The sequence below is a fragment of the Chelmon rostratus genome, chromosome 18 (assembly GCF_017976325.1).
Source record: "Chelmon rostratus isolate fCheRos1 chromosome 18, fCheRos1.pri, whole genome shotgun sequence".
Taxonomy (NCBI): Eukaryota; Metazoa; Chordata; class Actinopteri; order Chaetodontiformes; family Chaetodontidae; genus Chelmon; species Chelmon rostratus.
The window spans coordinates 2,136,722-2,280,900 of NC_055675.1; the positions used below are offsets into that span (position 1 = coordinate 2,136,722).

At 42.1% G+C, this 144,179-nt stretch overlaps 6 protein-coding genes across 9 annotated transcripts; 2 read left to right on the forward strand and 4 right to left on the reverse strand.

Moving 5' to 3' along the window:
* Positions 1–622: 622 nt before the first annotated feature.
* gpr63 (G protein-coupled receptor 63) lies at positions 623–8,130 on the reverse strand. Its single transcript, XM_041958824.1, has 2 exons — positions 7,724–8,130; positions 623–4,269 (listed from the first exon to the last, which is right to left on the reverse strand). The coding sequence occupies exon 2, from the start codon at positions 4,187–4,189 to the stop codon at positions 2,957–2,959; it is 1,233 nt and encodes a 410-aa protein (XP_041814758.1). The 5' UTR covers positions 4,190–4,269; positions 7,724–8,130; the 3' UTR covers positions 623–2,956.
* Positions 8,131–10,461: 2,331 nt separating this feature from the next.
* ndufaf4 (NADH:ubiquinone oxidoreductase complex assembly factor 4) lies at positions 10,462–16,514 on the reverse strand. Of its 2 annotated transcripts, none has more exons than XM_041958688.1 (3): positions 16,377–16,514; positions 16,133–16,230; positions 10,462–13,956 (listed from the first exon to the last, which is right to left on the reverse strand). In XM_041958688.1, the coding sequence occupies exons 1-3, from the start codon at positions 16,510–16,512 to the stop codon at positions 13,648–13,650; spliced, it is 543 nt and encodes a 180-aa protein (XP_041814622.1). In that variant the 5' UTR covers positions 16,513–16,514; the 3' UTR covers positions 10,462–13,647. The 2 variants fall into 2 exon arrangements, with proteins under 2 accessions (XP_041814622.1, XP_041814621.1); XM_041958687.1 differs by having other exon boundaries at positions 10,462–13,959.
* A 2,670-nt stretch (positions 16,515–19,184) lies between these two features.
* On the reverse strand, positions 19,185–44,107 carry dse (dermatan sulfate epimerase). Of its 2 annotated transcripts, XM_041958796.1 has the most exons (6): positions 43,859–44,107; positions 40,860–41,331; positions 33,529–33,782; positions 26,960–27,199; positions 24,493–24,700; positions 19,185–23,577 (listed from the first exon to the last, which is right to left on the reverse strand). In XM_041958796.1, the coding sequence occupies exons 2-6, from the start codon at positions 41,285–41,287 to the stop codon at positions 21,831–21,833; spliced, it is 2,877 nt and encodes a 958-aa protein (XP_041814730.1). In that variant the 5' UTR covers positions 41,288–41,331; positions 43,859–44,107; the 3' UTR covers positions 19,185–21,830. The 2 variants fall into 2 exon arrangements, with proteins under 2 accessions (XP_041814730.1, XP_041814731.1); XM_041958797.1 differs by lacking the exon at positions 43,859–44,107 and having other exon boundaries at positions 40,864–40,994.
* A 1,400-nt stretch (positions 44,108–45,507) lies between these two features.
* On the reverse strand, positions 45,508–109,392 carry nt5dc1 (5'-nucleotidase domain containing 1). 2 transcript variants are annotated; one of them, XM_041958272.1, is made up of 13 exons: positions 109,288–109,392; positions 109,024–109,172; positions 107,497–107,588; positions 106,344–106,415; positions 106,100–106,209; positions 105,889–105,968; positions 105,728–105,809; positions 73,084–73,258; positions 69,865–69,962; positions 62,076–62,197; positions 55,957–56,130; positions 51,050–51,218; positions 45,508–47,869 (listed from the first exon to the last, which is right to left on the reverse strand). In XM_041958272.1, the coding sequence occupies exons 2-13, from the start codon at positions 109,114–109,116 to the stop codon at positions 47,757–47,759; spliced, it is 1,380 nt and encodes a 459-aa protein (XP_041814206.1). In that variant the 5' UTR covers positions 109,117–109,172; positions 109,288–109,392; the 3' UTR covers positions 45,508–47,756. The 2 variants fall into 2 exon arrangements, with proteins under 2 accessions (XP_041814206.1, XP_041814205.1); XM_041958271.1 differs by having other exon boundaries at positions 109,024–109,391.
* col10a1b (collagen, type X, alpha 1b) lies at positions 99,427–105,620 on the forward strand. Its single transcript, XM_041958270.1, has 3 exons — positions 99,427–99,573; positions 100,117–100,249; positions 103,148–105,620. Exons 2-3 carry the CDS (start codon positions 100,132–100,134, stop codon positions 105,010–105,012), a joined length of 1,983 nt encoding a protein of 660 aa, XP_041814204.1. The 5' UTR covers positions 99,427–99,573; positions 100,117–100,131; the 3' UTR covers positions 105,013–105,620.
* A 20,846-nt stretch (positions 109,393–130,238) lies between the features above and the next one.
* Positions 130,239–142,790, forward strand: frk (fyn-related Src family tyrosine kinase). Its single transcript, XM_041958180.1, has 8 exons — positions 130,239–130,867; positions 134,332–134,453; positions 136,328–136,491; positions 136,628–136,796; positions 137,891–138,049; positions 139,771–139,952; positions 140,527–140,692; positions 140,844–142,790. Exons 1-8 carry the CDS (start codon positions 130,473–130,475, stop codon positions 141,050–141,052), a joined length of 1,566 nt encoding a protein of 521 aa, XP_041814114.1. The 5' UTR covers positions 130,239–130,472; the 3' UTR covers positions 141,053–142,790.
* The last annotated feature ends 1,389 nt before the right edge of the window (positions 142,791–144,179 follow it).

Genomic DNA, 144,179 nt, shown 5'->3' on the forward strand with positions numbered 1-144,179 from the left:
GAGTAATTCAGTAAAATCAATGCCAATGGAGCAGTTTGTGAACTTCACCAGTGGAAGTGCAAAAAGTTTTATGTGTGCAGGTTCTGAGATATCTGTAAGATTTTAACCTCCACCTTAATACAAGGGATTTGAATGGAGTTTGTGGTTCTCACAACACAAATTAAAAAAAAGCCTTTGACTCTTGGTATACCCAAGCCCAATACTTGCACAGATTAAGTCAGTTTTATTTTTTAGATAGCAGATACACAGCTTAAAAGTGTGTGGGTGGATATTATGGATAAAGGTCAGTAAAATCAGTAAAACAATGGGTGTGTAGTTTTGTAATTGTTGTTTAGTGCTATTACAGCATTCATTTATCTTAGAAAATGGACAGTAAACCACAAAAAAACATTCAATTTTTTCAGAATTAACGTTGAAAGAAACCCTCAGTGAGGGTTTGCATTGGGTTTGCTGGTGAAGCAGCAGCTGGCCGGGAGGTGACATCAGGACATGTATTGCTTCCTGGTTTACATGTCACCCAACAGATATGCAAACAAAAAAGCCATTCAAGACAGTTTACCAAGGTAAGAAATGTCTATTTCTTTATTACATTCAACAGTACAGTACACTGAAATTGCACATTTTCACCAGATATAGCAGCATTCTGACTGGCAAATGGACTAATCAATAGGCACATCCAAAACATTTAAATAGAAATACACACGTTCAAACGTGTCATAGCCACATTCAAATTCCACTTAAGCTGTTAATTTACATGCCTCATAAAACACATTCTACGCAGCTAAAACACGCTGTCCTTTCCCCACGGCTCGTGATTCAAGAAAAGACGTATGATCAAGTCAAACCCAGCAGCGGCCGTCTCCTCAGTGCATTAAAGGAAAAATTCACCCGTTTCTACTCTCACACACAGAACATGCCATTCAGCGCACTCCAGGAGTTACAAAGTGTTTTCATTTACTTTTATAGTTTCCTTCGGTTGGCTACTTCACTTGAAATGAAGTGCATTCACTTGGAATGACGTTGTATCGCCCTCAGAGAAAAACTGTAGTACAATCTATCTGTATAGTGATAGCATGAGAGCAAGGCAGCACACTTATTCAAGGTTGTATTCTTAGCAGGAAAGCTTTCTGCTCTATTGAGCTGAGCTGCAAATCCAACTGAAGAACCTTTCTTACAACTGATACAACCAAGTATTAAAAACTGTCAGTGATCAAAAGCTGGCATCAGATACTTGGACAGGACCTGATAGTCCCTGACTTCAACAACCATTTGGCTGATTTGACTGTATTTAAATTAAAAAAGCAGATCTATTCTGGTTGCTTGTGTTCATTTAACATGTGAGAACTTTAACATATTATTCCAGTACTGGTATGAAGACTCAGGTATTAGTTTAGCAGTTTAAACAACAGCCAGCCCTGCTGCTGGCACTGCTGTTGGTGGAGTGTCTCCACTTCTTCAACCGAGGATTCTTTCCTGTATGTTGTTTATCTACAAGAACTCAAAGACGAATGTACCAGTTGTTTGGTTTGCTATCTGAGACTGGGATGACTTGATATACGATGAGCTGAATGCAAGAATCAAAGGCAACTGGACTTCCAGTGTAGACTACAAGCTCCAATTTGAAAATCCAGATTCAACTCTCAGAAATGTGAACTGAGATTTAAATAAAGCCAGCCGATACATATGGGACCATCTAGTGCATGAGGAGCGACTCTAAATGAACTGTAACTCCGACACTGCAGCTGCTTTCAGCGCAGCCACCATGTTTTCTCTCCTTTCAGAATGGGAATCCTTCCACACGGTGAGTCCAGTCGCCTTTCACCAGTTTGATATCCCATGACCTACAGTGTTCATACACACCCTGACTGCTGTTGAACTTCAGTGCAAAATGGAAAGTCACAGCTACATCAGCTAAGCGTGAAAACTCTTCGGGGGGCTGCAGGGCTCCAGCAAGAAAACGCAGGTCTTCCTGATTCAATTTTTGCCAGAACACGGTGTCATCCTGCACTGCACTGTCCAATCAAACAGCAGCACGCATTGAAAGATCATTCTGTCATGAGAACAGTGACATTCTACTCTTTACCATGAACTGTGACTGCTGTGATCACTTTCCAGAGTACAGCTGGGTGTCAACCCACGGTACCTTTTAGTGCGGACTATATTGTTTCTGTGGTACCATAATCAAAATGTGCCAAGTACCAGAAACTGACCTTGAAGAGGAGGAGAACAGCTATTTGTGATCAAATAATCTAAAATCAAGGTTGCCTTACTAGTTCCAGAGCTTTCAACCACATCAGACACCATACACAACCACTTGTAATCCCATGACAGAAGCTGTATGTATTGGTCACACCTTATTATGGGAGAGTGTGGCATACAATCAAAAACCTTGAGTTTTATCACAGATAGTATTCAATTTCCATCAAAGCCTTGCTAATCTAATGCTGTATTTTATTCAGGCAAATCCTTGTATAGTGGTTTGTATTTAGACATTTAATGTCAGACAAGCTTGGCTTTTTTTGTGAAATGAAACAAGGGTTTAGTAGAAAGTAGTGTGTACATTCTTACTGTAACATATCAAACAAGTACTGTTTCAACAGTGAATCTCAGGTATGGTACTGGAACTGGTATCAAACAGTGCCTAGCTCCTTTCCAAAGTTGTAAAATCCTGTTTAATCGTATTACAAACCACGGTGCACAGGTGTTTGGCATCTAATAAGCCTTAAAACTCATGGATGTTTGACACAAACATTTTTTTGGATTGCATTTCATTTTCTCCCTGGTGCCTGCAGCAACACAACCTGAACTTTTTTAATGCAGCGCTGCTTTATTTCTCAACATCTGCTAAGAGAAGTGTACCACCAAACAACAAACAACAAAGGCCCAGACCTGCAAGATACTTCATGTAAAGATGTGCTTTGAACAGTGTTGAATTGTTTGAGGGTGGATTTTTCCTTTAAACCACAGAACGATGCTCTCCACACACGTACACTGCGCTTGGCTGTATGCGCCTCTTCGTGTTGCCTGGCAGCTGAGGAAGAAACTTGAAGTACTTGGGCATCAGATCGAGGCAGGCGTCACGGAACTTCTTGATCCGCCAGTAGTAAATGAGAGGGTTGAGGGCTGACTTGAGGTAGCACAACCACAGGACCCATGTGCTGATTTGAAAAAAGCTGTCTTTACGGTAGAAGCTATCGCTGAAGGTAGCCACCAGACTGTAGGCAGTGAAGGGGGCCCAGCACACTGTAAACACGGAGAAGAGGATGAGGATGGTGGTGAAGGCACGGGTCTTGAAGCTCATGTCTATGTTCATTTGGAAGGGCCTCTGGAGGCTGAGCAGGCCCAGTTTGCTGGCCTGGCTCAGGCAGATGCCATCTGGGTGGCTGTGGATGCGGATGGCGTTGTGGCGGATGGTGTTCAGGATCCCCATGAATGTGTACAGCATGACCATGAAAGGTATGAAGAAGAAGACTAACATTAGTATCAATACATAGGCATGGTAGCCAGCCTCAACGCTGTAGCCAAACACACACTGAGGGGCCCTGGGGGGGATCTGTAGAGGAGGGGAACCAACAGCCAGGGGGAAAGAGAAAATGAAAGTGAGTCCCCATGTGACCACTATGAGCACTTTGGCTCTCTGTGGGCTCAGCTTATCTTGCTTCTGGACAATTATAAGAAAACGATCTATGCTTATTATAAGCAGTATAGCCACACCCTCCATCACGAAGAACCAAAAGAGCATGGCCGAAACTCGACAGAAAACGTTTCCGAAAATCCACTTGGTGGTCACAACGGTGACCAGAGCGAAGGGCATGTTCAGGACGGCCAGCATCATGTCTGCGAACGCCAGGCTGGCCAAGAGGATGTTGATGGCCGAACGCATGGCGGATCTCTGGTACACCATCAGGCACACGACCACGTTTCCCAACAGAGCCAAAAGCAGGATGGCGACCATGACGAAGCAGAAGAAGACCTGCAGAGGCAGGCTGATGCCTTGCAGGCCTTCCGGGGCCTCCGCTGTAGGCGTGACCGGCTCCGGGGGCGACCGGGAGCCCAGGGAAACGTTCGCCATGGAGATGTTCTCCATCGACAGTCTCTTGGAGAGGTTCAGCAGCCCCGTAACGAGGTGGCAGAGACTGGCGTTGATGTCCCCTGCCTCTGGGAGGGGAACAGTAGTGGAGCGAACCATTCTTCCCCAGGGTGAACAGGCATCTTCGCAGGTATTCCCAGCTCAGCGCAACATGGGGGCGTCTTCATGGCTGCGAGGTCCTAAGATGTACACAAAAATGTAGTGAGTCACAGGTAAATCAAAAAGAGCATGAGAGAGAGCATTATGACACCAGATTAAACCAGCATCATTTCCTTCAGAATCCCCCTCGGAGCTGTAATAACAGCGACAGTGGGTCTGTAATCCACTCAGGGTTATATGCCTGCACCTGCCGATTAATTCACACCGCCATCATCTCTCTCAATGCTGCAGGCTCCCAGGTTGAGACAAATTCTCAGTCCTGACACCTAAAAAGTCTTTAGTCTTCAGTATTTAAATACTCAAACTGGTTGCAAATAGTGTGAATTTGCACTGCATTTCCAATTGATTTACATGCAAACTATTCCTGCTCCTTTAACAGAAACTAATCACATTTTTTACACGACAGATTCAATTACAGTGTTATGATTACAGGTAAAAATGAAGCGTGGCTGAAGTCTTTCTGTAGACTTTTCCACCAGTCAGTACATCAGAAAATGTGTCCACCCTGAATGAGTTTGATGACCTACATGAGGTTCTTCTGAAATTTGAAATTGATTTGAGTGCTACACTCGTTCAAAGTCAGGTCAAGGCTGAAGGAATAGCTCAGCATTTGAGAAACACACTTCTTCACTCTCTTTCTGAGAATCAGATGAGAGGTAAAAACCAATCCACGCTCACAAACATATCAACACACTCCTCTAAACTTAGAGTAACTCATTTGTTTCTTCTGTTTATGAAGAGAAAGGTGAAAAACAGTTTGCAGAGAGCTGCAGACTGGAACAGCCAGGTGCAGTGACTGTACAGCCAGCATACAGGCCAAAACCACAATCTGTGCCCACTGACCGCATCTGTTCCTTTGTGTGACGCCCACTAAAAACAAGGACTCATCTCTATATCCTGGTTGAAGTTTAGATTAAACAAGTTAGTTAGTGAGCTTTACAGGTGTTGGTGGGTGCAGAGCCAGGTTTGCTGTTTCTCCCTGCCTCCAGCCTTTATGCTAAGCTAGGCTAAACTTGTCCTGACAACAGATCTTCTCATTTCATCTCAGGGAAAAGATGATGTAGTGTATTTCTCTAAATGCTGAACTACAATATAAATGAAAGAGGGACACAAATGAGCATGCAACTGGAAAACATTTGTCTGAAAGTAAATAAAAAATCTGTCCTGTTTGGCTAAAATGTGATAAGAAGTCCTGTCCTTTTCTTGAACGCAGCCAGTAACCAGCAGCCAGTCGACTGGGCACAAGTCAAATACTGCAATAAAACCCCTTATCACTTGTGTAAACACTGGACACTGTTATTTCAGACTGCCTGGTATAATTTACAATGGCTGAGCAGCAAACGACAAAGAATAAATGTGCTGTGGAAAAGAGTCCATTTGTAAGTACTTAAAATGATTAATTTTCACATAAATTGAGCTTTTTCTCTCTTTTTTTTCGTCCTGTGTGGGCGTAAAAAATCAAGCAAATACAATTACGGGCAATTATTACGAGAAGGGTGCATGTTTTATGCAGCCATGTGAAAGCACAGGCTGGATGCTGCTTTGATACCTGTATATGTAGCCATTCAACAGCGAGCGCTATCACATGTCAGCAAGACAGTGAGGAGAGAAAAGGCTGCTGGAAGGAGATAAACAGGCTGGCAGCAGTGGAGGTGGGAGGACGGCTTTATTCATATGGTGATGACAATCGTATTGTCTGCTGCGATAACCCATTGCTTCATCACAATGAAGACCTGCTGAATAAGAAGCTGGTTTAATCTTGGCCTACTTCCTGCTCCGTTCTTTTCACATCTAAACAAAGTGTGGGACACGGGCCTAGCGGATCACAACACTGAACACACAACTGGGAAGGTAACGCCACATCCCCTCTCCTTCCTTTGCGGGCAAAGTGACCTAAAATGTTAAAATAGCCACTTCAGCCTCCGAGCAATCGAGTAAACCTGCAGTAAAAATGGATGAGCGGGCACTTGGTGTTCTGAAAGACTGGAAATTGTTCAAATACTGTATATGGCAACACAAATATGCAATGGAGACCTGCAGGGAGGATATGCTCAGAGCTTTTGAGCCAAATATTGTAACCTTTAATCACTAGGAAGTATACTTAGGAGGCAAAAGGTGTGCTGGAATCCTGCCAAGCAAGTCCATGATGGAAAGATTTACTGCTTTATGGCAATAAGAACCAGTCACCTTATGTAATTAAACACTGATGATGTGTCCTGAGAAAAAAGCCTCACATTTGCTCCACCTGTCTCTCTAAATAACACGATTTCTGGATATTAACAACAGATTCTATAATGTAGTATCAGTGGGATGAAATGCATTTGTAAAATGAAGGTTAAAACTGCCACAACACACGGGCTAAATCATAGATTTAGCCTGAAATTACAGATATATGCAAGCAAAGACAGGCTGTAATAAACTGAATTTTATAATTGTGAACCTCAGAACGTCCCTCTTCATTCAAAATTCAGACAACCCTTTTCGCTTGGTTGCAGTCATCTCTATGAAATGAAAGCTCAGTGTTTCAGTGAAACATGGACGTGGGTTGTTCCTGGTGCCTCATCAGCAACCTTGACTATTGCTGTTCAGGTTGTTGTTCAAACTGGACACAACTAAACGCAGCACAAAAACACCATCACCCCAAATCACCTCACAGGCATTCTAAACATTTAGGATGAAAAGGTGTTGACGATGAAGGCAAGGCTGTTTGCTGACTCTGCCTTGAAACAACAGCAGCTTGTGACCATGAGGCAGTGGAGACACTGCGCGTTAACAGAGTAACATTAGTATATTTGAATTTTTAATCTTGAATTTTGCTTTGGAAATGTCAGAAATCCAATATCACTTGATTTTTCCACTTGAATTTTTTTCAGCCAAAAACGACCAAAGTTGAGTCACTTTTCACTGTTTTTTGGAGCATTGAATTGGTGGACCCTCTTCAAGATGACTTAAAATCATGGTTTTGATGTTGCCTTCAGGAAATTTCAAAAGAGGGGAATTCAGACAACTATATTCAAAAATTCGGCCGAGATTCAGAAACTTAAACATCTGATTTCAGCAGTGAGTCAATTCCACATTTAGACATTCAGTTGCATCCGAGCAGGTCAACCTCTGCCTGGTGTCCTGAAAATAGACCCAAACCTCAGGAAACAATGGCAAAGAAAAATCCGCCTCATTCACACTTTCACTGCATCGGCCTGGAAAATCAGAGAGGTTCAGTGAAGCCAGCGGCTCACCGGCTGCTGGTCTGACCCGGCAGAAGCTTCATGTGAAACGCTTCGGTCTGTTGTGGTCTACAGCCTCGACGCTGCGCTGCTAGGCCACCAAAATGGTCGAGACGACCATGGGACTGACGGAGAGTCCGTCTCTGCGGAGGACGGCGGCGGGGGGTGTTCGGCACAGAGCGCCCACACTGACGCGTTCAGGTCGGCGTTTAGCAGACACATCAGAGGGGGGACCCTGCACTGATATTACCTGCTTCATTCTCCCATGTCGGAGCCCAGCAGCGGGTGAGGTGATGAAGCTCAGTCCTCCACACGGTGCATCTCGCCGCCCAAAATGCTTCTCTTCTCCTCCTCGTTGGACCCAAAACAGCTCTCCTACCGAGCAACAAGGGCCAGCGATGCCTCTTCACCAAGCAGGGCCCGCAGCTCGCTAATTTTCATCAACAGTGCGACAGCTGCTGATGCCAATCCCTTCACAACTGGAGCCGCAGATGAGCGAAATCTGCATTTGGTTCGTCTCGTTTTGTTTCCAGGCGAGCGCGAGAGACCGAGCGCCGATTATCCAAGTTTTCCTGCTGTGACTGAATCTAAAAGTCGTGTTTTCCGGGTTACTTTTTCATCCCTCTCCTTCATCCAGATGTGCGGCCGACCCTCCAGCATCAAATGTAACAGGCTATGTACACTATGTGGCCCAAATCACCACTACAACGTTACAAACTACACACACTGTGGGCTAACCTGCGGCAAGGCGACGAGAGAAAGCTACTTCTACTTCCTGTCTGGCTTTCAAAATAAAAGCAACCCGCTAAACTACTGCATTTATGTGTAAGAGTGCTCTTTCAGAAACACAACCAGGACATTCGTGACACTACGTTAGACTAAATGGACTTTCAACCCAGTAAAAGGGGAGTAAACAGTACAATAGCTACAAACGGACATAGAGGCCATATCCCTTGTGACGTTACTGGGGCTATTAGGGCTTTTAATGATACGGTAGGAATTTACATCGCACACTTACACGTGCTTTTGACAGCTGATTCTGATATCTTTAGACTCATAAAATGTTTATTTTTAGGCACACAAAACAAACAGACAAATAACAATGTAACTGAATTTAATTACAAGCTTAACATTCTCCACAAGAATTGCATGCCTGTCAGTGAAGAGAAGGCTTTAAACAGCATACAAACAGACTAAAATGCAAGGAGGCATAATTTATCGAAAATGTAATATAACAGAAAAACAATTAATTCAAATACATTTCTATGTTTTATTGTGTCTTATTTTGAAGGCAAAGCAGCACAGCTTCTGTCAACATTCGTGCTCACTCCGGTTACCTTGACGCAGCTTTGTATTCAGTGATAACTGACACCTACAGAAGCCAGTTGTATTGGCAAAAAGTGTACTGTTTTATGGGGCACGCCCCCTTTCCGGTGCCGTCCAATAAAAACTACAAACTAGGCGCGTGGGCCTGACTTGGTTAAAGGAAGCGCTGTTTTTGGGCATGTGCGGGTGTGCGGTGGGTGGTGAAGATGACAAATGGAGCCTGTTATTGCAAAAGTAAGATGAGTGTTATTAAAATATTATTTACTGTGTGTTTGATTTTAATTTGATTTCAAGAGAGCATTGATGTCTACTGATCACCGCACAGAAATATTATTATGTGGGACTCTTTGCTGACTGTAATGAAATGTAATGTAATGTTGAAACATATAATGGTGAAACATATACTGTGTTCCAATACCCATAACACCATATCAGTATTTAGTATGTCTCATTACATAGTATGTCAAAGGCAGCATGCCCTAAATAGCAGGTTGTCCTGTTGTATTCGGTCACATTTTGCAGAATGCAAGCCAGCAGCTTCTCTGGATATTCTGACCCACAATCCTCTGAGCCGCGGAAGATGCATCACATCCACTGGGAGCATCGTTCACACTGATGCTGCAATCCAAACTGGGAGCCTCTGGGGCTGAAAAGCGAAACCAAGGCAGAAGCCCTGCAGTTCCTTGAATAACAGTTTGAGACTGGCTCCAAAGGCGAGTCATCTCCATAAACCCCCGTGTTAAAATGCCCAACTCCACAGCAGAACTAAAAATGTTTACAGTCTTGTCTCTACAGCTAATTCCCTTGTTCGTGACAAATGTACAGGGGGTGAATTTTTATATAACTTACTGATTTAAATTATATAAGGCTTAAAGATCTGCATAATTCTAGACATGGCCACAGCAACCATGATCCATTTATTCCCTCTCAGCTGTACCCACGCTCCACCTCTTTGGATTAGCCAGGATTTAGGCAGACTGAGGCACTGCCAAGATGCCAGAGCCACTGTCACTGAGCGTCACAATGGCTCCTCACACACCTATGGGTGATGTCTTGGAGACTATGACCACTGCTTTATACAGTCAATGATTCAAGGCGGAAGTGAATAGTTCTGAGTCTGTATTCCCGACTTCCAATCAAACTGCGTCCCAGCGCATCTGCTTGGGAAAACATGGATGCCCACAGCAAAGTGATGTTTGTATGGCAAGTCTCTGATCATCACAAGCATGTTAGCACACTTTAAAGGAGACAGGAGGAGTAGGCTAGCACCGCATGCTCGCAAAGCCTTCTATCAAGCACAAATCAACTGAATGGAAACAGAAAGCTGTTACACCATCTTTCCCAGCACACCCACGACATAAAATAAAAACTGAAGAAGGTCATTCTGCTACTGTTCAGTGTGCGCAGCTGTATTGCTGTGACGTGAAGCGTGTTTATGTCGGCAAACTTGTTTTAAGAGTTTCGAGTACAATGGATTGTACTGCCTACTTGTTCTTACACTGCATGTAACAGTGTTTGTTTTGGAAGGACAGCTGCAGGACGTGCTAAAAGTACAATAAAAAAAGTAGGCCATCTGGAACACGGCCTGCTTGAAATTAGGGATGCAACACGTAAAATGACATAAAAGACAAAATAATCATTTTATTTTCAATGAGTGTGCGTATATGCAGCGAATACGTGCAAGTGCCAAAAGACCATTCATGTCATCCACAAGTAAACATCATGTTATTGACACACATTATTTGCTTGAGGCTCCGGCCAGTCCAGCACTGTCAGTTTGCCACTGGCTGCTTCTTGAGACCATGTGAATAAACGCAGAAATTCAACCCAATGATATAACACAACTCCACTCATATGGGCGACAGAAGTTGTTTAAAAAAGGCTCCCAAATATTTGAAAGAAGAACTGAATGACCATGGGTTGATCATTAGATGAGTGATCATTTGTGTATTTCCCTGTGAAGCTCTATGAACCCTGATTTACAATGCTTTATCACCAGGCTTTTCAACTCCTGCAGAAAATAAGGTCTAAACATTTCACATTTGTTCAGTGGCTAATTGTGAAAATACTGGTAGCGATATTTGAGAGTTTACAAGATGATTTTAAGCTAAACTATCTGTCCTATTGATAAGAACCTTTTCCATTAGCTGTGACCAACATGTGCTGAGCAGGCCTTTTTCTACTTGACACGTCACAGTAAGAAAAGCACAGGTCAGAATAATACGATGAAAGTTGCAGGATGGTGGTATGGTTCATGCTGGCTCACTGTCACACAGTCATGACTCGGGGACGCTGAATGCTTGACCACATATATACAGAGACATAGTAAAACAAACATTTGGACCTCTCACCCACACACAGGGCTTTTAAAAACACCTTCTAAAGTGCAGATTTCTCATAGCTCTGGATTCTGTGTATCCGTGTGTTTGTGTAAAATGGAGCGTTTGGGAACTGATGATGTCATCACCTCGATTTCCACATGCCCATTGCTGCTAAGTGTAACCGGCTTCTGAAACAACAGTGACGGACTACTGGCCGGCTTAAATTTAGCTAGCACCACTGGGCCGTGTGCAGGAAAGGAATAACTGTCACTGCACATGCTCACAACGTTCTTCTCTGGGATTTGATGTTTTGTTGATGTGCTTGGAATCCTTTTAGCACTCCCGTGCATACGGAGATATTTAGTGAAAGAAAAGTCGATGTGGACAGGTTCAGTTTTTTTAAACGGTGGGGGGAAATATTTGTTTGAATAAATTCTGTGTATACATTGTCCTTGTCCGTCTAAAAGGCTGTTTCTGCTGTCGTTCGCCTTACTAGTCCCACAATGCGCTAAAACATGGCTTGTAGAACCAACAACAGTTATGTGAAAACATTGCTAATACCAGCTGACATGACAGAACAATTACAACAAGGCCAAACCAAAGAAATTCCTGCAGGCCATTTTTCTCTCAGGAAGTGATTCATGTTGTTCCCAGTTTTCAACATTCTTCTTCTACAATTACAGCAAGTGTAAAAAAAAGTGTAGCTTTTACCACCAGCCCCTGATGAAACTACACTTTGTGTAGCCAAGCTTATTCGCTCCAAACCAGCATATGGAAATGCACATTTTCTTGATTGTGAAATTTGAAAATTTACTTTACAATAGACGCTACTGATGAACACACAATACCAATATCTCTGTGAGAAGCTAATATTGGCAGGGCTCTAATTTTTAAGCACTACAATGCTAGCTTACATACATGGCCTCTATTGACTGCCGGTGGTGGCAATGCCAGTGACAGAAACGATGTTCAACCATGGGAAGGGGCCGGCCTGGCTCAGAACAAGGCACAACGGCCACAGTTTATCTTTCTCTGTTCACGTGGGGACAGGTGTTCCGAGGTCAGAGCTATCAGGATTCACATGAGCCCCGTCTTTACGCTCTTATTTCATGACTAATTATCTAAAGGTTTGGTGTAAATGATGGAATTGAAAACCTTCTATTGAGGGACAAACAATTTAGCTGGAGGCTGGATTTGGCCTACAGGCCACTATTTGCCAACCACTCAGGGAATTCCATAATTGAAAAGCAGTCAGACCTTTTTCTGTTTCTTTATCCAAAACCCAGTGCAGAGTATCAAGGAGAAATCTGCCATTGCAACCCTGAGTGGAGAACACTAACGTACACCCGTGTTAGCCTACAAAAGCATGTCAGTGCTGGACTAGTGTGGGATGGACGGATATCAGCTACTTTACTGGAATATTTCTCCTCTCTGCTAAAAGCTAATATCTGCCTTGAAAGCAACAGGTGGTCCGTTTTCAGGCCAACAGATCTACACTCACATACATGACAAACAAGCAAATAATAAAATGACGAGGGTATTTGACAATCCTCTATAACACAGAAACACTGCTCAGTTGAACCAAAGGTTAATGCCAGTGCTAATAGCTTGAAACCAAGAATTTTTCCAATCATCATCATCACTGTATCATTTGGAAATAAACAGTGATGCGGTTTTCCCTGGACAGATATAAATAATATGGAGTCCATAGTCTTTACAGCACAAAGCAACAGTTCAACATTTAGGGAAGTACAGTATGCTTTCTTGCTTTATTTCTGTGAGTGAGCTGTAAAGGGTGCAACATTATGGAGCTAGAGTGGCTAGCCTAGCGTAGCATAAAGACTGGAAGCAGGGGGAAACAGCCAGCCTGGTGTGTATAAACACCTCTAAAGCTCACTACTTAACATGTTGTCATATTAGTTTAATCTGTATTACCAACAAAAATGTAAAAACAAGCTGTTGTTTTAGAGGAAGTTACATTCTGGAACAATTTCTTCCCATCAATCTTTATGCTAAGCTAGGCTAACCTTATCCTGGCTCACAGACATGACATTGGTATACATCGTCACATCTTAGTCTCAGGACAGCTAATAAGATTATTTCCCAAAATGTTGAACTATTCCTTTAAAGGGTTTCTCAACCTTTTTTTGGACCTCTGGCCCCATTTCAAGACCCCAAAAATCTGAGAGTACTAGTATGAATATTTTAGTATTCTATTAAATATTGTAGATGAATCTTCAAATGGATTATAAAGACAATTCTTAAGATTAAGTATTTGTTCTTATTTTTTCATTTTATTATTTTCATTTTCTTGGTTTGTTTTCACATGTCTCAGTATATCATCATTGGACACATGCCATGATACGACCTACACATCAAACAACCCCACATAAGGTCCAAACCCCCGGCTTGAGAAACTCTGCCTCACCAGCTCCACTCTGGTCACTCTCCCAATGCATTTTTTGATGCACATAAATAAATCAGGTAATAATTTGTCTATTGTCAACCATTCACCAACAACCCAGTCCTAAGAAGCCTTGATCTTCTTGACATTTTCAGTCTTGGGTGGTATCATCTGAACCTGGAAGGGCATGAAGAACTCCAGAAGCGCTTTTGTGTCTTTCAAATCCAGAGAAAAATCCTGAGCAATCTTTTCCGGCGTGCACGTCTGAGGCTCACGCTGGTGGCTGCTCAGGGCCTTCAGAGCCTCAGCGATGGTCAGTTTGCCTTTAGGAACGTCTGTGAGCTCCACCAGGCCGTGCAGGTCCCCCGGTAAACTGAACTTCAACGGCCGCCGCTCCGCTTCTTCACTCACTGATGATGATGATGATGATGGCTGCTGGAAGTTTAAGCAGAAGGAAATGAGTCTAAAGGACTTAAAAGAAACTACTTTCATGTATCATACATGCTTGGCTGTGAGAAGATTTCCCCACAGCCAACACTTTGTTTTAGAACAAGCTGTCTCAAAAACCACTTGCTGGATATCAGACATTCACTTCTGATATTTGCGGGCTGTGGTTAAGCAACAGGATCAGGCCAGGTTTAAAAAAAACCCTTAAAGACGCACTAATCAATATTTGTCCATGAATGAGTCGGGCATTGTAACAAACCCACACAGAAATATCAGTGTTTTTATCTGGACTACAAAAAAAAAGACTGAAACAGACTGAAAGGAAGAAATGACGTTGGACGTGACCCCCGGTGACTGCTGATGTTGCTCTGTGTCTGCTGGATGGGTGAACAGGCAGCTGTTTGCTAACATGCTCGCTGTACCAACTTCATGAGGCCATAATATGTCAAATGTGTGTGACTTTCAACTTGTTCTGGAGTTTTTCTCCCCAAGTGGCCAAAATGATTACTGCAGCTTTAAACACCACAGCGCATTACTTAAAGCAACATCATGTTGCTATCTTACCTTAAAATAACAGCTTCAAAGTCATGATTGGTGATTTTACATTTTGGTGATGGACAGATAATGCTATCTTTTTTTTGTTGCTAAAGTAACCGCTAACAGCTGCTACCTGCAGCTGCTGTTAGTTAGCTCAGTTAGCCTGTAGCTAGCTGACTCTCCCCGGCAGGACTGGGAGCTCTGAGCACCGGGGGAATGTTGATGTTAGCAATGCTAGCACAGGAGCTTTGGACCGCTGACAGGGAGCGTGCAACAGTTGACAGGTAGCACTGCAGGAAGCACAGTTCTAACAGGAGGGGGACATTATTCGAGTTAACAGACTTCGACACAACACCTGAACCGGGCTCAGCAGCCAATATGGACATTATGACCGAGATGAAGATGGCATGAAGTCAGATATTTGTCTGATAGTCATTCCAGGTCGCAGTTTTTTTTTCAATAGCTTCAATGTCATGTGATTTAATGACTCAAAATCCATATTAGATATTATTACTGCACTGAACAAATAAGACACAGCCCATCATGCTGTATTTAGTTTGCCCTGTTGTCTGTTACTTTGCACAGCACTGCTCTCAACTTTGACTTTGTCCTGTCCATCTTGTTTAATTGGCTCCCGAAGCCTCGCTCTCTCACTGACCTCTCTGCCTACACATAAACATATGGCAAAGGTAATTCATGTAACTTTATTTAAAAGATACATTCAGCCTAAATACCAAGTAACACATATATAAAAAGCTGCAGCACACTTTTGGTCATTAGGCGGTGATGATGCACCTGAACCTGAATGACAGTCACATACTATTGACAAAGAAGAGGGATGGAGAAGACATTTTGGAAGAAGTGAATACGTTCAAAAAAGCTGGAGGCAGAGAGGAGCAGTGCTGTGCAAAGTAACAGACAACAGAACAGAGACTAAACACACCATGACCGCCTCGGTGACATTATGGCAGTGGCAAAGAGACAGAGGAGGACACTGACGGAGGAAACTAACTCAAGAGGAGAAAAAGAGCGAGAGACAGCGTGAGCGGTGAGAAAGCAGAGTTCATTTCCAACTGGCTTTTAGTCGAGAGCTTCGCTGAATAGAAGGCAGCAACACAGACGCCCAGCGCTGAACATCCTGCTGATGGACTCGTGACTTAGATGAGCTATCTTGCTAAGTAGGGTGTTGCTTTGTTGCACTTGCTTGATGTTTGGCTGTTGGCAAAGTTTTTGATAGATTTAATCACAACAAATGCACGTGTACATCTGTCCATGTCTGAGTATGAGTGAACTGCACTAAGAAACTTTAGGGGTGCCAAATAAAAAAATGCCGATTCTTGCACAATCTTGCTTTAATGACAAAAGTGTGGACCCTCATGTTGTTGCTACAAACGATAAAGAGCACAAAACATTTGCATCATTGTCACACACACACACACACACTATAACGGCAGTGACTCAGCCACAGACAGTGAGCGCCTGTTTCGCTCTGTTATGGAAGAGGACTGAGCAAAGACACGATGTCATTATAACGAAACAACCAAACAGAATTATAATGCAGTCAATTCAGAATTGAACCAAACAGCAGCATCCTTCATCAGAGCCGTTCACACATGTGTCTGACCTTCGCCGCTTCTGGATCCGTAGACTCCACATACACAGACCTGAGGAGTGAGAGCAGGGGGTCGTGCTTCAGGTTCACTGACTCCGCTGTCTCCACCGCTGAAACACACAACATGCTCATCAACAGGGAAACTGGGTCCGATGATTCACTGAAAGCTTAATTCACACATGTGAGCGTGAGGGATCAACCTGACCTGACCCCCGAGTAGACACTTACACAAGTTAGCGGACGTTCAGACACTCACCTTCAGAGCTGCCGGCAGAGGGCGGGGGGTTGGCGGCGTGTCGGGGTGCTACTCGCGGCTTCTCCTTGGAAATTTCTCGGTGAACCCGGTTTTCTAGGTTGAAATTTCGGAACATACGCACAACCCGCGCCCCCATGTTCGAGAAGTTACCAAATGCTGGGTACAATAAAGTTTATTCAAAGAGTCGACGGTGAGCGATAAGGTCCAAATCACAATGGAAAGGCGAACACAGAAATTAGCAGCGACACCGTGTGGCTGGAAGAGTCCTCCTAATGTTCATGCTCTCAAAGTGCGCAATCACAAACAAATGTCTGTGTAGAGGAAAGGTTTGGCATAAAACAAACTGAAATACAGTAAATCAAGAAGACTATAAACACTATGTCAAAACTGCAAGTCAGAATCCATCAAAAAATCTAATTATTTCGAAAATATAAATATATTAATGACAAGAGTTAAGAGTTTTGAGATAGTAGGCCAACGTCAAAATCCTGAACTAGCAATAGCAAGTCCAAACTTAATTGTCTCCTATGACGTGGCTAAGTAATATTGATAATTTATGCCATAAAACAGACTTGATAAGCTACCTCATAGTTCTGCCTATCTGTTAGTACTTTGTGCAGTTGAACCCAGGTGTTCTCAGATGGTCTGTCTTTTTCTCCATCATTCCAGTTGCTGTTTATATCTGAGAAAATGACAAAATTCCAATAATGACAAAAAGTGGAAAATAAGGGCTTAGTAGTTTATCACACATACCATAACCCTCACTCTCCTTATACATTTGCTGTCTGCATTTATTAATATATGTTCAGCAGCAGCCTAATGAAGGCAAAATGGCTAAACGTTCGTAATAAAGAAGGGAAACTGGTGCACATGGTCGAAATTCAAATCAATACAAATTATCAAATGAATCAAATAAATAAAATCATTTTGAACATTACCATGAGTAATTCTAAGAACACTGTAAACTGAAATATGCTCCAAAGTAATTTAACATTATCACAAGAAAACAGCTGCAGTGTTGTTTCCGAAAAACTTTCAGAGTTTTTCTTTTTTTATTATTATTGGCTTGATGTCATAAACTGCAATATAAAAAATGTTGTGGAAATGTTTTTTATTTAGAGTTTAAAAGAAAATCACTTATAGATAATATTTTGCTTCTGATCTATGTAAATATTGAAAAACATTTACAGACTAGTTTAAAACGAGATGTGTGGTTACACAGCCAGCAGATGGCAGCATTTCATATCACATTCAAAACCCCCACCATAAAAAAAAGAAAGAAAGAAAGAAAGAAAAGGTTGGCCTCTCCATGAGGTGCATGTTTTATCAGTGCTGGTTTCATATATAAACAGAGCCTCAGCCTATTATTCACAGTGAGGTTTCATTTGTTAGTGAGACAAAGTAAACAAATCAGTTATCATTTCCATCCATCGCCAAGTGTTTCGACCAGGACAGACAACAGAGGTCACTTTTTATATAAGAGAAGCCATATGGAGCACATCTGGAAGTGATTATCTGCTCAATCGTAACAAAACAACCCACAGCATTTTTGTGAGGAAAGGAATGGAAAGATATTCTTCTCATTTCACTCACTTACTGGCGTATGACTCCTGAGTTAGGAGCTGATGAAAGTCACAAAGTCAACAAAAGGCCAGAGGCTCTCAGCCAATGATGCTTCTCGATTACATCAGAGCTGTGCACACAGCATGGCTCCCTCCCTCAAAAAAACTGACCAGTAAGACGAAACAGTGGCAGACAGAAAATTCTTTTCTTTTTGCCGAAAAGAAAGAAAGAAAGACAAGAAAAATACCAGAAAGCTTTGAGAAGGAATTTATTCCATTTGTGATAAAATACAGTACTGACACCTGATTGGTTCTTTGCATGGGACTGTTTTTGATTACTGTTTATCATTTCAATCCAGCGTTATTTACTGCATGGAGCAACACTTAAATGAGACAGCTCTGAGGCACGTTGATGCATGTGAGGCTTGCAGGGCGAGGACGAGTCGAGTGTCTAGACTGTGTTGACTTGCAGAGTTACAACAGATGTGTATCAACATTGTCATTAAATAAATAAAACCTACCACAGCTCAGGAATCCATCACTGCTTAGCCAGACTTAGTGAATTACTCAAGAAAATCTGTTTGTCTGCAAACACATTTTGTACATTTGGACAACACGTTTTTCATAATGCAAACGTAGTTTCTATCATTCAGCACTGATTCCACAAGTGAGTTATTTAAGTGTTTAACAAACAGGGTTAAGGGCATATTTATAGTCGATAAAATAATACTTCAAAGGCAGGATGACTATTAAATGACTGTTAAGCCGTCCATAATCATGTGAGCCTATAGTATACCTCCAGTAATGATGCTATGGTGGCACAACACACTGCAGTTTATTCTGACTCAATCCCACATACACCTACCTGCTGCTGTAAATACTCACCAGAGCACCAAATGCATATTAATCCACTGCTGAAAATAGTCCCAGACAAATGCATTATTTCCTCCTGTCTGACTAACATTCAGTAAAAACTGCAGTTACCTGCTGTTTTAGGAAATGACTGAGGTTTTTCTAAAAATCAAACTACATATTTTAATATTTTTTTAACACTTTTTGGGGGGGTTTCTTCAGTATGAATGGTTGGGCTTTGGGCTGATAGACACAAACAAGGCAGGAAAAAGCATTAAGAGACAGACCAACACGTTGTTCATTTGGGTCTTTACATGGAATTTGTTGTCAAAAAGAAAAATATAGAATATCCTGCGTATCCTTTCAGAAAACACAAGCCAATGAAAAAAAAAAACATCTTCACCACCTTGTTTCAAACAAATGTCATATTTATAAGTAAACGCTGGAGTTAAGTAAAGCACGAGAACAGTTCTGATAAACATCCACCAATGTAATAACACATACATATCAAAGAAATGTGCTGGACATACAAAAACCACAAGCTAAAAAGAGATGTCAGCTGCATGTCGTATACAACAACTGAACTAAGCTGTGATGTTTCTGGGGGACACTAATGTTGGGTTCATGCCATATCAAAGTTATTGTAATTATGAGAAATAACATTCACATCAACATAAAAGTTGTAATTGCAGCTGGGACGCTCAGGTTTTCTTATTTCTCTGACGTATCTGACTTGCTGCTTCAGAATACAGTAGGCTCATAGCAAACATGGACACAGCCTAAGTCTGTTGTTCAAAGCAATTTAAACCAAAATGCAATAGATATAATGTTCAATTGTCAACGCACAGTCTCTTCAACCATGACGAACAACTCTGCAGTCGTACAAACATCTTGTCTGATGATGACTTTAACATGGGAGGCCTTGCCATCTCTACCATCCGTCCCATATGACGTGGGCGAAGCGTTAAAACAGATGAGCACACTACTAATTATAGAAAAAGGCTAGTGCTAGGTGCTTTTTACAGCAGACATCTTGACTTGTCATGGTAGGAAAAACACAGCTGTTAGTTGGCACATTAACAATCTATTTAAGCTGTGACAGTGAGCCAGTATGAATAATACAGGGATCCTGAAACTGAAGCAGCAAAGTGGATCAGCCATCATTCATTTCATTACTCACACATGTGCCTTTACTCCTGTCACATGTGAAAAGGTCTTGAGTGAGACTGCTGTGATTCCGTATTTGCTTGTTTTCACTCAGCATTCCACTCAGCACACATTAAATAAATGCTTCATGACACAGTATAATGCAGTTGTTCCAGCCATGGGGGCATTATCAAGTGTTCATTAATGTACAGTATTTTTCAACAATTATAACTCCTCCTATGAAGACATATTTGATATTATTACAACTGTGTTTTACTAAATTGTCAGTGATTATGTTTAAGCAGTTGTCTCTACTCAGGGGCCTCCACATGAGGAGCTATAGTTGTAAACAAATCCATTCTTAGACACATATCTCTGCTTACAGCTCCCTGTGTTGTCAAAGTGTTGAATATCCCTTCTTCATTTGCTTGTTTTAGCTAAAGTTGTGATGGGTCATGGCCATCAGACGATACATACTGAATATTCTCCTTTGAGTTCACACATTCACCGGACACAACACACAATGGATACACAGCTATGCACGTAGTAATTTTATTTACAAATGGTAAAAAAGAGACCATAAAAATATATCTTGCTTTCACATATATACATTTAAATGTATTTTCTGAACTATGTAGACAGGGAAAATCTCAAGTACAGATGAGGCAACTGTATTATAGTGGCTAACCTTGAGATCTTTGATACAAGGCAGGACCTCTGAACACGACAAAGGACAAACTTCACACAGACTAGGTTCGAAAGCTCCACAGAAGCTTATTACATCAGAGGTGGTCTGGTTTCATCTTGGCAATTCATCAATTCCTATTTGGAATCAGTTGTTTTTCCTGAACACCCATTAGGTAGATCTCATGACTATAAGGGCCACTGATAGAAAAAAAAAAAAGTGAGATTTGTAGAACAAAGTCATAATATTTCATGGAAAAAGTCATAATATTTCATGGAAAAAGTCATAATGTTATGAGAATAAAGTCCTAATTTCTAGAAAAAAAAACTCATGATATTATGAAAATACAAGTCATAACATCATGAGAACAAAAGTCACACTATTATGAGTATTAAGTGGTAATTTCAAGAAAGTTAGCATATCGCGATGAAAAGTTTAAAAATTACGAGATTTAATCATATTTAATCATATTATGAAAATAAAATGAATAATATCACTACTCTTAGATTGTAATTTGGACAAAAAAATTACCATTCAAAAAGAATAAAAATCAAAATATAGCTTGAGTAATATTTTATAATGTTGTGAGAAAAGTCTGCACAGACAAAGGAGGGATAAGTATTTAAGGGGGGGTGACTCATTCTGGAGAAAGACTGCTGATATTACCATCCCTCCTTCTTCAGATTGTAATTACACATTAGCATCATCTCCTTGCCCCCTCCCCTTGTCCTGTGCATAAGCACGAATGCCAGCTGATTGGCTGGAATCGTGCTGCGTAATTTGGCCTGCTCCACTTTGTTTCCCATTTACAGAACCAAGGCCATGTACAAAAAAAATTATTTTTGTGTGAGTGCTCGTAACAGAACGGAAGAAAGAAATATTCACTTAATATCAAATTCTGTCAATATCAACAATCTTTGTCCACAATTACTCACCTCACCTTCAAATAAGCGTCATGAAATATATTTGTATTACATTATGACATTATTTTTTCTTGTAAAATTATGACTTAATCTCATAACATTTGAGCTTTTTTCTAGTACATGTACAACTTAAAAATACTTCCTTGAAATCTCAGATTTTTTTTCCCAAAAGTAGCCCTAATGTCCTAATAAGATCTGGCTCAAACTGAGGTGTGGGGTGCATTTAGTTCACCGTGAACAACAGGTCATTGGATCTGTAGCTGGACGAGCCCTCACGCACTCATGCTCAGCACTGTGTGTGAGAGCAGGAGGAGTAGAGGTACAGTAAGATGAAGCAGTCAATCAGAAGGATGGTGTAGAAACATCTCTGCGTATGCAAGCTTCGACCCCTCTGAAAGCGAGTCAGTATCACAGCCAGCAGCAAAAAGAAGGTGAAAGTGTTCAGGAGGAGAAAGAGTCTTATGTAGGAGGCTGTGCTGGAGAGACCCTCACTCCCTGCCGTGGCCACCATGTGAACCTCCTTGAATTTGCGGCCCTTGACAAAGGCCCCCTTTCTGTTTTTGCGGCCATCTGGATAATCCATGAAGGCCCGCGAGTCTGCATCTCCCTCCTCTGGACTGTCCTCATATGCACGCTTTGAAGTCCTCTGTCTCTCCTTCTTCTCATTCACCTCAATCTGTGCAAAAATGTCTGGTAGACTCTCAGAAAGCTTGTCTCCAAGGTTCACTTTCTTCCCCCCTTTACTCTTGCCCTGCTTCTTCGACATAGCAAACATCTTCTCAATGACCTCCTCTGTCTTCTTTTTGTCGGAGAACTGGAGGAGGCGCTCTGCAGTCTTTCGGAAGCTGGCGGTGTTGAGAACTCGGCCTAGGATGTGTCTCTCCATCTGCTGGAAGACGGGCTTGACATGCTGGAGGTTATCCTCCATCACATTGACGTATTCCTCCACTTCCTCAGGTGAGCTGTCCACCGCAGCCGCCGCCTTCTCGAACACGATCTTCTTGTGATCCAGCAGCACCATGGCAAACAGAGGCTTGCTGGTGACCTCTCCAGTCAGCAGGTAGATGGTGTAGGTGTGATCCTTGGTGGCCAGGTAGATATCCACTCTCTGGTCATCGCCACGCAGGCTGAAACTCTGTACATCCACACCTGGTCCAAAGAAAATGTAGGCCACCCTAGTGTGAGGGTACCTCAATGGCATTGTGACGTTCACATAGTTAGACCCATTATAGGGGTATCCTCGAGGGTAATTCCAATAACCCACCACTGCTTTGCTACTGTAACCTGTGTCATCCATCCAGAACATCTTATATTTATCCTCACCATGCGATACAAATGCTCCATGAACACCATCTACCTTTGAACCCTGGAATGGAAGTTCCGTGTTGTGAAAGAAGGCACTCATTGCCCTGGTTGGGCTGTCTGGATCCAGGTGGATGTGGTCCACAAGGAGCAGGAGCTGTGGGTGAAGAAGGAGCAGGTTTCTCTGAAAGTTCCTGATCTTCAGCTCTGGATTATAAGCAGAATGTCCCTCGCCACGGATGAAGACCATTCCCTGTCTCTCCATAGCAGCTTCAACTCTGCCCTGAGTATCAGCCGCCAACCCCACCTTGTACTTCAACCATTTGGAATCGCAGGCTTCCGTAACTTGTCCCGCCCACGGTTTAAAGCAACTCCCTGACATAGTTGGGCCGAACAACACTGCATTGTTCAACAAAGTGTACTTGGGTCCATAGAGTGCCTCAGTGATAAATGGGACACCATTGGGCGCAAAAGTGAAAGTGTTCTGATCAGGGTGCTCGTGGCCAGCATTAAAGTTCCTCCACCCTTTGATCCACTCTTTGTATTTGTTCCTGTGAACAATGTCAAAGATGGCTCGTCCCCCCAGCTTCCCCGACTTGAAAGAGAGAAAGGTACGGTTGGTTTCTGCAGGTAAAGCACTGCCGTACGTCACCACACCCCAGTCCTCAAAGTAGTAGAGTTGGGATGTTCCAAAATCTGATGGAGGAGTAGGAATCAGGCCTGGGTCATACCTGCAGAATGCCGTAAGAGGACATTTATCAGCTGGATAAAAAGCAACTACTGATGGACATTCTCATTGGTTTAAGGTGTTTCAGTGGTTATTTTGTGATGACAATTTTTATTGACATTTATGCCCCGGATATGATGTCACAGCAACAACAACCCTAAAACACTGAGATGCTGATTCGCACGGGACTGATATTATCATATTATCATGACTTCTGTGTTTGGTAAAATAGGGTAGGTCATTTACTGTGGAATTTTTACTTTAGAAGTTATGGACATGGCAGGTTTGCACAGGATTAAAATCAGATGACCATGCACTTTTTACAGATTACTACTGTTACTACTAAGAAATACTAATCTCATGTGGAAAGGGTTTAAGACTAAATAAAGAAATAGCTGACACTTACTACAAGCAAATAAGCATATTTCAGTGAATGTACCAGAGGATGAAGTTGAGATACAAATTCAAGGAAAATGTCGAACATTTGCTGGTTCTAGGGGATTTGCTGAGTTTCTCTGTTTTATATCATGAATTGAACACTTTGGGTTTTTGACTTTTGATCGGCTGAAACAAACAATTTGAAGGCACTCCCTTTAGCTCTAGGAAATTGTGATCAGCATTTCTCTTAGTTTTCTGATATTTTCTACATTAAATGACTCATCTAAAAAATATCTGAACATTCCATTAATTAATTACCACAATAGTCATTAGGTACAGATGTAGATTCAAATAGTTTGGCCATGACGAGTCATTGTGTAGGAAATTTAGGCCAAAATGCAAGGTATGAAAAAAATGAAAAGTACTTTACCAACACATAGAACGGTTCTTTGGTTGATATCCTTTACTTAGAGCCCTAAACAGAACAGCTGCAGCCAAATATTTCCCATGAAATACTATGAAAAGAAATTCAGCAGCTCACCAGATGAACTCTGTGTGGAGAGTACACCATCGCTGGCCTTTTCCAGCCTGCCCTGGCCCTTCCATCACCCTGTTTTGATGAATCAGATCTGCCAGCCAGTTTCCACTGCCATTACGCAACACATAACGGTCCAAGAAGACCAGCTGGCTCTCCGGCCCGTAGAACCAGTTGTAGTTGGAATCTGCAATGGCTACAGTCCGCTGAAATCCTGGTGAGACAGTGAAAACACAGAGAGGATAACTTCAGTGGTGGCTGTTCATAGAGGTGCAATGTACGAAATGCTGATGTGCTGACTGAAGTTTATAGTATCAAAAATGCATTAAAAAAATCATTTTAAGCAATGTGTGAATTCTTAGTAAATTCCTGCACATTACCACAGCTCAGTACAAAATATTTGGCCTGTGGTCACGAATGTGTGACAAAAGTCCCCCCTCCTACATGAACCTCAATCCCCTCCGCTGTGACCCAGCTCAGTCCCAAACCAAGCGCAAATTGTACACGCAGTTTTGTTGTCTATAATTATGCAAGAAAAACCTTGCACTCTGGTGGTGAGAGGGTTCTTAGAAACTACAGTGTGTAATCACAGTCAATCATTTGTCAACCAATCATAACCAATCATAAATCAATCCAATCCAACTAAGTGTAAACAAAAATTGCAACAGAAACACTCTGTCAAGTGAAGTCTCATTGCACTATTCCTGTCACAGTCTTGTACATGCGGGGGGTGGGGGGAGCAAGGGGTTGAACCCAAATGCAAGAGAGACAAGTTGACAAAACAAAAGCAAGCTTTCATAAAATAAAGCTGATACATTCCACAAAAAGAGACAGGCAGCAAAACCGAGGATGTAGGCATGAAAGCAGATCCAAGAAGAGGTGAAGAACTGCAAAAACCAAACTAAGAACAAACCAGAAGAGCACACAGAAAGGAATACTGACGAGCAAGTCAAGACAATACACTAAATACACAAGAGGCTAACTCGCTAATGAAACACATGTGATACAGAAAACAGGCGGGAAAACACACAAAGACAAGAAGTAAAACAAAGCATGACACACGAGGAGAGGAACCATCAAAATTAAACAGGCAACGGACTAAGAAAACCCTAAAACCATAACAATCCCCCTGAGCGTGGCTCAGCAGCATTGAGGTAATGCTGCTGCTGGTTAAACATGGGTTATCTGCAATGATCACGTGGAAATGAGCAGTGTTGCTAACGTTCATCTTGGGGCTATGATGCTAGCTGTACATGTTTAGCATTTGCTTCCTGTCAGCTATATGTAAGCACACAGACCTACACAGACACATGCGGTGTGTGAGTGAGAGGACAGTGGCTATACTGTACAACTGACACTTCAAATAACTCAGTGCTTACACTTCAACTCCTTTCAGTTCTTATTCCTTAACTGGTATTTTCACTTCTTGAAGTGCTTACACTTCGATTGACATTTCAAACATGTCAGCTGACATGTAAATTTACAGTCACTTCTTTCAGCACTTGTACATCCAACTCCTTTTATCACTTGTTTATCAGCTTACATTTCAGCTCCTTTCAGTGATCTTCAGCTATGTTAGTACCACTTATGCTTGCAGATGTCTTGTAGCACTTAGACGTCACGTGACACTTCCCTTGCTTTCACTTCAACTGGCAGTAACTTCAGCATTTCCACTGGCACTTACTCCTTGTACAGTATCACTACAACTGACATCTCAGCGCTATCCAGTGCTTACTTCTTGCTTCCTCTTCACTCTTGGCCTCATTCACCACTTTCACTTTCAACTTCAGCTTAACTGAGGTAAAATTGAGCACACATGATTTTTCTTCACTCTGATTTGCTCTCTGTCAGCTGTCTGCAAACAAGCAACCAAAAACACAGACAGACAGTGAGGGGACAGCAATCATGTGGGCTGTTATGGGGGGCAGGCGGTCTGCCATTGTGGCTCCAGATCTGTAGCTCCTGGCTGATGTAATTAGAGGAGCTTTCTGAGTGCAGTAGTGCTGCTCAGCCACAATGCAGAAACTGCTGGCAGGGGGCTGTGAAATGTCCAAGCCTGACCTAGGGGCCCCTCCTCCACTGATGCCTTCCTCCTGACCTTCAGACAAAACTTCCAGGACACCACAGATCCCTGCAGGTCTCAGCTCAGCTTTGAAAGGCATCCAGGAAGGTAATAACTACACGCATGCATACCCCATATCAGCTCAGAGGAGAAGCTATTCTCCATTGTGGCAGCCTAAGGCTATTTTCACATCTAACCTAATGTATCCAACTCTCAGGATAAGGCATTCTAGTAAGGACTAACTGGATGAGTCAACCATTCATACCTAAGTAAACATTTGTGCATGGATTGTTGACCTGCTCTGTATTTTGCTGCCTAAATATATTCACTGGAGAGACATAACACATCACATAACAGCTTTTTAAAAAAATAAACGAGTGCGGCGGCCACAGCAGGTGAAGTGACAGTTACCGGGCAGGATAGTCCTGTACAGGAAGGCGAAGTGTTTTAGGAGCCAGGGGTGGTCGAAGTGGCTGATGGCGAAGTGGCGCTGCACCAGGAACATGTACTGGAACAGAGAGCGGGTGGTGTAAGTCCCGTATGCCACTCCCTCGTAGAGAGAGCCATCCGTCACATCCTGCATAAGGATCATGGACTTCTCCATGATGGACAGGACCTGCTTGGTCCACAGGTAGGCCTCCTGGAGGTAACCTGGAAGTTGAGATGGTTTCACAGGTTAAGTAGTTTTGCATTGTTTACTTAATTTGCTCAAAGGGCTGCACCAAAGTACTTATGTTTTTGCAGCCTATGTAGTACAATGTTGTTTTAATTTTCCAAAACATACTGTAGGGTTTTGGATGTGTGACTGTGTTTTCTCTAGCTCTCTGGTAGTCTTGAATTAATTTCAGTGAAATATGAAAATGAACTTGGAGAGAGCAGCTTTCAAAGTATCAGCACTCATACTTTGAAATGCACTACATGTATTAATTAAGTATGAATGGATGAATATTTTCAAATTATGGCCAGACATCCCCTTTTTTCACCAGCAAAGTGTTTTCAGTGTATATTGAACACCCTCTTCCTGTCAAATTTAACAATCCACATTTGCGCATAATTTTGTCCAGGCTGACCTCAGGTAATACTGTAGAATACATGATTTGCTGACAGTTGGTATGATTGTTGGAGGATGTCAAACTCCTTTCAGGGGCTGTTGGGCCATTGTGTCCAGATTAAATGTAAAATATCTGAAATGCATCCGGCCTTAAGTCCCACAGGTATGTGCATTTAATGTTCTGATGCTGCACAAATGGCAGCAAGCGGTTAACTGCTTAAAATGTTAGTTATTTATATGCCTTGTACTGTAATTGTAAGAAACAGGTGAAAAAAAATGTACACACTGTATTGTTTCTGTTTCTGTTCGTGCAGGAGCTCCATTGTTTCTATGTGGATAACTTTAGCATGAGAGCCATTTTCATATTCAAAAATCTTTTCTGCTCCAGTGTTAACTGTTGGCCGAGAAAGGGCCAACCCTGACACCAAAAAGCTCATTTTCAAAAGTGACATTCAGACAATCAGAAAAACAGAAAAGCTGCAGACAGAACAACACACTGTTTGTCCGACTTGTACAGTTTTTCACAAAATGGGTGAGCAGTAATCCTCTTTGCAACCAAGAGCCATGAAAGTGCTTAGCTTATCGAGGATATTTTCACTCCAGGACCTGAGAGAACATACATTTGAAAAAGAACAGGGCCTTGTGTTTTAAACTACATGAGTGTGTATTAATGAAAAACCCTTCTCTAAGTCTGTTACCCAAAGAAACCTTTCACACACAACATTTAGCTGTGGTTATGCAAAGCGTGACACCACTATGGCACAAAACACCATGTATACTTTGTCTCTCACACACACTGGATCACACACATGGAGTTGACTATAAGAACAAGCGGCCACATAAACACTACAGCCCCAGTTCTTTGAGGAATCCCAGGGCCATCGGCGGTAACCGGCCAGCACCCGCCAGCCGGCCGAGTCCGCCCACTGGAGCTGTCCCCAGCAGTGTTTGGTTTGGGCTCGGGGACCGCTGGCCTACACAGAGCAGGTATTTACCATCAAACAGGAACCCTTGGCTCGCACAAAGACCGTATTTACACAAACAGAGCTTCACCAGCGCTCACACGGTCCAAGGCCACGCCTCAAAGCAGTGCAGGCTGGAAGACTTTTCAGTCACTTTCCTCAAAAGTAAAAACCTTAAATGGACATTTTAAAAGATTCATTTCATTTTTCTTATGACGGCTTTGTTGGAATAATAAACATTATAGTCTTAGATGCACTCTGGTTAAAATCACTGCATATATTTAAAGCTGCATTCACAGTTTTTTGGCCATTTGTAGGCAAATGAACAACCTGAAATGATCAAATATGCCATAGGAATGCCTTATAAAGTCTTGGCTTCACAGCAAACAGCAGTTTAATACTCTCCTTTTAGCTCTGTTTTGGTTTCCACCAGCCAGCCTTTTAGCTTGCTAAGTGTTAAGCCTCAGTAGCTTGTCTCTAACCTTGTCTGCTGTTTGGCAAGTAGTGCACAGCTGCCTGCTGCTGTTGGAGACGAGATGGAGAAGAACAGAGTTTGGACTGGAAACCCCCCCCCCCCCCCCCCAAAAAAAAAAAAAAAAAAAAAAAAATGAGCACAGAGACAAACATGCTGATGGGAACTGCGGCCTTCCCTGACATATATCCTCAGTGATGCATTTTATATTTTCAGCAGCAGTATCAGCAGCTTGTCAGCAGTCACCGTGACTCAACAAAGCAAAATGCTACAATGTCATTAACATAAAATCCAACAAAACTGGTTACAGAATGCTGAACATACAATTACACCACAGCAATCACTTAAATACCACAGACACCAACAAAAAAGAGAATCATCAAATAAAACCCATGTTAAAAGGAAAAAAAAAACATACCAGACAAACATCACATGTATGTAGTGTCCTTCCAGAGTCTGATAATGTGGCCTGTTCGCCTCGTGACTGTCAGAGGGAGTGATGCTGCTGTCAGATGAGGGATTAGGCCTTTGCTCCTTAAGTTTGTCTTCATCAGAACATCACACACGGCTGATGGAGGACAGTTGAAAGGACCTCGTTTATAACTAAATGGGGAGCTGGTAATTATTTTGTCATTGATTTCATACTAGGGTTAGACCAGAGTCAGTAATGATATGCAACGTTCCCCACAGGCTGACAGCTCAATTGTGGGGGATGTGCATTAACGTGATGCCGTACAGGCTCCCACTCAGAAACTTCTACGACCAAAATGATCAAACTTGCTTTTACCAAATTCTCATGAGCTTTTTCCCAATGTCCATGTTTGTTGATTTTCTCTGATCTGCTGTGGTCTCTGGTGACAATTATAGGATCATTGTAAATGCCAAGAAATACAGAGGAGTCATAAAGTCAGCGAAATAAGTCAGGAAGGTTGCTTATGCAGCAATGTCTATTTATAGTTTTATAAAGCACAAGCTACTCTAAAAACTAGTCCGTCCTGAAGCTGTTTCACACCGATAAATATCTACCGTTAAATAATAGAATGATGACTGTAAATGACTCCACAAAAATCAATCTGTCCGCCTGCAGTGCAGTTTCATAGTCTTCTTAATTAGCTGGAATTATTCTACAGAATGAATAGTTTCTCTCCTTCCACCTGTATGCATACACTCTCTGTTGAGTTAAATGGCTTTTAAACATCAGTATCAGTGAATCAATTGAATGATTATTGTCTTGTTGCGGCTAGCTGGCAGTATGCTTCTACTTGCTGCCGAAAACATGCATAATTTTGAAAGTATAAACACTTCAATGCTAACAGAAATGTGGCTAAACCACTAATGCTGCTACACGTCGCACTGCATGAGCAAATAAGAGCATCACCTCTATTGAATTTTGATGTTCAGATGTATTCTTGCTCTCCAGTTTAATTAGAAATGTGGACTGTGGGGCCGGGTATCACAGTGTAGGTGCTTGACTTCCCAGATTTCTGAACAGGATGCCAGTCTGTGTCATGATGAGCGCCCGAGAACACAGCATCAACAGCGGCATTCCTACAGATTCATGCATCACTGGCAGACATTACAGTGTGGGTGGCCGGTGTCAAAGACGTGACAGACAGGGGAGATGGGCTTCACTTTAGATGAACTGTGCACAGTTCTGTCCAATTAAACATTCAGCTTCAAGGCACCAACAAGCAAACACTTGTATCTGGAATGCACTTCTCTCAGCCGCTGCCTTCTTATCTGGTTATCTAAGCCAAAGAACCAAACTCACAGACAGCAATGAGTGACACATCAATCGTTCCTTGTAAGACTGTTATTTTAGGGCAGAAAATAATAAAAAATAGTAACGTAATCTAAAATGTCAGCATAGACCTTGAAGCTTGTGTTATGAACCAGAAGAAGACAGAGTTTATTCTGACGGGGCTTATTGGAAACTTTCCATTCCTTCACAGCCGTCTTGACAGAATAATATTTGGATGTAATGTCATCCCCTGCACAGGAAATGAGTGATGCGTATACCATAATGGAATGCAGTCAAGCCTCTGCGCAGTGTTACACACGACACCCGAGCGTCCATGTGTTAGCAGTCATTTACACTATTCTGTCACCCTGCTAAGTACAGAAGCATCATCTCTGGAAGAGGTCTGCTGTAAAGAACACCTTTAACAAACAAAGCCTGTCATAAACAAAGCACCCATGCAGTGGCTGAGCACAATCCCCTCCCCAGGTAACACAGGCAGGCAGAGCCACAGCTTTTTCCTGAGATCAAGACCAGATGAAATGAGGCTCTAACTCTCCTGAGTATTCACAGAGCTTAGTGCCTGTTGTTGCCCTCTACAAAAAAGCCTCAAATAAAACCACTGTGACCACAGTGGTTCTCTGTAAGCCAGCTGTCATTTAGTTCACATCAGGACTGGATATTTTGTACCAAAAATCAAATCCCTATCCTAAGTAAAGCAAGCTGCACTTCAGGCATCCACCTTCTGATGGTCTTTCTCTGCAGCTACACTAAATATTTAGTGCAGGATATTGAGGCTGAAATAAACATCAAGTATTGAATCAGCATGTCAGGCCCCACAAGGGAAATGCTGGAGGAAAGGACTGAAACTTAATGCACAATGGGACAAAGTTATGTGGAGAAGCTCATCTGGAGAACAATTACAAAGGATTGAGTGCAGCTAAGGCAGATAACCTCAGGCAGGCTACACTGAAATTCCAGTCAGAGTTCCCCTCATAAGCAAGCGGAGGTTGGCAAGTCTCACCATGCAGATAATCAATTTCAGTCAGTCGTTAGGAGACAACACATCAAAATATGTGAACCCCAACAGAAAAAACATAGTCCCTTTTCAAAGGACGCCAAAGGTTCAGTATGAGTTTATGCGGAATAATTATGTGCTAAACCTGTTTTTTCACAGAATGCTAGATTTGATGAAATTTTCTGATTCTCATCCTCAAAGAAAAAATCTTTTTTGACCACTAGATGAGATACACAGCACACGTTATACTAACTGCAACCTGGAAAATAGAACTATTTTCATTATTAATCAATGTGGAGATTATTTTGTGGACTACTTAAGACGACGTCTTCAAATGTCTTATTTTATCCAAAGTCAAAAATATTCAATCTTCAATCCATTATGACAAAGAAAAGCAATTGAGAATTGACTAATTCAATTCTGGCTCTGGGAAATTGTGATGGACATTTTCCACTACTTTCTGGCATTTTTTAAGACAGAACCAGTAACTCATTCATTGAGTATTGTGAAATATTGGCAGGTTATTGAATTATTTTCAGTGTTACTAACCATAACTGATTATAGCACTAGCTTTTTTAGTCAACCTGTTATCCATCTAAACCTTCCACTAATTTCACAAAACTGTTGTATGAACTGTAAAACCTAATTAACAAAAAATGGCTTAGATGTTACTCTTCACATTTGCCTTCATTTAGTACATGTGGAGCTATGAATAGTCCCCACCTCTAGCTCCACCCCTTCATAGAGTTGTTCAAAGAGCCTGCTAAAAGATTTGCAACATGTGATGAGAAAGTATCTTGGATGTAGATGAGAATTAGTTCTTTTAAATGAAGCTACTCTCACTACTGTGAATATTTAATATCTCAAAACCTGCTGTTCTATGTCAAGTCAAAGTCAAAGTCAAAGTCAGCTTTATTTATATGTACAAGACAAACAGGGAATCGAAATTGCGTTACTCTCAAATCTCTGTGACAAGACATATATTAAAAAGAAATAAATAAAAACTGCACAATCTAAACAATGACACATTAAGAGAGTGTAGTCGTGCAAATGTAAATGGTAGTGCAAAAAGAAGTTAGCTTAACGACAGGTGGTGATTAAAGTGTCTGTGTGTTGTTTTCCTGAGGGGAGGAGTTTAAAATTGTTGAATTTTCTTTGTTTTAACTCATCCACAAGTGCATCCTTAGCAAGGTGGAAATCCTCCAAGTCAGCCTAAAGTTGTTGTAATGTGAGACTGAACCTCTAAAATGAAAACCAGACTAATGAAAGTCCCTGAGTTTTGCTTAGTTCTTAATGCAGAGCAAGGTTTCTTTTCAGGTTTTAACTCAAACCATCTCCACAGAGCTGGAACGAGTGAAGGAGGGCAACAATCCTTGATCAGGTTATATCAGAGACGGCTGAAGCCAGCGGACATACAGTTTCAATAAAAAGGCATAAAGGGAACTCAGATATCAGCCAGTGAAACCTCAGTGAAACCATGGTGACCAAGTGCTGTTTATTTACACACAATGAACTAAAGGTCTAAAACCATTCCAATGACCACTACAGCGTACAACGTTCATGGCTCTCACGATACAAAAGTGTTGCAGTGGTGATACTGATGTTTTGGTCATTCTTCTTGTTCAGGTTTTACGCTCTGGACCAAAGTGTTGGATATAAATATTGAGCAACGCTCTTGTCATTACCATGAGGACAAAAACACCTACACATTACAAAGACATGAATCCCCCTCCACTCACCTTGGGTCATGTAAACCAGGCTTCCTGTGAGCAGAGCCACACAGTTGGTGGGCTGGTGGTTGTGCAGGTACTGGAACCCCCAGCCTCGGACGTACGACTTCTCGTACATCAGGCGCGACGCGTTGCCGATCACCTGGAGGAAACGCTCCTGCTGGCCCTTGTTCAAGTATTCGTACAGGAAGTCGTAAGCTGTGGCAAACCCGACCAAAGAGTGCGCCAGAGGAACTTCATCCCAGGGAGCGTCTTTGACCAACCTGCAAGACAAACAACAACAACGGGCTAAAGCGAGGCATCAAACATATGTGGAGCACATGGTAAATAAATATTCAATGGTAAGCAGGTGTGAGGAAAGTTTGTCATGAACAAGAAGCCTTTGTCTTTGCAAAGCCTTTTAATTATCTTTAACACAGCTGTAAAACATCTAATCCCCTTGAAAGCAAAATAAAGATGCTAAGTACCGTTTTACACCACAATTACAGCTGCTTACCAATAAATCTAGACTTATAAACAGACAAAGTTCAGCGTGTGCAGATTCTCCCCTGATTAACTAGGATGTAAGAACGCTGACTTCTGTGAGCGCAAAGCGTCGGTGTTGTAAAAAAGTGAAAGGTGTTCAGGCAACATTCTGCTCACTTTAATCAAAGAGAGATGAACTTCAGATGTGGTGATGAAACCAAGAGCTGTATTCTAAACTACCGTGAGCTGACTCGATGAATCACGCTGAGATGTAAACAAGGGTTTTTTGAAATCTAACACAGTGCCAAAGCCATGATGTCATCTCTAGTCGGGGGGTTTAGTTTAGGTGGAAGACGTTCTTGCAGTTGACTATCTACTATGTAAGCTCAATCACTGTCTGCTTCAGCACCTGCCATTAGAAGCTGTATCTTTATGATCCTAACAAAGTGAAAATGAAACAATGATTCATTTATTAGCATTTAAAAGAACTATAGCTCCCATGAAAATGAACTTGTACAGTCGTTGCAACAGTTTCTCCCACATCCATGACATCCATCCATTCTCCTTCCCAACTGTGACCTCTGCTGAATGAACATCTACTCAGCCATCCCTGTCCATTCTCCTCGTCCACCACTGAGCAGTCTGAGTAGCTGGTGACGTAACCTTTGAAAATGGTGTTCATTAAAGGCTGCTCAACCAAAAATATGACATAAACAAATATGTACCACTAATCCTGCCTGGACCACTGAGGCTGGTTAGTGTTGTGGGAAAAAATAGTGCACACAAAGTATTAAACACAAACATAACATTTAACATGTTTAATGTATGTTTAAGGGATATCAGATATAATGCAGAAGGTGAAATCTGAGGCCAGTCAACACATCACTGTTGACAATCAAAACAAAATGACATTAAATCCCAGCTCATTTGAACTGTCCATGGCACTGCATTGTCCACACAGTGGTGTATGTGCCTGAAGATGTTACTGTAAGGGAATAGGAATGCAGCTATTAACCACTCTTTGCTGAATAATGCTGTTTTTTTCACATCCTTGAAATGCATGTCAAAATGCTACAAATGCCATTTCATGCTCTTTTAATTCAAGAGCACAAGTTAAGACTGAAAAAGTACAATAATGGTTTTTTTTCTCCAAAACAGGCTTCATTCTAGACGAACCGACGTACTGCTGAGGACGCTTATATCACACAGCTGCATACTGCGTCATTTGTTTGCTATTACAAATGTCACTGTGCTGTTAACTGAGGTTTCTTTCTTACATCTGGTCTGGTTTCACTTCAGCTCTCTATAGACCCCAACTACTCAACACCCTCCAGAAACTCCCAGCTGCTCCATTAACTCATAAAAGTCATCAGTCAATCAACGATACCTGGTTGGACGGGTGAGGAGGGGGAAGAGGGGTGTCTGAAATAATACAACAGATTCCAAGCTGAAATGACTTCAATAAAATAAAACAGAGCATGGAATGGCAAAAAAGTATAGCACCTATTACATTATTAAATACTAACTACTCCATTTGGACAGGTTCATCCATTAGATGTTGTTAATACATGGTTTCCACATGTTAAGTGGCAGCTGAGGTTTATTTGAAAATCACTTCCTGTCTGGTCATGCAAATGAACACCAGATGGATTAAAAAGCTTCTTTATGTTGCACTTTGCCCATACGGCAAAAAGAGAGACTAGAATAAAATGAATGCCAAGTCACTATTGAACTGTATATTGACTTGTGCCAAAGCACACCAAACCTCACTTCTGTATGTTTGCACAGCCTGTATGAAAAGAAAAGAGGAGAAGAAGCAGGTAGCAGTACGCCGCAGAGCAGAAGTTCTCCACTGGAACGTTGTTCCTGGAGTTGTCAGAGGCATAATTGAAGGTCATGAAGACCACAGCTGACTGATTCCTGCAGCCGCTCTGCACAAACCCTCAGAGGTTCAGTGACCATAATAAAAGTGCGGCCAAGGAGAAAACTCAGTGTGTTCTTAAGATGTGAGAACACATGCTCAGCGGCTTCACGTCTCTGCTCTGCAGCACACATACTGGTACTGTGAAAAATGTCCTGCAAATTGCACTAATACCACACCGTCCAAACCCCCTCCAATCGGGCTGCTGGGAAATCCCCTTCCTCCTATTCAATGGCTGGAGGCAACATAGCAGCCATGCAGCAAAATGAGGATTAAGCTGCTAGACCCCCTGACCCCCCTTCTCCCTCTACATGAAGGGTGAAGGGGGGCTAGTACCTGTAAGAGAGAGTTTGTCCCAGAGTTCAGGCGAGAAACATTCATTCATTTGGTACCTGTGATTCACTCCAAGATTAGGGAACAGGACTATGTTTTCTGACTTGTCAGCTGTGTTCATACTGTGAGAAACATGACACGTCAGCCGATCCTGAAAACTGGGAACAAGCGCTGTGAGAGTCTCCAAGTGCATTTGTGCAGAAGTGGAGCACTTCAATCTTTAGATTCTGTTTCTCCAGCTCTATTTTCAGACAGGGGAATACAGCGGCAGAGGCGCTGTTTGATTCTGAAATGATCAAGTCTATAGAAAAATCTCAGACTGTAAACTTTACTATCGTCAACAAAAAAATTGTGTAACCAGGCTATAGGGAGAAAAAATGCCTTGAGGCAGGAAAATTGTTGGAATAGAACACAGGATATAGAGTCACACTACAAAACATGTATGTAGACAGTGGATATCCACATTTAATCCTACACTATCAAACAACAATGTACGTTAAAAGGTAGATCGGAAATATTTTGCATCCATAAACACAGATATACTGATTTATGACTTCTGGGATTATCACAAATTTTACAAAATATGGCCTGGCAGAGAGCACTGGTTAGCCAAGACACTAAAAACCACAATTACAGGACACCGATGAATGCTAAAATGTAGCAGTAGCACAAGTAGAGACGATCTGTAAAGGCAAAGAACTGACTCGGTAATGTCAGTCATAGAGCAATATCTGTTGGAAGTTAGTCTGCTAACATTAGCTAACACTCGCCACTATACGCTACAGCTCATACAGGAACAAGTAAGGCAGTCGCAGCAAAACCTCTGACCGTGCTGCACTGAGCAACTGAGACTTCAGCTGAATGACCTCAGCTTCTCTTTAGTAACATGAAGACTTTCGTTATTGAAGTTTTTGTGACAACTTCAATAACTGACTGAACTGATGATAGACATCATAATGTATGCACTATAAATTCGTGAACAATATATTTATCAAGACAAAACGCAAACATGGAGGGAGTTTTGAGTTTGTATTACCTGCAGGACAGGGGAAATTAGGAATAAAGGCCTGTCTCTACTATAAGCCCGTGAATAAAATAAAGGCCTGGTCTCTGCCACTGAGAGGACACAATTTATTGAGACTTTATGGTACTTAGTTTGAAAAGATTGAGCTTTAAAGGCATCCTGTCAAGTTGTTAACAAGCTAGCTGTTCACATTAAGTGTCCTCAACAAACGCATCTCCTTCCTTACAAAACATTCACAAAGCCATTTTTTTTATAAATATATTTTTTAATCTGTAACATCCAGCTAGCAGTCTTCCTCTTCCTCTTTTGTTACGTTTTTGTGATGTTGTAGTTTATGAGATTTTTCGTGACTGCATGATTTTGGTTTGTGGATAACTGTACACAGTGTTTGTACATGCTTGAACAAACCAATCAAATTGTAAGTTTTCACTCAAAGTAAGTTAGTTCATGTTAAGAAGTCACCACAGCTAGCTAGCAAGTACTAAGGATGTGAGAGTATGTGACATATATGAATGAACAGTAGAAGGTTGCCATGGACCCAAAACAGGGTGTAACCATTCTCCCAGCATCACTTCTGAGACCTTCATTCCTTTAGCCTTTGAAATAAAAGCTATGGAGAACTGGGAAGCAGTGAATGGCTGTAATCCACTTCCCTGCCACTTTGCACTTGGCAGGCAGAACTAATGTTCATTGAACTTAATCAAATTGATAGGGAAATAAGGAAGCCTGCATGACGTTCAGCCATGGCTGGCTCTGAAAACCTGAGGACGGTCCATCATGGGCTGAAGGGATGGATTCATCTGACTTACTGGTTGTACTTCTCACAGTATGAACTATGGTCTGGAGGTTTCAAATGGTTCTTACAGAATCTTATTTGTTTTATGTATGTAAGTAATTTTACACTGACACTTGAAGTTAGCGTATTGGGTATAAATGTGAATTCTGAATGTCTGTCTTCAAACAGAATCACCATGTTAATGGTAATGTGTTCATGAGTTCATATGAACTACTCACTATTGTAGCACTCTTCATTTCAGTGGTAAGATAAGATAAGATAAGATAAGATAAGATAAGATAAGACAAGATAAGATAAAACTTTATTCATCCCCAGCCGGGGAAATTTGGTAGTAGTACAATTTCCACTTATGAAATAACAGTAAATCATGTGCATGTTTTTCTTCATTTGGTTTCTCATTATGGCCTTAAAATGCAGAAAAAAAAATAAAAACCTACACTGTTTTGAAAGAGTAATGAGATTATGGGCAACAATGTTGTTTTGCAGCTGTGTTCCACCACTTGAACACTAAGCATGATATGTTTGAAAAGTCAAAGTCACTCATTAAGATTGAAAAACTGACTGGAAATGATTGTTTCCAAGGTCAACCATGGACTTTCCAGCCAAGACGGATGAGAAGTCCTGGAGTGTTCAGAGAAATGGAAAGTTGAACTTCTGATCGAGTCTTGATGCGATGGAAAGCTCAAGAACAGCTACTAAATGGATCTTGTGGTGAGATTGACTTGGCAAAAGACGCAAAGGGAACTAAAGTTGACATCATGTTTAATAAGAATTTAGTCAGCCATGTGGAAGTTGAAGTTACGCAATTTCTGCCTACAACGGGAATGGAAACCTGCAGTTCTCAAGGGAAACTTCAACAGAATGACATTTTCTCACTTCCCGCTGGTGGTATGTACAACAGCCATGCAGGTAGCTTTGGTTGGATTTGTCCAGGTTTGCAGATTTGTTTCTCTGAGATATCTACATCCAGCCTTTGTGTCTGCTGCTCACAGGTATGAAAAATTACATTAAAAAAAAAAACTAAAACTAACCAGTGTGCAGTTACTCTAATAATCCACTTATCTCACTCTGAGAGGTTTTCTTTGGGACTCATTTCTACCAGGAACTAAATCCTATGAATAATGCTGACAGTAAGGACCCTCCTGTATTCTGACTGAGGCAGATATCTGAGAGGTGAATATCTCAAAACCTGGACAAGAAAAACAGTCTTATCTCTAGTTACTACCAAAGGTACTGCATGTGAGAATCTGCTTGTCAATTGGGTGACCTGACCCTTAAAAACAGAAGAAAACATTCTGGACATGCCTCATGTTCATGTCACACTAAAGATCACTGAGGGATTCAGTGAGCCAGGACTATACACTGCAGGTAAATATGTCGTGGAAACAGTCTTCCAGATTAAGTGTGGATCGTACTCAGACAAGGCATAACAACAAATCGTCATTACCAGAGGGGCAAAGTGGGCAACTGCCCTTTATCCCCAGACCCCCCAGTGGCCGCCAAAAGCTTATTTAAGTTTATTGTGTGGCCATTGGTGAGTGGTAACATGTACAACAGTAAATTATGTGTTGATATGCATTTCTACAGCGAGAAGATGTCAGGTTGGGTCCTGCTTTATTGCCTGACCTTGAGGCCTTGTCTCGAGGGGCCTGGTGTCAATACAGAGTTTTTTAGCCAATTCTGTGCTTACATGGTGCACCTTTTCTAATTAGATTGACTGTGATTAGTCAGATTACCACACAGTTATCGTAGGACCATTTCATATTTAAGCATAGCAGTACTGTAAACCACTGGTTCCAAGTGGAACAAGGGTCAAAGGTTAATCTCAGAGGTCGGGAGGTGATTAACGGGAGGGGGAAGCTTCTGGCTTTTTTCTTTAAAACTACTGGATCGTTTCAGCTCCTCGAGCTGCTGACAAGATTCAGATGAATCACTCTGAGACGAAAAAATTAGTCTTTGAGTAACTGTTCACAACATATGTGACCTGTGACTGGGGGCCACACACACATACACTGCTTTTTTAAGGAGTCACAAGTGATTCTCTGTGGCTTATAGACCAAAACACCTTAGGTTCTGGAAAATTATGATGAACATATGTCACTATTTTCTTTGTAATCAATAGTTTATAAGCAAAATTATTAAATAAAGGAAATGTTGACAGATTCATCAAAACTGAGGATAATCATTAGTTGTAGGCCTTCACACAAATATTAGAATTTGATCTCTGGCTAAATTTAATACTTTCTTTCCAAAAAATCCAGATATTTTTCTGACATTATTGGACAATAAATGAAAAAAGACACCATTAAAGACCCTTTTGAGGCCCTGGATCACATCGCTTTGATAATTAGAGCAGAGTGGAGTCAACCCCTGTCTGCTCACCTGGAGGCTGAGCTCCAGTCTCAGCTCAGGACGCTGTAGTGGGCTATTCAGCTCACATCTGAACATTTCATTTCCTGTCACTGGGGGTGGGGGCACGCTCAGCAAACAGCTGCTAAACATATTTCCTGGACCACAGACTTATCGGACCACAATGCATTTTTACCAGGGCTCTGCCCACAGAGAAAAACGAGAACACTCTGGAGATATGGTTGACTAGAACAGAACAGAGCAGATATCAGGTACCATCTGTAAACTCTGAGTAGATCTCTAGTTTTCTCTGTAAAAAGAAAAACAGACAAAAAGGAAGTAAATCCTACTCCTTCCTTCTGAGGATTTTTTTTACAATAAGCTGACTGCAACTTAAAATCTCACTGTGTCAAATTCAAAAGATGACATAATAAAAAGACAAAAAAATGTACCAACTAGGCTGAGCCGCCATCCTCTCCATGTAGTCCTTGGCCAGGTCGAGGGCCCCGGCCCTGTGGGGGTACAGCAGGCAGAACATGGAAAGCACCCCCAGGTTGTTCCCGTATACCTCGTTCCAGCGGGCACTGAACTCTGCAGGGCTCCAGGGGGGCAGGTACTCCTCGGGGTGCTCTAGCATGGTTTCCCCAGCCTCACGGATCCTCCTCGCCATGTCCCGATGAGTCCCCGCTGCTGCATACTGCATCTCCTCCACATCCCCCCGGTTGAAGTACAGCATGGGATGACCATTGTAGTTGCCTCCCATGAAGGGGATACCTCCGCTGGGGTCCACTTCCGCTGCCGCTGCCACCACCGGGGCGAGCAGGGGCCACAGCAGACTTAAGAAGAAGACTGTGGGGGCCCCGCGGGTGTGGGTTCTCATCGTGTCATCAGAGAGGGGACTGTGGCATAGCCGAAGGAGCTCAGCTGAGAGGGAAAAGTGGGGGGAAGAGAGGGATTTGAGAAAGCCAGCCCATATTCTGCACAGCCTTTTCTTACAAAAGCCCTGCATTCCTTGAATAATTAGATACAGCTGTAGTCCTGATGATGCAGGCTTTCCATACTGATGTAGGTCATTACTGAGCAGCACAGTTGAGAGCTAATCACAGAACTGCCCAATAACGTAGGAGTCAAGTTAGTTGGTAGTTTAGATAGTTTACATTTCCTCCAAATTCTACTTTCTTCATAGTTACCAAGAATACAAGGACACCCTCCTGCCATAAAATCCCGACTTACTGCATCCACACAACAGCCAAGCTGGAGGTTGAACTACACCTCTGCACACTGTGTTACCTAATATTCACTTTCCGAGATTTATTTCTGAGTAGCTATTGTCAGACAAGTCTAGCCACGCACGCCCAGATGGCCAGACGAGCAGGCCTGGAGGTCATAAATGGCCCATTACTGCAGTAACATTACTCTGCTGTGCTGAAACAACCTCTAAACCAAACTGCCGGGCTTCACAGAGAGACAAAAGTTGGCCCACCGTCTCTGCCCTGAACATGAGAGTAAATTCCATGACCTTAGCGGAGCTCTTGGCAAAGGCCCGGTGGAAAACCCTTTGCTCGAGATTTAAGCGACGTCTAGACTGGAGTCTGTTCTGACGCAGTGAGCTGTCCAGGGCGTGCATGCGTTTTGTGTCTGACAAACAATTAAAGCTCAAGCTGGCACATGAACAAACGCACGTCTCCTGTGGCAGCATGGGGTCGCACGTCAGGTCAAATGCTGACATTATCCCCGACGAGGAGCCGCGTTGTTCACTCTGCGGTGAACATGAGAATGAAGGCCAAGACAAAATCACCAAGAAAACTGGACTAATCGATCACAGTAGAGCTGGAACTGTGTCAGAGCTCAGGCTCTGTTTTCACTGCCTGAATTAGACTGACGTAAAAACGACTAGCTTTGGGCTGTTTCACACTCGATGGATAATATTTTGGTGGGGACTAACAGGTCTGAGCTACTCAAAAGTGATTCTGAAGTGACCTCACTGTACTTTTAAAAAAATATAATCTACAGCAGCACCACTGTGATGTATTTTTATGGGGACTAGATTACTACTCCATTCATTTTTGATTTATTCAGCCAAGCCTTTAATTACATTTTAATTATATAGCGCTGAAAAAATATCGCTCAGACATCTGACAGAAAATTAAGTGCAAAATATGTGAGGTTCTGGCTTCTCAAATGTGTGGATTTACTGCTTTTTTCTGTTTTATATCACTGCAGATATCAAATATACTTGGACAGTTGAAGACATGCCTTTGGGCTCTGGGAAGCTGAGATGGTGTTTCATTTTTCCCATATTTTGCTACATTTATTGATCACTGATTGGTTAGTCAATCAGAATTAGATTGATAGATAAAGGAAATAACTTTTGATTACAGCCCTGAATGATCCTCCTCAAAATGAAGGTGGAAATGAGCTGTTTCAAAGCAGCAAGTCGACCCAGTGTCTCAGATTGGAGTGAGGAAGAGCTCAGTCCTGTCAAACGTCCAAACATCCTGAGGACCAGCTGTCATGTGCCTGAGCACAGAGGACAGAAACGTGTCAAAGGTTTGCATCTAACACGCTGTCGCAATCTTACTGACTGATACTCTGATGAGATATTTCCAGGATTAAATCCTGAAACTGTTCTAACCTCAGCAGCTTTGAGCAGTTTGACTGATCTAAAAAAGAACCGAACAGCCAGTGATATAAGCACGGTGCTGTACAAGGATTAATCACTAATACCTAGCCCTAGTTCATTATTAACCTCATACCTGATCAAACCTGGATCAGACAGGGAAATTGTTTTTGTTGTAAACTATAAACTCCCAGAGACAGTCCAGGACCTGACCTCAGGGTCCTTCATGGCAGCTATGGACCTGCTTTAGTTACAGACATGACTCCAGTTGCTCTGAGTGATTTTCTGGAGTATGCCAGCATTGCCATGGTTCCACTTTGCAGCATAAAGACAGCTGACTGCAGCTGTGTAGTCAAACTTAAATGAAGATAACCACCTTTCCTCAGGCCTTCTGGCTGTTTCCAGGCTCAGAGGAAGCGTTATTCCCATCATTAATACCTGTCAGCTCACATCGTGGTCTGGTTACAGGGAGGTTTTGCCTTTTCAGCCACACAAAGTGCTCCTCTAGCCCTAAAAGGCAGTCCTCCCCCCGCTGACACTGATGCCCCTCTGCTCCATCGCAACAAGATCCTTCACTCATTTTTCCAACTTCTAGGCGAACTTTTCCGCTCATGGAGTCTTTCAGCTTCATCAGAACAAGGCTCCCACCACGACACTGTCTGCTCTGCGTCTACAAACCCCTCTCTGGCAAACGCTACAGCCAGTTCCTCCACTTCTATCAGTTATCGATGTTATTGATGATGCAGATCGGCGCACAAAAGCAGCCTTGTCCCCGCCGACCAGCAGAAACCTGCGGAGCGGGGCAGGGGAGCGCCGATCAGGCTACGTTACCTGTCAGAAGCGCCGATCGCAGATCCGTCTTCCCGTCGTCGCGACGCTCATTTCCTCCCGTCACGGCAGAAGCTTCGGCGAAGGTGATCGATGCGCCTGAAAAGTTGTGTTCAGGGACGACGCGGAGCTGCGGAGCGGCAGGAAAGAATGTGTGTGCGCGCAGGGAGCGTCATGCTGGCGAGTGAGGAGGGGCGGCAGGGGAGACGGGCTTAAAGGAGACCTAATGAATTAAGTGGCTGCTCCCCTCCCTCTCTGCGCCGCTGTACGCTGAGCGGAGGAGCTGGAGCTGCAGAGAGTCCACATACCATCAGTCTGTCTGCACACAGACCCTGCAGCACCGTGCCGGACCGGGCTGGGCCTGCAGCTCTGTGACCGGCAAATCTCTGCTTTTCATTTGATACAGTGACTGTCATCAGCTGCTGCTTTCCTCAAAAATAACAAGAAATACTTTAGTACTCCTTAATGGTCACTTGGCAACACTTCTGTTTTGACATTTCAACGATCCTTAATCAGGGAAATAAAACAATAAAAAAGGAAATGAAAAGTTATACATATAAGCAATAAAATCCACCTTTCTCACTTTGGTAGACCCTCAGGTTTTTGCTGGCTTTACTGAACTCCCACCTCTGTTCCTTCAGCCAGATATGGCAAAGTCATATTAGTAGTTGAACGCATCGCAACCTGTACAATAAATCCTGAAAGCTGAACTTGACAAGCTTGAACATATCATGTATCACTCACATATCACTCCCCTTGCATATACACTAAGTTACCAGTTTGTTAGGTCCTATCTAAACAAATGCAGTCTAACCTGTTGAGACTGTTTTAGAGGAGCTGATTCACCTCAGTGTAGTTTAAGCATATAAAGAGGATTTACAGCAGAGCTGTCCTATTCGGCAGTGTTACTTTTAGCCATGTGTACCTAATAAAATGGAAACTGAGCATACTCGGAGAAAGAAGTCTTTCTTTAATGAGCCGCCGAGATACTAAATAAGGCAGCTTTGGTATCAGCTGTCAGCCTTATAGCACATCGTTAAAATGGTTCTGAGTGGAGCCACAGTCATAAAACATCAAATAACAGTGAATCTCCCACAAGCGAAACTCCTCAAAAACACGCAAACAGACCTCATGAGTGGGACTTCATTTGATTCATTAATGTGAGGATGTTCCAGCCTGACATCCGCCCTCACTGTACAAACTGTCAGCAGTGTTCCAGCCGTGGACGGCTGTGTTTCATAACATAAATGAGAAGTCAAGAGGTTGGTCACATTGTTCCACTTTGATCACCAGAAATAGCCGCTGTTCACTCACAGGCCGACGGGAAAATATTAATGATTGTTCATATTCAGAAAGTGAATGACAGAAGTGAGACAGGGTCTCTGCCATACCCTGAAGACTCATTGTGGATCAGTTCAGGGTCCTGTGTTGCAGAGCTGCTTTGGAGACATAAAATGCATAATTTAACTGTGAAAAAATTTCCTTCCATTTTCACAAATCAGCTGTTGTCATGAATGGCAGTAAAGCAGCTCACGCCTCAGTGTTGGCTTCATGTGTTCCCATTTAAACCAGCGCAACTCATCTGTTTGCTCACTGTGTGACAGGTCTTTGATGAAGCTCACAAACAAAACTCAAAAACAGAAAAGCATATGTAAGAAAATTGTAGAACATTTTATTGAACTGACATTACTTCAACACTGGAACACAGAATTAAACTTTCCCTGTGTTTTAAAGAACTTAAGACCACAAATGAATCCAACATAAGGCAAATGTGCATGTCAAATTTTCCAGGTCAGATGAGAAAAGAAGAGTACAATCACGACAGCTGTATGCATAAAACACTTGCACACACAGCACAAGTAAGAGTTGACTTTGGATGACCGATCTCACGCACGTGCCGGCGGTTGTGTGCTGCTTATCGTCTGAATATTCTCTTCCTATGTGAGATGATGGTCATCTAAAAGAACACTTGGACATTTGGGAAATCTTCCTGTTTGATGACTTCGTCAGAGCCAGATGAGAAGATGGAAACCAGTATCATCTTGGTGTGGTTAGAATAGAGAAAGGCCTGGGATGTTTAGCCCAGCTTAGCACAAAGACTAAAGGAAAGCAGCTAGCAGCTAGCCAAGAAACTAGTCTGACTCCATCAAAGGTCCTGAGTAGGCCTGATGCTTTTTAATTATATTAAATTCAAACTATAGTTCAGTCTTAAAGTGAGTGTTTGGCAAAAAATAATCTCTCTGAAACTATAATTCATAGTGCATAAGTGCATGTACCTTGTAAAATGCATGGTCAGCTCTCTGTTCTGTTGCTGGCTCCTTAGCAAACTATAGTAATCCTGCTAACTGTGCTAAATAGATGACACCATCTGAGAAGTAACATGGAAAACTCTGGGTTTGGCTCTGAAAAGTCATAAACAAAGGTAACGACTGACTTTGTTCAAATTATTCAAACTAAATACTTGTTAGCTATCATTTGTCTGAATTTGACTTTTGACAGCGATAGCCCTTCAGGTAGCATCTCAAACTTCAATAAAGAGACCCGACTTGACCTGAGAGCCCGAATGATCTGAATAGACCCATGGATATTTAGACCTGAGCCAAAATGAGTCTGCTTAGATTGGTTAGGTATTAGATATATTTACCTGGGAATGGAACAGGAATACACCCAGACCCAATTAGACAGAACATTATTTGGATCTAGCTTGGTTCTCAGTTATCTTGAGAAAAGTGGACCAGTGAAGACCTCTAGTTTGCACTCTAGCTCTCAAGATGGAACATTTAAATGTTGGAATTGCTGCTAGTTGTATTTTTTCATGTTGGACTGTTGCACAGTTTAGCTGTGGTCCGGTCTTGATGCTAAGCTAGGCTAAACACTTCCTTCACACACAGAGATAAACTAGAAATCAACCTTCTGTGACTCGACGGCAACAAGCCAACCTCGAAAGATTTCTCCCAAGCTGAGCGTTCCTTAAATATTATGGCACAACTTGTCTATGCACACCGACAAAATAACCATTCAGAAGTCGGCTGAAGCATACCTCAATCTGGCACTGCATATGAATGAAGCACGAGTAGTCCACATTGTTACACAATCACTCAAAAAGCACATGTCACTGTTTCACCAAAAATAATACAGAGAACATCTAGCATAGTCTTCATCACCCATTATTAGTATTGTTTCCCAAAGTTGTGTTTTTTGAAACAGCCAACACAAAGGACAGCGTTGTACCAGTTCATTAGCAACTATGACCTGAAGATTAACACCCTCTACGAAACTGACACGGGGGAAACATCAGACCTTAACCTCATGGTAAGGTTCCTAAAATGCATACAGTAAAACTATATTCCAAAAAAGAAGACTTCACAATAACAGTGTTATACAGAAATACAATAAATCCAAAGGGTTTTCAGGGGACAAACACACTGTGACCATCTGGGTTCTGCTTACAGTGGATATCTTTCTTGAGGTAATCACTTCTGGGGTAAAGGAATGGTAAAATGTTCACTTTATTTCAGAAAAGCTAGAAGAAATCAGATTTACCATGAGAAATAATAGAGGGCCTCACATACGAAACAACAAAAACACTACATTTCCTATTATTACTGTATGCAGACACACACACACACACTTACTATGTCGCATTTCCACGTGTACAGTACACTAAACTACGAAACAACGTTGAAATGTAGGCGTTATTACAGAGAGATACTGTGGCTTACATTCACATGGTTTCTCTGAAAGGGTGAGGAGTGTATGCTTCCTGTGCTCCACAGATGGCGGCGGGGTCAGGTGGGAAACTACAGGCAAAAATGGAGGCACATTCCTCTCCTGAGGCAGAGGGGTTAGGGAGGACTCTTTTTTTTCAACTTTTTTCCTTTTTCCTTTCCCTTTTTTTTTTTTACGACAAACTCTCACACCTCTTCAGCAAAGAATCCGGAGGCCTGGGATAGTAGCCGGTGGTGCAGGGCTTGTCAGGAGAGAACCTGGGGAACTTGTAATCCAGAGGGAGATCTAGAAAGAGCAAAACCAGACAGGAGAGTCAGCTGCAGGTTATCTACTACATGCACATGGTGTTTGATGCACCACTGCTGCTGAAAAGCAACAGCAAATGTTCAAGAGTAGTAACTGAGTTTTCAGTGGAAAAGCAGACTTTGTTCTAAACAGCAGGTAGTAATCACTCAGGCCAGAGAATGTTGGACTCATTTGTTTGATCGTTTGCCTCCAAAGAGACAGCTCTAGTCGAAAACAGTCATAAACTACAAGCCTGCAAGAGTTCTCAAACAGAACCCTCCCTAAACACATTTTTTATTTTAACATAGAAATGAAGTACTGTGGTCCAGATCAAGAGATTAAACTAAAAGGAAAAATATGTTGTTCGTAGTGGGCAGTTTATTCATTACAGCAGCTGTGGGTATGTTCCAAAAGGTCAAAAGAACATGTCGGTGGTGGTGCAGGGCTTGTCAACACATCCAGTTCTCACTGTCCCTTTTCAGCCATGTGCATCATTCTAACAACGTTTTCTTTCTCGACCTCTTCATTCTTTTGCATATGTGGAAGGCTTGCCGTGAGAGGGGGTTCAGTGTGCTTGAAACAAAGTACAGCTTCTGAAATCCCCTCTCCCCACACGTCTCCTTCGTCAGAAGTGCATCGGGTATTTTCTGCAGTGGTCGGCCAGGTGTGTGCAGGGAAGACAGTATGCACAACTTCTCCATAAACGATGCTGGACTCGACTCGACTCTCTCAATAATGGCCTGAGTGATGAATGAATATGGACCTTACTGAAGCTCACAGTGTGACTTGTTGATATAGACTCACTGACTTGATAGTAGTGACATTTTTCAAATAGCAACCTGTCATGCAAAGCTGCCAATGAGACAAGTTGTATGTCTTTAACTACAAACTGTGTAAATGTTGCATTCCTGCTGACAATGTTTTGAATAGTACCGCATTTTTTGTATTGATGACCTTTGTTCCAGGCAACTATCTGTACTGTAAGACATCATTTACAAGAACTGTCTGAAATGTCTGTATTTAGCTGATTTCTCAGTTCTTCTGTAAAACTAAAATACTGCCAAACCAAACTGTCCAAAAATGAGGAAATGGAGACTAAAGTGTTGTTTCGTCAATATGGCGATGATTAAAAAAGGTGAAACAGGAGTCAGTTTAGTTCAGCTTCAGTTTAGGTTTTTCCAGGCCCAGGTGCAGACCAAGAAACTATACGCCTTGAATAAAGGCCCCAGTATACTTAAAAATAACTGCTCGTCAGATCATCAAACCATTTCTAAAACTGTCCAAAACAGGATCTGACACTCGATCTGACACATAATGCAAAGCTCAGGGGGCAGTGGGACACAGTCAGGGGGTGGTGGGCTACAGACTGTTTTACAGTGAGATCCCACATTACCGCTGTGAAGAAGACCCGCCGCTATGCTGACTTTGCTTTATTATACAGAACCAAACAACGGCGGCTTCAGAAAGGAAGCAGTGCGCTGAGCAGGTGAAAACGCTTTTGCTTTAGATCTAGTTCATTTCAAGCATACTGAACCCCTAAAGCTGTCGGACTTGAGTTTCAGTCAAACTGTGGTGTGCTTGGTGTGCAGTCAATGCAGTCTGTAAAATGCAACAATATATGCACACGTCATGTTAACATAAATAGTGGTAAGTGTCACTGATTTCCTGGCACATCGTTGTAAACGCCTGCACTTTGAGCGAAGCACTAAGCCAACAGATTGCAACATCAGTGCACAAATGTGAAAGCAGACCAACACACTTAGGGAGAACTGGAGCAATCTCGTCCAAGTTCACACTCAAACAAATGATCCCAGTGTGAAAAAAGTCCTGAGCTTGTTATATAGGAGACTGGTACCATTTTCCCAGGAACTGCTCTGCAGCAGTGGTGGTCGGAGTTAATTCTATCTTTGGCTGCACATCTGCATCTGCCCCCTGATTTGATTCTTGTGAATATTTCCGTGTTTGATGTGGGAATAGAGATTTTAACCACTAAATGTTTAACAGTGGATTGTGTTTTCCTGTTTTTACATCATGATTTTAATTCTCAGTCATGTTCTGTGGGACACATGGGTGCACTTACAGGAATACACTGGTAAACAAATTCACATCACTGTTTTGTTTTTGTCACGACATTTATAAGCTGAGGAAAGTGAGTGTATTGGAAATTCTCCTTTATTTACTGAGCTGCATAGAAAACCACTGGATTATATGAGATCACCTTGCCTCATTCCCTGTTATAAAAAACTCTGAATAATGTACTTTAATGTACTTATGTGTTGCTTCCCTCAGTACAGTAGTCATATCATACATATTGCTCTGCTGTTCTGCTCTCACTCACTTTCCTTTTCTTTAATTCAGTGTTAAGTTACTGTCAATGAAACTCAACCGTTCCTGCATAGATGCTTCATATTAAAACTCTACAGGACAAAGTGCGCACTCCCTGCCTTTCCTGGTGGACTTCTAATTCAAAACATTTGCACGAAGCATAAAGTTTCACTGACAGCTGTTAAACAAAAAATGGTATACTATATCGGACGGGTGGGGGACCTCAGGCCTCCGGGCCATAGACGTAGCACAAGACTGTTTGATCTGGCCCAGAAGGCAATTCATAAATACAAAAAAGATTTACTCTTCTTCAGTGGTAAAGACAATAAAATAGCAGATAATAGTAAACTATAACATTCTTCTGAGTGGTCCCTGAACGCATCACGTGTGTAGCGGTTGACATCACATCAATGAATGTCAACGACGCCTGTCAAAAAAAAGAAAGTAGATGCAGAGAGTTGAACAAACAGTCCTTTTTTGTAGAAGTAAAACTTAAGTCAGTGTGTGGGGGCGAGCTCGCAGTGATGAAAACTCTAATCTGAAGAGTCATTAAAGCTTGAAACCTCCAGCCAGCTACTCATCTCTCTGCCACTTGTATGAAATAGTTCTGGTGGCCCCACTGAGCATGGCCCTTGAAGGATTTTATGACAACTGAAATGGCCCTTGAAAGGAAATGGTAAGGAACTATTTTCCTTGGCCCTCGATAGGAAAATGGTTCCTTACCCCTGGTATATATAATGGTTTGGTACCACTGGTGAGTTTAAGTGACTGGAATTATTTTGTTACTGTATGTCTGCTGCTTTAACACTGCACTGCAACACTGTGCGCACCAGCGTTTTGCCTCCGTCCACATACCTGCTATGTGCTCCACGCTGGGGATGGCCATGGTGCTGTATTTGTGAATGCAGTGGCAGCACCAGGTCAGTTTCTGGCTTTCCTCGTCCCCTCCTCCGCTTCTATGTACGTCGACAAAGTAGGAGCCCCACTGATTGGACACGGCGGAGGGTGCCTTCATGCCCTGCTCCTGTTGAGACAGTCCACACAGACCAAACTATGCAACTGTGTGTTAAGATTCATTTTCAGACAAGTGCAGACCTGATAAAAGGAGAAGGGAATTCGACTCTGAGCATGGGGAGTATAGCAAGACTTCAAACTGGCTTTAACCCAAGCAGCTTTGAGGGTTATTTTGACTACTGCATGAATCATTATTTCTGAGAAATCCCCCGCTCTCTTACTCATAAACACTCACACAACATCACTGCATTTTATAGGCAGAACGGTCTGAGGAGAAGCGATGGTCGTGACAACAGGATGCGGTCTTTAAAAGAAGGATGTGATAAGATACAAACCTCACTATCTGAAATGATAAATTAGTGCTTTGCACAATATCTGCTAATGTAATCAGAAACTGCTCAGAGAGCGGTTAAAAAAAAAATCTGTGATCATCAATTTATGATGGAGATTTGTACCAAATATTTCTAAATATAACATTTGAAAAGGAACCAAAAAACAGAACAAAGTAAGATTGCATGAGGTATTTCTGAAAACGGAGAATCGAGCTGGAGCAGAAAGCTCTGATCTAATTCAACACAGATGACGGAGATGAAATTCATCACAACAGATACTGAGCAGTCTTTAAGCTCCATATACTGCTTATTGTGTGCCTACCTACAGAACCTCCCCCGCAGTATTAAGTGCATGCATGGGAATTAAACCACTGCAGGGTTGCTGCCATGCACCATAAGACGGGGTATTTGAGATAATGCTGATAAATGAAATAAAAGAGGGTGAGCCACAGGAAAGGGAAGTCATCTTTCTCGCCAGCATCAAGATTTAATCTGCGTCAGTGATGCTGTTCTCATCCGGCTCGAGCTAAGGGAGCTGATCTGCAAGATGGAAATGAAGAGCTGATACGGCTATGTTACGCTTCTTCAAAATTCTTCATCTTTAAAATGATTTTTTTTAACCCCCCTCCAAATGAATGTATTGACTTTCAGGAACACGCCACATGATTACAGACCTCACTCACTAGGTTATCTGACCATTCAGCTCCCCCTACAGCGATTATCAGCGATTATGCACTTACAGAGAGGCTCGGCAAATGAAGCGTGAGGAGGGTGGTGTCTTTTATCTTAGCCTTTCCAAAACCAAAACACAAGAGCAAAAGGGTAAGGCAGTGTTTCTCAATCCTGGTCCTGGAGTACCACTGCCCTGCCTCTTTTAGATGTTTCCTGCTCCAACACACCTGATTCAAATGCTCAGCTCGTTACTGGGCTCTGCTGAGGCCTGATAACGAGCCATTCATTTGAATCAGGTGTGCTGGAGCAGGGATACATCTAAAACATGCAGGGCAGTGGGACTCCAGGACCAGGCTTGAGAAACAGTGGGGTAAGGAATGGATTAAGCTTAGTCAGTTTAATACCAACAGTACTATTGACTACATTAGTATGTGGGGATATAGTTTAAAAAAAGCCTGTTCCTGGCCAACACGTCCGCTGTGTTGTGTTTTCCCGCTGTGTGAAATCAGTTTTGGCTGACATTAGCACTTCCAGTGGGATTTGGAGTTTACACCTCAGCAACCCCAGCCAACATTATGAGACGTGTTAATTAGGCAGAAGGGTTAAAAGCATAACATTAGAAGTGAAAACCTATTGTTTAACCTTTTATAACAAAAACAGAAAAGTCCTATCTTAGATTTTACCGCTATCTTTAAGCCACAACACAAGACCAATGCTGTTTATTTATCTCCATGTTTTCTATGGATGGTGACCTTTTGCCTGGGACATGTAGCCTAGCATAAACTTTTAGCCTCAGCCACACGTACCCCTGTGGGACACGCTGCCTCAGTCTTTCAGCATTAAATCACATATATAGCAATCGAGTGAATATTAACACCCCTTTCACCAGATTCTTGTTTTAATTTGAGTCAGCTGGAGACATTCAGAGCAGCTCAGGGACGGTGTTTTCAGCTAATGCACGGAGCTAACATTAGCTTAGTTGGCTAGCTGCAGCTGATAAAATGTGGACAGGACTGGGGGCTTTGGATGATTTAACATGAGCACGGCTGGCTGTAATTTCATGTTGAGTAAGAGCTGCACAGGAATAAGGAGGGCTGTCAGGACACACTGGCTCACATTCTTTCCTAATATCCCCAGTGACAAATCTACCACACAAAATCACCACATCACTCGTAGGAATAAACGTTTCCCATCCCTATTTAGCACAAGCTTTGAGTTGATTTTCAATATCTCTGCTAAACCTGCTTTTACTTTGTCTTAATCTGCTTTTTGCTTAATTCGAGCTCAGTATCACCACTACAAAGGTGATTTTTCTCTTATTCTGGAACATTTTACCAGTTTTCATTTGAATACAGCCACTTTCACAAGACACCATATAGACTTGACTGCATCTGTCAGCTCTTGTACATTGTTGAAAGGATGATAAAACACACCGAATCCCAAAGAATGACTGCTGGTCGATCAGAGGAGCGAGCGATACATTACCATAACGCTCTGTTATCTTGTTTGTTACTTAAACATGATCTAACAGGAATAATAGCATGACAGTTATCTGGAAAAAATCCTTCAGTAAATGAAAAAGTCTAAAAGATACAGATAAGAGTTCATAGCCGGGGGTGAACAACTATGGTGCTCACTTATTATTTAAAAAAAACAAACAAACTGTGTCACTCACAGACTTCATGTATGTGACCTGAGTTCATCTCTGTTGGTGGTCATGTGCTTGTTTTCCCTTCACATTTGTCTGAAGGAGCCATTTTTAACCTTTGCCGTCAACTTGTCCGTTGTATTATTCAGCGAGTGCACATGACGCAACTATTGGCAGTGGAGGTCCGTGGCCTCTTCTCCTGAGCCTTACCCTGACACCTCATTCATTGCTTTGTTTAAATCTGAGTTGCTGTTTGGGGATTCCTGATAAGTTCAGCGCAGCCACCCACACAACTGCACAAGACTGCCATTCTTGGGTCATTGAGACAGCAGGTGCTCCCATGTGTAGATGACTAAGTTCTCAAGAAGTCTGAAGCCTGTTACAAAAAAGAGCGCTATCCTTAGCGTGGATAATTTAATTTGAAGTTTGCAGGAAACCAAATTCAGACAGTGCAGTCCAGTTAATCCACACAGTCAGGCGATTAGATTTTCCCCATCTGACTCATGACCTAATTATAAACTAGTTGTTTCAGCCTTCTCCTGTAGTTTGACCCAGTCACAAAATCTAAAAAAGCTTTATAATTTTAGTTAATTGTGCTCACATTCTGCATATTCCTAAACAATGCTGTGTTTGCTCATCAACTCATCCATGCATGCATCCACTGTCTATCACCTATCCAGGGCTGCACTGCAGTGGCAGCAAGCAGTCAGGAAGTCCTTCTCTTTAGCAACGTCTTCCAGCTCCTCCTGGAGGATCCTGCAGCATTCCCAAACCAAATGAGATATATAATCTCTCCAGCGTGTTCGTGGTCTATTTTGGGGTCTCCTACTAGTTGCATGTACCTATAAAACCTCCAAAGGGAGGTGCCCAGGAGACATCCTGATCAGATGCCTGAACCACCTCAAGTGAGTCCTCGTGACCTCGAGTTCCGACGTCTGAGCTCCTGAACATATCCCCAAGACTGAGCACTAGAATGAGCACTTGAGGCATACATTGTACAGAGGGCAGTAGCTGTAGTTGGTTTGGTGCAATCCAGCCCCGGCTGTGTTCCCAGATGCCAGCAACTATTTTGGTGATTACAATGTTAAATTGATTGAGAACTGCAACAATAAAACCCAAAATTGTAATTACCCAGAATTAAGAGTCTTGGACAGCCCTCTGTATTTTTGAAAAAAAAACAAAAAAACAAAACAGCTCTGCTCTTGGCCTTGGAGTTTCTTGCCAAAAGATGTGCTGACTCTTCACTTTTTGACTGTCAGAATCAAAACATCCTGCTGATTAAAATCGTCATTTGCTCTGTGAGGACTGATATTGTATTCTTATCCACAGCATTTCCTTAAAAGTCTCCACCTATTCAGAATTGCACTCCTATAATGTTGTCAGACTCACGATGGACATTAAAAAAAAGGATCAAAAATGATAAAGCAGAACCAGAGATATCGTCTTTTTGATGCCACAGATTCTGGCACCTGGCACCATCACCACCCACAATGCAACTATACCAACAATCTAACCTGACTGCAGACAGGTTAGTCAGAGATTGGGGTGTGTTATGGTAGCAGCGTCTAATGTAGCCGGGAGCTTCTAGCCTGCAGCAGAGATGAGGATTGGGTTCCAGAGGTCTGGTAAGCTCACTTCTTTCTCACTCCACACCCCCACATTTTTTTTCATTTTCAAACTCGTAGTCTTCAGACCCACCTGATACTGACTCAAGTGACATCACTGACACAAATGATCAGATTTCACATGGCTCCCTCAGAAGAAAATAAAGGCTCTATACAACTTTTTCATATGTGCATATTACTCCCCGACAGCTGGAAACACACCTTGACTTCCTCTTTAATGTGTCATTTCTAGATGGAAGTTAAACACCTGATATGTTGCACTGCCCTCCATCTCATCTTCAAAAAAACAGAGATACAAAAGAACTTTATCGGCATGCAATGGCTAACACAAAGGGTATCCTCCGGCATTGGGCCACAGGAAGACGAAGACATTCACAGAGTTGGTTGTGGGGGTTGGGGCTTGAAGGGTGGACGTTGAGTCAGGGTGGGGGAACGGCTCCTAAACGGAAACAGCTGCTTCAGTGAACTCACCTCAAACTTTCCCTTTTTCTCCAACGGCTCCACTTGGGCCTCATTGGACAAAGCAGCGTCGCTTTTCGGGACGCCCTCCCCCTCCATTTCCTCCACGATCATCACTGTTTCCCACTTCCCAAAGCAGCTGGCAGGGAACATGTCCGACCTCATGCTATCTCCAAAATACACGACCTGCAGGATAAGGAAAAAAGAGGGTGACTGAGAGGACGGCTTATTTACATTCAAAAGCTACACAACAGTTTAAGAGCAGTGGTTAAGTTGCACTTAAGCTGAATTCTTCTCTGAGCAGCAGTCAAAGTCAGATGGCATATGTCTTATGGCCCCCCAGGTTAACTAGACCAGACACGACAAGCCTGCAAAACTCATCACAATCTCTTTGACCATCACATCTCTTTTGTCCTCCGCGTCTGGAAAGACGAGCAGGCTGAGGCAGGCTTTACTGAGACACATTCCAAGACTGAAGTACAGGTGCAGGCGGCTCAAAGCTTTAAATCCCATTTATTTCTATTCCCTTCAAGAGGGAAAGGAAATGGAGTGAAAAGTGGAGAATGCTAGCGATTAAAATGACAAGACACACAAGTCCGCAGATACTCTGAGCACCAGCACACCAGTAAGAGGAGGCTAAAAAGTGAAGAGCCCACGACTTCACCGAAAGATAACTATTATTATCTGCAAATCATTTGTGAGTGCATTCGATTCAGTTTTAGATTCTCAGATTTATCTCTGACCATTCCAGTCACCAGCTGGTGTCCATTCATTTCTGTACTGTAAAAGAATAATTTAGCAGACTCCTGAAGGATACTTGATGAGTGTAACCTATTTGAAGTGACTCCTGAGTTTGCACTAGTTTCTGTCTAATAGGAAGCAGGTTCATGTGAAAAGTCCTCACCTCATTTTTATAGCATGCTTTTCTGAGCTGTGGGCTGGAAATCCCAAATAATGAGCAAAAGCAGACTAAAACACTCAAAAGCTGAGGAAATGCAAAATTGGTGATTATTCTCTGTGGGTACATCACTTCAACTGACTCACATCAAAAATTTCAGCCCTTGTTATTTAAAACAACTCTCAGCAAATGAAACAACACCCAAGTAAAATTCTAAAAGTCTTTTTTTCTGAGCTACAGTCAACACCATATGTTGATTAAATTAGACCTTGCATGTACACTAATGCGTGTACAGTTTAGCTGTAGGGGTAAAAATCTACTCTTTATCATCAGCTGAAATCTTTAGGGTGAACTTGGTAACACAGAGAGACTAAAGTTTCATGTAAACTGTTCCTGGATATCATAAATACTGATGACATGACACAGATGCCTGTTTGTGGGACTAAATCAAACCTCTACAGGAGTCAGAAGGCCATAAAGAGGATGTAAGGCATTCCAGTAGCTGTGTCTCATCCCTCCCCCTCACAGAGCTGTGCTGTGTCTCAGGCCAACCCGTCCACATGTAAACAAACAGCCGGGCTAATCGGAGCTGCCGTGGGCTGCGCCTGTGGGGAGGGGGCTGCGGGAATCACATTTCCACCAGACTTTTGCCAGAACTGCCCACAGCTGGCCTTCGTACCCTAAAAAGCCCCACACCTCTCACTGCTCAGCAGCACCGCAGCCGGAGTCATGGGATCACTATGATAAATATTTACAGAGGCCAAGGATTCCAGCATAGAGGCAACGCATCATAGAAGAGATCCGTTGTGGATGGATACAGCTACATTAACCTCTGAGCTCTGCATGAGGGAAACCATGTGATCAAAAAGTTTCCCCAACAGCCCCATTGGAGGACCATTTAATGAATGAATTCAAATGGGGTAATAGCTTTCTGTGACTCAATACCAGAACTGTAGACTTGAGAGGTCTCAAAAATGAGGACTTGAGACTTGACCAAGTCTTGTTTACTGACTCACGTGAGACCTTGAAGAAAACAGGAAGAATAGAAAATGAATCAAACAGTGACAGGCAGGTTGGATATGTTGAAGGACTAACACCACATTTACACCTGATATTAAACTGGGATCTGTATCTGGATATGCTATCCAGATAATAAAATCTGAGCTTGCCTTTGTGTTTACACCTGGTATTATTAACTGTGCTCTCGTTATTCTCACTGACATTGGATCTCTGTCCTCCAGAGCAGTAAGTTGTTGAGGGGAAACACTGTCCACTACAAACTCTTAGTAATTTGTCCCCTCTTGTAAATTCAACAAATGTAGTACATTAAGTTATTCCTTTATAGCGTCAGTTGGTCCTGCTGTGTTGCAGTGCCAGCATGACTGGATCAATGACATGCCTTAATAATAGCAGACCAGGTGCACAGATGAGTGTGATGCACATCATTGTACAGTTACTGTATATCATTCAGTTCATTTTTTACACAGCTCTGTTGAATAACACACCTTTTTGTGCTTTCATGGCACAGAATTGATGTAATCAGTAATTATAGACTTTCAGCCTTTTCACTTGCTCACTTTATAAATCCTGACAAACGCAACTGTATCCTCCATCACCATCCCAAAGTAAACAGAACAGTTATTCACTCATAGAAGGAGCTGAGGACTGTGCTCTCGCACATATTTGCTTGGCCAACTTAGCGCTGTGCCAGGTGACATCATATAGTGGTCCAAATGCCAGACAACTGTTGTTTTTCTTTTTTGCCAAACCTCCTACATCAGCTCTCCTGTTGCAAGAATGCAGTGGTCTCATTCTATAAATAAGGGGGTTGCTTTTTTGTTACACAGTGATAGTGTCGGTCGAAACACAGCCTCAGTCAGTATGACTGAGTCATAAAGGGTGACAGTGAAACGATGCTGATGTAAACAAGTGGACGCTGAAGACAGACCAACAGGCAAAGAGTTTTTTGGTTTGTTAAACAGTGGACAGGTCAAAGATGAGGACTCCAGTGGGATGCTTCTGTGGCTCAGTGTCTGTGCGATGTCTCAGTCATGACACAGCTCATCCTGCTAACCTGTGCTCTATAGAGTAGGCTGCACACTAGTTAAGCATATTCTAGCTTCTGCAGTCAACTGTTTACAGGATGTATAAATCATAATAGATCTGTAGATCTGGTCATGTTGCAAAGTTGTGCAGGTAGGCATCTGTGGTTGACTTATGTCAGTACGTGTGGCTATAACATGCTAACCTGCTAACATGAGTCATTTCAGTGCGCGTACCATCATCATCTGTTAATGACATAACCACTCAACTCATTTACCAATTTATTTATTCTGAATTCATTTATTGGTTATATTTGACCAAAATGTTTGTCACTCATCCATATGACCTGCTCATCATGGTCCCAAACAGGAAGTGAGAGATTCCAACAGGAATGGTCGACAGAACTAAAGTGAACATTTTGAGTAGAGTACAGATGAGGATTTTCATTGTTTCGGCGAATAGGCTTTTTAAGTATGCTAAACAACCTGAATCTTTCATTCAGCATTTCTGTAATGGGATATTTACAAAACTGATTAGGACACTGGTATGTTATTTGATGATTTTAATGGATTATGAACATTTGGTTGGTCTCCTGGAGGAGCTTCTGTAAACGTTCATCGAGATGAGCTGGTCGAGTTCAGGTGCAGATCTGCTCAGAGCCTGCAGCTAGCTGCCCGATAGCATGGGCCGAGCCTCACGTCTTTGTTCATGGATGAGTGTGCTTTAGGGTCTGTTTCCTGCGTCCTCTTGCTGTCAGTAGGAGCTAACTGCAGGGTGACGTGCAGCGTGGGCCTTTGGGCCATGTCTCTTATCAGCTCATCACTCAGAGAAGCAGTTAAAGCTAAAGCCAGGCCCAGGTAAACAGAGCTGCAGGCATGCAGAGGGGCCTTAATAAGCCCATTGTGCTGCACACTGTGTGGGGCCCTGGAGGACAGGAATAGGAGGGGGCCCGCAAAACAGCAGGGCAAAACCCCATTTTGCTATTTAATGTCACATTCTGTTCCAAAATGTTATATTCCTCTATGTTGTGAAAACTTCTGCCAACAGAATGAGCTCATCATTACAGATGTTTTTAATGCAGTTGCCACCAAGAAGAATAAGGCAGCCATCTACTAACTTAGAGATAATAAGGTTCTTTGCATTGAAAGGCCATTTTGTCATACCTTAAAGGTCTTTTGAGTTGGTTTTCAAAGTAGGTTCAATACTAAAAATCAACAAGATAAAGAAGAAATGTCCTGGACTGAAAAATCCAGTACCACTTGACATTTTAAGGATAACACGTATATCTTGCCTTCTAATATGTCAGGTAAGTAAGCTTTTTTTTTTTTTTTAATGGCTATGACTCACTGGGGCATTGCAATATCCTGGGCTTCTAAGGAATTAAGAAATCATCAACTGTAAAAAAAAGTGTTATTCACTTTTTTTTTCATGCTTGAAAAAGGAATTTCACAACTCTGTCATTAACTGTGACAGCCCTGAATTCATCTCCACTGTCTCCACTAATAAAACTTTGGAATGGTCACACCCACCCTTTCTCTGGCATGAATCTCTATGATTACGTCCCATCAGCTCCACCTGACCCCGTCAGGTTCAGCACTGCGTGGAAAGGAAATTGTAATCTTCCCTGAATGACTCTATTCAGCCCACCTGCGGTAAGTCCTGTCAGGTGAAAGTGGAGCGAAGTGAAAACACAGAGTGCCTCAGGCCTCTCCGGAGGGCTGTTTAAAGCAGCTATAAGTGCAGGTTGACATTGAATTCCTCGAGAGCTTTCTCCACGTGGCTGGGGAACAGAGGGGGCATTGAGCAGAGGGCTGGGAGGAGTGGGAGAGGAGTTCGGGATGTGGACGGTGAAGAGCGGGAGCGGCGTTTCAGAACAAAGCAGTGAATCAGAGAAACAGACCTTTATTTTCTGACTGTTTCACAGCAGTTGTGATGTATAGCACAAAGAAATACACCCACAACTCCTTGCAGTCTCCTGGAAAGGTGCTGCATTGCTGGATTGTGTGTGAATGCAGCTGAAGCATGCTTCATCCCGTCCACTGTTGCTTCTCTGCTCTGTGTCTGTGTAGCTCACCCCACCCTCGGTCGAACAGACATGTAGCTCTTTATACATCCATGATAGAGACAGACAGCAGAGAGGAGTGATGGACACAGTGAGGTGACCTGCTCGCTACGTTTTTATAGAGTCCCGCCCTCACACCCTGCTCACTGTTACTAGCTGGGGGGCAGAGGGCAGGGTCTCTGTAGATAAATACACCAGCACACACACACTTCTAGATAGATACTTTATTTATCTCCAAGGAGAAATTTGCAATTTGCATTTCTAGCAGGTCCTAAGTGTTGTCTGAAAGGAAATATTTCTATTTGAGGCAGTGTTTTTTAGGGAAATCCTGTATTGTGTACTTTACAGTCCTCTTGAGCTTACTCTGAGCCACCACACAGTTTGAAAGACTTTCCCTACAGATGAGGCATTCCTGTGCGGGACAGCAAGCTCCCCCTCCCCACCAAAGCCAAAAAGCTTTCACTACACTGTCCAATGTGAGTTTCTGTGGTTGGCTCAAACTCAGACTGCTGAGGGCTCACATGATTCAGCATTTTTCAAATCTATTCACACTGATTTTCTGTTCTTCTGTTTGTACTCTGTAGTGTTGCAGCCTGTCTTTAACTGAAGTTTTTTTTTTTATATGCATGCTACAAGACATGAAAACATGCTTTATAATAAACATACAAGCAAATGCAAGCTATCATCTAACATATCCCAGCTTTGGCACATTCATTTTTTTTATCTTTTTGCTTCAGTCGAGATGTAGGCTAGGTTCTCATCATACCATATCATACCTGCGAGGTAAAGAGAGGTATCTGATCCGTGTAGAAATTGTCCCTAAGAATGGGCTGCATTGTCTTTGCAGTGAGGAGTAAGAGGGGAGCTGGCTGCTCTGTTTGGTCTGTTGCATCAGTGAACGCCCAGCATGCTGACACACATGTCGACAGCCATGCCAAAGGCCACGTTCCACCTCTCCATCACACCAGTGTGAATCTCCCTGAGCTGATTTATTGCGAGGCCCACATCTCTTTCAGCCTCTGCCAAAAACCAAAGTTGGAGTCAACCTCAAAGCGAGCCTGAGATGTTATCCGGCCGGAGGTTTCACCGCTCGCTCCAATAATATACAGCGCGAGGTGGCTGGCCTACCTTGGGCTCTGGTTTCCCCGTCATGGTCTTGAGCAGCTCGTGGAGGTGCGGCCAGTTGCCCTGGGAGTACCAGCCGGGTTTGTCCAGCGACGGCAGCCCCTCGCTCTCCTCCACGTCGCTAACTGCAGGAGAGAAAAGAGAATCAGACACCACAGTTTGACAGCCAGCTGCTACATGACCGCACAGCCTCCAGTCCTGCAGCACCAAACCTCGTCGGTTAAACCTCACCACAGCGCTCACCTGCAGGCCACGAGAAAACAGAATAGCAGAGGCAGAGTGTGAATTGTGTGGACTGTGAGACTACTCCTACAACTAAAGCAGATGTTTCCAACCAGGGGTCAGAGGCTCTCTAAAGGGAATTCTCAGGGGCTGCCATGATTAACAAGAAACAGGGGCGGCAAATGTATTTTTCAAAAAAGGATGAAAGGAAAAACAGCAGGGAAAAGGTCTAACTGGAGCCACTTTGATTCTGTGTGTTTACTTGGTTTAGGGGAGTCGCTCTGCATACGGATACTGTGCCTCGGCTCAGAGGTGGAGGGGAAAACCAGGCCGTGAGTCAAGGCAGAGCAGTGGTGACAGTTGAGGCCAAGACATGCCCCTCCTGTCTCAGTGCAGCCCCACCACGCACGCGTCAGCCAGGACCACGTCCAAAACCTCACATTCACCCTCTGAAAATGCTGTAGCCAGGCTACATGAGCTCAGCCTTCCTGACCTCATGAATAATGACTGAGGATTTCTCACTTGTTGGCAACAAGTTTTATAGGAAAGAGCGATTCAATGAAAATGTCCAACTGAGAATAAGATTGCAGTCTCTTGTGGGGCTTCTGTTTATACAATTCACAAGCAAGTAAATGTTTAAATAGCTGCATGTAATGTACAGCAGTGGTACAGCATTATAAAACTCATGTTGTAACCTGATTCAAAAGAGACTTATTCAAGTTGACCATAAAAAAGTTCCAGAAGTCAACAGACTCAAGACCCAAAGAAAAAAGATGAATACACCAGAAAATTGTGTCACAAAGTCCAAGAAATGTTCCTTTGACAGGGCTCAGCACGTCGACAGCTGGTAAACTAAAAAAAAATATGGGCTAAAATATTTTCCAAACTGCCACAAAGCTGCATAAGATACACTGTTATCTGTGAATTTTATTTTATTTCCTCTGGGCTCTTCGTGTTTCCTTTTATGTTGATCTCCTCTGGCATCGTGCCATCACTTGCAGACTCTATTTGAAGTTAGTGTGAAATTCTCCTCTGTGGTACCAGTGGTAGTGGTAATCAAGCCTACTAAAGTAAAGCATGCATAACCGTAGGTGGCATTAATGGTCATATTTCTAACTAATAAAGGAATAGGGCCTCTAGTAATTCAATATACATAAGTCAGGTTTTACAGATGCAAAGATATTAGAAGCAATGCATCGCAAGTTCATCCCAAATTGCATCCGGTGCACACTTTTCTAATCAGGGCAATCGCACCATGAGCTTTTATGCTTGTGCACGAATCAGTGAATCTTACTGCACATGAGGGACGGTAATGATGAGAGTTTGTAGTGAAGTAGGACTATTTCAGCTGACCTCATTTATTTTATTTGCCAACAAACATTTTTACTGGCACTTTGCAAGCGCTGGGTGCTAATTTTGGACCCTGAATCCAGGTCAATGGTGTGTATAGGTCTATAATGATACGCAAAGTGAGTGATCAAAGAGAAGGTTAGCGCTGACTAATTTATTGGCACAGAGCCCCCAAATCTCACTGAGCAGGCTCACGTGGTTGTTTAGGAAAAGCTCAGTTTTTCCATCCACAGGCTGGCATTTTTAAATGCCTACACTCCAGATGAGATTTTACAAAAGTTTTGTTTTAGGGCAAGAAAACAGTGCTGTATACTTCTAAAGATGGCGAAGAATCTGTGATATATTTAGTGTGAAGTCTGTAGTTTACCACTGTCAGTGGTACGTTGATACAGTCATTAATCAAGAGCGCACAGAAGCGCTTTTCCCTGCAGGCTGACTTGCATTTCATTAAAAAAAAAGCTGTAGACGTTCAACAGGATCAGTCAGTTTTCCCTTCCAGAGATCAGACAGGGTATCAGCATGAGTTATTACAGCTCTAAACCAGTCACACAGTGGAGATTGTATTCACTTGTGGCTGTGCAGAACCATGACTCTATATGGCCTTCTGAAATCCTCAGACCTCTAAACACAGAGTTGAGCTCTCAAGATCTCAACAGACAAGAAATGTTAATCATGAATGTACTAACACAGACAACTATCTGACTTTTATTAGGCAGCGGGTGCGTGTACAGCTGTATATGATTTTGGGGTTATTTATTCGAAGTTTTCCTTTAACTTGAAGTCCGTGAAGCTGAAGTGATGACAACCAGGAGCATGAATGAGTTATTTATGAGGCTGGCACAGAGGGCAGCAGACATTCTTTAATATCTGGATTGGGGTGGTCCGGTCTGTGGTGCTGCTTTCAGTATTAACTACAGCTTATTTGAAGGGCAAGTCAAAGAACACTGAGAGGAAAGAAGACGCACTGACACAGACACAGTGAAATCTGTACAGTAATTACACATGTAGTTACTGTAATTACCATGGAAACTTTGCTTGTGAAAACATGGTAGTCCTATCTTTGTCACTGCTAAATATGGCTTCTTAATCAACTGTGTTTGGTTATATTTCTAAAAATTAAATGCTTTTTAATGAAAATGTGTTTCAAAGGGATATGTTGATTTTACATGAGTAAAAAGTGGTGAGGTTGCAGATCAAAACTAGAAACTATGCTGTCTGCAAATCTCACAAAAAAACATGAAAGATGCTCTCCAGAGCCAGTGTTTGGATTGTCCCCTCAGGCCTACTGTAGAAACACGATGGCTGACTCTGTGAATGAGGACCCACTCCCTCTGTGGATATAAAGGGCTCATTCTAAGGTAATGAAACACAGCCATTCTTATTTTCAGGAGAATTTGCACTGATGAACACACAATTCTGTATATTCTATTCAGTTTCTGCCAGTAGACCCCCCCTAAATCCTACACACTGGACCTTTAAGCCGCATTATGGAAAATGAAGTATTCAGTGTTTTTGCAGTTTGACCCAAACTAGAGACTAAAAGTCATGATGTCTCTGCCTGTGCAGCTTCAGTCTGGTCAATTATTTGAATCGTGGCTCTTTAGTTTCCTTGTCTGTCTCTTTGTTGTCCATTTCAGCCAGGACTCTCTCCAACAAAAGGTCTTTATTTCAAAAGGTAATCCTAGTTGATAAAAGTCTGACAAATAATCTTACTGTAAATTGCCACACATTCACATCATTTCCTGTATGACTGCACATAAATGCAGTCATACAGGAAATGATGGCAGCGAGTGCTGTGAAGCACATTTCATTAAACTAGTGAATAGCCTTTTAAACGTGCTATGCTGTTATCCAGGAATCAACAGAGCTCCTTGTTTGAAGTAGGTGACTGCTCTTCTGGACAGTCAGTGGTCTTTAAGTTGACTGACTGATATTTAAGAGCAGCAGCAGCAGGTTAAGAGAAGATCCTCACTCTCACATGGCGTTCTGCAGAGTACAGGCCACCACGGGTTCAAACTGAGGTTAAATATGCTATAAATATTGTGACAGGAGAGAGTGAAAGAACAGAGATGAGCACCTGCACATGTGGGAGTGCGTCCACACACACACACACACGTGGTAACAGCTGTGAGGACAGTGGACTTGAGAGGACGAGGAATGAGTGGTATGTGGTCTGCAGCTCAGAGAGGTACCAACTGTGCAGCTCACATGAGCAGCAGCGATGGAGACGCCCTGCAGCATTCTCACTGAAGAGACGACTCTGATGTAAAACGTCTCCTGGAGCCTGATGTTGTGGAGTGATTTATGGGACGCTTTCCTCTGACTTGTTATTCGCTGATTACAGCACATTTTAAATGACAGTCTTCAAGGTGTTGCACAACAATGCTTGTTAGCTCTAAGCTAGCCCAGGGCTACTTTAACCTTGTTTCACATTTGGCTTGATTAACCCATGACTAGCATACATTAGGAGTCATTTTTCACACTACACATTTGTGACGGTGTAATTGCACATGAAACATCCTGCTGCTTCAGCTAATCACACTAGTTATCTTAACGCTGTGTTTTATTACTTCTTCAAGACTTTGTGGCTCTACACATACCCAAAATAAAAGGATTTTTGTTTTCTTGAATCCCTCTGAGGCCTGAACCTCGCCTGATCTGGAGATGACAGACTTTTCCATTTTAAAACGTTCCTAATATTACTGTTGTATTCTGCTCCTCTGACAGAATAAGCCAGTGCTGTAGCAGTGATATCTGGTTCTCAACATGGTTTACACAATCACGTTTCTGTGGGTTTGTACTTTCAGATGATGTATGGTGCGTCTGTCTCAAGAGAGGATTGAAACAGATGTCATCCCAAAAAAAACTTCTCCAGGCTTGTATTTGGGCGACCGTTTGTTAAGGATAACAGATGTGGCAACTGGTTAAAGATTTCTCATTTGACAAGCAAAACTGCCCCATCCACCTGTTAGCATTAGCCCCAGGCTTAGCATTACATAATACACTGTAAGTAGCCATCAAGAGCAAAATTTAAGGCCCATTTGCAGTGTTAAAAAACCAGTCAGCCAGAGACAGAGCAACTTATCCTGTGTGTTTTATATACATACTGCAATAACCCAAACACACTGTATATTGGCATTACCGTATTTTCCGCACTATAAGGCGCACCTAAAAGCCTTTAATTTTCTCAAAAACCGACAGTGCGCCTTATAATCCGATGCGCCTTTTATATGGATCAATATTGGTTAATTATGGCTCTCGTAGTCAGGGGGCGTGGCCGAAGTAATAGCGGTAAAAGTGTAAAGGGCATTCTACTCTCAGCGTGCCATCATCCTTTTACTGGCTTGGCAGTCAGCTGTCAACCTGAATAATAAAATGACTATTTCACTGAACAATGAAGAAATATGAATATATGCTAAATAATAGGCAATAAAAAATATTAATCAAACGTGGTTAATGTGATTTCTGCTCCTGAACATCAGCGCACAGCATCTGCACACCAGCGCTGTGCGCCGTCACCTGCATCTTTACGCAGGATAAGCTGTCATCTGTGAGCGTGTGCGGTGTTTGTTTCAAAACGAACGAACTAAAATAAAATAAATTTTAAATAAATGCTCATTATTTTCAAGAGCCGAATCAGAGGGATGAAAGAGCCGCCGGAGCCGTGGGTTGCCGACCCCTGATCTAGTGTCTGCATAACGCAACGCCACGGTACTTTCTATGCGCCTTATAATGCAGTGCGCTCTATATATGAAAAAAGTTTCAAAATAGGCCATTCATTGAAGGTGCGCCTTATAATCCGGTGCGCCTTATAGTGCGGAAAATACAGTACTTTTTATACTCCTTATAAATCGTACATATCCTTCTATACTTGATTTAATTTTGTTTTTTTTATCATTTAGTTGTTCTACTTGTTCCGTTTTCTGCCTCTTCTTTTTATTCTGCTGTTGTAACAAGAGAATTTCCCTCGCGTGGGATCAATAAAGTCTTATCTTAGCATGGTGCTAACACTGATTAGCAAGCTAGCAACAGTTGTAGTTTTAACTAGCCAAGGGCAAAGTTTGCATAAAGGACATGATAAGCACAATTAAGTGCTGTATTAAATGTAAAAGCCTCAGCCTTATTCTCGCTGGGTTCTGGAGTCAAAATTAAGCCTGACAATGAGAACCACTGAACTACCTGCGTGACACTAAAGGTGCCATTTTCCAGTTGATATTTTTGAGTTTTGCACAGGCAAGTCGATCCATCTATCCAGGGGTGTCCAGGGATGTCCAAGCATGTATTTAGCATGAGGCAGGGTACGCCTGGACACAGGGCTAACACACTCACATATACTAGCAGTGTAGAGTCAGCTAAGTGGAAGTTGATAATTAGCTGTTTAATCATCAGTATTAAAGTAATAAAGTTTCAGGGTCACATTCTTCGAAACTTTATATCAGCTAATAAATAAAGAAGACAATTTTAAGAGTGCAGAGTAACAAGTGATGTGTCCAACTGAAAAAGGAGCGGCCATTATGTGTGGAGGCCAGAGGAAGAGCAGATGCTGATGCTTTTCCTGCCAACGTGGCAGAACTCAGGAAGAGCGAGGGAGAGAGAGAGAAGAGAATATTTCAGCGAGTGAATCATCCTGTCTTCACACATAATGCATCCCCAGTGTTGTTGTTGGCAGAGGGACAATCCAGATGAGGGGAGCATTCCAGCAGGCCGGCCCTGCCGGTGCACACCTTCAGCAGGAACATCCAGGATCAGATGCCTGGGCTGATGAGAGATGGAAGACGGCCCAGGAAGGTAGCTGGATTTATGAGGACTGCTGACGACAAGGATCTGAGCCAATGAACTGCAGGCAGCTGATAGAAATCTTACTAACATAACTAACAGCTGTTAAAAATTTTCACATTACATTTAGTTTGAGGAGATTACAACTGGACTAACCTTTGTTTCCCTACGATAAATACATATTATATCACTAACAGGAAGTGGCATCAAGTAGGGGTGGGTGATATTACCTAAAATTATGATCACTGTATTTTTTCTTGTTGTTGTGTTTTTACACAGTATTTTATCACAGCATTACAAAAATAAAAGTGATACTCCACTCAAAACATTTCACTCTGCTAGCAACGCAAGAAAACGTATTTTGTAACAAGAAAAGCAGCCGAGCTTGTGTTGCAGTATGGAGTGCGTTAGCTCTGGCTATGTGAGCAACGTGAAAAAAAAACACTTTCCCACATCCAACTCACTGCTCTGGTTATTTAATTGGCTTTAAATGAGGCGTAACGTTCACACGATCTCTCTTTACTGTCACTCAATATTAAATACTCAAACATTGCTTCAGCGTGCGGGTTTACTAGTCACATTAGCGGCGGAACGTACTAATGCCAAATTCAACAGGCTAACCAGCAAAATAAACAGTAGAACAACATAAAAATGGCAAAACTCACAGGCTCTAAGTGTAAAGTCTGCATCGATCCATTCTTTAACTTCAGTTTTCACGTGAATCCTGCGTTGTATCGGCCTTCAAAGCAGTCCAAGGTACAATGATAAGTGCACACATATAGCCTTATAGTTCTCCAGCTGTTGTTGTGGGGACATTTCCATCAAGTTAATCCACCAGGTCTGGTAGCAGTAGATGAAGACTTTTGGACTTTTGTGTTGTTTCTTGCAGCCAAAAACAGAGAAACTGACCCACATTGCTCGTAACGTTACCTTCCACATATTACTGTATAGAAGTGGGCAATATATCGAGGAAATTATGGATGCAACTCCAGTTCTGACTTTGTACATAGCCCTCTACCTGCATGTTGTCACAGCCACAGTGAACCTCATTATTTATAATTTGCTAAAACATTTGTCACAGTATTGAGAATATTGCGAAATCCATGCTGGTCTGACACCAGTGGCGGTGATGCAACCGATATACCCCTCAGCCCTAGCTATGCAGATAGACTTGATTTGATCTGCCCAGGTTTTAGGATGTCTGTCTGTGAGATTTCTTTCACAACCTCAGTACAATGGAGGTGAATGGAATTTAGTTTGTACTGCTAAAAGCTCTAAAAGTGATTTGAAGATGTCTGCTTGGGCTCTGGGAATTTGTGATGAGTGCTTTTTACCATTTAATGACATTTTAAAGACTAAATAATTTATCAAGTAAATAAAATAAAATAAATAAATAAATCCAATAAAGTGCCGCGGGGCATGAGAGCCCCAGGCCTGTACTTACCAAGGGTCCTAAAGGGCCTCTGCTGGGGCACCAAGGAGAAGAAACCAGGCTTCAGGGCATTTGTGATGATGACGTCAAACAGCTCTTCGAAATCCTTCCTGTAACGGCCAGGGAAACAACATTAACCTCTCATAGGCCTCCGGCCACTGTGTGGAGGATAATGCCTGGACAGCATCCAAATACACTGAGCTGCAAAAGTGCGAATAACTCAGTGAAGCCAAACAGTCTGGACAGATGATGGAAAACACGGAGCAATAAACAGTGTACACATGCAGTGCTGTGCAGGGAATTAGTGTTACTAATAAAGTAAACACTCTGAGAGGGCAGTATACACTCCTACAGAGCTACGGTTATGAAGTGATGGTGAGCATGTTGAGAGTCGTCTCCAAGGAGACACACAGTGCTGTATTTATATGTACAGTACATGGAAGGAGAGTCTCTATAGAATCTTCCATATAAGGCGAGAAGGAAACAGCAGCCTTATGAAGAGGAGGGACTCAGTGGGAACTTTTAAGTGTATGTGCACATTGTGTGGTGAGCCGTTGTATCGCATACACATACAAACCATATGAGCATATGATAAAACAGCTGGCCCGCTTATGTAATATTCCATTTTGTTAATGATGTTAATGCTAAGGAGGGAGCATACAAGAGACCACAGGTACAATACCAGGTGTAGTCCATTTGAAGGATGCATATCTTGAAAGGACCAGTTGAAAGGACTTTTGACTGGCTTTTGACTGGATCTATGGATATGCAGCACAACTGATAATTTTGTGACATCATTATCTAGAATTATAAAAGGCATTTGACTAGAAAGCCTTTTAATATTCTTGATAACCTTTGCAGCGCTCTAGTCGAGCTGAATAGTAACAGCAGCTTCTCTAGACAGCTTGTTGGGTGTCAGCCAGTAGCCTCCTGTCAGACAGCTTTGGCCTTGTTGTGCTACTTATGACAGCTGACTGTCACTGGCCTCCGGCCGACTCGCCGCACTAAAGCGGCTGGAGGCCGGTGACGGTTTTCTCTGGAACAGGAGCTACCGTGTGGTGACGCAGGAGAGCCGCCTTTCACAACAAAGCGCTTTCACAACAGTGGAGTGTTGACAGCTAATTTTAAATGTCCCCTAGATGAAAATAATGGGGCACAAACTTTGGGTGCAGGAAAAACAGGAAAGGTTCTTAAAGCAGTGTACGAACACAGCGTCACAAACAACCTTTGGCAAGATGAAGCTGCCCTAACTTCCCCTTGCAGCTATCGCAACATAACTCGACATCCCCTGACCTTGTAAAGCAGTGACTTGAACATGGGTTTGAACACACACTGATTCACAGTTGGGACTCTGACTGCTCTCCTTGGGAGGTGACATATGCTGTGGTTTTGGAGGTCAAAAACACAGGAGGGGAGGGGGGAGTCAGTGAAACAGCAGGGGAGCAGGGGAAAGGGGTGAGGAACAACAGGAATGACCAGGCTGCACGCTGCTCGACAGGAAATGAGAGGGGGGGTGAGGTGGGAGGAGACCAGGGCCACAGAGGCCCCATGAGAAACTGGTATCCAGAGCAAAACAGCCTTAACTCGACCTGCTTCTGCCTCTGCTGGACCACAGAGAACAATCAGCTCTGAGTATGAACAGTGAAAACACAGACCACCTAACCAGGCGGGCGCAGTCTAAGATAACAACACCTCACAAAGAACAAGAAGGGCTTATGTTTGTCAAAGCACGGCAGCAGCACGGACATTGTGTTTTTTCTGAGCTCTCTTAGTGCTTGATCGAGTGTATAACAGGGCTTGGACTACAAAAACAACCCAGAGTGTGCAAGCGGAGGGAGGCCAGTACTGAACAAAAGCCAGTGTTAAAATACAGCGTGCTTACTAAGACAATAAGCCCTTTCTGCTGCAGCCCTGCAATTTTAAAACAAGGTGCTGGGTCTCAATTGCTTATTGATTAACTGATTTTGTTGGCAACATGGTGGCAGCAGAACAAGCCAAAAACACAGCATCTTACATATCTTGTGTACCATACCTTGTTGTGAGCAAACAGTTACATACCCAGCTGACATGAAGCAACTTTAGCACTCATTTGGAGCCAGAGTGCAATATTCATTTTGCTTTTGTTCAAAGGGTTTGGTCTGCACCAGCTCGCTTCAGGTTCCAGGGGTTGACAAAAGTCTTAATTTGAGGTCCACTTTTTTTGAACTTCAAAGCCAGCTGAAGTTCAAATTCCACTTTTAAGCAAGTAAGTGGTACAAAGTATTTTGTCAAACTCCTATTTCAACAGTCAAGAATGAACTTTCATACTCAATGAAGCCTCATCTCTGTTTTAGTCTGAAAAAAGGCTCCATTTAGCTCCTCAGCAGCTAAATGCTCCACTATGTTCACCAGCTAGTTGCTAACTGTGTGCGTCTGTCACTTGGTCCTGAATAGCCATCATACAGTGGGTTCATCAGTGCTAAGTTGCTGACTGCTAGAAGAGAGAAAAAACAGATAATTCTTCTCTGTGGGTCGGTCATTACAAGCAACACCTTTTACTTTACACATAGTCATACAATTTATTATTACTAGAAAAAATGTTGATAAATTAATCTCAACTCAAGGTCCATCTAGTAGCTTCTAGGTTCTTAAAGCTTAAAAGCTTACTAGTTTAATTGGACCATGAGTTAGGAACAAAAAACAACTTGTGTGTAGCTTTCATGCAGAATAACGATGTGAACTATGAAAAGAGAACGCAAAAAGGCATTTTCTGAATAATTTCTGAATAAGTAAAGATGCGAGTGAAGTGTGTACTAATTTGGGGATTCTGGGTTCAATGAAGACAGGCAAGTATTGCTGTTTCTTACCGCTGGAGGCGTGGTCCCTTCTCAGCTTTCTCCTCAGAATTTACATTTGAATAATAAATGTGTGATAAAAGTCTTGTCTATGAGGCATATGTATACTTTTTCAAAAGTGCAAACTAAAAGAAAGAAGACGAAAATGAACAGCTTCATGTTTAGTGTTGCCTGCTGAAGGCTGCTGGGATATATACGAGTGTAGCATATGCATGTGATGATGATGGCAACTCAAGGCAGACATGTGAGTCAGTGCTGACTAAAGGAATAAGTGATGGCATGTGGGAGCTATAAGGAATCTTCTGAGTTGGGGGGCATTATTGTAAGCACTGCAGACCAGGTCCTGGTCTTGTTTAAGGAGGGGGCCAGTCTGTGGCCCCTGTGTGGGCAGTCTTACCCCAGGATGTGTTCACAGATAAGCCTGCAGTAGTCACTGTGGGAGCTGGTGATGAGGAGGAGGACCTTCCCAGCGTTCTTCATGCTGCGCAGCCAGGTCTTGACAGAGTCAGAGCAGGGCTGCAGATACCGGCCAGGGTCCCTCTTCACGCTGGGAAAGTACGTCCCTGCATCCTCTGTACAGAGGTACAAACACAGTTAGACAACCAGCCTTGATCTTAATGAGACAACACAGACGGATTGTACGAAAAACATCATCGGTATAGAACAAAAGTATTGTGGTCCAGTCACACCGGCATTTTTAATTGTGAAATTTCAGAGTACAAATCATTGGAATCATGAAGGGATCAGGGATACAAACAAACTGCGCCAATCTAGTTTGTCGAGCATTAACACACACATTTGTGCCATTAAAGAAGAGGTGGGGCTAAGTAGTGTGACGCTAAAGAGTTTAAGATAACTCATACCACAAAAAAGAGCCATATCAGGCACGTACACCATTCAACCTTGCTAGTTAGTTGCCAAATTAAGTAACTTGCCACCTGGCGCGGTGGGCTATTGTGGCTAGTGCTAACATGCTAGCAGTGAGCTCAACCGTGCAAGGAGTCTCTGCATCCCTGAGGCCTCAGCCATGTCATCACCTGTCAGTGGGCAGCTTGATAACAGCTAGCTCAGTGATGGGCAGACTCTGGAAGTATGTGACATGAGTTACTGAGGAAAAGTTGCTGTTGTTGCAGATAAAATAATTTATCTGTCAAATAATGACAGTCTTTGCATAAGCGAACAGAGTGGCACATGGCTGAAAATGCTGACACACAACAAACATCCTGGTGTCTCTAACAAAGACAGTTAAAGATTGAGTGTTTAGTTGGGTGAAAATAAACCACTAACAACGGATTAGCGTCTTCAAAGAACCTCACAAAACAGAAGTGGCCATGACTATTTTCTTTTTTAGCGATCAAAGGATGCATGCCTCTCTCACCAACAGAGTAAATGTTTACAGATTGAGCCCTGGACAACAATGGTTGAAGGCTCTTTACGGGAGCCGCTGAGTTGATGTGCTGAACAGACCCTGAGTGGATGGATTCTGCCTACAAATCACAACATCAAGGTCGACATTCTTACACAACTTTAAAATGTGGTTTAAACATTTTTCTGTGTCTCTACAAGCTAGGAGCCAGTGTCTAATGTTTTACGTTCCTTGATCCTCTACATTTGTATTCACAGAGGTAAAGGGGAGCTCAGGCTCGTGTTTCCCACTTCTGAGGCACAGTCGATGGGCTTTCCTCACTTTGAAGCCCCCCCAGCTGCCCTTCAGTACATCCTGTCAGTGTACTGTACAGAGCTAAATATGGCAGCGCTACAACGAGTGTTACACAAGCCTAGTCCGCAGAATATAACGCTCGGCCTAATGTTCTCAGCAAAGCCTCATGAATATAAAGATCACAAACATACATAATGCATAAGGAATAGATGCACTTGACACTGATTGGCAAGATGTAATGTGTGACTACTAGGTTAAAAAACAGAGCAATTTCTGAGCAATGAATTGAACGAGAGGATCTCTATGTTACATAGAGTTACATAGAGAAGCTCTACCCTCTTATTTGCTGTACAATTACTTTTAAATGGCATGATCTAATGATGTGACTCAAAAAACAAAATTTTAATTCAGCCTTAAAATATGTAAAACCTTGACAAAACAGAAAGCTGAGGCCATCTTTATGTGGTATTTGCTCTTGAGCTGAAGAAGGTAACCATTAAGTGAGAAGTGGCGTTGCTTCTTTCACAAGCAGGAGAAAAGAGGGCTTAGGAAAACAGGGCAGGGTGTGGATGAGTGGTGTGTATTCATGAGCTTAGGTGTTTACCCTGGCAGAGAGCAGCAGCCAGGCAGGAGCATCGCTGGGCCCTCAGAGTGACACAGACACAGTCACAGACTCTGTTTACACTGTGGACCAACGTGTTTGAGTTCTGTTTCTGACACAAGACACAGTTCTGATGTTTTCTCATCAGCGTGAACAGCAAAAAACTCCATGGAGCTGCTTTTTTTCTGGCAAACCAAGAATACGGATCTGAAACTTTGCTGAGGGCCAATCAAAGCTGCAATGTTGATTTCATCTCACATTAGAAAAGCTTGAAAAACAAGATCACACTGACAGTGTTATTAATGTCATCTCTGAGGGCTAGCAGTCAAGCTAAAAAAACATTAAGTGTTTTCTGAATTTGGCACGACAGAAAATGTCACTGGGTCACCAAAATCAAATGGGTTCATCCTCTCAGGAGCATGACAAATCTGATTCATTCCAGAATATCTTGTGTGCACAGCTGACATTTTGACCAGTGTATGGTGGCCCACATTGTGTTTAGAATGGTAAGGGTTCATCTTCATGGGTGCATGAATCATGGAACATCTTCTGAAAACCATGAATATTTACACCACATTTCAGAAAAAAGATCTGACTAATGCCCCCGAGTCATAACAACGGGAGGTCTTTCCTTTTGTCACATTCTGTTAACATGGCATGGATGCACAACATCACATTTGTTCTGAGGACAGTACATTGTTCATTACATTTTCTACCTTTCGCCACAATCCTCACCACAGTGGCCAGGCAGAGGGTCGCTGTGCAATGGGGGTGAAGTGGAAGCCTTGATTTCTATTTGGCAGAAGCTTCAGTTCAGCCAGAATGTGACGGAAAAGGACATCTGAGGACGCATTTGAGTTCAGCCAAGAACTTCTGTAAGATGCAATCTCTCTCTCTTGCAGTCACACTTTGCCTTAATGCTTAAAATCTCCTCAAGTTAAGAAGGTCTCTCCAAGTTTGTTAAACGTTTGAAGGGAGTAACCACTGAGCCCAAACTTCATGTGTGAAAAAGGTGAAATCGACCTGACAGCATTCAGATCTTGAGGTGTTGGGCTTTTTCAAACAGAATTCTATACAATTAGAGAGTTTTTGAGTTAGTTTTATATTAGTGGAACTAATAAGTCATTGCAGTCAGTCATTATGTTTTGTATTATATTAGTGGGATTGTATCTGTGATATCTCTGCTTTAAGCTTTCAGTCTTTGTGGTAGCCTCTTGAGCCTAAAGTGAACAAAAAGGCTTGAGGTGTTACCACAGCATAGAAAAATTGAGTAGACGTTGGTTGTGTCTTCTTTCTACTTTCTTTAACTAAGGACAATGCCCTCAACTTCATGTGAGAATTTTCAGGTGTTGACTCAGTTCTTGTATTTGAGTCTAAAAAGTCTAGCATGGATTTAAACAGCTCATGAAAGTCCTGCAGTGAGAGGTAGAAACCTTTGGACATGCTGCCCTCCTGTGGTGGAACACAGGCCTAACTTGAGAAAGGAAAAAGCTCTTTTAGGTTCTATGAAGGCAGTAGAACAGGCATCTCAAACCGGTTCCATAAAGGGCCGCGTGGCTGCAGGTTTTCATTCCAACCCAGGAGGAGCACATCAGGCCAACCAATCAGCATCAAGGGATCACTAAGTTATCAGCTGAAGACTGAGATCAGCTGATTAATTGATTCCAGCCTGGTGTGTTCCTCCTTGGTTGGAATGAAAACTTGCAGCCACGCGGCCCTTTATGGAACCGGTTTGAGATGCCTGCAGTAGAAGGTTCTAACCAGGAGATGACGACAAACCCTAACAAGCAAAAGCTACAATCCCAATCAGGACCCCAACATTCACACCTTTGGAAATGTCTCAGATGTAAACATCTGGCTCTGATTTTCAGCCCATTTCTTCAGAAGTTCTAATTGTATCCACAGACCATTACACCTTCAGTTAAACAGAAAAGGCAGCTCGGCACATCAACGCTTGGCCCTCAGTTTGCGTGGCTGTTCCTCTTCTGGGACCCTGCAGCGGAGCTCCTGTCTCACCTCATTACCCACAGCCAGGGAGGTCAGCGGAGGGAGGTTAAGAGAGCTCCTCTGCCAGCAAAATCCCATGTCGCATTGTGTGTGTGACAGGATAAACAACTACTGATCTCACCACCATCCTTTTTGTTGTGTTTGATGCTGGAGAGATCAGAAGCTGCTCCGCTGGGACCTGAAATTTACCACCCAAGTATACAGCTGAAACAAGCGCCATGGAAACGGTCTACTCATGTTGTAGCGAACCAAAGTCACACGTGAGTTTCGATGTGGATTTCGTTTGCATCATTTTGACAAGACCTAATCAGTTTTGCCTTATGGATAAGCGGCAAAACATCTTCATCACTAAAAAGCCAACCTCCATCCACTTAGTACTTATATACATGCCACTAAGTGGTAATTCATTTTGTAAATTAAGGCTTTAAAAACAATGTTCTTCATCATTTTTGAGAGCATTTGCTTGTATTTTGAAGATGTGACAGGAAAGACTGATTAGAAACACGGGACATGAGAGGGAGACATTTTGCAACAAAGTGTTCCAGAAGTAAGAACACCTCATCCTCCTATTTCTAGAATACAGCAGAAAGTGAATAGAACATTCATAGGTATGTCTTCATCAGTGTATAATCGCCTGAAAATAAGAACTGTATTTTTGCTACCTTAGAGTGAAGTCTTTATATGTACAGAGGTAACAGCTCACCATGTTGCACCGCCATGTTTCTACAGTTGCCCAGAACGGACAAACCAAACAGTGGCTTTAGAGATCACCTTTCGCGTTTTTCACGAGGTTCATGGTTACAGTAGGTTCTCCTACACACCTGGAAATGGAGCCATCAAGTGATGGATATCAAGTCTGTTACAATCTGGAACCTCAGGATACCACTAATTTATGCCACCGTTCATCTTATATTTCTGCGTTTAACAGCCTTTAAAGAGCATCTACACTCACAAAAGTTTTCTGAGCGATGAACTTCAATCTATTATTAGTTAAATAGAATAAGACAATGCTAGCCATCTTGTCAACAGTTCATCATGTGTGCTGGTAGATATATTTGCTTCAAATAAATCGACTTGCCACCTAAAGGATGAAATGAGCAGAAGCTGTCGCTCCTGTCCAAAAGAACAACTGTCCTAGGACGAGTCGTCAGTCAAGAAAAGTTAGATGGTCGATATGGGTGAAAGTGTGGCCAATCACGTCACAAGATCGTGATCTGCTCTCATTATCGAATGTTACACTGAGAAGGATCAGACTTTAAGTAGGAGAGTTAATCCGTGAATTATAGCCTGTAGCTTTAATACTGCAAGTGGTGTTTTCCATTCATTATTTTGAGTGGCTCTGGACCGTTGTTGGAGAACTCTGTTTCTGATTAAACAGCTGGCTAGGTAATGTAGCTTTCACGGACGCCAGTGGAGAGATAATGTCGGGCTTGAACCAGAGATTTCTCTTCCGTGGCAGTAAACAAAACTCACGGGTCCGCAGATAACTGTGCTATATTCAGCTTCACTCGATCTTTTCACCAGACAAACAGTGATGTTAACCAAACCATGATGAACTGCAGAGCTACAACTATGTACTGGCACTCCTACGCAGAGAGCAAGAGCCACGCACCCAGCTGCAACACAGGTATCCACACAATGCATCTTTCTAAGGGACATAATTGTGCTTCTGGTGACTGTCCAAGCTCCACCTCACTCCCTGCCTTTCCAGTTGACACACAGACAGTCTGCTGGCACCACGGCTTTGTAAGTCATTGTCCATACACTGACCTGTGGTCAGTCAGTGTCCCAGTGTCCTCTCACTCCCCACAGCATCACACACCAGGTACCCATGCCTCGAAAAATCTTACCAATAGACTCCTCTATTATTTCATTTACTTGAGAGAAGGGTCCTAAGAGAATTAGTGGTCATTTCTTTTAGAATATTGATAGAAAACTGCAGGAATAGGTGTCACTTTTTCACAAAGATCAATGAATGAATCCTCAGGGGGTGATTTTAATTAATTACAGATCTTGTGGAACACCAGTAGACAGGAAGTCATGTCAGGACTTAGGCTTTCAATGGCCTGAATTCAGATTTTCAGGATCCAGTGACTGCTTAGGTGGTAGACCCCGATCTTTTGACGGTAGGAACCCACCTCCTCTTTGATTTCTTTCTTTCTTTGCAATTATCCAACATCTATGAAAGATGATCACAAACAGCTTCACTTTATTTGGTTTGTGATAACTCCAGACCTGTTATCTCTGTAGTCCTCCGTATGGCATTAGGCTGAGAGTAGAGAGGCCAGGCTGACATCATTGTCCATTTTGGGACAGAGCAACATGTGATCAATCTAGTCCAGTAGAGAAGGGCATATTCAACCTCTGCTCGGGCCATCACCAGTGCCAGCGCGCCACAGCATGTGTGCGGTGAAGTAAAATGTGCCTTTACAGGCTCTGGCTGTGAATGTAGGACTGAAGTGCCCTGAGGGCCCATAGGCCTGTGGCCGGGCACCGGGCCTGCACGGCGCGGTGCCCGGCCTGCACGGCTGGAGAGTTGCCCAGCGTCACAGGGAGAACCACGACCGGCAGCAGCTCAATCTCTCTCACACATCAAAGGGGCCCGACAGGATGCACAAATCAACAGTTGCAGTGTAAATTAGAGCCAAGCAGGGGAGCGTTTCATAAACAGCCACTCCACATGTGATGAGGGGACACAATCTGGAGGTTCATTCGTTTTCTTTATCGCCCACTTAATTAGCAGGGAAAATAAAGACTATAAAAACACATATAAAAAAAGATACATTTACCCATTTTCTAACTATACTTAAAGAGCATCAAGCTCTGTATATACAGCATAAGGCACAGGGAGAGGAAATCTTAAGGGAAGCTATAATCTCAAGTGTTTTCTCTTAAAAAAGCATCCAGACAAGCTGTGTTTTCCGGCACCTGTTGGAACCACGTGGAAAACACTGGCCGGGCCATTTTGTCTGTGGACTTTCCATTTTTAGCAGACTGACCGCAAATTGCTGCATCATGTCCCTCATGGTGCACGCAGTTTTTTTTATGCCTTTGGTCTATGACAGAGGAAGAGAATCTTGAAATGATAACAAAAATGCAATAGAACTAAAAAAATAAACAAACCCTGGCCACAGGGGACATTCTAGGTCTATGAAAACGCTCTTCTGTGATATCAGAATATATACAAAGTATTTTCACATTCATATATGTTTAATACACAGACTGCTTCTCTCATTAGCAGTACATAGGTGGAATATGATATCAAAGTACAATATTAAATGTTTAGAGCCAAATTCACAGAAATGTTGACATCACAGCCAAGGTAGGTGTTTTCTGTTCAGGAGGGTTTGCCCTCACTCATCAGTGGTGTTTTGGGAGAGCTGCTTCAAAAATGTACAAGTACTATGTACTATGTGTATCTTTTTAACTCACTGGAAAAGTAATAACATTATTCACCAAAAAAAAAGCTCTGAAATGCCCCCACATGGTTTCTGCTTGAGCTGTTGTAATGGGTTGGGAGTGCCTTGCAACTTCTTATTCGAAATTGTTTGTAATTCTCAAGTTTGCCTACCATGAGAAGAAATGCCACTGAAGCAGAGGGAGAAGGCGACACAAAGAACAATGGCAGCTGAGAAAAAAGGGACGGGACGGTGGTTTTTGGACACTCGTGTGCAGATCACTGTGGGGGACGGTGACGCCAGTTGCACAGTCACTCTCCCCTCAAAGCAAACGTGAGGGACACTGGAATCTGTCATTATACCAAACCAGAGCTATATTTAGCTGGAGCTATCTTAAGAAAATGTGAGGATTCATACATCAAGGTCTCATCTCTGAAGGATCGTATTTTGAACTATGAATCGTCACATAACGTACACTTCAGCACCTCGACTGGTGCAGAAGCATCAAAAATACATAACAAACTCGCTAAATTGCTAGTTAAATTGCTCTTCAGCTTCAGCATATTTAAGTATATCCAACTTGGTGGAATCCTGCTGACTCAAAGAGGAGCGAAAAAGAAAGCAGAGAAAGCAAAATGTGTTAAAACCCAGAGCAAGTCAGGCCAGGTTCGTTTTAATCATAGGGGGTTTATGGCACTTCAGTGATGAATGATCCTCCCATCTCAAGGTGCAATCTCCATAACAATAGCTTACCATCGGGCCACCAGGAGCATGCTGGGATTCATCTTTATACAGGACTCTTAGCAGACAATACATGTGGGAAGCAAGGAATTTTATAGTTGCACTTCCTGACAGGCCTGTTTTGTTGTTTTTAGGGCAGCTATACCAGTTAATTCATGAGTATATCATTCCACCTCAACACCAATAACATTATCTAATCTCATCTGATTCATTTTACAGTGTGTACTTGTTCATCGTTATGAGCTTTATTTTCAATTTTTGATTTCAAGAATTATCTTGCTTCTTATTTTGCATTTTTCATCTTTCCTCTGTCTTATTTTTAGCTGAGTCAACATATTTTTGAAAAAATGGCTTCATGATTCCCGCTGCAAAACACCCCAACAAACACATCTATATCCAGTCGAGATGAACAGTTTACAGCCCTCTCATGGTCACAGTGACCACCTCTCTTCATGTGATATAGTATACTGGGGTTGCTGTAGGACATGTGATGAAGTGGAGGGATGATAAACAGCTTTGTTGAAGATTTGCTATATTTTAGCAGCTGTTTACAATCGTGATACAGCTCCCCTGCTACACTTCCAGACTATATCCAAACAGATTATTAGAAAACATTTTCCTGTGCCCAATCCGTCAATACTCAGTCGGATCCAATTATTAATTATATTTGTCTCTCCAGGTCACTTTTCCCTCAAAGGTCAGCACCGTCAAGACAAATTACAACTGATCATTGACACAAGTTAGCATCAGATTCAGATTCACAGCTGAACTCAACACATCCACAACTGATCCACTGATCAACAGCAATTCCACTGAAATGGTTTTGATGAAATCTCATGGTTACTGTATAAATGCTGGTGTGGCCTAGCCCTTAGTGTGGCCCAGTCACAAGAGAAGATGAGAAAAAAGACTAGGAGAACACTGCTTTTATACCGGATCCGGGGCCACAGGCCTACATTTTGAGCTATTGGAGATTATTCACTTGCTTTCATCAGGCTCTACATCTACATGTATCCTTGCAGTACAGTTTTATTTATGCTGCCATGATCCAGTGCAACATGGCAGCTACCTCATTAATTCATTGTGCTGCTCACAACCACAAAAAGAGCGAGGCAGGCTATTAAAGGCTAATTAAGCTGACTGCAACTATTGTCTTCGCAGAATTTGAACACATGAAATAAGATCTTTGGTGTTACAAGCTTTCACCAGACTTCCAGTGTTACTGCACAGTCTTAGTCGTGACGATGGTTGTGTTTGTGTCCCTCTAACCAGCAGAGGAGATTCCCCCTGTTGTTGCCTGGTCGAAACCATATTAGGTGTACAAGTTTTTGTCAGTTCTCCCATCAGTATATCTCTTTCTACAGTTCTTACATTCCCTCTGTTACAACAACAAACAGCAAATTACAATTATTTGAAGGGGCAGCAAACTATAATGTCTGAAATCTACAATCGATCCCTGACATCCAACCATATGATTAACCATGCCTGCATATCAGTCTGTCTTTGAGAGTGATACAACAGTGCACAGTGCATCCTCCACAGGGTAACCCTGATGCAACCCAACCTACCAGTTCATTAGCAGCACACTGTTTATTGCATACTTTGTGTTTGTACGAACATGCATCAGACTGTTACTGTTGCATGCCAAACAGAAACTGATCTTATCTGAGAGCAAACACGAGGCAGATCAAAGCACAGGCGTTGCTAAGAAATCATTTAGCAAGTCAGACATAACAGTGTACATCCCCGCCCTGACGTGTGACGTCATTGGAATATATGTAGACATTTGTCGCAAAGCTGTAAGGGACTCAGTATGGGACAAAGGGACTCGAACAGCAAACAGATCATTTGATACATGAAAATAGGTTGCCACTGATCTGAACAGAGAAGTGGCATTTAAGTCTCACTTGTGGATTTGTGGTGTTTACATGTAGCCCTGTCCTCAGAGACAGAAGGCAGAGACAGGAGGGGTGAGGTAAATATTGTCTTTCCTGAACACACATATTGAGCACATTGGGAGCAGTGAATTGTAAACAGAAGGACATCTAGCTCCATCGTGTCTCACCATACATCAAATAGATGGATGGCAGGCGAAGCTGGCCTCATATCAAGTTGCACTAGTTTTCTTCAACACGTCTCGCTTGTCTACGACTGACCCACCCAAATTACAAAGAGGAAGACGGGTCACTGGATCTCCTCCGTTCAGTAACGTGCATCCAGGAAGGACAGTGTGACTGCAAACTTGGTTTTCTTTGCCGTTTTTGTTTGCAGCTTTCTGGGCAGTTAAAAAAAAACAAAAAACTAGCAACACAAAGACTGTGTGACTGCTACGTCCCTGTTAAATGCATCTTGACAGGGACAGTGTTTCTGGAGAGAGATGTTGTTGACTTATTGAAAATGGCAACCAAACTTTTTCAGAGCAGCTATTGAACTAAGCTATTGAATAAAGAATTGACTTTCAGCATCAGTTCATATGGCAACTAGGGCCGATGCAAATAGTCAATTACTCGATTCGTTTACTTGACAGAAAAATAATTGGCAGTTGTTTTGAGGAAGAATGAATCGTTGTTATTTTTCAAGCAAAAATAACAAACTTTCCCTACTTCTAGCAAGTCATTTCTGAGGATTTGCTGCTTACTTAGAACACGAAGAAAAGCAGCAAATCTTCTTAAGAATGTGAGAGTAGTACAGTAGTACAAACCAAACGACTGAAGGACAGCAGCTTGGGCTTCAGGAGATTTTGGGATAGGCATTTTTTCACTATTTTTTAACATTTCATAGAGCACAATTAATTAATTAATCAAGCAAATAGCTGTCAGTTTAATCTACATTGAAAACGATCATTAGTTGCAGGTCCATAAAGAGCTCGTAAAAATAGAAGTTTGAACATCTATAATTCCATGACAGCTGGGTGAACTTCATTAGCCGAATGTGATATTATGTGAGGTGACTAAAAACTCAAGAACAGCTCCTGGGTGAACCTTGAGCTGAAATGATTTTGTCAACTAACTGGTCAATGCTGCGAGCACTGCAGCATTGACTAATGGCATGAATATTCCAAAAATTCCATAATGTTACATTATACTCCACTGTCTCCGCAACCTAATTTCAGCTAGTTTAGCTTAGCGTTAGCCAAACCTGCTCTGTCTCTGGCAGATTTGAGTCTGTTTTAATGGAAAAACACATGATTGCAGGTTAATTTAAAACAAACCAAACAGTCAAGACATAACAGTAATTTCAGGGACTCTGCAGATCAGCTCTGTGGAGTTGTTCAGCACATCTTCAACATGAGCCTCAGCCTGGAGAGAGTTCCTGCCCTGTGGAAAACTTCCTGTGTGGTTCCAGTGCCAAAGACTGCATCCCAGAGAGCCCAACCACTTCAGGCCTGTTGCCTTAACTTCCCACCTGATGAAGACACTGGAGAGGATTACACTTAACCACCTCCGTCACCAGGTGAGCAGCGAGCTGCCCCCCTACAGTTCGCATAACGGCCAGGCATTGGTGTGGAAGATGCTATCATCTACCTGCTCCATCGCTCTCTTTCCCACCTGGAGAGCACTGGTAACACAGTGAGGGTCATGTTTTTTGACTACTCCAGTGCTTTCAACACAATCCAGCCTGCTGAGGAAGAAGCTGGAAAGAGCCTGAGTAGACCGTCACCTGGCTGCATGGACCATCGACTACCTCACCAACAGACCCCAGTATGTGAGGCTTTGCGACTGTGTGTCGGATGTGGCAGTTTGCAGCACAGGAGCTCCTTTCCTCTTCACCCTCTACACATCGGACTTAAGCCACAACACAACCAGCTGCCACCTCCAGAAAACCTCCGACGATACAGCCATCGTTGGATGTGTATCACAGGGGAACGATTTGGAACACAGGGAAGTCATCACTAACTTTGTCGACTGGTGTGGACTAAACCACCTGCACATAAACGCCAGCAGGACCAAGGAGATGGTGATAGGAAAACACCAAAGACTACACCAGTGTGCATCCTGGATGTCCACCTCAACAACAATCTGGACTGGTCCACTAACACTGATGGCCTGTACAGGAAGGGCCAAAGTCATCTCCACCTCCTGAGAAGACTGAGGTCCTTTGGAGTTTGTAGGACATTACTGAGGGCTTTCTATGACTCTGTGGTTGCATCTGCAGTCTTTTACGCAGTGGTCTGCTGGGGCTGTGGAAGCTCTGAGAGGGACAGAAAGAGACTGAACAGACTGGTCAGGAGAGCTGGTTCTGTCCTGGACTGCCCTCTGGACACCATGAGGATGTAGGTGAGAGGAGGATGTTAGCCAAGCAATAACTACTGTCTTTATTCACTCTCATTGAGTACTCGACCTATAGGTATTCTACTATACCGGTATTCTACAGTGACATATATATATTTATTTATTAATACTGTGCAATATCATAAATGCTGTAGTCACCTTATCCACCTTTGTGCAATTTGTGTAAAATCTGGGAAATTCGATTTTTTTGGTAGTATAATTTTACAGGAGAAAACACTGGCAACAGACACAAAGGTGATGCCGTCATTCCTGTAATTCATTACGAGAGCTATACAAGGTGCAGCACTGGCTGGCTTACTGTCCCCACTCAGGAGACATCACAGTGCGTGCCTTGCATCATAGGAGACCCAACTAATCAAAGATGAAATTCTTTGCCAACTGTTTTTATAATCCATTATAATCAATTCCATCCAGTCGAATCTAGTTGTTGCAGCCTTAATTTGAGTGTATGTCTCTGGCTAACAGATTTGGTGAAAAGCGCCTATGATCGTTTCTACAGTATATGGAAGGGAATGTGATGCAGAGCAAGTCGAAGGTGTCCAAATATTTCAGGTTTCACTAACATACGGCGACCAACGTGTGCCTCATAAATACAGCGTTCCTCTTATTTCAAAGGCACTGGCGTGGGCACATTTAAAATGCAAACAAAGACATCTAATTAACTTTCCACAACAATTAAGGTTGAAGGCTTGTGGCATGGATGACTTCATCGTCTAACTTAAATCTTTATGAAGCTGTAAAAACATGGACACAGTTGCTATGTCAATATACAAAAGACACATGTATACGCTCCCTTCTTGACAAGGTCATTTAAAACAACCATGTGTAATGCATAGAACAATCATCTATCATGACAAAACTAGGATCACCATGGTGATGCAACTTTCAACGTAATGAAGTTGTGACTGATTCCAATAATAGACTGTAAGGGTGTATGACTGCAGACTACTGGTTGATAAGTTGTCTCTAGAAAACTGGGTTGCCTACAAGACAGGGATTTGGGGAAAACGCTGCAAAATTACAAAGGGATTTTATTGTGCAGAAAGAGAATCAAACACCAAACCACGGCTTTGTGGTTAAAGGAGCCTCCATTGCATCCAGAAAGCAGCCAGGCTATCAGACAGCTCAGGACATTTACTCTGTGTGGAGCTAAACACATTCAGCAGTCAATTTAGCAGTGGACTCTGAGGTGAATGAGTGGTCGGAGACGTGGTGGATTTGATGAGAGCATTTTGGTATTTTTGCAGCTTAATACCATGTTTGAAATGAAACTGCTGACTTTAAAGCCGTCTTATTTTGGATTTGCTGGATTACCATAAAAACCAGTGCACATGTCCCTTCACCAAGCCTGTCCCCTCGTTTACTGAGAAAATTAAGTATTACTTTTCCTCAGTTGCTCCACCTATGCTGGGAGATATTCACTGACTTTAAACTAACATCTGACTCACACATGTGCATATTGCAAATGAAATGCTCTTACACATTTCATTTCTTGCAACAAAACTAAATCCAGGGGTTTAAAAACTGTTCAGGATAAAATGCCTGTCACTATACCGCATCACTGCCCTCAGCAGCTACTTAGTCTTTTCCTTCAGGCGTGCGTGACACATGCGTGTTGTCCACATGCACAAAGCCAATGGCCCAAAAAATTTGTTTTGATTTTCTTTCTCAAGAGTCTCAGTGAATGTCCTCCCAGTAATTATAGTGTAGAAGAGGGGTGGCTGAGGTCACCTAACCAGTGGTCATTAGAGTTCTGCAGGCAGCCCCTTGTATGATACATGGGACTGAGTCAAATCCTCCATGGGACTGACCGGCTATTCAAGAAATGATGCAGAAATAATCATTTTATAAGAGGTAGTTGAATAGCCTTCACATTGACTGCAGAACAGAAATCTTTTGTCTAATGGCCCTGGTCACACACGTTAAATTTACCTGCATGTGTTCGCTGAATAGGTTTAGCTGGAAGCATGGTGACATTGTCACAATATTCCACCAGGCTTGCTGGTTTGCTAACTACTAGCCACAATACTATGCAAAGCTAGCTGGCCCGCTAACTGAAAGTAAGCAAGCTAGTAATTTTGTGAAAAGTATTGATTTGTGTGGATTTTCAAAGTCAAATAGACCTCGAACATCATAGCATAATTTAACTTGTATTTCCATGGCAAAGAACTGAAGAACACAAACACGCTCAGTGCTGACAGCACACAAATCAGAAAAAACTTGACACGAAAAAAGATGTTTTAGGTCTCAGTTTTGCACCCCAACGACCAATTAAACCTGAGCTGTTACACTTCTGGCGTAGGGAGCAGCATTTATTTAAGTTGAAGTGTATCAGTTCCATCAGACATGAGACTAACAACTGAACAATGCTGTGCAGACAGGGCTTAGCAGCTGGTTAGCCAGATAGCTAACAGGACAATAATTAACACTTCTTATTCAAGAGAAGATCATTGTCTGTACCCTCACCCCGTCTCATGACTGACTGCAAATCATGCCACTTCTCCTCTGCTTTTTTTACTGTATACTTCAGTGGATCAAGTTTACAAGTGTCAGTATAAAATTGGATGGTGCAACACTGTTATTATGATGGCCTCCACAATTTGGACTTTCCCTCAAAGTTCAACACTGTCAAGATGGCTTGCAGTTACTTGGCAACTTACATGGCAAAGGTCACCAAAATGTACCTTAAAGCTTTGTGCTGATTTAACTCGCCTTAGCGACCAAATCCACAAATCAAGGCAAAATGCTGCTGTTATAGAAGCTTTTAAGGCCTCTGTATGCTTAAATGGATTAGGCCGACTTGCGCACAAGGTGTGTGAAGTTGAGAATGTAAGCCAGGATTTGAACGTCCTTTTGAAGCTTTTTTTCTTCTTCACATTACTACCACCATCACTATTCATCTCACCACCAACATGCACAGAACAGTGAACGCCTTTGAAGAGTGACTGTCTGGAAGTGTATGCCCTTATCGCCATCTAAAATTCATTGTGCTGACACTACAAAGACATAATAAGACGCAGTTCTTGGAGAGAGATTGAGGAGGCAGTGTGATGGAGGCAGTGCGATGGAAGCAGGAGGAAGCTATGATGAAAAGCTTTTCACCCTGCCCTGAAATGTGGCCACTCAGAATTGGTATAAACACACTCACCTCTTGATGTGGGTGGGTGACACGTCATGCAAGCTAGTTCATTTCAAGCATACTGAAGCCTTAGTCTTCAGCTTCTGTCTTAGTTGTACAGCTTAAAAAGGGCCCACTGTTGTGCCTTTTCTTCTTTATCATTCCAGTCTTGCATGTTTGCTCTTTGTTCCATTTCCACCGTTTTCCACAAAAGTGCAGCACATAGAGAAGAGAATTTAGGCACAATACCCAAATTATGCAAATTATACTACGTGTTGGTGTCAACAGCATCAGATTCAAGGCCATAAAACTGTCCAGCAGTAACTTTTGGAAACATGAAGCCACCATTTTGGGAAGAGCAGGAACATTCAGACTGTGTTTACATGTCTCAGCACAGCTGAAAGACTGTGGTGCCTGAGCTTTGTATCATTCCTCCACAGCCTCACTGTGTTCTTTCTCAAGTATCCCTATAAACAACACATACTTTGATGTTCTTTTTTTCATTTGAACAGTTTAACTGAATGCAGCCAAAGGCTACAGAGGGAGTGTGGAACTGTTTGAAATATTTCACAACAGGGCTGATAAAATAGATCTATTTAGATGCTGACCCAAATCCAGTTGTTGCCTTTTCTGTGATGCAGCAAAACTTGCATATTTACTCTGGGAGAACATATTAAGTCTTATTTAAACCACTCTAATGGATTTAATAGCTTTTACTGCATCCAAATTCATGTCCATTTGCGCTATCTATTCATCAGCTGCGGTAAAGATCAGACCAAAGATATTTATACTGCTCCTGAGATAAATGCTATTCGTGACTTACTCCTTATTCATTTCCACTGAGGGATGCTGGGTTTCTTTGGATTGGAGGGGAAAAAAAGAGCCAAGGGCTTCTGAACTTCCTTAGCATTCTTCCCACCATACTAAGAATGGCTCTCAGGGATCCTTCCCAGCCCAACACCTAAAATAAAATCTAAACCGACAAAAACAACAACAGACCTGCGCTAGGAGAGCAGCCCGGCGAAGAAAATCCACACGGATTCCTGTATATTTAGGACACAGGCCACCGGGGCTGATAAGCACTGGTTTCACAATACCATAAAGACCTTTTCAAGCACAAACTATATTTGCACATGAGGACCTGAGTTCATTGGTCGTACACTAATTAAAAATAAACAGGTGAAAAGCTCGGGTGAGACGATCTTCATGGCTATGAGAAGGTTCAGTCCTATATTAAAAAGATTCCTTGCTGCCACAACAAATGTCAAGTCAAGCCAGTTTTATTTATATAGTTCCGAATCCCAAATTAGCCTCAGAGGGCGTTACAATCTGTACAATGTGTGACACCTTTTACCTTTAGACCCTTGATTGGGATAAGGAAGAAGTTCAGACAGCAATCCTGACAAGTTTACATTCTATCCAGACACAGAGAGCACCAGACAGATGTGAGGACCACGCTCTGACATCTGGATGCTTCTTCTATGTGAGGAAAGCAGCACAACAGCAGCACAACAGCAGCAGCTGTGGCTCTGTTCAGACACCGGTATTTGCAACTCAATAGAAAAGCAATGTAGTTATGGGCATGAGTCGACTTGCAATTATGCACATAAAGCCATTACAGGTTGAACTGAATTAAACAAAGCTGAACTGATTCAAATTAAAGTGCATCATTTCCATAGTCTGTTTGTTAGAGGGATGACTAAAATTGTGACTGTGTGGACCGGGTGTTACGCTGGAATTAGGCTCCTCTGGGCTGCACGCGAGTGAAAGTACACAGGTGTCACTTGGATGTGCGTTTCTTTTGTACAAATCGAAGGTATAAGGTACACGTCCACTAGCAAGTGGTGTCACATTGAGCCGATCACAATGTGAAGAAAATATATGCATGTATGTACATACAAAACGTGTTTCAGCAGAAGCATAATTCCATTTTAAATCAGAAGGAAATTAACTTGAAGCATAAAAAGAAGCTTTGGGTCATGCTTTTGCCCCTAAAATGCAAGTGAAGTGCAGGCCATCACACTGTCTTTGTAGACTGTATTGAACATAACTGAAGCGTATCTGCTCCGTCCGACAGACATACTTTATGACAAAACACACATTTGCTGCAGGGAGGGGGTAAATTAAAGCCATGGAGGAGCCATGTGGAACCCACACAACTTTTGGCTTTAAAAGTCAGTATATGTCAATGAAAACAAGTTGCTTGTCTTTAAGATTATGTAGAGTGAGTTTAAAAAAAGACGAACACACTGAGCCTTTCTGGCCAACAGGTAAACACTAGGTCTGAGCTTGTGTTTGTTGGATAATTGTGACGTTAGTGACATGATGACTCTGAATAAGATCAATGATCTTGTTAGAAACAGAAACAGTCGAGATATCCCTGTCTGTTTATTCTGCTTTGATAAAAATGTTTTTGAAATAATCCATTCTCAATCTTTTTGAAATGATGAATGCTCTACAAAAATCAACACTAGTTTTGCTGATTTAGGTGATAGGTTATTTGTGTACTGTTCCATTGGCCTTGACGACTAGTTTTAAAAAGGTTTATGAAAGCACTATTTGAGGATACACACAGCATTAGTTTGTGGTCAGTTGTGTTGGTCTTTGGCCTGGCAGTAAATGTAGGCTGCACCTGAACACATTAAAGAACATTGTGAACCACATAGATGTACAAATCAGTTACACCTAATAAAAAAACATTCTTTTTGACCTCTTCACCTGCCATAAAAAAAAGAGTTGTGTTTTGCTTGCATAAGAAGAGTATATAAAATCGGCTTATCTTTCACAGTCCAATAACTGCAGTTATTTGACTTTCACTTTCATGGATTCAACTAAAGGAAAATCAAATTCAACTCAATTTTGAACTGGCTTTGTCCTGCATTTGTTAACTATTAGTGTAATGAATCCAACTTTTCTGTGAGCTTTGAGATTTCAGGTGCTAGGCACTTAAACATACAGTACATCAGGGCTCAGGTCACAGAGGTTGAGACAAACGCAATTTCGATTCTCTGTTTGTCTTGTACATACTGCAGAATTGACAATAAAGCTGACTTTGACTTTGACTCAAGACGAAAATGTGTTTGGGACAAAGATCTTCTCTGGGATGCCTCAGGGAAAAAAGGGATTTTTGTTTGTATGTACTTTATATATGTATCTAGAAATATTGCTTAGCAAACGACAAACTAAACTGTGCGCTGACTACAACGTAGCACATCTTCTCATGCCGTTACAGTCGTTACTGCCACGTTTAATTGTGGATGATTCCACAATGTTTTGGTTCACAGTGATGTTGTTAGATACGCATCCTGTCTCTCTGATGCATTCAAATCCAAAAAGACACCGTAAATCTACAGGGGATGCACCCTCTTTTTTCCTTGATAATGCTACATTGTGACTAAAAAATCCATGTTGGAATCAGCGAGGGAGCTAGTTAGCTATAGTGGCCAGAGTGCTGTGAGTCCTCTGGTGTGTTTGGCTAACAGCACAACTGCTGACAGAGCTAGTAGTGCTGACGGAGATCACGGCTAACGGAGCTAATAGAGCTAACAGGGCTAATAGAGCTAACAGGGCTAATAGAGCTAACAGGGCTGAACACACGGCAGGATGAGGGTTTCTGTCAGTAAAGTGTACAGTAGATAAATGTACTGAGGTGCATCAGCTGAGCACACGTTGGAGGTAAAGTACTTTGAGTTTGGAGTAACATTAAACACATTTTACATCGGTTTACATTTTATCAAATGTCTGTCAGGGTGGAAAGTAACCAGAAACATTTCTTCCAGTTGTCTACAGAAGTGTACTGTGATAAGTGTATGTAGCTGGTATTAATTACAAAGTGCTCTGCATTAACTAATTCACTAACAACTAACAGCAACAGATGATAATAACAAAGAAGAGAAACAATATTTTGATTTTTAAATCGACTCGGTGAGAAAAGAAGAGTACATTTATGGTTCAGAGTTGATGATCCACTTGTCGTCATTTGTCTTCAGAGAAAGGTTTGGAGACAAACGTTTTGGAGCTGCCGCCTCAGGTTCAGTTGACAGAATCGAGGAGTGTAAAAGGAATGTGGAAAGAATGTGAAATCAAACACACCGGCACGATCATAACTGTCCCTTCAGTGAGGGGGTCAGTATGGCTCCACCCTTCAACCTGACACTGACTCCATCACATTTTCCCCTTCTCTGTCTCACTTTAAGTTCCCATCCTGTCTGAAAATCAACGCAAACTGTACATGTCTCTTAAATATGTTTGCCTATGGTGTCTGCAGGAGCTGCCAGTGTTGCTCTCTCCATTTCTGTCTTTGTGCACCATAATTATTTTGAGCTCTGCGTAATTTGGTAAACACCGGCGCTCCTTCCAGAAAAACATAAACATAATAGTGTCTGAGCTGTTTAAGAGGTTGGGTTTGGCCTCCAACACCTATTCTCACCACTAACACCACCTCTACAGTCAGTCAGTCAGTCAATCAGCAGGCCTGAGTCCTCTGTGTCACCCAGAGACACTGGTGGATCAGGGGAAGGAGTGTCAGCAGGGATATACCATTACTACTACAAATGTGTACTGCAGCTGACACTACAGGAGTCTGACAGCAACGGCTGAATCCCTGCAGCAGTAAAAACTCTCCGTTAAGCTTTACTGGAGTATGAAATCTCATACATTGGTTAAGTTCCCAGTATAAAAATCATAAAAGCAGAGGGTAAAGGTTGTATGGGATCTTTAACACAAAGCACGGACAATACAAATTGTAACATTCTGATCCCAGAGCAGGCCAACAGGATGCAGCGGTCAGCAACCCTTCAGTTTGCAAGCATGTCACTTCTCACTGTAAAACTGCAAGAGTATTACAGCGGAAATGTGCCGAATACACGAGCAAATGGACTATGTTGTGGCTGTGTATGCTCTGAACCTGCCAAACCTAGTAAAAGGTCCACTTTTTTTTGGTCTTGGCACACATTTAGTCACTTTTATCTGTTCTTCTTTTTTCCCATGTAACATTTCCTTTTCCTCACTCCTCATTTTTGTGATGCTTAGGCTATGAAAATAAGATAGGCATGTCCAAGCACGTCGAGTGCAATGACTGACTCAGGGTGTGTGTGTGAGAGTGTCAGTGGAGTAATCGAGATGACTGTGAGGCTAGCTGAGTTGTAGCTAAACATGCAAAGCACCAAACTTACAGTAAATGAAGCTAACATTTATAATGAACTCATTCAGCATAAATAGACCTACATGAGCCACTGCAGATGATGTTAGTCATTCATAAACTGTATTACACACTGCAATAGTGTATGTAAAAGTAGCTAAAGCATTTTAGACAGCAAGCTAACAGTGACAATGTTTTCCACCCTGAATAAAATCCATGACTGTGTCTGGAATCGCTCCTTGTTCGCTCATCCATTACTCTTTATATAACGGACATGCAACAGTTTTCTCTATAGAAGGTAAACTGAACTAAAATCAAAACCTAGCTAGCCAGCTTTGATAGACAGAGAGATAGATAGATTTATCTCCAAGGAGAAATTTGCAGATTTGTTAGCATTAGCTTGCCAGCTAAAATGATTTCACTAGCTCATCAAGTAAAATTAGCTGGTGAAGCCATGCTTTTCTGTTTTTCAGCCACATGATTGGAGATTAAGGAAACATTTTGTGTACTTGTTATGTTTTGTTGTCGCTTTTTTTTTTTTTTTTTTTGCACCCCACTCTAGCAGTCTCATTTATTGATGTAATCGGTTATATTTCTGACTCATCAGATAATCTCGTACTGCCTTTTTGGGTCTCCATGCTAACCTTCCCAGGCAAGACTAAATATATTTGTACCATATCATATCATATCAAAGACCAAAATGTGCAATTGTGTCACAGCATTAAAGATCGTCTTCACCTGCTGGGGTAGACAACACCGCCCTTGTAAAAGCTGCTGATTATGAGGTGGAGTGGGAGGCGCAGTAAAAATGAAAAGTACCGGTCGTTATAGCACTTACTCAGCTTTGATTAAGATAATTGGCTCGAAAGTAACCCATTACCTGCTCCAAAAATAAATCCGAAAATGAGAGCAAAATCTGATTAGGTAACCAAGAAACTCAACATTTCTGGCCCTAATTCTTCTTTGTCGTGAGACCAAGCTTTCCATAATTTCATAATGACTCAGGCAAGATTTTGTCAAGATGAAAAAAAAAGAAAAGAAAATCCAGATCCAAAGTGAAGGCCTTAGGTTGTTATTCTGAATTACAGTTAGCCTCAGGATGGTCAAACTTCCAACCATGATTTTTGTCTTTGGGTCCCTGTAATTGCAGCTAACACTCAGCCAGGAGGTCCAGCTTCAGTCCTTCCATTCATAAAGCTCTAAGTGCCTCTTAGTGGCATATTTGGTTTATTAAAACGTTAAATCTGCACCACCGTCACTTCCCAGCTCAAACACTCTATCTTTAGCTCCTGCTTTCCGCTCTTTCCTGCTGGCATAGGAACATCAACCTGCAATTATTTTCTCCTTTCTCTCAGGCGCCATGGAATCTTCAGCTCTCTGGGACCAAATGGAGACGAGACGGTCCAAATACAGAAAAATACAAAGCAAGGTGTAAAAAATACAAATAACAAAATGTAAGTTGTGCATCACAAACAGAAACAAACCAGTGACGTTGGAATTACTGTATGTAACTTTTATATGTTTTCATGCACCAACAATTCACGTATGGCTTCCTAAATTCTGTTTTACTCTGAGACTTGTGTCAATGTTGACCTGTAACAGGCATGTCAAACAGATTCCATAAAGGGCCGTGTGGCTGCAGGTTTTAGTTCCAACTAAGGAGGAGCTCACCAGGCCAACCAATCAACATCAAGGGATCACTTAGTTATCAGCTGAAGACTGAGATCAGCTGATTCATTGCTTCCAGCCTGGTGATTTTTACATTTGGGGTGATTTTGAAACACTGTTCTCTCATGGACAAACTGTAATAGAGACATTTTTTTCAACTGCAATATATGACATAGACACACATGCACATATAGAATAAACAAACTTCAAGTTGCAGTAATGTAATGTGAAAGGTGGTGCTTGTAGTGCAACACCTAGAATTATTCCAGACTTATCATCCACTCTTTCGTTCCCCTCAGCTCTATGGAGCTTTTTAGCATCATTCACAGCTCTCATCGATGTGGTTTCCAGATGCAGCAAGTCAGCTGTTTTCCAGTCAAAGAGCTCTGATATATACTATAATATCAAGGCACTGTTCACTGCCTGCTCAGCAACATACAAAATTCCAAATATTTTTCTTATGAGTTGGTGGAGACCAAAAAGAAAGCTAAAAGAGAGCAAATATTGGATTTAGATTTATCAGGTGGACACAAACACGGCTCCAAATGAATGATCATGTTTCTCCTTGTTGGCTAAAACTGGGAATCTGTTTGCTAACACATTAACCACATTTTTATACAATGATAATATGTCACTGTTGTATCCACAGCTTGTTATATTGCCTCCAAGTGGCCAAAAAATCAATTACTGTGTGATTAAGTGAGCCTAACCAAAAATGTTTATCTTGTGCATTCCTGTTAGAAGTTGAATATAGATCTGACAAATCAATATCTCATTTTTAAAGTCTTCACTTCACTCGTATGAAACCATCAAATGACCTTTGTCAAAGAATAAAAAAACAACCAACATTAATCATTAAGTTCAGTTCAGAAAATCAAAGGCCATGTTTGATCTTCTCTCCACTGATGACCAGAGTGGAAAATGCATTTCTTCAGAATCATTTAGACACACAAATGAGACTTAAGCACATTGTTGCAGGATAATATGGAAAACAGAGGCTGTGCATGTTGGGGGACAACCCCTGTCATCACCAGAGTTAATTAAAGCCACTGAAGGAGTATTAAGTCATGTCTGGAGTGCAGCAGCAGCAACATGTTAAGACTTTCAGAGGGGCAAAACAATAGTTACAGCAGACCCTTCCCAGAAATACCACCCACCCTGCTGTCAGGAAGTGTCTAAAAACAGTGAGGAGAACTCAATATCATGCTCTGTCAGTGCTGCTTTCCATACAGTAAATTTCTCTTCTTAATTACATGTTTATGCACTGTGACTCCCTTTTACCATACACAGCACAAGCTTACCCAGAAACAGCATGTGAATCTAAGTATCCCTTTACATTTAACCTCACGGTGGCCAGATTTAGAGAGGGAGGCATTAATTCTGACACGCCAAAAAAGAAAAAAAAAATAACGATCCAAATGAATGAAAAAGCAGCCAGGCCTCACTGCGGTCACAGCCACTTTCATGGTGAGATGCAGTGGCATATCTGCAGCTTAGAAAGTTGTTAAATGTCGACTCCACCCCCACACTACTCTGTCATTTAATTCAAAGAGTTTACCAAAGATGCCACAGCTCACTGAGCACTCATCTGCAGCCACTGAGACGTTGGTAGTTTAAATGATACGGGCAAAGGGAACCAAAGGCCTTTCCAAATCCACAGATATATTACGCAGTGGCTTGGCCAATCAGGGTTGTTATATATTGCAAATGCAAGGTTGAGGAGGATGACGATCACCAAGTTAAATCCTTTTTACAATAGAAAAACAACATTTGATCTCACATTCAGACGTCAAGACTTGCTGTCAAGGCAACCATAAACCTTGATAGTAGCCAGAATATTTTAACTCTGTTTTGCTATGGTATAATTCATGCTAAACTTATTCTTTTGCTGCAGAGATGTGTGAATTTATCTTACCCTATTTTGAAACAAGTTGATCTATTATAAAATGTATTCTCATCCTACTGGTAGATTTCCTTTGACTCCTTCCTTTTTTGAATAAATAAATAAAAAAAACTTAAGGCAGACATTTTGCAGAGTGTATGCTGGAGATATAGCATGTTTGACTGAATGTGGGTATTGTAGCATAAGTATCACTTGGCAAATTTTACCGTGGCCAGCAGAGGCTGCAGGAAGTCACTGATCCCACCCAAGAAAGAGTCCATCCCATCTCACTCAACTCAATGCAAAAGCACAACATTTTTACTATGAGGTTTGTACGGGTTAAACAAATCAAATATAACATTAATAATCCTTTGAAGATACCGTGTGGAGAGACACTGAAGAAATTCAGAGTGGAGGAACATCTGCTCGCCAACACATGTGGGTGAAGCAATGCACAGTACTGCCAGTGGTTTCATGCTATTCCTCCAATCGACACTTGGCTTTGGTAAGATGCCAAGAAACGCAACAATGTGCCGACAAAGGCAAGGAAGAAGACAACTACTAGCAAGGAACCATAGAATTAAACAATGCAGGGCTTCAAAATCATCTCTGCCACTGTTTGATGAGGAGGGAAAAGCATTTAACGCATTTTTGTGCCTAAATAGACACACACACACAACATTTTAGTGCTTGTTTACAAAATTCTCCACTGGTTACCTTTAACGCCTCTCAGGGTTAATTTAATAAGAGACTTTATTATGTTTCTGTACTTAAGTCCAACCAATAAACTGGTACTGTTAGCTTAGCTTATTGCAGTTTTTGAGGAAGTTTAGAAACAGTGTTTGGCTGCTGCTATTGTAAGCTGCCCACCAGAGAGCACTGCTGAGTTTATCTTCATGCTGTAAAATCTCATGCATAATACACACTGTATCTTACAGCATCCTGATCAAAAATGTTTAGCTATGTTACGTGTTACGTGTAGAAAAAAAGAAAACTGTTTTTACTGTTTTATTTAACTCACAGTATTAATATCGGTATCAATCAATAAAATTAAGATTCTAGTAAAAGAATCATGATCTCTAAATGCCACAGAGCAGTGAATCTGTCCCATGTAAACACATATATTTGTTGACATTATAGCTCTATTTAGTACTTGAGTGCATATAAAAATATTTTTGCAGGAGATTTTTAAAACCTTTGATAAGAAGATGACCATAAGATGTCCATAAGCACAGATTCACAACTTTCAGCCCTCCAGTAGAATTATAGCTATGTTCCAAGCTCCTCTAATGCTGAAACTCAGTGAATCTCAAGTGCAGACCAGAGGCTCCACAGAGGAAGAAGCAGGTAGCAACTGAGAAGAAAACCTCACTCCTGCCTCCTGGTGTCTTAAAGCTGCACTGCAGATCCCTGCCGCAAACCACACACCAGTTTGTAAAAATCACAGAGACAATATACAGACATAAAACTGCCAGCATCATGATAGACTTTACTGTGTGAAATTTAAATCTGAACATAAATCAAGCTGGTGGTGAGTTCAGAAATGCATCTAAATTAGTGAACACTGCTGTCTTTCAAATCCAGAAATTACAGATAAAAAAGAAATTCCACAACTTTCCAGTGCCCATTAAAAGCTGGGTGTAATTTAGATTGAACCAAAACTGAAAATAGCTGTCTGTTACGTGTAGTCTATCACAGCCTCATCAGTACAGAGTCTTCAGACTGGAGGAAAATATTGTCAGACTTGTACAGTCTTTACTTTTCCAGAAAAACATCCTGTCACAAGCCACTTAAGTCAATAGCATGATGTTTTTAGCAATGAACACCTGCTTGTGCAGTTCCAAATGCAAATCCAGGCTAAAAAAGGACAGTAAGGCATGGACTTTAACTATCATCTCTGTGAAAAAGCACACACACACAGTTCATCAGGCTGTTAACTACAAGAGCGGCACAACCATGTGCCACAAATGTAACTGCGGATCACCCAAGCAAGACGAATCAAGAAACTAACTTATAGAAATTTCACCCAAATGGAGTTTGACAGGACTCCCCTCACTGCCGCTCCATACGGACAGAGAGAACCAGATGAAGAGAGAGGCGACAGGGAGGAGAGGGAGGACCATCACCCTGAAGTGGCAGGCCTCCTGAGGACATGGCACCCGTCATTAAAGATGACATCAGAACAAGGAGGTCCTTCCACACGAGGTAGATCCTCCACGATGCTGGAGCCCTTCTCAGTATAAATACCTTGAGCCCAGTGCCCTGGGAAGCAGCAGCTGCCACTCAGACAGACTCCACAACTAAGGATATAAAAGCTCAGCGCAAGGACAGCAGCCAGGAGCCCCCCTCCCACTGTTTCTTTGGAGCGTAAACCTTCCAGGTAAGGTGGCATTTTTGGTGCTTCAGGTTAGTGAACAGAAGATTTCCACCTCTGCAGCCTGGTTCTCACTGAGGGGGGGACTAGTGGTGAAGCACTGGTGGTTGCTGGCATTTCAAGTCTAATGGGCCATGTGCTGAGGCTGGGTTTATACTGCAAGAGAATAGTTCCCTTGACTGTTTTTTTAGATTGAAAAAGATAAATGTATGTATGTGTATATACTTAAAAACTTAGCGGGGGGGTGAAAATCTTCAGTCAGAGGCGTTACAGGTGGACACTTTTCACAGCAGCCGTCACTTCAGGAGGGCAGGACTTATAGAAAAGTATGATCTGGCTGATCTGATGAAAGATTCAGACCTCACTCTGACTGTAAGATTAACTGATGCACCAACTACACGGTACTTCACTTTCAGCGTCAAGTGTCAGTGGAGTGCAGCAACACAGGTGCCATGCCATGACTTTCCTACATGGTCATTTGGTTGCTGACTGTCATTAGAGAAAGGCAGCAAGGGTGCCTCTTCTCATGAATGGATTCTGTGTTTGCAGGTTTAGCTTCACAAGATGGACCTGAGGGTCACAAGCGTTCTCCTCGTCCTCCTAGCTTTGGCTGAGGCAACCCCCGAGAGGTACTACCATGTGCCAAAAGTGAGCAAGACTCCCTACCCCGTCAAGAGTCATGGTGAGTCACATACGTCTTTTCTCACAAAGGTTAAGTAAGAATGGCTACAATAACAATTATGACAATCGCGTGATAAGGGAATATGCAGCAATGAACACAAACACAGGTGGTTCAAATCCATCTGGGGATAATAAGCAGCAGTAGAAAAGATGCCTGCATCTATTTGTATTTGGTATCATACTACTCCAGGCAAGCCAATTGGTCATTGCAAATCACTGCAGGCTGCACAGTAAAACCGTTTTCAGACTGTATCAGCTCCATAATCCATCTGTTTTGGTTCAACAATTAAGACAAATTTAGACAAATTAAACTGCAAAATAGCACCAGATGACCCTTCAAGTTACACTTTTGTTGGAATTTATAGGACATATGCTTAGAGATTTTTAATTAGAAAAAGCAGGGGAGTGGGCACATGGCAAATATGATTTAAAGCAATCCACAATAAACATAGAGTTACTGCCAAAAATCTAAAGAACATGACAAATAAGAAACATTAGTAAATTAACTGCAGATTCAAGTCGTTATCCTCTTATGCAAACTGACAGACTGTTAGCTCATACAGATTCATAAATGAGGCTGCCAAAGGCGTCATTAACTGTCATCAAGGTGCAGGAGCAGGTCAAGCGTAGCTTCTCATTGGCTTAGAGCAGAAGGCTGTGGTTGAACTGGCTGAACTGATGTGAATGTGTATAACTGTGAGGTGGGGTATAGCAGTAAAATAGCACTTGTGCTCTGGATAAATAACGGTTAAAGAAGGAAACTGTCACTGTTGCATGTGTCATAAAAACCCTAGCCAGTGGTCTTGATGTAACTGCCACGGTGATGCAAAACCCTGTATTTTATATCCCAACTAAACAATGATTCAAATTCTGTATTGGACAGTCAAGAATTTATTTCCCCAGTTTTGTTTTTGAAGAGGTTCTGATGTGGTTTACTGTGTGCCTCCACATAAAAATAGAACATAAAGTCCACAATGAGAGCTCAAATGTGACAAATGTCCAAAACAGATGTCAGGCAGGCACGCCCTAACAAACTGCATTGTGGTATTAAAATCACACCACGCAATTAGAATGAAAAAACAAAACAGACTGCACAGAAAAACTCTCACGAGTTCAAACAAACTACCACAAATTTACTGAAGCTTCACTCTGTAGCTGAGATAATGGAGGACAGTAAGAGAAGAATTACAAAATAAAGACTCCAACTGTTAACTGAAGGCACCCAAACTGGGAATGGATATAGATTCTACACTGAATAGACGTGACAATGTTACCAGGTCACATGTGGTCCGGCTCCTGGGTCAGCTACCGTGGTCAGTATCATCACCTCCACTTCGTGGTGTTTCTGGCTGCCAAATAAACCAGTTCTGGCACACATAACCGCTGTGGGGTTTCAGGCACAGCTTTATGTGGCTTGAAAATGACAGCTCTGACAAGATTTTCTTCTCAAAGCACAACAAACATTTGAAAGAGCCAACACCGTTGGATTTGGTTCATTGACAGGTCATACTTTTCTTTTGGCAACGATGCATCCAGAACTGTGGTGTATAAAGGAAAGCAGTGTGGTAGCATTTTATCAGAGATGCTCTTTGTGCACAGTCAAACATTAGGACTGTTCCTGTACTCTACTGTTCATACCTTTTTGATGTTAAAGCCCTGGTTGATAAAAGGGTTTTTTTGTTGTTCTTTTGTTTATTCATTTTATTGAAAAACCTAAATGGTACCTATATTCTTAATACAGTTACAGATTTATCATGTATAGGTTGACTTGGAAATTTGCAGTAAATCAGCTTTAACCTAACTAGTAGAACACATAAAATGGAAGCATTTGTGTTTCATTTCACAAGCCGACAAGCCATCACAAATAAAATAAAATCCTGTTTACAATTTACGAAAAGGCAACTGGGTGACCTGTTGGTCTGGGGTTTAAGACACTGAGATCCCTAGACTCTGGCCTTGAATGTAATCCCTTTGACCCCTCATTTCCTGTCATTTCTCCAGTGTCAAATATCAATAAAAGCATACAAATAAAAAAAAGAGACAGAGAATAAACAATGGCTCCACTTCCACATTCGGTTTATAGGGTATATTTATTCTTATGCTGAATTTAGTGATAAATATAGATTAGGGAGCAGTAACCTCCAGTGAAATAACATGCTGACAGACTAATTTGACCTTACCTAAAACTCTATGCTATGCGGCAGGAAATGTATCAAGGTGATGTTGACAACTTGCAGACCACTAACTATACATTGACGGCCATGGTCAATGAAGGAAAAAAACGGGTGCAGCATACTGTGGGCAAATGAAACTGAGAAGCACAAAGGCTGGTATGCTGGGTCCCACGCCAGCAGACATAAGCTTGGTGAGAACACCACCTCAGACCAGTGGTGCTGTGAAGAATATCCTGGAGAAAAAAGGAGTGCTGTCCCCACAACCCACCCTACAATCATAGGGTGTAGTCTTTTCAGTCAGGTTGTGGTCTTATAGAGAATACCAAACCTTGAGTTATTCCAGGACCAAGGATTTATCTTGCCTAATGCACTGAAAAGGCACAATGAGTCAAATAAAGTAGAGGGAAATGCTTCAAAATGAAGCAAATCATTGATTGTACACATGCTGTTTCATTTTGTCATTTCCCTGGGGACAACAGTGGATATTCTTGCCTGCATCTGTATATTTTCTATATCGATCTACAACAATGCGTGCAAGTCCCATTTTATACTAAAGATCATGACTCACGATATGTATTTACTATATAGACAGATGTTTATAGTTATATATTCACTATATAACTGAACAAAACTGATCTAACAAAGATGCCTGTGACATTATGACAAGTGCATTGTATTACCTGAATAATTATATCATCTGTATCTGTTTTTTATGTGTTCTCTAGCGGTTGCAGGCAGGGACGGTCCTCCAGGTCCTCCAGGTGCTCCAGGTGAGCCAGGACCAATGGGACCACCTGGACCTCCTGGAAAGAGTGGTGTAGGACATACTGGACCACAAGGCCCAGCAGGACCTCCTGGACCCCCTGGCTACTCTCAAGCAGGTAAACCTGGAGGCCCAGGTGGCCCTGGAAAACCTGGTGCCCCCGGGATCCCAGGTGAGAGAGGTGCACCTGGAGCAACTGGACAAATGGGTCCCAGAGGTGCACCTGGTACACCTGGACCACATGGACCTGCTGGAATTTCTTCTGTTGGAAAACCTGGACCAGCTGGCATCCCTGGGGCAATGGGACCAAGAGGAGAGCCTGGTTTGAAGGGACATCCTGGTATTCCTGGTCTTCCTGGCACCAAAGGAGAGAGAGGTATTGGCGTTCCTGGAGTTCAAGGATCACCAGGCCCAGTTGGACCAATGGGCCCAGCCGGTATGCCCGGCAAACCTGGAGTTGGTAAACCTGGTGCCCCTGGCTATCCTGGAGAACCTGGAAAGAGTGGCCAACCAGGAAGAGATGGTACTCCTGGGGCAATGGGCATGCAAGGGCCAAAAGGTCACACAGGGGCTCCAGGCACAGGAGCACCAGGGAAACCAGGCCAGAATGGTACCCCAGGTATGCCTGGACCTATGGGTTCAAAAGGTCCACAGGGTCCTGCTGGTCAGCCAGGCTCCCCTGGCATGCCAGGTGTTGGCAAAACAGGTGAACCTGGAATACCAGGTAGCAGAGGAGCCCCCGGTACTCCAGGAACCACTGGTCAAAAAGGAGAGCCAGGCCCTACTGGTTTTACTGGTCAATCAGGTGCTCCTGGTCCTATTGGCCCAGCTGGTCCACAGGGATCAAGAGGATTCCAGGGTGAGGCAGGCCCACAAGGACCCAAAGGTGATATTGGTATGGTAGGTGCACCAGGCCCAAGGGGAACCAAAGGTGACCAGGGAGCTCAAGGCTTCACTGGAAAACCAGGTGCCCCTGGGGCAGTAGGTCCTCCAGGAATTCCAGGTCATAACGGTGTTCAGGGTCAAAAGGGTTCACAAGGCCATGCTGGTACCCCAGGACTTCCAGGTGCAAATGGAGGCCCAGGACCAAAAGGACACTCAGGCACCCCAGGAGCACCAGGAAAAAGTGGCGAGAGTGGAAGGCCAGGACCCATGGGACCAGTTGGCCCACCTGGTCCAGCAGGTCCCCAAGGGTTTAAGGGCCATCCAGGTTTGCCAGGTCCACCCGGCCCAGCTGGCATGACAGCTAAGGGAGTTTCTGGTCCTCAAGGTCCACCTGGAATTCCAGGTGCCAGAGGTCAAGATGGTCTCCCAGGTCCCTCCGGTCCTCCTGGTCCACCTGGCCCACCAGGAGAGATGATTTACCACCATGAGAAGAGCATGCCAATTAAATCCCACGAGGTTTACATGTCTCATGAGATGATGAAGGCCCCCATGTCTGCCTTCAGTGCTGTGCTGACCACAGCCTACCCTCCAGCTGCGACCCCTATTCAGTTCAACCAAGTTCTGTACAATGGGGAGCACCACTATGATGCTCAAAGTGGTGTGTTTACCTGCCAGATCCCAGGCCTCTACTATTTCAGCTATCATATCCATGTCAATGGTGCCAATGCACTGGTGGCCCTCTACAAAAATGAGGACCCAGTAGTTTTCACCTATGACGAGTACAACAAGGGCTTCCTGGATCAGATGTCAGGCAGTGCTGTTCTTATGCTGAATGCCGGTGACAGAGTCTATGTCCAGGTCCCTGATGATGAGAGTAATGGTATTTTTGCAGCAGACAATGTTCACTGCGCTTTCTCTGGGTTCTTGATTGCCTCAACGTGATTTCACAAATCCAAATAAACCTCAATACCTTACAAAACAGTGAACTACACAGAGAAATAGATCACTTTATAAAAATACAAATTGAGATTGTAGACTAAATTCAAAAATATGGCTGGAATTTTTTGAAAGTTTAACTGCCTCATTCAAGTCTTTACAATAATGAAAAAAATCTGCTGACAAATTATTCAACTGACAGAGGTATAAATGCATAGAAAAATGTTAAAATATATGGTTCAAATTGATCCCTTTCCCCATGTGTGTACCTTTCCAATTTTAAGAAACATGGAATATTGGAAGATATCTTAAGTGGTGCTTTACAACTGCCTGTAACATTTACAGCATGTCTTTTATTTGTGTTTGTTTTTGTTAATGTCTGTTGTTTAAGAATTTTCCTGTAATATACATACAAAAGACACGCAAAACTGTTGTACTATATGTTATTAGAGATCAACACATTCTCATCAGCACTGTGATCAGCAAAACAACACAGAATGAGAAATTCAAACTGCAATTTTTTTTAAAAACAACTATGTCCCATTGGATGTGTTAAGTTATGTACCACTTACTGACCAAAACACAGAATAAAAGTTCTAGTTTGAAACAGAAAACGTCCTCTGTGTGTTGTGTTTTTCTTTACAGTATGGATCCTTGACAAGGGGACATCAGACATGAGCTATAAACTAAAATGTGTGCTGCTTTGGAAGAGAAGGCGTACCTTTGAATGCAGATGTGTTGTAATTGTGGTCAATGGCAGCAACCATGTCTTTCCAAAAGTCGGAATTCACCTCATTTCCCCGCTATTCACAAAAACATAAAGTTAGATTTTAATATATAAATATGTGAAAGTCTCAACCAGCAATATGATATATGATATACCTTATGCAACATGTCCACAACTCTTCCACAGAGGAGAGCCCCAGGTAGATCAAAGTAGTTGTCATAGAAGTAGTATTTTGCTGCAATGATCAAAACAAAAGACAAGTGAACCAATGAAATCTAATGACAGGTGAAAAAAATCCAGATTATGCACACTAGCCAATTTAATAGCCAATAGCATAGGTAATGAGGATGGATATAAGCATTATACCAGATCTTGTGAAGGAGGTATTGAGGCTGTTGAAGTGCTTCCACTCCCTTTTTGGACCATAATGTTTAATGATCTCTTCCGTGCTGAGGTCATTGGTTCCATGTGTCGCTCTAATCCAGCAAGAAATAAAACTTTTCTATTATTCCATTTTCAAGGTCTACGAAAACAATGAGAATTCTGACAAAGGAACTGAAGAGCTGTTTCGGGAAGCAGATCACATACATTTCATACAGCAAGAACATACCGCAAGACAGTTCCATCTTCAGCCAGCTTCACAAGGTTCCCATCATCCAGATCCACCACTAGCCCTTTAAAACTGGACACAAAATCCAGCATGTTATAAATACAGTATGAATAGGGCCTGTTCAAATTTACTTGCTTGGCAACTGCACATTATTTTAACTGACATATTATGTAAAAATGAGATAACACATTGCTTTGGCAATACACTTGTTGAACAGAAAGTTACAAGCTATATGCATTATGACAAAGTAGGGCTTATGCGCCAGTTGAATTAGGGAGGAGGGGGGGGGTGGCAAGCCCTTAGGAAGGGGATAGCCAGGTGAAATGATACCCAACTTTGCAACAGCGCCCACCTCACACTGAGGAAGCAATGTCTTGGTCTCACACATAGAAAATTTTGGGTATATTTTCGTAGCAAGTGAGCCCCACTCAACATGGTGTGGGGGTCAAACATTCTTTTGCGATTAACAAACATTTTAAGTGTTGTAGATTACTTTATGGCAACAATTATATTAAAGCTGATTCAACCTTAAGTCTCAAGTGATAACACTTATCTTATATTCTGAGTATATGTAATATGGAGGTCTTTCCTGTGTCAGTACTGAGTGATTGAACTACATCTTACAATGACATTATAGACTGTAGTTGAACCAATCTTGCTTAACAATGTTTTACACCTGCTACTTGTTTCAAACACTATGATTTATAATTTTAAGTTGTAATTCCTAAAAACAATACCTTATATCTGTGTATCTTGCAAATACATTATAACTGTACATGTAGCCTACTATATATCCTGTGTGTCTCTGTGTTAAAAGCTTGTAACTAAAAGCAAAATTGAAATGACAAAGACAGTTTTTAAGAATGCTTGTAATCCTTCAGGTCCTGAAAGAGCGACATCCCGGTGTGAATATTGATTTTATTTGGATTTGGGTTGAGTAATGGCCTACATTCAACAGTCAACAAAGCAGAGCAAGAGGCATGTTCATGAGTGAAGAAATGCAGGTTGGTATACTGTGATTCAAAGGCTGTAATTCTAACCACAAGCACTGGATGAATATAGTTTTAATATCCCTGAAAGATAATTAGGTATTCATTATACCACTTCAGGTAATTGTCCCGCTAGGCTGGGGGAACTGCTGCTGCTGACTCACCAGAAATCCCAGGTAGCAGGGGTTAGGTTCAGCAGGTCCTTGTCATAGCCTTTATGCTCCACCAGATACCTGGCAAAGCTCTCATAGATCAGCTGCAAAAACAATGAAAAGATAGCCTCGCTTACTGCAATGAGCAGCATAGTCATTATGCAGAGCACAACACAAGTGTGACAACAAATGCCAAGAATCCAAAGGTTTGTCTTAAAGCTAAACACTGCACAGGTTGACTTTCCCAATTATTTCCTCCTTCTCTGGTTGAGGGTGTGATTATCAGTGACAGCTTAATATTTTCATGCTTGGCACAAGATTTACAAGCCATAAACGCAATATTGACATTTTATGGTTTTATACACTTGTTATGGCGAACATGTTGCCCAGCAGTGGCCTATTTACACATCCAAGAGACAGAGAGAAACATTAACGTTCATTTGAAGTCATGATTTGTACACTGAATACTTGTAAATCACATATTGACTCTTTTTACCTCTGTTGCATTTTTCTCCAACTCCTGAGAAAAAGAACGTTGTTAACTTTGTCCATCTACTGACTATTTGGTAGTGTACGGTGGGTTAATCAGAGCCTTTTCACTGAAAACAGCTGCCTGAGGCTGCTGGAAAGAGCGTCGATGAGAATGCATGGGCTGGAAAACCAAAAGTGAGTGAAAAAAGCAAAAAAGTTCCATAAGACAGAGTGTAATGACAGAGTTAGGTATTAATCCACTATGGGTTTGTCATAGGTGACACCAGTGACATTGCACACAGCCCTTTGATCGATTGTTCATATCAAAATTATTGATAACTGCAGCTTTAAATTTAATCAAGGTAGTTCAGCCATTTACGAGGAACAAGCAGCTCATTATTAGAAAATCTGAATCTCCTATCTATGTCTTAATCATACACTGGATTTTAAGAGACATGAGTCGCCTGACTGCATGTGCATAGGGTCAGTTTTGTTTTCCCATCAGTGTTAGTCAGCTGACAAATTCTCTATTGGGAACATTGCAGTAGAGGGATTTGTAGTTGCCTATACTTGGCTGCTGCACTGGCAGGATTAGCTGACATATATGTGACATGCATGGTACAAGTGAGAGCATAAATGAACTCCAGGCCATAAAGCCATAATGATTGGCTGATAATCAACAGCCATGTCTGTTTTGTTATTGTCACAGACACCAGCTAACGTTTTAACGCATTCTGGTATGAGAACATGCTGTTGCCAATAGGCACTGAAGAGGATTTAAAGACATGTATGATCATCACCGCCGACGTTCAACCTGTGAGTCACGCAGAGTGACTGCAGCATCAGGAGCATCGCATCACCTGACACACATCTCTCCATTTAACCACCGAGCACAGCGGTAGGCATTTTCAACAGGATGCGTTAACACAGGCGTGACCGTGGAGCGTATTGACGGCTCCGTTCTATTTTTAATCCAGATGTGCTGCGGATCGAAGCGTCGCGGCCACCGTACCATTGTGTATTGGAGCTAGCTGCACGCGCTACACACACACACACACACACACTCACCCTGGAGGTCTCCTTCAGATGGTAGCGGCAGAGCGTGTGGTCCAGGTCGAAGCCGATAACATCACAGTCCGACAGGCTGAAGTATTCGCTCATTGTAGCTGGAGCTGGGGGGGGGGAATGCAGGGAAAGCGCTCCGGAGGCGAACGTTACTGTACACACATTAACAGGAACGTGCTGATATGTCAATGTCACAGTGTGACGGCGGGGGTGGCACTGCGGTCTGCACACTCGGTCTCAGCTAACGGTACCGCGAAAAGAACTCACCGAGCCCGTTCTCCGAAGCCCGACTCGATGACCACCGCGCGGTTAGCGTCAGTAAGTTGCCCACATGAGCCAGAAGTTAAACTCCTGCGTGCCAGAAGAAGGCGGCAGAGAGGCGAGTGCGGAAGCGTGCAGTGCTTCCGGGTGTGGATGCAAACCGTAACGCACCGTGTATTTGCGCAAAATCAATTTGGAAAGCGCATTCAAACGTACACTGCTGGAAAACACTGTTAGTTGCCCCCTGAGTACAAGGTGGAAAGTCAGAGTAAATACAAATTATTGATTGATTGATAGCCATATACCAATAAACCCACAATGATGACCCACCTCTGCAATTTTCCACTGAATCTTTTAGCATTTTAGCAGCTGCTCTTTGTATATTTCATTGTCGGTATATCTTTATTGTCTTAGCATATTTTTATTTCTACGCATATTTTACTGCATGTTCGTTTATTTCATTCTATTATCTCTGTTTTGTTTTATTATCTTATTATCTTGTTTCTAACACAGGGGTTGCAATGCAAATTTCGTTGAAATGTCCATGCTCACTCACAATAACTTTGAATCTTGAATCTTTCAGCTAATAGTTTTGGTTTTTAAACAACTTTACAATTTTTGGCATCCTTTCAGCATATTTACTGTATTAGCTCAATGTGATCTCTCATAACCTTCCATTAGCAGCAGATTTCAGTAAGACAGCTCTGATGAACCCACTGTACTACTACCACATGTGCTACTACCTGTCCAGCACCTTACAGCAAGTTATAGCGACTAACTGGTGAACATCTGCCTATAGAGCCAGATATTTTCCAGATTCAGGTTTTGGATGACTTGGACTCATGAAAGGAAAAAGGAGATACAGGTATTTTGTGATCATGATGGATAAAACAGATAAAGTGTTGAATTTTGTTAATGTCATGACTGTTTTGTATACATTGCTCATGCCTTGAGTTGAACCAGGTTCTCTCTTTCATTTGTGTGTGTGTGTGTGTGTGCGTGTGTTCATCTTGTAATAATGATTTCAGTGTCTAATAATTACAGGCATCTCATAATTATAAGATAACTATGTTGTTAATGTTAATGATTATGTGGAAGCCAGTTTTTGCCAGCTAATGATGAAAATACCTCCTAATTTTAACCATGGCTAAGTCACCATTTGGACAAAGTGGGCAACTGCTTCAGAGCCCCAGACCAGGGTCCCTGGTGAGTCCCTCAGGCTCACTACACAGCCAGCGTCTTTAATGTGCCACAGTCCTCAGGACAAGACCCCCAACATGTGCTCAGGCCTTCAGCTCCACAGAGAGCAGGAGTGTGCATAGTCAGTGTTGTGGTGACGGCGCAGATTATGTTCTTTTGCAACGACAACAGTTTTGTTGCAGATGAGACAAACAGGTGACGTATTTCGGAAGGTTGCCATGATAAATGCAAACTTTTCAGGCCATTCATCACTAAAGAGTCGCAGTAAAAATGAATGTCAGCAGTCATTGCTTTATACTCTTATTTGGTAGTATTTATTTATTACAGAATTGTAATTTGTAAAAGTAAAGTCAAATTGTTAACATGGTTGCAGTGTTGTTGTTTTTTTTAAGTTCTACATGTTGCTGGGTCTGACCTGTGTTTATCTTCATGACTATAAAAGAGGGGTTTTTTTGCATTCTGTATAGGTACACTAGATTACTACTTTAATTAAAATGCTTATTTTCCACTGAAAACTCTTTAGAGACCCGACATTGTGTCCCACTGAAAGACAGCAGCACTGAGAGGCCTGCACATTTTCCTCTGAGAAGATACAACAAAGGTTTTCCTGAAATGCTTGATAAGTACAAAAAAAGTAATTCAAGTAAACTAATTTGTAATTCCCATCTGATGTTTTAAAGGATGAGTTCATCCAAAATAAATAGAAAAATACACCCCCTCAGTGCAGTCCAGATCTATAACTCTTGCTCCCTTTTTTCTGCTGAGAAGCAGCTGGGCATTGTTGGTGGGTGCTCCGTAGCAGAAAATACTTTTGTACAAAACTCATCACAAGGTTGGTGGGTGAAAGCTACTGTGTCATTAATTAAAGAAAAAGATGCTTTTTCTTCTTAAAACCTCCATGAGTCAAATGGCCAGCATGGTACGGACGTTTAACTTCAAATCAGCAGAAATGGATTTTGTCTTTAGCTTTTCTTAGCTCTCAATAATGCATCTGTTGCTTTTCTTCAGGACACTGACATTTTGGAACCGGTGCTGAACGGTGCATCTGTTGCTGTCCTCACCGTCCTACAATGGCGATGGCGGTACGTCTGTGCGAGACCAGGCAGTTGTGTTGGGAGGGGACATCGTGCTACATAACATTCCAGACCTCTCTACTTGGCAAATTGATTATCCAAAGCAGATGAAGTATACCTTTGAAGCAATTCAGGCCATCTTTTTTGAGCTCGGTGGCTCTCGAGGCTCACAGCGCATAAGGTCTTTAACTTGACTTTAACTTTGACTTTAACCTGCGTTCTTAAAAAAAAAACTTCACCTCTGTTTCAACTGGCATAAAGATGAGTAGGTGATGGAAAATTTTATTTTTACATGAACTGCTCCTTAACCCTGCTGTTGTCCTTCCATCAATAAACAAAGATGAAGGAAGTACAGGGAGGAAGAAGGAAGGAAGGAAAGGAGGGAGGGAAAAGGAAAGGAGGGGGGAAAAGATGGAAGGAGAGAGGGAGAAAAAAGGAAGGAGGGAGAAGGGGAGGGAAGGAGGGGGAGAGAGGGAGGATTATTTTTCTATCACAAAATAAAATGTACAATGAATTTCTTAGTCCAACTGCCATGACATTAATGCATGTCTGTAATCCCAACCCATGAAACAAATAAAAATATTGAATGATTCATTGTTCAGTGTATGAGGCATTAGGTGAATACCTGTAATTGCTGAAACTGGGGTATGTGTGGACTGCTGACCATCTGCTTCAGCCTGAATTTTAACACCAAGACCATATATATTGTCTTGGTGTCAGACTGGATATTGCATATCAATGTTCGGCATATGTTTATCATCACATTCCCCAAATGATTAGAAAAAAGTGGCATGTGCTGGAGGAAGCTCCTGCGCATGAGCGTAGACTCTCAACTGTTAGACCAGTGTTTAAGTGGTGAACTAACGGGGGGAATGTGATCTACTCCCCTAATTTTTGTGATTAATGCATTTTCAAACACGTTCAAATTATCAGTGCAGGTTGATCAAACATGGAGGGGGAGCATTGTACATGGAGAAAAGCAAATGGAAGGGAAGATGACACACACACTCTAAAGCAAAAACCGATTAAGTCGGCGCACATAACACCCCACAGTGCATTTAGCGCCTACCTGAGCCGAAACCAGCAGACTGAAGCTGATTTAATTCTAGCACTAACTCTGTAAATAAATCACTTTATCGATATTTCAAACATTTTTAGGTTAGAAAATAGCAGTTTAGATCCACAATGTGTCGTTAATTTGTCCAAATAACAACTGTTTACAGTTTTGTTCGGGCGAATTCGGCACTACTCAAGCTAGCCGTAGTGAGTAACGCACTTCCTGTTCTTTCCACAAAATAAAACACCCATGAACGATAGAATTGGTGATTTTATTTTGAAAAAAGGAAGCGAAACTCCCCTTGCGCTTGCTAACTTTAAAACCGCTCAGATTTAAATCTGCTATAGCGCCGGTAAATCAAGTTTGAACGCGTTTTTCTTCGCCTTAATACCACCGGTAATACGGGAAGAGGGCGGGAAAGATCTGCGCATGTCTGATAGAACGGGCAAAGGACACTGGGTCCAATAAATGATTTTTTCTGATTTGATTTAGCTGGGATACATCAAGTTAAGCAAGTTCTCCAACCCCAAATTAATACTTGTTTATTTAAAAGTAGTGTTCACTACAGGTTGATGAAAACTGAGTTTAGTTCACTTATGACATTTAATTAATTTGTATGTTAGCATTTACAGTGTAGTATGCTGAAAGCTGGAGGTACAGCAATATTCCAGGTATTTTGTGAACACTGCTTATTAATCAGACTAAAAAACAGGTTTTAAAACAAGTTTAGAGTGTTGTCCGTGGGGCAGTCCCTTTTCTGTACATTTGAAAAAAAAACATGCAATTTTGAATGTAAACAGGAAAAAGATCCAGGAACTTAGATTATGACATCATCAATTCTATGAATAAGGCAGCAACAGTTCAGATAGATCATTCTATGAATACGTGGCAACACTGTGAGCAAGGAGAGAAAAGAACATTCGTGAGAAACAAACTTCAACTGCGCGTAACAGCATTTCTTTGAGACTGATTCTACCAACCAAAGACAATGAGGGTCATCAGCACATCAAGAGGCATGGAGACAGGGCCAGTCGCCCGTAAGTCTAGGAAGGACACCTTCAGGGAGTGTCGGGATCTTCGTAAAGACAATCGCAAACTGAATAAACAGATGGGCGCAGAGATGGCCAACTGTTTCAGTGGGCATAGTTCCAGAGTCGCTGTTAACCAAGACCTGGACTGGACCACACGCCAGTGGCAAAGACAGAAAACCCTGAAAGAAATGTACATCAACAGGGGAAAAGAAACAAGGAGAGAGCTGGAGAGGCTGATAAAGTACAGCAATCCAGAAACTCTCAACACTGCAAAGATTGCCACTCAGGCCAGAGAGACCGCCAAGAGGAAGAGGAAGCGAGACCTTCAAGTAGACTACGAGGAGCTTCAGGTGGCTCACATACTCAGCGAGGAAAAGTTCGCAGCTGAGATTGAGGTGGAGAAAGAGAGGAACAGGGCTCTCCAAGAAGAACTGGAGAGAATCAGAGTTTCACACCAAGAGGTCAGGCCAAGCTGTGATACTGACATCAGTGTCAGACAGCAGGCTGAGACCTTTCAGCGTGAGCTTCAGAAGGAAGTGGAGCAGAAGAATATCCTTCTGAGATATTACCAGGAGCTCCAGGAGGCATTTACACTCAGCCAGCACAAGTTCACAGCTGAGCTCCAGGAGGAGAGGGAGAGGAGCAAGCTTCTCCAACAAGAGCTGGAAAGGACAAGGAATTCACACCAGGAGATGAGCCAGAGGTATGAAGCTGATCTCATCACCGCAAGACAGCAGGCTGACAACCTTCAGCGTGAGCTCGACAAGGAAATCAAGTCTCACGCTGACACAGTGTCAGAAGGCCGGTGCGTGATCAACACCCTGAGGGCCGAGCAGGACGCCCTTCGTCAAAAGATGGAGACGAACAACTGGCAGCGACACGTCTCAGAGAAGGAGACGTTGTTCAGGAGAGAAGTGGAGGAGTTAAAAACTCAGCTCGACGCTCAGATCTCACGAAACCTTGAGCTTTCCACTGAGCTCCAGGCCGAGAGAGAGGACGGGCGACCTCCCCGTAAAAAAGCCAGGCGTGAAGAGGAGCGTGAGAATGAGCCACGGAAGGTACAACAGCCCTTCCCTCATGCCCCCGCCATCACACCCCCGAAAGAGGCCCACTCTGCTCAAGTCGCTCAGGAGACGCCGTCCACCAGCACCGGCAAACCGACCCTCGAATCCACGGAGGTTGAAGATGCTGACAAGAGGCTCCCAGAGACAACAAAGACTGCTTCAATCTGGAAACGAACAAGACACTTTTTGGGATTAAGGAAACCTGAAAAGTGGAAGAAGTAGGGGACTTCAGGTCCCATGAGGCGGGCATGGTGGTGCACTGCTTAGCGGTGTCATCTCACAGGAACAACCTGTCAACTGGTTGGTGCCTTTCTGTGTGGAGTTTGTATGTTCTCCCCATGCCCGGTGGGTTTACCCCGGGTGCTCCGGTTTCCCCCACGAACAAATAAAAAACAAAGTAGAAGAAATATATAAAATATAATATATAACATTTAAATATATTATATTTTATGTAGAACATTAACAAAACATACAAAAAAAATACAATTCATTCAAATTTTTGCAATAAAGCAAAATAAAATAACAAAATTCCTGCATATATAGTTGTATATTGTGGTTATATAGTCTCTTCCTGCCTTTCACATGAAGTCATCAATCATCTGTTATTATCACAGTGACCCACTCTGAGACCAGTCAAATACATTTCTTTTCTTCAGACATTTACAGCGGCTTATTGTGCCTACAGTAGGCATTTTTAAGTAGCCAGTAAGAAGACGTATGTTAATAATATTATTAACATCAACAAGGATAATAATTATTAGTAGTGGTAATATGTATTCAATGAACCATGTATTCATTATTATTCTTTTATATTTTCCCTCATTCTGTCTATCCTTGATGTTGTTCTACGTTAATGTTAGCAGTGTTGTTGCTTATTGTTAATAATGTTGTCTATATTAGTTTTATTGTGTTAAACCTAAAAGCATATTTTTCCACAAAACAATACCTCAGCATGTTTTTTGAAAATCTAAATGTCAAGCTTAATGAATTGTTTTTGCAGTATATATGTTAAAACACACTAGACTATAATGTCAATGGTCACCTGTCATACCACTACATAAATGCAGTTTAATGAACAACACCAAATCTCAAGTGTCATATACTGGGAGAGCAAACTTGATAAAACATGTTACAGGTGATATTTAAAATGAAGTGAATACAAAAGGAATCATGAAGTGTATCAAGCCTGTTAGCACTGACAAACAGTTAAGTATGCAAAAGATGGTTAAATGGATATTATGAGGATAGACAGAGATAAATGACTCATTATTGAGATCGACTGACAAAAGTAGCTTCAGTTTCAGTCTTTGGTCAGAAGGCTCTATGCTACTGAAACACTTTTAACTGACATAGATGTCACAATGCTCAGTGTTTGTGCATTTCTATAGGAATGCAGTGAGGACCCCAGTGCAACAACGGCTGGAAACTGATGGGATGTTTCAGAAAGTTTATTATTTTGGCCAACAAAAAAACTAACAGGGCTATCTAAGTTTACTGTCAACCATCAAGCTACAGCAGTGATTTTCAAAGTGTGAGGCGCGCCTCCCCTGGGGGGCGTCAGAGGGCTTCAGGGGAGGCGAGAGAAAAAGTAAACCTGGGACAGGATGACACGCAAATTCGCAAGATAGATCGATTTTAAGGATCTCGAGTGAAAGTGAGAGTGGGCACAGGGTCTGGGGTGAGCAGAAAACAGAGGAAGTATGACTCTGATTATAAATTAAATTCTCAGTCTATTTGAGTCCTTCTTGTATTTATGAAAAAAACACCGAACTCAAATTCTCCACTGGCAGCAAGGTAAAAATGCGTCCACTCTCTGCGTGCTGTTATCCTTTTACTGGCGCGTGCAGTCAGCTGTCAACCTGAATAATAAAAGGGCTATTTCACTGAACAATGAAAAAATATAAATATATGCTAAATAATAGGCAATTAAAATATTAATCAAACGTGGTTAATGGGATTTCTGCTCCTGACCCTCAGCGCACTGACGGTCTGTGCGCCCTCACCTGCATCTTTACGCAGGATCGTAAGCTGTCATCTGAGAGCGCGAGCGATTTCTTTCAGAATGAACGAACTAAAATCAAATATACTTTAAATAAATGCTCATGAATTATTTTCAGGAGCCGCATCAGAGGGATGAAAGAGCCACATGCGGCTCCGGAGTCGCGGGTTGACCACTGACATACACAGATACGGATGATTAAAATGTAACAATAATAGTAATAATAATTAGGGGGGGGGGGGGGGGGGGGTGGCATGCTTTTGAGTTCTCTTAGAGGAGGCTCACTATCCCACACTTTGAAAACCCTGGACTGCAGCAATCAGAACTGAGATATTCTACTCTATTGTACTCACACCTAAAATCAGATTCAAGGTTCAGACAGAAAACACACCAAACAGTGGGTGTAAATAAAGACTATGAAACAAGTGAAGACAATGTTTGGACCTGGAGGATATTGGTTCAAAGTTCCTCCACACCACTGTGGACAGGGCACAAAGAGAGCACTCTGGATAGCCCCCAGCTGCTCCCAGAAGCAGGATCAGCCCCCTGGAGGCTGCCGCGGTGCACTGCACTGATAGCTTCATGAATTTCTCTCTGTCTCCCTTTCCCTGTCAGACCATTTTTAAACACAGAGGAGACAGAGAGAGACAGCTGAGATCTAATGGTTATTGATTGTTTGCTGAAACTTAAAAGAAGGGAAAATATGTGTTGAAATACATGCTAACTTCTAATGAGTAACAAAGAGGTGCCCAGATGTTTCTTTCTGGTTTTTGGGCTGGTTGGATGAGATGGTGAGGCTACTGAATTGTCATATTGGTGGTGGTAAGCTTACCTTTTGGTCATTTAATGATTTCCACCACCTTTGCCTGGCTCAGCTCCCAATTCTCACTCTCAAAATAAATTTAGATGAGCAAATATAATAAGCATTCCCCCTTTCCCTCCATTTATGAACGTGAAAAAAGCTTGAACATTTGATTTCTTTTCATTCAGATGCTCACACAACAGAATGCCACTGATTCCAATCCTTGATTAGATTCAGGTGGATCCACAGGGAATGTTTGACATCTGATCACAAAATATAGTTCAAGCAGCACAGTGAGTGGACGAAGGACTACAAGAAAATGACCTTTGTTTTTTTGAGGATTAATGTAATGTGTGAGCAGGTTTAAGAAAAGCAATGTGATCAAATCTCTTCTCTGACACCAAATAAACCCATGACTAGCCCATTACTAGTCACTAGTAATGTTTCATGACCTGGTCCTCAGTCCACACATCTTTATTTGTTCTCCCCATAGGCACAATAACCTACTTGTGGGTTTGCAAATGCTTATAATTCATAGGCAGTATTAAGGACAGAAATCAATTGGTCCACGACCTGCAGCAGTGTTTCAAGGACCAAATGTAATTCTGGAAAGTCATGAGGAGCTCCAAAATATGAAATATTAAAAAAATATTAAAAACATGCCTGGAAACTGCTCATCATCTATTTTCACAATATGTCATTGGTCTGACAGCAGTAGTCTTGATCTCATTTATTTCTTATGTGACTCAGTTTTTGCACTGTATCAACTGGCCTAGACCTGTAGTTTGTTTTTTAGAGCGAGCAGTTTGGGAGGGAGGGTTTTATTTCCCAATCCAAGCATGTCTGTTTGAATGACTCTGAATGTGTTTGCCATGTGTAATCAAAGTGAAGGGCATACATAAGCCCAAACATGAGGCAGACTGCCTGGGGAAAGTCTCTAACATTGTCCATGACAGAACTTCCCTCAAGTACGATGGCAGTGGAAATGGGCTGGAGGTGCACTGCATTTAGACCCTGCTGCTGAGCATCTTCATTGACAACAGTCAGCACCCCAACTGTCACTGAGGCGAGGACTTCTTCTTTGGCTGTATCCTGCAAAGGAAGCACACACAACTACCTTTTGAATCTCACCTTCTTTTGGGGAAAGAAATCCCCTAATGCAACCCTAAATTCATTCAAGATGTGTGAGATAGGACAATTCACATTGTTAATTTAACTACATAATGTAATATAAACAAATTTATGAGGAATTCTGATTTATGAGTGAGATCAGAATCCACCTGATTCTGATCAACTGAAAATAATTAGATTTTAAATATTTGACAATGCTGTGAAATAGATAATAAATATGATTTGTCAGTAAATTGAGATCAGTGTGTTTCAATATGTTACTTACAAAGCAAGTCTTGTAAACTTCACTGGAGTTGTCACCAAGTACAATAGGAAGGCCTTTGAGGACAACAGAGCGAAGTGCCGTCACATCTGGCCACTAAAAATCCACAGGGAGAAGAGATATAAGTTAAGAACTTTGTAGCATTTTGAGGGGAGGGGGGAATATGTGTTGATATACTGTTCTGTATTTCGTCTACTGGTGCAGGCTTATATTAGAGACAGGGTTTAAGTTGTAAGTATAATTCGTAATATCTAAATACCTCATTTTACACATCCCATTTTCCCTGTTAACATTTTCTATGTGTTAATAAAAACTCAACATTTCAATTGTAATTTCAAATGAAATGCCCCCGTGCATGCATTTCATTGAGAAGAAAAAGCACTCACTTAAACTGTGCAAACTACCATATTATTGTACATTCTTGATTCTAAGAATGACAGACTGAGTGTCATGTCTCGTCAGATTTGTTAATTTGTTTTGTTCATGAGCGTCATGTCTTGTCTTGCACTTCCTGTTTTATTGTGAAACCTAACTCTCCTCTCGTTTCAGGCCCTTGACTTCCCGGTGTGTTTCCCGCCTGTCTGATTGTCTACCCCGCCCTAATTGTCTCCACCTGTTCATTGTTACCTCCTGTATATATAGTCCGCGTCTCCCTTTGTCCTGTGCCAGATTGTCTTTTGCCATGTCCTGTACTTCCTTGCTGTCTAGCTTTCATGATTCTTGTCTCCTGATTCCCTTCTAAGTCTTGTCTTTAGTCTAGTGTTATATCTTTTGTTTGAACTATGCCATAGTGATTAGTCTTGCCTTTCGTCTTTTGTTTGTACTTTGTTAACCAGCCTTAGTGCCTAGTTTTGCTTGCAGCCTTTTGATTGTTACTTTTCCGCCTAGTCTTTTGTATCATAGTTAGTTTATTAGTTACCAGTCTTTATTATCCTTAGCGCGTTGTACTTTGATTTCTTGCCAAAGTTAATTTGTATTACATCCTGAGCGATTTCTGTTAAATAAATTATTGTTATTTTGAAAATCTCGCTGCTGTGTGGGTCTGCATCCTTGAGTCCAGAAACGTCGTGCCTCCGGCCTTGTCACTGAGAGACACATAAAAACCTGTCTGGATCAAAAACATGTTTGGATGAGTAGTACAGTATAAGTTAAGGAAGTTACTTATACCAGTTGTTGTGAAAAAGCACTATTAAATAGTGATTAACTAGTGATTAAGTTAGTGTATTTATCGGTATATATCACGGGGATGGTCACCAAAAAAGTACATCTGCCTCGCTTGCTCTCCACGGCAGCATGCAGCAGCAAAACAACAGAGGTAGGCAGTGTGAATGGTTGAGCTGATCGATGACCTCTTGCATGGCAGTTTCAGAGATGTTAAGAACTGACAACATTTTCAGAAAAAGCGCGGCTACATTGCGTTTCAACTGATTCTCTAAGTCTTCCACATCTTCATTCCGCTCAGCAACTCCACAGTCAGCATGATCAACCTTAGGGTCTCTCTCCTGCACCTGAACACTCACATTAGTTGGAAGTTCTTCAGCTGCATTTTTTGAAACAATTTCAAGTTTGAATGCCAGCTTGTTGTGCATCTGATGCTCTTTGCTTTTGTGTGCAGTGAAGGCAGAATAAACACTACTCTGAAGGTTACAGTCTTGATATGGGCAAGTAACCATTTGCCTCAGCTTAAGATGTCTTTGTAAATGGGTAAAGAAGTCTGCTTCTGAGCAAGGCTCCACTAAATTGCACAACTGACAGTGAAATTCAGTTTCTCCACATGAGAGTGCCATGTTGATAGGTGTACTTTAAGTGCACGAAAAGATTTAAATGTGCAGAGGCATTCCTAATGAAGACTTGGGAGTAGGGATGTCCTGGTGTGGTATCCATGTTTTAAGCAGTAATGCTTAAGCAAGTAGCCTCTCTTTTCAGCAGAAAATGTGCAGTACTTACAAGTCCACTGCATTAGATAATACTGCTCTGGTGGACCAGAAAAGACTGATAAATTCAGCATTGAGAACTTGTTAAAAAAATAATTAAAACATTCTTAACAGTCACAAATTAAAATGTAAAATTATTTTTTAATCCCAAATTAAAATGTACAATGAATTTCTTAATCCAACCACCCCAACCCATGAAACAAATACAAATATTGAATGATTCATTGTTCAGTGTATGAGGCATTAGGTGAATACCTGTAATTGCTGAAACTGGGGTATGTGTGGGCTGACCATCTGCTTCAGCCTGATTTTAACACCAAGACCATATATATTGTCTTGGTGTCAGACTGAATATTGCATATCAATGTTCGGCATACATTTTTCACCACATTCCCCAAATGATTAGAAAAAAGTGGCATGTGCTGGAGGAAGCTCCTGCGCATGAGCGTAGACTCTCAACTGTTAGACCAGTGTTTAAGTGGTGAACTAACAGGGGGAATGTGATCTACTCCCCTAATTTTTGTGATTAATGCATTTTCAAACACGTTCAAATTATCAGTGCAGGTTGATCAAACATGGAGGGGGAGCATTGTACATGGAGAAAAGCAAATGGAAGGGAAGATGACACACACACTCTAAAGCAAAAACCGATTAAGACGGCGCACATAACACCCCACAGTGCATTTAGCGCCTACCTGAGCCGAAACCAGCAGGCTGAAGCTGATTTAATTCTAGCACTAACTCTGTAAATAAATCATTTTATCGATATTTCAAACATTTTCAGTTTAGAAAATAGCAGTTTAGATCCACAATATGTCGTTAATTTGTCCAAATAACAACTGTTTACAGTTTTGTTCGGGCGAATTCGGCACTACTCAAGCTAGCCGTAGTGAGTAACGCACTTCCTGTTCTTTCAACAAAATGAAACACCCATTAACGATAGAATTGGTGATTTTATTTTGAAAACAGGAAGCTAACTTCCCCTTGCGCTTGCTAACTTTAAAACCGCTCGGTTATAAATTCTGCTATAGCGCCGGTAAATCAAGTTTGAACGCTTTTTTTTTTTTTTTTTAACCCTCCTATTGTCTTCGGGTGAATTTTGACCCGTTTTCAAGTGTTTGCATATCATATAGTAGATGGGAAGACAATACGAGGGTTAAATATTTATTAATTTATTATTACAATACAGTAGGAACGTAAAGACATACATTTTCTTGTAAGGATTTGAACATTTAGTGCAAAAACATGTTGCCAAAACGCAAGGAAAAGAAAGAAAAGAAAAAGGAGGGGGGTTTCTGATGCAAGGAACAACCAGAAAAAAACAGTAACACATCATGTGTGAGTCACCAGACATCCATAAAAAAACCCCAAAGACGAAAAAATAAAATAGCAAGGTCTTTGAATCAAAAAAGCAAGAATTCAGATATGTCTCTACAGATCTTTCTAGCTATTTTGCTGGAGTGCAGTTTTTTAAGGGACAGAAAAAACAGCTTAAAATCATAAATAAACCAGAGAAAGGAGGGTTTACTATTTCTCCACTTAGCACAGTGAATATGATATTTACCCATTAAAATGATTAGATTTATCATATCAGAGATATTTGATTTTAAATTATCTACATAAAGGAGTATGTGAGAAGATTCAAAATCCAGGACATCACTTATTCTAAGTGAGCCAATTTTTTTATTTCTAACCAGAAACTTCTGGACACAGGGCATGAGAAAAACATATGCTCTAAAGTTCCATCTGCTGAATTACAGAAGGTACACAGGTCAACTTCAAACTTAAATCTGTTTTTTTAAAATTCTGCAACCGGGTAGACTTTGTGGAGTATCTTAATGTGGGTTTCTTTAATCTTTGGGGAGATGGGCCACTTAATGTACTTCGAGTGTGCTTTTTCTATCATAGGCACAGTCACCTTATCAGACACTTGAGCTGTAATTCCTCTGTTATAATCATTGAATATTGTAGATTTCAGAGCACCACTAATCACTTTGTTATTACATTTTTTATCACTTAAGTTGCAGTCATTAATCATCAATTTTGGCAGTACCGATTCCGCATTCGAGTATAGTTGGACATTCTGTATTAATTGAATCAGTGGTAAGGGAATTGCTTTACATATTTTATTATATTCTCTTTGAGTACAATTTATATCATATTTTTCTAACCAAGCCCTGTAGTCCAGAAGTCTTCCATCAGAATCCATTACATCCTTTCCAAACAAAATACCTTTCTCATACCAATCTCTTTTGAAAATCGATTTCCTATTTATGGTGATCACTCTGTTATTCCATAGAATAGAGTTTGAACGCTTTTTTCTTCGCCTTAATACCACCGGTATTACAGGAAGAGGGCGTGAAAGATCTGCGCATGTCTGATAGAACGCCCAAAGGACACTGGGTCCAATAAATGATTTTTTCTGATTTGATTTAGCTGGGATACATCAAGTTAAGCAAGTTCTCCAACCCCAAATTAATACTTGTTTATTTAAAAGTAGTGTTCACAACAGGTTGATGAAAACTGAGTTTAGTTCACTTATGACATTTAATTAATTTGTATGTTAGCATTTACAGTGTAGTATGCTGAAAGCTGGAGGTACAGCAATATTCCAGGTATTTTGTGAACACTGCTTATTAATCAGACTAAAAAACAGGTTTTAAAACAAGTTTAGAGTGTTGTCCGTGGGGCAGTCCCTTTTCTGTACATTTGAAAAAAAAACATGCAATTTTGAATGTAAACAGGAAAAAGATCCAGGAACTTAGATTATGACATCATCAATTCTATGAATAAGGCAGCAACAGTTCAGATAGATCATTCTATGAATACGTGGCAACACTGTGAGCAAGGAGAGAAAAGAACATTCGTGAGAAACAAACTTCAACTGCGCGTAACAGCATTTCTTTGAGACTGATTCTACCAACCAAAGACAATGAGGGTCATCAGCACATCAAGAGGCATGGAGACAGGGCCAGTCGCCCGTAAGTCTAGGAAGGACACCTTCAGGGAGTGTCGGGATCTTCGTAAAGACAATCGCAAACTGAATAAACAGATGGGCGCAGAGATGGCCAACTGTTTCAGTGGGCATAGTTCCAGAGTCGCTGTTAACCAAGACCTGGACTGGACCACACGCCAGTGGCAAAGACAGAAAACCCTGAAAGAAATGTACATCAACAGGGGAAAAGAAACAAGGAGAGAGCTGGAGAGGCTGATAAAGTACAGCAATCCAGAAACTCTCAACACTGCAAAGATTGCCACTCAGGCCAGAGAGACCGCCAAGAGGAAGAGGAAGCGAGACCTTCAAGTAGACTACGAGGAGCTGCAGGTGGCTCACATACTCAGCGAGGAAAAGTTCGCAGCTGAGATTGAGGTGGAGAAAGAGAGGAACAGGGCTCTCCAAGAAGAACTGGAGAGAATCAGAGTTTCACACCAAGAGGTCAGGCCAAGCTGTGATACTGACATCAGTGTCAGACAGCAGGCTGAGACCTTTCAGCGTGAGCTTCAGAAGGAAGTGGAGCAGAAGAATATCCTTCTGAGATATTACCAGGAGCTCCAGGAGGCATTTACACTCAGCCAGCACAAGTTCACAGCTGAGCTCCAGGAGGAGAGGGAGAGGAGCAAGCTTCTCCAACAAGAGCTGGAAAGGACAAGGAATTCACACCAGGAGATGAGCCAGAGGTATGAAGCTGATCTCATCACCGCAAGACAGCAGGCTGACAACCTTCAGCGTGAGCTCGACAAGGAAATCAAGTCTCACGCTGACACAGTGTCAGAAGGCCGGTGCGTGATCAACACCCTGAGGGCCGAGCAGGACGCCCTTCGTCAAAAGATGGAGACGAACAACTGGCAGCGACACGTCTCAGAGAAGGAGACGTTGTTCAGGAGAGAAGTGGAGGAGTTAAAAACTCAGCTCGACACTCAGATCTCACGAAACCTTGAGCTTTCCACTGAGCTCCAGGCCGAGAGAGAGGACGGGCGACCTCCCCGTAAAAAAGCCAGGCGTGAAGAGGAGCGTGAGAATGAGCCACGGAAGGTACAACAGCCCTTCCCTCATGCCCCCGCCATCACACCCCCGAAAGAGGCCCACGCTGCTCAAGTCGTTCAGGAGACGCCGTCCACCAGCACCGGCAAACCGACCCTCGAATCCACGGAGGTTGAAGATGCTGACAAGAGGCTCCCAGAGACAACAAAGACTGCTTCAATCTGGAAACGAACAAGACACTTTTTGGGATTAAGGAAACCTGAAAAGTGGAAGAAGTAGGGGACTTCAGGTCCCATGAGGCGGGCATGGTGGTGCACTGCCTAGCGGTGTCATCTCACAGGAACAACCTGTCAACTGGTTGGTGCCTTTCTGTGTGGAGTTTGTATGTTCTCCCCATGCCCGGTGGGTTTACCCCGGGTGCTCCGGTTTCCCCCACGAACAAATAAAAAACAAAGTAGAAGAAATATATAAAATATAATATATAACATTTAAATATATTATATTTTATGTAGAACATTAACAAAACATACAAAAAAAAATACAATTCATTCAAATTTTTGCAATAAAGCAAAATAAAATAACAAAATTCCTGCATATATAGTTGTATATTGTGGTTATATAGTCTCTTCCTGCCTTTCACATGAAGTCATCAATCATCTGTTATTATCACAGTGACCCACTCTGAGACCAGTCAAATACATTTCTTTTCTTCAGACATTTACAGCGGCTTATTGTGCCTACAGTAGGCATTTTTAAGTAGCCAGTAAGAAGACGTATGTTAATAATATTATTAACATCAACAAGGATAATAATTATTAGTAGTGGTAATATGTATTCAATGAACCATGTATTCATTATTATTCTTTTATATTTTCCCTCATTCTGTCTATCCTTGATGTTGTTCTACGTTAATGTTAGCAGTGTTGTTGCTTATTGTTAATAATGTTGTCTATATTAGTTTTATTGTGTTAAACCTAAAAGCCTATTTTTCCACAAAACAATAGCTCAGCATGTTTTTTGAAAATCTAAATGTCAAGCTTAATGAATTGTTTTTGCAGTATATATGTTAAAACACACTAGACTATAATGTCAAAGGTCACCTGTCATACCACTACATAAATGCAGTTTAATGAACAACACCAAATTTCAAGTGTCATATACTGGGAGAGCAAACTTGATAAAACATGTTACAGGTGATATTTAAAATGAAGTGAATACAAAAGGAATCATGAAGTGTATCAAGCCTGTTAGCACTGACAAACAGTTAAGTATGCAAAAGATGGTTAAATGGATATTATGAGGATAGACAGAGATAAATGACTCATTATTGAGATCGACTGACAAAAGTAGCTTCAGTTTCAGTCTTTGGTCAGAAGGCTCTATGCTACTGAAACACTTTTAACTGACATAGATGTCACAATGCTCAGTGTTTGTGCATTTCTATAGGAATGCAGTGAGGACCCCAGTGCAACGACGGCTGGAAACTGATGGGATGTTTCAGAAAGTTTATTATTTTGGCCAACAAAAAAACTAACAGGGCTATCTAAGTTTACTGTCAACCATCAAGCTACAGCAGTGATTTTCAAAGTGTGAGGCGCGCCTCCCCTGGGGGGCGTCAGAGGGCTTCAGGGGAGGCGAGAGAAAAAGTAAACCTGGGACAGGATGACACGCAAATTCGCAAGATAGATCGATTCTAAGTATCTCGAGTGAAAGTGAGAGTGGGCACAGGGTCTGGGGTGAGCAGAAAACAGAGGAAGTATGACTCTGATTATAAATTAAATTCTCAGTCTATTTGAGTCCTTCTTGTATTTCTGAAAAAAACACCGAACTCAAATTCTCCACTGGCAGCAAGGTAAAAATGCGTCCACTCTCTGCGTGCTGTTATCCTTTTACTGGCGCGTGCAGTCAGCTGTCAACCTGAATAATAAAAGGGCTATTTCACTGAACAATGAAAAAATATAAATATATGCTAAATAATAGGCAATTAAAATATTAATCAAACGTGGTTAATGGGATTTCTGCTCCTGACCCTCAGCGCACTGACGGTCTGTGCGCCCTCACCTGCATCTTTACGCAGGATCGTAAGCTGTCATCTGAGAGCGCGAGCGATTTCTTTCAGAATGAACGAACTAAAATCAAATATACTTTAAATAAATGCTCATGAATTATTTTCAGGAGCCGCATCAGAGGGATGAAAGAGCCACATGCGGCTCCGGAGCCGCGGGTTGACCCCTGACATACACAGATGATTAAAATGTTTTAAAAATATGTTTAAGAACATACAAACATGTTTAAGATGTTTACAAAAATAAAGATGTGCATGACATTTATTGTTTAAAACCTTTTTTTAGTCTATGTGGAACATACAAAGCAACAACAATAATAGTAATAATAGTAATAATAATTAGGGGGGGTAAAGGTGGGGGCGGCATGCTTTTGAGTTCTCTTAGAGGAGGCTCACTATCCCACACTTTGAAAACCCTGAACTGCAGCAATCAGAACTGAGATATTCTACTCTATTGTACTCACACCTAAAATCAGATTCAAGGTTCAGACAGAAAACACACCAAACAGTGGGTGTAAATAAAGACTATGAAACAAGTGAAGACAATGTTTGGACCTGGAGGATATTGGTTCAAAGTTCCCTCCACACCACTGTGGACAGGGCACAAAGAGAGCACTCTGGATAGCCCCCAGCTGCTCCCAGAAGCAGGATCAGCCCCCTGGAGGCTGCCGCGGTGCACTGCACTGATAGCTTCATGAATTTCTCTCTGTCTCCCTTTCCCTGTCAGACCATTTTTAAACACAGAGGAGACAGAGAGAGACAGCTGAGATCTAATGGTTATTGATTGTTTGCTGAAACTTAAAAGAAGGGAAAATATGTGTTGAAATACATGCTAACTTCTAATGAGTAACAAAGAGGTGCCCAGATGTTTCTTTCTGGTTTTTGGGCTGGTTGGATGAGATGGTGAGGCTACTGAATTGTCATATTGGTGGTGGTAAGCTTACCTTTTGGTCATTTAATGATTTCCACCACCTTTGCCTGGCTCAGCTCCCAATTCTCACTCTCAAAATAAATTTAGATGAGCAAATATAATAAGCATTCCCCCTTTCCCTCCATTTATGAACGTGAAAAAAGCTTGAACATTTGATTTCTTTTCATTCAGACGCTCACACAACAGAATGCCACTGATTCCAATCCTTGATTAGATTCAGGTGGATCCACAGGGAATGTTTGACATCTGATCACAAAATATAGTTCAAGCAGCACAGTGAGTGGACGAAGGACTACAAGAAAATGACCTTTGTTTTTTTGAGGATTAATGTAATGTGTGAGCAGGTTTAAGAAAAGCAATGTGATCAAATCTCTTCTCTGACACCAAATAAACCCATGACTAGCCCATTACTAGTCACTAGTAATGTTTCATGACCTGGTCCTCAGTCCACACATCTTTATTTGTTCTCCCCATAGGCACAATAACCTACTTGTGGGTTTGCAAATGCTTATAATTCATAGGCAGTATTAAGGACAGAAATCAATTGGTCCACGACCTGCAGCAGTGTTTCAAGGACCAAATGTAATTCTGGAAAGTCATGAGGAGCTCCAAAATATGAAATATTAAAAAAATATTAAAAACATGCCTGGAAACTGCTCATCATCTATTTTCACAATATGTCATTGGTCTGACAGCAGTAGTCTTGATCTCATTTATTTCTTATGTGACTGCAGAAGTGATACTTTTCACCTACAGCATCATATACAGCCTACACCTATAACATTAATTATGGTGTTGTAGGAACAACACCAACATGGGGATTTCAGATAAACCTCTTGTGGCACCCTGTGACAGCTAGTGGCACCCTGTAGCAACCAGTGACACCCTGTGGTTGCTACTGGCAGCTAGTGGCTCTCCGTGGCAACAATCAGCTCCACTGGGTGCCTTACAAACTTATGGGTTAGACACATAGTTGTTCAGGTCCAGCCCTGGCTTTGTTAAATGTGTTGCAGATGCTAACATGTCTTTAATTATCATAACATTAAACATTATTGATGAATAAAAAATAAATAATTTATCCGATTACTAAAAGGTGATGACAGCCAGAACACTATTTCTACTGATAAGTAATGCTAAGTTTAGCTTAGTTGTAATAAAATTACGCATTAATGTGGAGATGAAATAGTATGAACATAACTTCATTGCATTAATTTGATCTACCACAATGAAAATGATTTTAGAAAAGTAGGAAATTGGGAAGAAAGTACATTGTGAATACATCTAAATGTTGTGTTTGGAACTGACATCTTTGTTTTCACCAGTTTACTCAGAAGGTTGAGTACAACACTGCACTTCAGAGTAGTATTGAGCTGAGTTGTAATCTCCTCTTTGTTGTTTGGTGTTGTTGCTGACACAAGGGGTTAAATTAATAACTGGACAGTCCTGGGAGTGTATGGAGAGGTGTCGAGGGCTGCACACAAATCATTAAACCGACTAACATGGTTGACTGGATTCCAAAATTGTAAGGATCAAAGAGGAAATATGGTGTGGTCGCCACTATTAAAGCAGCTGAACTATCAGTCATCAAACCATTTATGACTCTATTTCCATTGTGAAATGAGGACAAACTCGCTACACTCTTTAACATTTATTGTTTCACTCTTGCCCTTGCTTAACATTTGGTTTTATTCTGGTTTTAAGTCTCAACAACAAGCTTCAAACTGGTACACTTGTCAGTACAAAAAAAGAGAAAAAAACAGCTGGCATAGCTGAAAATAGCAGGTAAATACTGACTCTCACTGCTGAATGGCTGAAATCACATTTCCCCTCTGACAGCAGCTTCTTCACATCAGGCTGGCAGCTGTCACACTGCTCTGACAGTCGCTTCCTCTCCTGTGTCTTCATCGAGTTCATCTTGGAGAAGCAGCCTCGCAGGTGGAGGCTGAACCGAACATGATCAGTGTCATTTAGATTTTGGTAGTTTAATTAATTGATGTACGATTAATGTGCAACATCAACAAAAGTAAGTCCTGCATTGTCATCTTCTTTTGTGGCCCCTGTGTTCACCCATCGCCTGACCATCATTTTAATCTATTATCTCACAACTGTAACTTAAGAAGTAAAAACATTACTTACTGTTGGATCATTTTTTCTTACAGTCCCATAGCTTTTTCTGAGCACACATAATTGTAACGTATCACCATTATCTCATTTTTATTCAGTCCTTATCAGGAATTAGCTCCTTGGTAAATCATTTAAAAATGTATGATCATGTAGAATCTCGACACATTTCTCGAGTAGCCAGCCTCCTGTGCCATCAGCTGTTTCCGCTCAGGAGCTCCATCCTGCAGCACGGCCGCCTCAGGACACCTGAGGTCACGTGGCCGCGGGCCGCTCCTCATTCCTCAGCAGGTGCAGGTGATTGGCACAGTGGAGCTCCAGACCGCGCACCTACGAGGAAACTGCGTCGAAGCGGCGGCCACTTCCCTCAGTGTGGGTCTGTCTGGGTGTGTGCTGGGGTCAAAGACCACTTGCCGTCCGGTCCTGGGATTATTTTGGCTGTTTTGTGGGACGTGGATCATGAGCGAGGGGGGCTTCCCCAAACCGTTTCCGTCTTTACTCCCGGCACGGAATGACTTGCTGTGATTGAGGACCGCATCATGGAGATCCAGAAGAGTTTTTCTTCGTGTTGGCGGCGTTTTTTGGCGTGTTTTAAAAAATCGAACCAAGCTGGGGAGGACAGCAGAGGAGAGGCGGCTGCCACGGTGATCGCAAACCCCGGTGCTGAGAAGAAGTCAGAGCCGGTCCTTCAGTCCAGCCGGTCTCTGCCGCCGCTGCCTGTGGAGAAAGCCGGCCAGTATTACATCGCCCAGTATGACTACTCCGCTCGCACCGAGGAGGACCTGAGCTTCCATGCGGGGGACACCTTAGAGGCCCTGGATAAAAGTGCTGGAGAGTGGTGGTTCGCGAGAGCCGTCACCGGGGTCTCGGCCTTCAAGCAGGGCTACATCCCGGCTAATTATGTGGCACCTGTGGAGAGCATTGATGCAGAGCCGTAAGTGTGATTTCATAATTGTACTGAGAATGTAGTCCTGTCTGAAACAGCGACCCCCTTTTGCCAGAGTGTGATTCAGTTTTGAGGCTGTGAACACTGTTAAACGCCCCCTGACGCACAGTCCTTCAGGGACCACCAACATGCCACTTTGGTGTCACTCCACAGAGGCAGAGCGCTGTAAACTGGCCCAGCAGGGCCTGTTTATCAGTGAGTAGTGCTGGATAGTGTCTACAGAGAGGAAGGCGCAGATCAAACTAGTTAATGATTGTCTGTGACCAGGAAATGGAGGCTTCCAGGTTAATAATTCCCTGAAGGAAAGGCTCAAAAACAGAGCTCAGCAGCACATTACACAGCCCCTGCTGGCATGACATGGACAACTGTATATACTGTTTAACCACTGCGCTACGTCATTCTGGATCACTCCAGAAACTGGTTTTGCAACCGACTTTGCAGATCGACACTAATGAAAGGCCTTGACGTGTTCACATACCATTAGGAACCTATCCAGGCGTTGTTGTCCCTAATAGAAAGTCATAATCAAGCAGTACTTTTTTCTTAGGTGCTGTGTGAAGCTGGAGAAATAATCCTACTCCTGTTTGTAATGCATTCTCAGCCTACTTGGCAAGAGAAACCAGTTTCATCCCAGCAGCACTCTGGTTGATCTTGTTGCGTTTACAGGGATAACAATAGCTTTGATTCCCTCCATTAGTCAAAGCATCATCGTGTGTCATAGTTTTCACTGAACGACAACCTGAAGGACACGATGTGAGACGAGACAGAGAATAGTTTCATAACGCATCGTGACAGCATGAGCACATGAATATCTGGGGCCAGTGGCAAACCTCAGTGTGGGACTCTGTAAGGTTAAAGGTCATTCAGCGTTTTAATGAGTATAATATAGTGTACCTCCACTAATGAATGTAACACTGACCATCTCCTTATATGTCAGAGGATCATATTTCGATTCTCGCGCTGACCTGATTAGTGGCTAGTTCAAGATTCTGGACTTGTGGACTAAGATTCTTGTCATGGGCCTCTGTAGCTGTTCTCAGTTTCATGAGGGCCAGATTAACCTGCTAGGGCAACCCGAGGGATAAAAAAAAATAGTTGTGGGAGCTTATTTAATGATTTATTGGTTTATTTAACAGGGAGAGTGCACATTCATCAACATTGCTGTAAATGTGCCAGAGTTAGTACAGAGGTTAATGTCCATCTGCCGTCCCTGGACAGACGTCACAAAGTCACCCTAAAAAGAGAATATAAGATTAAAATGAAGGAACTGAGATCATATATAAGCATGCAGAGTAATAATAACAAGAAGATATGAATCCTAGTAAAAACATCATACAGGACACTATTAACAAAAACTGGGAAAGATGTGGAACGCTCCAAAAACACCTGTTTGGATCATTCCACAGGTAAACAGGGTGATTGGTAGCAGGTGATAGTATCATGATTGGGTATGAAAGGAGCATCCTGGAAAGGCTCAGTGGTTCACAAGCGAGGATGGAGCGAGGTTCACCTCTTTGTGAACACGTGATTGGAGCATCCCAACTTTTTTGGATTCTGGATTTGCTGTGTACATACAGTACAGAGACACTGTTCTTTTACAGTGAACAGCTGCACCACAGTTGGAGCCCAACAGACATGTAGTCAGTGAAAAACTTTGGAAATAAAACACTAGCCCTCTTACCCTCTCTTTATCTGACAATACTGAAGAAGACTTTGTCAAAGACAAAGAAGGAAGTTAAATAATCATGCCTCAGGGCCTTTCTGGTGACGGTGTTTTCACAGGTAATTCAGACAGACTGTGATCATTAGTTTTTTGTTTTTTTCCTCTGCCACCCTCTGATTTCCACACCTTAGCTGAAGTGATGCTTTACACCAGTTCATTTGTTAACGACAGGATTCTGTTTTTATTTACGTTTTACGCAGCATCCCAACTTCTATGGTTGTAGTATATTGCCAGGTACGATTTAAAACATGCAACAACGAGGCAGATTGTACAAGACATGCACAGCAATGAAGTGAGGGATATTAATGCTAGATATTAATGTTAATGATAGAAATATGGGAGGGGCAGACCACCAAGGCCAGTAGTCCACTCTTCTATGATATGCAAATCTGCAAACACAACCACTGTCTTTGTCTGGATATATTTCCAGAAAGAATATTTGGATTTGAATAAGTGTATGATATGTCTGCATTTACTTCTTCCAGAGCCACAGCTTAGTTGAACAAAAAAAAAAAAAAAAAAGCTTTGTCCCAGTTGGTGCAGTGTTACAGTTGTACTGGTTCTCCCATGAAACCACTGTCCCTGAGCGCTCCATAACAGCTTTCTGCATGACGTTTGAGCAGCTTCATGCAGGCTACCAGAGGATCACTGGCACCTTGACTATGTTTTGTCACTATTGAACTTTACTACCATCTACTGGATTTTAAGATGTATGGCATTTATTCCACCAAAGCCAATGCCCTATTTACGGAAGTAAAAAATAATTAGTGTATCTGATCTTAATCCAGATCCAGATCCAGTCCAGGATGTAATGGGTCCTTCCTTGGCCTATGCTGCACCCTACTAAAAAACCGTATAACATTTTATTGATCCTTTAATGTATGAGGTGGTAGTTCATTTGTGGTAATTTGATTGCGTATGAAATTGTTTAGGATGATGCATCATCAGCGTAGAATGACAGTAAATGATAAAGGCCTTAAGGGATAATGCTGCTCAATTCTATATCTTTCTTACTGTCAACAAATCTCCAAGACCAAGCCAAGATCTCTCAATATACCATCCTGTCTGTAAGCCCATTGGTTCCTACATGGAGACAGAAATCATAAGCGTTTCTTACAACAGCTGGGTACTGCAGTTTTTAATAATCGATGCTTAAACAGGAGAAAATGTTGGATCTGTTGGAGTCTATTTTCAGCAGTGGATTGACTCACATTTGTTGCTCTAGTGAGTATTTGTGGCAGCAGGACGGTGTATGTGGGACTGAGTCGAAATAAACTACAGTGTGTGTTCATGGTAATTAAAGAACATGCCACCCAGTGCAACCCTGTGGCTCACTGATGTCTTTTTAATAGGTTTTGGATGACTGTGGCGCTCTATGGCACAGAAGAATAAGACATACGATATACCAGGCTTTGATGCACACACAGGACTTGTTAACAGGATTCATTCATTGTTTGTTTGGAGTTTTTAGGCAATTTGTTGATGAAAGGAAAAATGTTGAATATCACTAGACTCTTCCTTTAATGCTAGATATTAAAAAATGTTTCATTGGGTATAAAAAGTATGGCCTTATATTGTCCATTAGTGGTGCAGACAATATTAATAAGACAATTTGCAATCAGTCCAATTATCAGTGAACCTTTGCAGCCCCTGACAGTTAATGTGTTTCTTATATTATTATTTAAACTCAGAAACTGCTGTTATGTTTGAGCAATATTGTGCTTTGCAGATGGTATTTCCCTGACACCAAGAGGCTGGATGCAGAGAAGATGCTGCTGGCAGGAGGGAACCAGCACGGCGCCTTCCTCATCAGAAACTGTGAAAGCCAGAGAGGGGAGCTCTCCCTCTCAGGTGAGCTGAGAAAAGAAGCTTCAGGGGCAGTTCAAGCTTTGAATAAAGTCTCCTCTTACTTCACCAAACACTAATTCAAGTGAATTTCAAATCTTTTGCTCGTACATTTCTTTATAAAAAGATGCGCACACTAATATTGGAAATGAAAAACAATTATATCAATTCTGAAAGAAATGAAAATCTTTTAAAAGCTGAATTAGTAAGTTGGAAGCATGCATGTTCATGCCTGTGTGCCCTTTGTGAAGGTCATATTTCTTTTTCATCCTGGCATTGCTGAGGCACTTTAATGACTGAGAACCTGTGTGATGTCTGAATAATATTCCTAATGCAATCATGCTGGCAACAAATCTCAGTTATACTGGTGTATTATTCCACTTGATCAATATTTTCTCAGATGAAGTCATGCTAGTTAGCTAATTAGCATGCTGCTGTCTGTCTGCTGTGTACTCCTCTGCCACAAAACCTACATTTCCAAACATGTGACTCACTCGATTGACTCAAATGATTAACGGCTCGAAGGTCATGAGGCTGTAAATAGACGTCTCTGCTCCAAGAAAAACCAGTGCGATAGCTTTATCTCCCTCTGTTGCAATCTGTCTTTCCACTGTGGCCGAGCTCTTTCCTTCACCACTGAATTCTTTCCATTGCCATCCATTAAACTCAGCCGATGACATCATCTGTTTCACAGCCATTAACCACAGGTTCATTCACTGACTGTGTTAATCTGGTCACTCAGATGAAATCATGTGTACCCCATGCTAATTTACCTGATTCAGTTCAACTAAATCTAAAGAATAATGATGCCAGTATTTGCTTTTTTTGTATTTGTAAGTGTTAATACAGCAATTACAAAATTTCTAATAATGGCCACCAATTACCATCAGCGTTTGAATTTGTGTCTGATTAATGCACTGATAATCTCTGATAGGAACACAATTAATCTAAGAAATGCTGTATAATTCAAGACAATATACTTAATGAACTCTCCATCACTGTTTGCATGTGAAAATGCAGAAATGTGCCGAGTTTAGCAACTTTCCTCTCAGATTTCTTAATGAACTTCTGTACAGAAACTGAGCAAGAGCTTTCCACCCACTGAATTTGCACACACGTTGTGTATTTATGTTTATCTGAAATGAACATTCGTAGTCGACTCCTTAAAGCTGCACAAATAAATATTTTCATATAACACTGTAATGTAAGAGTGTTGACAGTGAACCCACAGATAATGATCATAAACCAGCTCTACAGTTCTGTTTGAGTCTGCAGAGCGTTGTCTTTCAGCTCTTTGTTTTGGTTTTACTGCCTGCAACGTTACGGTTCAGGTTCTGCCTCACTGCTCTCATCAGCCTCATTTCCAACTGCATGAGGCAGCTGTTGGCAGTGAGAAAGCTCTGGCGTGTGGTGCTGGGCAGGGAGTGTGCGGTGGGTTTATCAGAGAGACAACATTTACCGAGTAGCTGGTGCACATAGTGGAACAAGGTGAAGCAATGTCAGTGTTTTGTTCACAGCTTGTGGGTTTGCCCCTAAATGACCAAAAAAAAAAAAAAAAAAAAATCAATGTTGCTTTAAACCCCAGTCAACACAGTTAATAGATAAACATTTCTATCATGACGACATGCTGTAATGATAATAGCAAGTCAAAGGAGCAATAAAAATATGTACACATTAATTACAAAGGAATGAAAATGGGAAGGTCTTTGCACATGAAGCCTGTTTTAATGTCTCATGCTGGTCATCTAAGCAAGACCTCGAGAAACTGGCGTTGGCTTGCTTTGATTACAAACTTTAGGCCCTCTGCACCTTGAGGAAGTCTTACTTAGACAGTCTTCTTGACTCTTGAGTATTTCACTGGATGTTGCCTTGTCTTTCAGTGCTGGACAGTGGGAGGGTGAAGCATTACAAGCTGAAAAAACTGGAGAACGGTCACTACTTTGTGTCGAGGAGCAGATCCTTTCAAACACTGAATGAGTTAGTGGAATATTACTCCAAACAGGCCGACGGTCTCTGTGTGCGTCTGGGTGAGCCGTGCAAGAAGGTAAAACATGAACCAAACACATCCTGTTTGCTTCCTGAATCCCACTGTTGTCTTGTTTCTAGTCAGTGTGCACTCTTCTATACAGCATGAGGTCCTATTGTCAGGTCAGTAAACCGTGACTCATCCCTCTGTGTAGATGGAGGCTCCACAGACTCATGGTCTGTCTTACAACACTGTGGACCAATGGGAGATTGACCGCAAGTCCATCAAGCTGCTGAGGAAGCTGGGAGCCGGTCAGTTTGGAGAAGTGTTCGAGGGCCTGTGGAACGAGACCACAGCAGTGGCAGTGAAGACCCTCAAACCTGGTACTTTAATGCCTTCTGCTCTCTGACTAAAGGTGTTAAACCAGAAACAAATGACTTAGGAATGAGTGAAAATTGATCATATCAACAGTACAGTATGTGATCTGTAAAATCTGATAATACATTCAGTATCTTAACTAGCACAGTATGGTCTCTCTGCTGGGTGTAGTTAAGGTCATAGCTGCAGCATTGTAAACAATCTGGAGATGTGAGAGAAACGTGATGAATTGTACTTACAGACAGGAAATGACCCGTCTGAAAGAGAGTTTTAAAAAGAGATTTTTCTAAAGCTTCCTGTATAAAGTAGGAAAGTCTCTCAATCTGTTTATCCCAAATAAGTTAGCAGGGACCACTGCTGACTTTCTGTGCACAGGTGTAGTGTAAGAAGCCATACCACTGGACATGTTGTGGGCAGTGAATAAAACATCAGCTGCTGAAGTCTTTGGTTTTATACAGATTTTTACTCCATGTGGTTATCATTGTCATTGCTCTGGAAACATCCATTTACATGGTTTATTTAACTTTGCAGGTGGCTATTTATCAGAATTGAGAATTAAAGGTCTGGTATGTAGGGATTAGGGGGCATATATATTGGCAGAAAATGAATATAATAGTCATCATGTTTTCATGAGTGTAGAATTACCTGAAAATAAGAATTGTGGTGTTGATATCAGACCGAGCTCTCTGTATCTACAGAGGGAGCGGGTCCTTTTCAATGTAGTCCACGTTGCCCCACCTTTTTTCGACAGTAGCCCAGAACAGACAAACCAAACTCTGGCTCGAGAGAGGGCCTGTCACATTTTTGCGCATTTGTAGCAGCCATAGTAGGGGAGGGTGAGGCGAGGGGTATTTGGTTGTAGGCTGAAACCTCACCGCTGGATGCTAATAAATCCTACACACTGGACCTTTGAGTAAAATTCTGTATTAAGAGTATCTGGCAAAGAGTTACACTTGGAAGCACTGTTTCTTGTTTGGAAAATGAACTGGATAGTTAGCATGAGCAGTGCTATCCTCTATGGCGAAGCAGATGAATACATCAACAGAAAGTCTGTAAAACAACTGCGTGTCAAAGTGTAACCACTGAACACCTCTTGCAGGTACCATGGACGCTGAGGACTTCCTGAGAGAGGCTCAGATCATGAAGAGGCTGCGGCATGCCAAGCTGATCCAGCTGTACGCTGTGTGCACCCTGCAGGAGCCCATCTACATCATCACAGAGCTGATGAAGAACGGCAGCCTGCTGGAGTACCTCCAGAGTAAGACGACCTCACTGTCTTCTACGCATGACTACGGGCTCCTTTATGACAGGATCAGAGTCCAATGCTGCCGCTGTTTTTTAAAAACAGTCTCCCAACCTGTGCAAAGGTCAAGCTGCTATAGAGATTTATCCCAGAGCCACAAATTTCCCATCATGATATTCATGTTCATGTAGTCTCAGCCAGTGCCAGAGGCTAGTGCAGAGGCTTATAAAACAACTTCCTTGTGTGCAAAATCCACTCCAAGTTCCGGGTCCATCTACTTTCCCATGGAATGTGTCAATACTTAGTTTTCAGCTGTTGGCACCAAGCCGGCATGGCAGGTGGAGATCATGTTGAGGAAGAGTGTCACTTGCTTTATGGATGTTTTCACCATAAAAGTTTGTGCAGAGGTGCACATGTGTACAGTGATGAGCATCATATACATTCATTACATGTTTAATTCAATACACAAATCCCAGAATAAACAAAATGTGCACCAGGCAGTTACTGCTCTGTTGCAGACAGTCTTTTCTCTTTAGTTTTTTTGCCTTCTGCATTAGTTGGACAGTTTTAGTTTTCAAGCTGTTAAAGCACCTGATTGCTGCAATTTAAATCAAAAATGGTACTCCTTCTCTGAGCCATAGCTCAGACATGATTCGCATTTTGAAAGAAGACCTTTCATTCGCTTCAGTTTGGACCTTGTACTTGCTTGGACGTGTGGAGTGCTCACCTCCAGACAGACACGCTGTGCTGTAGTGGGAGAGATTTAGAGTGATGGTCACTCTGACGAGCGCTGCTGTGGAATTGATGTCTGCAGCCCTGAGACATCCTGTGTGGTGACCTACATCCACATAACTCACCATACACCCCGCCACTGTAACGTCTCATGGCGAGGCCATGTTCAAAGTCACACAAGTATAAAGTATGACACACAGTCTGGACTGTAGCTGCTATTATACATGTAGTGAACAGTAACGTGACTGCAGCAGTTAGAGTCAGACATAGTCCTTGAGCAGATTTTATATGTTTCCTCAGTTTTGACAGGTGTCCGTTGTTCTGAATGATTAGATCTCTGTGCACACCCACACAGTCCTGAGGAGTTCTCATCAGGCAGTGAAATGGACAGTGCACCAGGGCTCAAAACAAACGGCAACCTGTTAAACATACCATAGAGTTTAATGAAGTGCTCAAGTTTCAATAGTGCAGACGGCAGCATGTAACGGCCAAGAGTTAGATTCAGTATTTTGGTCAGAGATCAGATTTATGGTTAATTAGCTACAGTTGAGTAAATTTACTCTCAGTGCTCATTTTGTCAAAGTTGATGGTCACAGAATAATTGTTTGACTTCTATTAGCTTGTGACATAAACATGAGTTATTGCCTACCATGTGATTTATAAGAGAGCATTTCAATTCTATTTAATTTGATTTCCAATTTTAAAAAGATAAATGGCTCAACTGTACTTGGATTTGTCAGAGCTCCATGTTTGGGGCAAATTGTTGGAGGAGTCACCTGCTACCTGCTTCCAGCATTGGCCAAAAGTTAGAAATAAATCTCAGGGGCACAAATTGTATCACCATATAATGCAAGGTTGGTTATAGCTTCTCCAGATTGAAACCAATAGGCTGAATAATTGTCTCCTGGAGAAAACATCTTATCACCTCTCTTTCTCTGCCACCTGTGATACCTCTGACACGGCAGGACTGCGACTGATCCTGTGTCTGTCTGGCTTGATTACAGAGGACAAGGGCACCACGCTGCGTCTCTCTGACCAGATTGAGATGGCTGCCCAGGTGGCATCAGGCATGGCTTTCCTGGAGCTACAGAACTACATCCACAGAGACCTAGCAGCCAGGAACGTCCTCGTGGGCGAGAACAACATCTGCAAGGTGGCTGACTTTGGCCTTGCCAGGGTCTTCATGGTGGGTTCAACATTAAAGTGGTATTACATACTGCATGTGCATTGTTCTTCTCAATGATCACAAAGAACACTACACTAAAGAAACACTGGCAAATGAATGCACTTTATTGCCTCAAAGTGAAACTAAAGCAAGCCTGCTTTTTCCACTAATTATACATGGTGCCCTCTTTTACTGGCATTGTTTGACAGGTTTGTCACCGGTGCCAGGAAACACCTGGGCCTCATGTTACCAGCCTATAAAAACTCTCCCTCCCTCCCGGCTTCCCTTTTGTTTATTTTATACACTTCACGATACTCGTACACCATTCTCACCCCGCTGGCACACTCTACACTACTGACATCACTCATCCACACACCCCATGTCTTTGGCTGTTTTGTGCATCATTGAGTTAATTCTGTTATCTAAGTAGTTTTATTTTGAAATGGTGGGTCTCCCATTTGGTCATGGCTTTCCGAGCCAGGTTGTGACACATTATACATTATTGCCTCCCTTTAGGTGTTATGAGCAGTAAGTGGAAGTGCTGGTCTGTACACTAATGTAAGAACCTGTCTTGTGTGCCTTGTTTTGTTTCTAGAAAGAGAATGAAAATGTGTATGAGGCCAAAGAAGGAACTAAATTCCCTGTGAAGTGGACCGCTCCAGAGGCCATGCATGACAACAGGTTCAGCATCAAATCTGACATTTGGTCCTTTGGAATTTTGCTGTATGAGATCATGACATTTGGACAGATGCCTTACCCGGGTGAGCCTCATCTCTGAATGTTTGTCTGAACAGAGATTTACAAAAAAAGGAAAACAGAAAGTGTGATTGTCTTATGATCAAAAGTCTCAAAACCTTCCAGCTCAAAATTTTCTCCTGTAAGATACATTTTGTCCTTCTGTGATTCTTCCAGCCATGACCAACTACCAGGTGGTCCAGAAGGTTCCCCAGGGCTACAGGATGCCATGCCCCCCCAGCTGCCCCAAAGTCCTGTATGACATCATGATGGACTGCTGGAAGGAGAACGAGCAGGAGCGGCCCACGTTCGAAACCCTGCAGTGGAAGCTGGAGGACTTCTTCGACCTGGACGTAACCTCCTACGACGACGCTGGCCGTTACTAGCACCACGACCAGGCTGTGACACGCGGGAGACAGAGACAAACAAACCAAAATGTATTCTCTCTGCAGTGTCTCACAGTCAAACATGAACACACACTGTGCTGATGTTTTTATGAAGTAATACATTCAAATCGAATTTAAAAGCTCACTGCAGCCAAATGAAGGATCTGAAATGTTGCAGTGAGGAAGCTTTTACTAGAGCAACAGTCGGTTGCGACACCCCTGAACTCGCTTTGTTCGACAGCTGAATGCACTTTCAGACAGGCTGTACACGCATGGAGCCGAACCCTCCAAGCCTCCTTTCAGCAGAGACAGAAAGCTGCTATCTGTCCATCCCGCTCAACCGGTTGTTCCTTCACTCAGCGTAGCTTGCATTCTTTCCACTGCTTACCTGCGAGCAATTACCAGAAGGTACCTGAGAGGATTTATGAGTCATGTTCACTTGCGAGCTCAATCTGTTCGGCTTTGTGTCTTTGAATGAGACTGAGTGAGCGGTGTGCATTATCCGCTGATCTCACTCCTGACTGCGCATGTAGCAGCCACAGGTGATGTAACATTATTCAACGGTAAGTGACCCATTAAATGAAAGCACAATAAGATTCTCTCTTATAAAGAAGCTGCTTCTGCTTTTCTTACATAAAAACTAATCTAAAGTCAAGTCCACTCCCTCATTACATACTGATTGTTTCACTTAAGGCACATTTCTTTTGCCACTGCAATAACTGCTACAAGAGAGCTGAAGCCAAAAGAGCAGTTCAGGTTTGTGTGGAGGCCTGCGGGTGTCACGGAGAGAAAAAAATATTAACGATTTAATGATTATTTAAAGCTGCATTGATTTTTTGCAACACTCAAATATAAAACTGCAGCAACAGAAGATGTAGATTGTTGTCTCCTCCCGCCAGCTGTGTGCACCAGCTGTGTTTTCATATTGAGGTGCCTTATATTGAGTCATTCCTTTGTACTAATATGGCTAGTTTATCATATTCAGTACACGTGTCCTCGTCCGCTCAGGACTTCCTGCGGTATTATGTTGTATGTCCATTAGCCTGTTGATAGTGTTGGTTGCTATCATTTGGCTGAATATACACCACTGTGTTAGCTTTGTGGCAATGTAGTGCAAAATAAACAGTGCAAGCTGTCAGGCCATGGATCATCTGTCTGCTGTCAATGGGCCACATGTTAAATGCAGTTTACTTCAGATCTTGGATGGAGGTACATGTGCGTGCACCAGATTTTGCCCAAATGTTTGTTTGACATCCGTTAAACATACCCATTACTTTTTACTGATGGGAGCTACATCGTATCACTGTACCTGTAAACCTGCAGTGCACTCATTCCTATCTGCTTTTACAATGACGCACATTTAGCTGAATGCATTGTTTTGGAAGTCTCGCTCATGTGGCACGTACATTCTAATGGCTCAATGACTGAACAATGTGAAGCTGGACTTTAATCCCTCTTTTTTGATTGTTTTTGTTCAAAGCTGTCGTGCTGCTCTCAGATCTGTGGCCACATTTCTTTCTGACCATCAGTAGCCAAAAGATTGAAGAGTCGGATGTTTGACACATACACTTAAGTGGTTAAAGCTGGTGGATTATCTCATGCGCTGATGATTTTATATGATGTATTTAGTGTTGTGAACAAAATCTTGTCAAGTGTACATTAAACCATGGCAGTGTTTATAATCATACTGTATTTTAACATAATTATCATATATGCATATCACAATTAAATGACTTATATTTGCTATGAGCTTGGTCGGTTATTGGTTTTGATGAAGTGTTTGAATTAAAATCAGCCACGTCAAGATCAAACAGAAGACATAAGAAAACAAGAGAACGTACAGGATGAGTACATTATGAGGATACAAATCATTTGCAAATATAAAAGCGATTAAATCAATTGAAATATACTGAATAGAAGCCAGCAGGCTGCAGAGCTTTCTCCTATTGTGTTGTCCTCTTTCTATGCAATCATTTCTCAGTCATTCAAACTTGAAACTCATCTTTTCACCTTTTCTCATGGCTACTCCATCCCCACAGTCTCAGTGCTGAAGGCCTCAGACATAAAGGTCCACGTCTCTCTTGCTGATGAGTGTTGATAATTCTCTCAAAACAAACACTGGATCACTCTGAGTAGCCAAACTATGTGTCCCTCTTTCCTCCTCTTCCTCTGTGTTTTCTCTGTCTCTTGGTCTCTTTGTCATCCTTTAACCAGGACTTTGTATTGGTTTGAATCGTATTGGTGCTTCAGATGTTTGTCCGCTAAAATGTCCAGCATGGGGGAGGTTTCAAGGTACTACCAGTCCACAGGAGCACCTAGAAGTTTGTCAGTGTCTTCTCTGATTCACATTCTTTGCAGATGTTGCACTTTATTTGCCTAATATTGTCATTGTATTTGCCAAGTTGTAAAAATGTCATTATTTCTGTCTGTTCTATGTATGCTGCGAGCCTGTCTGCCCTGAATCTGTCGCTCTTCCTGAGATTTGTTCCTCTTTTTTCCTCATAGGTTTTTTTAGTTGTATGTTGTATAGATTATAAAGCCCTCTGAGACATTTTTGTGACTTTAGGTTATAGGAAAACTAAAACAGAGCACCCTGGCAGGCTATAACAAAGAGTACAAGTGATCAACTGAGCAGTATTTTATGCTTTTACAAGAGAAGATCAGAAAATTAATCTTAGGGTTTCTGTAGAACAATTGTCATTCTAGTATTTTTAAAAACTGAACTTTTTTTTAATTTCAACCCTATTTCAAATACACTAACACATACTAATGCAACCTAAATGAGTTTTCCCTTACAACTAGTTTAGCCAACAATATAAACTGAATGAATAACTTGGGGAATTAGTTTGCCGTTTTACAACATCTGATAACACAAAATATTAAAATAAGATAAGACTTTATTCATCCCCAGCCAGGGAAAATCAAGTGTTACAGGCTGCAGGCAACAGCAGTAGGAGTAACAACAGAATAGAAAAATACAAATAAAAGTTGACTCTATATATACGTACATTTTATACAAAAGCTGGCTGGCTTTCTTGAAAAACCTGACATGCTGTACCTATATTCACCATCACTGAGTGTCAGACAGCTTACATGTAATTCTCCAGCTTGGCCACACGGTGGTGCT

Coding starts and splice junctions, on each gene's coding strand:
- ndufaf4 (XM_041958687.1), bottom strand. CDS start 16,512: ATGGGGGCGCGGGTTGTGCGTATGTTCCGAAATTTCAACCTAGAAAAC. Junction 16,231..16,376: donor CTCTGCCGGCAGCTCTGAAG/GTGAGTGTCTGA, acceptor TGTGTGTTTCAG/CGGTGGAGACAGCGGAGTCA. Junction 13,960..16,132: donor CGGATCCAGAAGCGGCGAAG/GTCAGACACATG, acceptor TTAAACTTCCAG/CAGCCATCATCATCATCATC.
- dse (XM_041958796.1), bottom strand. CDS start 41,287: ATGAGAACCCACACCCGCGGGGCCCCCACAGTCTTCTTCTTAAGTCTG. Junction 33,783..40,859: donor ATGGCGGCTCAGCCTAGTTG/GTACATTTTTTT, acceptor TTTGTCTTGCAG/GTTGGTCAAAGACGCTCCCT. Junction 27,200..33,528: donor CCTGGTTTACATGACCCAAG/GTGAGTGGAGGG, acceptor CTCAACTTCCAG/GTTACCTCCAGGAGGCCTAC.
- gpr63 (XM_041958824.1), bottom strand. CDS start 4,189: ATGGTTCGCTCCACTACTGTTCCCCTCCCAGAGGCAGGGGACATCAAC.
- frk (XM_041958180.1), top strand. CDS start 130,473: ATGGAGATCCAGAAGAGTTTTTCTTCGTGTTGGCGGCGTTTTTTGGCG. Junction 136,492..136,627: donor TGGGTGAGCCGTGCAAGAAG/GTAAAACATGAA, acceptor CCCTCTGTGTAG/ATGGAGGCTCCACAGACTCA. Junction 138,050..139,770: donor CCTGCTGGAGTACCTCCAGA/GTAAGACGACCT, acceptor GCTTGATTACAG/AGGACAAGGGCACCACGCTG.
- nt5dc1 (XM_041958272.1), bottom strand. CDS start 109,116: ATGAGCGAATACTTCAGCCTGTCGGACTGTGATGTTATCGGCTTCGAC. Junction 106,210..106,343: donor GAAGATGGAACTGTCTTGCG/GTATGTTCTTGC, acceptor TTGCTGGATTAG/AGCGACACATGGAACCAATG. Junction 73,259..105,727: donor CAACACATCTGCATTCAAAG/GTACGCCTTCTC, acceptor ACCTCTGTACAG/AGGATGCAGGGACGTACTTT.
- col10a1b (XM_041958270.1), top strand. CDS start 100,132: ATGGACCTGAGGGTCACAAGCGTTCTCCTCGTCCTCCTAGCTTTGGCT. Junction 100,250..103,147: donor CTACCCCGTCAAGAGTCATG/GTGAGTCACATA, acceptor TGTGTTCTCTAG/CGGTTGCAGGCAGGGACGGT.